The sequence below is a fragment of the Vanessa cardui genome, chromosome 14 (genome assembly GCF_905220365.1).
Source record: "Vanessa cardui chromosome 14, ilVanCard2.1, whole genome shotgun sequence".
In the NCBI taxonomy this organism is placed as follows: domain Eukaryota; kingdom Metazoa; phylum Arthropoda; class Insecta; order Lepidoptera; family Nymphalidae; genus Vanessa; species Vanessa cardui.
The window spans coordinates 7471872-7616050 of record NC_061136.1 but is presented as its reverse complement, the minus strand read 5'-3'; the positions used below and the strand labels follow the sequence as shown (position 1 = coordinate 7616050).

General features: G+C 31.5%; 2 protein-coding genes across 2 annotated transcripts; both read left to right on the top strand.

Moving 5' to 3' along the window:
- The first annotated feature begins 30021 nt into the window (after positions 1–30021).
- Positions 30022–33622, top strand: LOC124535400. Its single transcript, XM_047111608.1, has 2 exons — positions 30022–30116; positions 33127–33622. The coding sequence occupies exons 1-2, from the start codon at positions 30022–30024 to the stop codon at positions 33620–33622; spliced, it is 591 nt and encodes a 196-aa protein (XP_046967564.1).
- On the top strand, positions 30028–109143 carry LOC124535311 (lachesin-like). The gene is made up of 9 exons (XM_047111493.1): positions 30028–30256; positions 58533–58807; positions 72982–73109; positions 73284–73469; positions 89258–89447; positions 104647–104778; positions 105827–105955; positions 106551–106721; positions 107082–109143. The coding sequence occupies exons 2-9, from the start codon at positions 58699–58701 to the stop codon at positions 107459–107461; spliced, it is 1425 nt and encodes a 474-aa protein (XP_046967449.1). The 5' UTR covers positions 30028–30256; positions 58533–58698; the 3' UTR covers positions 107462–109143.
- The last annotated feature ends 35036 nt before the right edge of the window (positions 109144–144179 follow it).

Genomic DNA, 144179 nt, shown 5'->3' with positions numbered 1-144179 from the left:
GTATTGTATTATGCGTTCATAGTGTTAATTATGTATTTTTTGTGCCATAAATAATCATGATTATACTAAACAAATACATCTTCTCTAAAAGATGTTCTTAATGTTAACATTTACCTACCTTAGGAAATACAGATAGAAGGAGAATTTTACCATTTAAAACCAGTTTACTCATAAACACGTATTTATGTGAGTAAACAAACATATGGTATACTTGCCAATATAAATGCAAAAATAATGACGCATTTGCGATAAATAATTTGAATACATTTTTAAATCTATTACATTGACTTTAATGAATGCAACGTAGTGGTACTATTAATTACTTCTAAAGAATACTGCTGCCCCGGTGCCAGTGATAATGTGCTCTAAGATAAATAGCTTTTGACCATAATGGCGTGGGGGTTACGGCCGTTCGTATATGTGGACACTTTTATACGTCCAGATATGTATGACCATGCACCGTAGACTTCATTGATTTTCATTAAAAAACGTATGATGGAAACTAACTAAAACATTGCTAAGTGTTCCAAAAAGGTTGGATGCATTTAATATGACTAAGGACCTCTTAATTATAAGCAAATAGCATAAGCAATAGCAACTATCATCATTAATTTGCAGTTATCCATTTATCTATGGTCAACTCTACTCTACTCGTTTATAAAATATTTTGAATAATTCCTTTCAATTAATTTACTATATATATTTTTAGTAACGACATAAAAACCATTAATATAAATAAATAACTTTTATCACTAGAGTTTATGTGTGTTTGGGTATATTTTATTACAACCAAAACAAATTGTTATCGTTGTTATATAAGATTGGTAATTAAAATAGAGTTAATAGAGAGAATATTAAAGGGTTTTCGTTAACAAAAACACCAAATAAATTACTCTAAATATATAAGGACATATTAGCATTTGAAACAGTGAATTTTGACATGAGGTTTTCAGAAGAGATACTTCCATTAGCCCATTTTGTTTCAAAAACGTAATTTAGAACCTTTTTAAAATGTCTTTCTCATCTTCTAGAAACTAAGACTCTTGACATAGATTCGAAAGTTGGAAACTAACTTACTCTTCTCGTTGGGTTTTCTCGAGATATTTTTGTGTCAGACCAGTAGAAGAATTTTATTGACAATCAGCAAGTTTATTGTGTTGAATATTGCTAAAGTTTTTTTACTATGTCTTTATTATTATAATTGTATAGCAATAGAAAAGTGCCACAGATGTTAATTAAAAAATAAACATACCTAATAAGATAAAGTGTAAACTAAATCTAAATATAGCATTAATATAAAACAATACCAATTAAAACGTTGTAAATATTCATTTTGTAGTAATAATGCATGAGTATTGTATCGTATTATTTCATCGGATATGAAGTCTCAGTAACAGTACAGATTGGTCACATACTTAAGATTTTTTCTTACGCTTTGAATTTATAACATACTTTTATATAAATCACCTTTGGCACCAGTGTCAAAAAATATTTTTTTTAATAATTGCAATGGTTTGTTAAAAATTACATATATTACAATATAAATTAAAAACATGAGATAGCTGTTGTTTTACTAACGTTAAATTAAGAAAGGCATTTCACTCGCAAGTTGTGAACAAACACGACAGAAAGTATGAAAATAAAATACTGCAATCCTGGCGCTTACTTAACGGATTGAGAAAAACAAAGCGCAGCTGTAGTCTCTTATATATAGATGTACTTGTATTATATATTATAAAAGTTGTCGTAAGTTAGGTATAAATAAGAAGCCTATCTCCTTTTTGGGCTTCAAGCTTGCTTCAAACGAAATTTCATGCATACATATAAGTTTTCTTATTTACTAATTTCTTATGTTTGGGTTAATATATTTTTATATTTTTAATAGTGTATATAGTTTATTATTATGTAGTTTTTTATGCTTAATATAAGTTCTTGATTGTTAATCTACTATAGTTTCTTCGAAACTGATTGTTTGGAAATAATTAAAACTTAAATACACTAATAAGATCAGCGTTAGAATGCCTGAGTGTCGTTTGAGGTAATGATACCATAACCCCGGTCTCGTCTGCCGTCTAATCCTACATACGAAACTCCAAATACAGAATGGAATCACGATTAGTTGGGTTTGTTTAGTTTGATTGGAGCCCTCTAAGCCTGTATTACGGGGAGATAGCACGATTTCTTCGCGTCCGTGGTTGATAACTTCAATTCTGCATGGGGTCGGTTAATCTTTAAGCCGCAGATTCACACGATACGGATCTAAGGCTGATGTTGTCTGTCTTGCTTAGGACGGAGAGAGGGTTAATGATTCGGAAATCATTCGGGTTAAATTTACTCCGGCTCGGATTGAAAGATAAGGGCTAACAGATTTGTCGCTGCCAGTATACGACTGACTTCTATTGATGACTTTTATTTTGTTTTATATCTTTGTCCAGTACCACTTTAACTCAAAATATAAATATGTCATTTGTACATGTTACAAATGCCTCGTCAGCTCAGTGGCTAGTATATAAGTCTGCAGATATTGGAGTCCTTAGTTCAAATATTGGATAATCGAACAGTTCGAATGATCATTAAGCACCATTACATAATTAGTAAATTGTACGCGTATTTTACACAAACTTGCATTTTAAAGCAAAACTTTTAATAAATATATTGACGAGGAGTATATATAATTTTTCTTTTACTTTTATTTTAAAAGAGAACGCTGTAGCAATATAAGGAGCCATTTCTGTTGAACATAAAAATAAAAATCTGTGTTTCAAGGAACTATATCGTCTAGTTTTAGTATTACGCTGCAACAACGAGAAATTATTGCGAATACTGTGTACACAGCATAAGTGCTCGTAACCATGTAAGACCCAGATTTCCGGACCATTTATCTGTTCCCTCATCATAGTTCCGTTGCAGCCGGATGCAGCCGGTCAACGGTTAATTGATTATCCGGCAGTTAACCGGATAAAGCAACTACCATCAGAATGCCTTTCATCTTATGGCACTCGAGTCATTTATAAGGTTAACGATGTAAACGGCTGAGATAAATCGTGTCAGTATAGGCTTTATAACGACTTACGATATATCAAACTTGATTCGTGTACTGTTTTATTACGAGAAAATGTTTTATGATTTTTGTTATAATTAAATTATTCTACTTGAACTAAACTTGTCGTTCGTATCTAGAATAAGCTAAGGAACGAAATCGAGTTTCAGCAATTTAAGTTATTATTCCTAGCTTTCGAAACAAACAGCAGCGGCATTCCTTGCTTTAAATTATTTTGAAATATTAATGAAGCGAGATTGCATAGTGAAACAAACGTGGATTTTAAACAAAAATTGTTGGTTCAAATTCGGATCGAAACTATTATTTCATATTGGTTTTGTGTGTTAGATGTCGATCAGGAACAAGGAAAAAAGTCGTGAGAAAACCTGCATGTGTCAGGAAAAGTTATGTCATATATGTATCAATGAAATCACTGGACCAGTGTAGTAGTCACAATAAACAAGAGAGGCATGATCATGAGGGTAGAGGAGACATTTACACACTAACTGCATATTAACAGGCGTCACTGTGCGTTAAAAAATGTTAAAAAATGTGTAATGTTATTAAGCGATAAAATATATACAATAAATATTAACACAAAGGACTTGCCACCCAAGATGTATATTTAAATAACCTATTCACAGACCACGCAATAAGGTGTTATCAAACTCCGTTACAGTAGGCCCTCGACCGCGGAGCGTCTTAATAATTGACGGTCGGGAAATTACATGTCGGGCGTCAGACAGTTGTTGATGACGTCATGTCACTTGATTATAAACGATTTATTCCTTAAATGGTACGCATCTTCGACTGTCACTGATAAAAATATGCATTATGAAATTATTTATAGGTTTCTGCGATCATGATATGATTTACAAATAAATTGCATAACATTTTTTTTTCGCGTGTTTAAAAGGAAATTAAAGTATACGACGAATAAGAAATTAAATCGAAGTACCTTCGTATATTTTTTTGTTCGTGTTTTTATTTTTATTTTTCATCATTTGTTTGTTCTTATAAATAAATTATGTTTGTGTGAATAAATAATACACTAAATACTAAGTTTAGTAAAATAATCCTATAACTTAGGTGTCATGAAAAAATGTCTTAATTTCGTTACTCATCTCAATAAATGAAAATGAAAAATGTAAGTAATAAACTTATTTTTACATATATTTACTTTTTAATCAGTGTTACTAATACTACTGAAAACTGAGGTAAAGCCCTTTTCAAATTGATTCTAATAAAAACCGTACCTGAAATAAACATAAAATCACTATTACCGGTGTATTTATTTCAGTTCTATTTAAAGGAAACTCGTGCACGCGTGACGTGTAGATTTCCTAACGACCTAACGAAACTTTGATATTATACTTAATGAGTCAACATCGTAACGGTAATACAAACTTTAAATGAAATTGTTATTCGTGAAAGGCAAACATTTTGTACATTAACTTTTATTAAATACGGTAATGATCATTGATACGTTTAAAATGTACATTAAACACAAAAAGAACGATTTACAAAGACAAATGTTGCCTATCTTTTATAAGAAAATATTTTATATCATGTTTATTAAAGGTATATTATCAGCTTGATTCCGTAGACTATGATATCCGTATAATTATTGTGCCGTCGAGCGGATGAATCCGAGGCTTATGAATCAAAGTTTAATATAACAGGCATTTTCTATATATTTTTATAATATAATTTATAAATGCCTCGTTGGTTTAATAGAAAATTATAAGGCTGCTGATCAGGAGTTCTGGGCTTAAATCATAAGACACTCCAATATAGAGGTTTTTGAGATGGAATTCTCAGCAGCAGTGTCGATTAAGGAAGTAATATCTTCTGTGCAGATTATTAGTCTTTGACAGTGGTCGTTGCCATATTTCGGTCAAATGGATATTATTATTATAAACTAGCATTTTCTCGCGACTGTCCACGTATATATTATACTTAAACCTGTAGGTGATTATGTGTAGGGATGATTTATGTGAACACGATCTAATCAGATCAGCGTGAAGAGGTACATTTCAATAGCAAGCATTTAATAGAGATAAAAAACCTACCCAGTGTATTTTGGAATCTATCTATGTTATTATAAAGTTTCATTAAAATCCTTTTAGTAGTTTTTGCTTGAAATAGTAATAAACATCTATACGAATTTCTGAAATATAAAATTAAGAAAATTGTGGAACATATTTATGTAATGCATGCATTTTATCAATTACCTGTGGACAAAGAATGAGAGTTTGTTAGGAAAACAAAAATATTGTTTTGGGTTAGCCGCTCTTTTTTGTTTAGAAATTTTGGTGGATATTTCCATTACAATGACTATCAACTAAATGTTCTTATTGAGAACTTTGAAATCGGTTGTGATAGTAGCGAAAGCCTGATTCGAGATAGTGGATTCACCGTGGTTCCCTATAATCAAGTGCGTCTAGGATATTAAAGCCATGTTAAGGGAGAGAGCCGTGGCGGAAAATATTCGTCCCTAATTCAAGATAATCAGTATATATTAAGTCTTTTTATCTCAAGGGATTTTATATCTTGTCTTATTGCCTACACTGGCTACTGAGGCACTGGTCCATTTTCAATTAAAAATATAATTATTATATCTGAATAATGATTCAATAGGAAGAACGCTACTAATTTTCTTGCTACCACTATACACATTGATAATTTGTAATTGAAATTTAGATTAATATAAGGAAAAATACTAATCTTGTATTTTTATTAAATTATTATATATGGTGAGAAGAACATTGGGACAAACATGTTTTCAACAACTACTGTTAAGCTAATACGATGTCAAGACATTCGTCCTGTGGAGTTTAAATATTTGGCGAACCATCATGCTATAGGCGTTAACTCCAAACAGGACCGGACACGGAAACGGTACATTGGAATTCAATAGTGACGCGAGTAATAAAACTGGTTGCCTGTTGACATCAACCGCAGTTGAGACTTCATTTCGGTTAGTGAATTTGTTGAGCAGTGGTCCGAACTGCGGGTTTATTGCGTCCACTTGTTTGTCTGGTCGGTCAAAGCTTTGTTAGCACACCTTACAATCAAATAAATGTAGTGTTGGTGATGCTCGTAAATTGTTAAATTGCAACACGATATCAATTTCAGAATCGATTTTAAAGTATGAAACCCATTGTATAAATAAATGTTACATAAAGTTATACACAGAGTCTGTGTCGACATTACATGTCGATATGTTATTTAACTTGTTATACCTGAAATAGGAATCTATTCAACAGAAATATTAGACAATAAATACAAAGATAAATTTCGTTATATTTTATTTGTATGATATTTCATTCAAAACATATTCTGTTACTATGAGTGATACAGAATCGCTTTGTCATGAAGGTAACTAATACTTTAGAAAACATTTATATTTTTTATTTACCTTAATGTTACCGACACTACAATACAATAACGATTCACTTCAGCTTCGTCACTTCTGTGATCTCCTCATTTATCGTTTCCAGCAGGAAGACTTGACTCAAAAGCATACACCCTAATAAAAGTTACACAATTAACTTATATTCAAATTACTCGATGTATATTTAGTTGGTTTAGTATTATAGTTCATAGTATTAGTAGTATCTAATTCATTTTAGTTAATGCTACAAATGGTGATCAATAATTCAAAATTTTTTTTCAGCTAGGGGATGTTTATAATACAGTAGAAACTACGTATTTATGTTTAAACAGTAAACAACAATCTACATGTATATTGACAGTAACATTGATTATTAATTTCATAGAATCAGTGACAATATCGACCTGAAATTTCTTGTTAAAACTTACTTCATTAAATTATGTTTGGATACATCACATCGATTGTTAGAGAGGTTATTCAGAGTTATATAGATTAGTTGGGTTGGAGATATTACATGTATACAATACATACTGTCTTTGGGTTGAGATGATTTAGGATTAAAACACCACGTTTATAAATAAATAACATACATTTTGTGCAACGTTTTATGCTGAATTAGCACTTCATTCAGGCAGATTGTAACAATAGATAACAAGGTAATATCAAAAATCAAATGAAATCGCTACACACCATACATATATAGAATAATTATTAATAGTCAAATATTCGTATTAATCATCAAGGGTCTTAACTATATTTAAAGTTATGCAATATACATAATATACATCTCGTTTAAGTGTTTAAATGCTGTCTTACACACACTTTGTTCAAAGTTTCTTTGCGCCACAAAACAATAAAAAGTATTTCATAATTTTTCCTTGATAGAAAAGTTTTTCTCTCCTAATGAAAAATGAAAAATGTACATCGTAATGTACATTTTTATATTAATGTAACACCAGTTAATCTTGTCTTCTTTTTTGAAATTGAATCAAGCTATAGAAAATTATTATTTAAATATTTATAAGTATTTTTATAACACGCTAAGCCACGTAACCCACACCATCAGGAAACACTGTCACATTGGTCTTTACTTATAAACAGAAGCCTAAATACCGATGTAAATGCATCAAACTTAAAACCAAATGATGAAACTCTTTGCACTGTGTTATTTATATATATTCTTTGGTTCATACCTAATTTGAACCTTTTGAGTGTTTAAAGCTTATAAACATTTTTACACCTGTCATATACTCATAAAAAGAAGCTCTATACTTATAAATAACCATTTAAAACCAAATTTCACAATCTGGAGTGACGAATTAAAAAAATCTTAAAAATCTGTCTTTAATTTATCCACCTACGTAACAATTTGTATATTTATCATTACTCTACAAATGATGCAAATGATGTATGTCTATACATATTTATCATCCCCTATTATCCCCTATTTAACCTGGACCATTTCATAGATAATTCATATAAAAAAATTCACCCTCTTAGATCCAGAGGCAGTATAAACTGGTATAAAAGGTATATTTTCATAATTTAACCTTATGTAATGAATTTTTGAAATAAATCTAGAGAGGAAACACAAACTTAAATAACACTTTACCATAAAATATCATAAATGTATAGCAATGTGGTACTATATTATTTAAGCCAACTGCCCACTGGCTTGATAACATATATCTATATGGAAAACAGAATATATAAATAAATATGAGACAACATCACATACATTACTTTGATCCCAATGTAAGTAGCTAAAGCACTTGTGTTATTTAAAATCAGAAGTAACGACGGTACCACAAACACCCAGACCCAAGACAACATAGAAAACTAATGATAATCTACATCGACTCAGACGGGAATCGAACCCAGGACCTCGGAGTGGCGTACCCATGAAAACCGGTGTAAACACCACTCGACCATGGAGGTCGTCACGTCGTCTATATTTATTAAAACATTTTTCAAAATTAATAACTGTATAACAAACTATACTAGACAAACAAACTTGTAAGTTCTAGACATCGCTACACTTTGCTCAAGTTAAATGTAGTGAAAATAAAGGTTAGTTATAACCATGTAATAACTATTCTTGATGCTATATCTACCGCTCATTCCAGTAACCAAGTTAAATACCATGATATCTTATATGATTTAGCTAATTAGTATTCGTTATTTAATTACTTATTTAATGAATATAAAGAAGAAGAATCTACGAAGATTTGATTTACGGTTTTTCTCCTTAAATCTATGGATCTAATCGATATTTATTTAAATATTGTAACAAGATGACTCACAATTGCTTTTATGAGCATACTCAAATAATTTGAATTCTAAATTTATACAAATGTATATGATTTATTAAAATATAATTATTTTTAATAAATTTTATTAAAATATAGTTCGTTCATTTTTGTGGACCTTTACTAATCTGTCTTCATGTATATAAATATATAAACTTGCCTTTAACGTGCCGCTTTACCCTCGCGAAATGTATATAAAATAATCTATATCACAAAAACCATTACCCCCATTTATCCCTTCTCCATATAAATATACATAATCAGTGTTTAGACTTGTACTATCAAGTCAGTATAGCTAAATTAAACCTTTGCTTTTAGCTTCATATTAGTTATAGTAGTATGTTATACAGTATTTTATCTAATATGCGATGTTTCCTTGCGCTGTTGGGCATGCAAATATGAATTAAGCGCATGAAAATTCAGTGATGCTTGTCCGGATTTCATACCGCAATTTACGGTTAAAATTACCGTCCTCTAATCACTATATAAGCTAACTACCCTCTAACTATTGTATATCTATTAAATGTAATTAATAACTAACGATAGAGATAACCTTATTAGTTGATAAGTTTAAAGTAGAATAACAACTGTCAAATGTATACATTTTTTTTTGTTTATTTCAAAATATCTTAAAATGGCCTTATACGTGTTTAGTTTCATATTCTCTAGCTATACTCCATGTTCAGGTGTGACATGCGTTAAGTACAAAATTCTTTTGATAAAAAGTTAAGCTATTTTCATTACATACTTAGTGTCTGGAGTCAAGTTTTGTTCATTCACGCTGTACTGTAAAGGCGCTTTTAACAGAGCGAAGTTGAGCTCAGAGCAAACATCGTCGTGAACTCTATTGACAACCCTCGAAAATATTGAGGCGAACATTTTAACGTTAAATGCTTTTTACGTCAGTATTTTGAACTTAAAACCTTTATATTAAATATTTTTATTAATCATTATAAGTATGTATATAAAAATAAGTTCACGGAAATAAGGGGTGCTAATTATTGGTTTATTTTTAAGTAATAAAAAGCATTTATATAAACGAAAAGAAAATAAATGATAATTTAACCGTTGCGTGCTACAGCGCATCCATTATTTATTCTGCACGTCATTTTATTTATTACTTACGTTATTCGTGGTCTATGGTATCTGTTCGTATTCACGGGTTGTCTTATTAAGGTTTACTGTCTTTGATTAATTTTGATCCTACTTTTTTACATTTTACAATGTCATAGAATACTTTAAATGTAATGTATGTATCTGCTTAATGGAAAGACTTAGTGCAAGACAATTTAGGTAGATATAAAGATTTCACCACACATTTCTGCTCTCAAAAATTAGCATTGCTGTGTTTCGATATGAAGGACGAGTGAGCCAGTGTAACGATAGGCTCAAATGATATAACATCTTAGTTCCCATAATGTACTACTACCGAGATAAGGAGTTCTCAATATCTATAGGTATTGGTGACTCCTTACCAACAGGTAGTCAATCCACTATCCTTTATAAAACTCTGAAAAAAAATAATAATATATGTTTATTACTCTGTATTCTTGGTTACGCTGATTTAGCTATTTTCACTTTGACATGAAAAAAATGATCTTTGAAATAAAATCATTTTCAATAAAACATTTGTAAATTTGATTCGTTGAGCGCTCATACCATAAAAGTATTGTAATTGCGGGGTTGGAAATGCACCAAGTGTTAAAAAATGAACATACATTTTTGGTTCAATAAACAAATCGTATATGTTATTTTAACAGTTAACAATTTAATGTATTTCAAATGCAGTACTCATTTGAAAAAAAAATCAGCTACATGTGTGCTAACCTGCATTGAAGCAAGAGTAAAAACATTTGCTTAGCAGTGAAATACTTTTACAAATAGAATTTTAAACTTTCTGATATCTTTTCATAAATAAAATTCACAATGGATCTTGTTGCTTCGATGGGCAATAGGGTAATATTTCTAACGCCACGAGTAGCTGCGCATCTGTCGGAAGAGGCTGGGGATTGGTACATAATATTGCAATCTCCGTTCGCAAACACTCGCTGTGCGTTAGAAAGCAATACAAAAGCGACAGGCATTTATTCGATACGATTCTACTATAAATATCGTAAGTCGATACAAAATTTTATTTAAAAAAATCTAAAATAAATACACATATATTATATATTACAGTTTATATATGTATCGTCAAAATAGACCTCAGAATTCCAAACATAAATAGTTTAATAAGTAGCGATTGAAGAGTCCCTCTATCCATCTTGTGGTTTCATCAGCTCAGTTCGATTGTACTAAATAATCGAAGTATACTCGCAAAGTTTCCATTCAATTCTAAAATTAAAATAAGTAATACTTAATCGACTTTCTGGATTTATTTACGTTCAGACGTCGTTAGTTACATACGAGTGAATCTAAAATTAATCTCATGAAAACCTCATTCATTTATCAAAGGATAATTTATTATATTTTAAGTTTTGCTTATTTGCAACTTACAACGAACAAAATATTTAATCAAAATGAATTTGGGTATATACTTACAACCGATAGCAATATATATTGATGTATTAATTACAGAATAGTTATCAATATTATATTACAATAATAATCGGAGTCGTATCGTAAAGTTTAATAAAGCGGCATTATTCCTGTCGGGCATCCGCGGTTGAACTTTGCAACGAACAACAATCCCCTCTTTCGTATTTAACCACTTGCGGTTACTTCGTCTTGTTCGTATGCCACATGCCCAATATTAGCTCGGTACGTTATTGTTGTTAATATTTGCTGCGTCGTGGTAAGCAGCTTTATATTCGAGCTGGATGCTTATATTTTGCTTTCGTGGATTTGGAACGCTTGAGTTAAACCTACATTTTTAGATATAAAAGTGTTGAATCTTAATATTCAATACTTTTCAGTAATATGTGGACATATTTAATAATTATTATATATCGTCCTTACGAGTTACCTCTGTCCTAAATTTTCTTATTTTAAGATGTATCATTTGTATTAAAAAAAAAAAAACATAACGATGGAATGATTTGTTGCAAAAGATGAGGTTATGCGGAATTGTATAGATTTTAGAAAACATTTCTCAAAATTTTGCATATTTGTCTATTCCTATTTGAGTACTATACAAGATAACTCTTTATGTTTAAATACTGCAATTGTATTTATGTTAATTTTTTAATATAAAAATATACAGTTTCATTCATTTTCAAAAAAAAAATAACTATCTTCATGGGTATCCTGACGTATGTATATGTTGGTGTAAATTCAAATGTTGTAACTTATTTTAAAGAAAAATAAATAAAGTCCTCCAAAAATTTCTGTTTTACCATTTTTTCCACTATTCCAAGATTTTTTTAGACGTGTTTTGTGTACTATCTTTTTATTATTAATCATACTGTACCTACAATTTTTTTTCATCATCAAATGTTTTTAGTAGATATCTTATGTAAGCGAAAAATACTGTCATACATTTTTAGCGATATGTAACACTCTTTCTTGACATTTTATATTGCAAGCACGTTTCATATCATGTCAATAAAAAATAAATAAAAGTAAAGTCTACTAATACATAATACTGGTTATCGTTCTCGTTCTAGGTGTCTTCAGGTACTAGGCAAAAAACGTAACCTATGTTTCTATTTGGAGTTCAAATTTGCGTAATATTAAATTTCATTATATTCAGTGACATTATAAAAGAACGACATACACCCAAATAAACATAGTAAAATTCGCGTTTATAATATTATCATGGATTATATGTTCCACGGCAAAATCTGCTTCTTAGTTTCATAACTAAGGTTCAAGGGCGATTGAAAGACAAAACAAACATTGACGATGTTTGTAAAATTACTTAAATTAGTGAGAAAATATTTAAGAAAGTTTGAACATAAGTGTTGTATTTGTTTCAGTGATTAATAAAGACATTAAGACAAAGTTTTGGCAGCCGTTCTTTTATGACATGTCCTTATCTCTCGACGCGTGTGCTCTAGGATTCTGTTATTAAACCATTATACTCTTGCATTTAATTTAATAAGCGTTTGTTATTTTATTCTTTATTACGAGGCATTAGAGTTCTAATTACAATAAAACTTGATAATTAAATTGAAAATTTAACGTGGTAAAAGAGTTGGTATTGTGGTAGTGCGCTTTGTGTAAAGTGTCGCCGATATATCTCAAAAGTTATTCTGTGCAACGACGCATCTCGTTCTCGTTACTGAGCGATTATAAAACAATGTTGGCAAACAATTATATTTTATATAAATAATATTACAACGTACATAATTATGTTGCGTTTACGTAAAATCTATTTTTGATGTAAATCAAATACCTTTGAAATTATTACCTTTACTTTGTTGCTAAAACAAATCCATGACTAAACTCTTTGCTAAAACTATTAAAAAAAATGGTAAAGATTAATTTTTAAAGACTTGTTTTTAAAATCAATTTTAGTTTTATTCAGGCTGTAGGAAATTTCTTTGAGTCAATTGTTTTTATTTCTGTTCTATAAAGGCTTATAGGTTTCATAAGGGTAGTATTAAAAGCGTATGCAAATAATCAATACGAGAGAAATGACGATTACAAAAGGCCTATAGTGATCCGCGTTTCGGACACGCCGAATTCCTTTTAATACATATCTGCTCGGTCGGGAGTTTGCAATGTTTGTTTCAATTTCCTCTGTCGGACTACTGCACCCGTTTTCTATTCCGTGAATGCTATTTACATGAAAGCTTAATGCTTTGATATCAGCTCCGTCTGACGGATTTTAATCACTGTCCCTAATTTGGCACGATTTCTCGCGTTAATGCCTGTTTATATATTTTAATAGCTTTAGTTTTTAATTATAATTTTAATATTCTCAGCGAAATGTATTAAACATACATGTCGATTGGGTGATATATTTGTGTAAAGTTAGAATGAAAAATATTTTATATATACAGTTACCTTTTTTTCAGTGGTTAGCTTCTAGAGCCGTAGATCCCTTAGTTCTGGGTTTTTGCCTCAGGCCGTGAGCCCCATGATAGCTACGAATCATAAAAGAAACAAGTTAACCTGAATGATTGCGTAACATTATCGTAAATATATAAAATTTTTATTTTAAAGCGTTTTCTTTAATTAAAAGTTTTAATTTGTACTGGTTGATAAAGAGCTTGCCTCCTTAAAACCTTAGAAAAAATAGCATCAAATCAAGTTACACAAGCATTATGCAGATTGCCGTCATCGATACTCATTATATGATAATATTTATTTACCTAAATGTCTTGATTTAAACTAGTACGCCAAACGTGATGTATAATTATGAATGAATTAATTTTTATCATTGTTAGTAGTTTACTTTAAACGAATCATTTCATGTAAAATAAATTCAATTTATTTCTAGTTTTTATGACTTAAAAACAATTTAGAACATTACTAATGATATAATTTAGAATTCTTTGTGCTTGTCATAAATTAGTATTTTCAGTAATCAGAGTGATATTGATAAGCGTACGACTTAAACATATTTTTTTAATATACGTGAAGTAGTAGTGTAGTGGCTTGGTTTTTAGCGTTAATAAATAAAAAAAAAATGTTGAGAATGATTTAAAAACGACTTACACATTTTATAAAATTGAATAATTTAAAAAGTTGAACTTTTAAGCTTCCCACTTTTATTCCTTTTACTTTTCTTAGAAATTATATCAAAGGAATAACTCTGTTTAGTGATGGCGTTAATTGATATTTTATTTATAAAGAAGTTTTCTTTATAAAACTGGAAAATATTTATAAAATAAATTTTATTTACTAAATTGATTCTTATTTATTATAGCATGAAATTTTTAATTATTCGGACTAATCTAGTTATATAAAATTTAAAAACCCAGTGCTTTAAATAATCGTGTAACATTAGATAATAGCCTTAATTTTAACTCCATAATCAGCAAAAAGGATGTGCTCATATTTTTTTTTCTAAATTGTGTATTTGTTTAAATGTGGTTTATATGATAAAACCAAGAGCGATAATAAAAATAATATTTAGGTTAAGCTTTTTTTTTAATTATTGACGCTAGAACTTGAGTCTTGTTGAATTGATGTTTTACACATTGAGTCCACAATAATAGTATATGTACAAGTACGAGTATATATAGGAGCTACAAGAAAGCTTTAGCAAATAGTCGCACGTTTGATACAAAAACACGGAATATTAGAGCTCTTGACTAAGAAAAAACTCGAAACCCAATGAAGAATTTCGTCGTGAAATATTAGTATTAAAGTGATAGATGTTGCATTGAATTGAATAAATAAATTACGGTCTTTTCCGGACATTCGCCAAATATGAAATATTGAAATAGATACTTACGTAAAACCCTATAATGAATTAATAATTAATAATTACTGCGAAGACGCGGCTGATTGACAATAACATTAAGTTACTTAAACTATGATATAGACATCTTTTAAGACGTATGTCCGCCCTTTTAGTGCAATAATTTCCAGTTTGGCTTCGCAAATATGTCATATACGATATTGATATAAGGCAACAACACAAATACAATAATGTTTGTTACATGGCTGTGGTCAGTCGTAAACCAGAATTGAAGGGGAAAAGTTTATGAATTCATAAATAACTGTTATCAGTTCACTAAGCGATACGTTCCATTTATTTCCCCCGTGGCGTTGAAACGCGGTCGTATCTTGTATTTCGCATTTCCATTACTATTTACTCCATCGCGTTTGTATCTGTTAATCGATATATGCATTCAATTGTAATGTCCTCAAATCTTGACACGATACAATATTCGGTTACAAGTTCAAATGACGTCCTAGACATTGAAATTAATTTAATATTACACTTTAGTTCACAGAATTAAATACATCTCTGTGATTTAGTGTTTACTTACATATACATATGTTGCTTTGTTAGGTTAGTATAAATATTTATAAAGTTTGAAAATAGTAACCAGTTATGATTTAGGTTGAGATGATTAAGTTATAATGGTGATACGTTTGATTTTTGAATATTATAAAAAAATAGATGAAGTAAATGTATCTAAAATTATTTATTAATCAGACTGGTAGCCTTGTTTTTGATATTTTTTGGGTAATGAATTTGTTTAAATTAGTCTGCATTCGTAAGTATTTCCGAGTAGATTGTCCACATAGTCGTATGTGGGCGAAGCGCTGCAACTATTTTCATTATAGTAGGTGCCCATTTATTTGTTCCGTAAGCTACACAGAGCTTATTTTGAATAGTGTGCGATATTTACTTTGATATACATACGTGTAAATGCTTAAAACTATTTCAATTCAGATCAATTTGTCATTTAACTTTGAAATTTTATTATGTAATATGGATTCAAATACATGCTGAGTCTCTTTTTGTAAATTTTGTTCAGTTAATAAAAATACAGTGTGCTTGTGTATGTGATTTTGTTTTAATAGGTCAATTCGAAGAATGATACCGACATAAAACACTCGAACGAGTACCATTTAAGTTGCAGCGTTGGATATTAAAGTTCATTGAGGCTACATCCACATAGAGCCAACAATCTAGTTGCAACATGACTCTTACGCTAAACGCGGTAAGAGTTACATACTTGTATGCTCGCAGTATTGGCACGGAAAGCTTCAGAAGAAATACTTTGGATTATCGTCTTTATTTGTAGTGACAGAAGAGCTATAGCTTTACTGTTGTTGTACGTCTCATCGTATAACGCAGTCGGCGCGGAAGGCGCGTTAATGGGCCTTCAGCCGATACCTGTCAGATGACTGTCGCACTCCTTACAGCGGATTTGAGTCACCGGCACAGATTCCTACATAAAACTGTTAAACAACGATAAATAAGCCATTTTTAAAATTTTAAAGGTATAGTTAAAATTTATAATATAAACTGATGTTATTTTACAAATTTTAGAATTAATGAGTTTCATTATGCAGTATTGTTGTAAGATTATATAACAATATAAATAAATAATATTGAATAAATAGTTATAATACTCACAACACAATATGAGTTAACTAACGCCTTATTGGGTTTTAGATGAAATAAAAATGGACCGCGACCGATGTTTATTTTAAAATCTTGTATGTAAATATTACAATACTTTATGAACACTTATTTATACTACAAATAAATTAATATTTCAAAATTAAATTAAATCTTTGATTTCATAAAAATATACTAAAAATACAATGGAATGTCTAATAATATAGAAGTTTTGACCCAGGGAAAGAAATATTTACGTTACACATTTCAAAGAATATTTCGTTTCTGTTTAAGTAAGTAGGTATTTAAAGAATGTTAAAATCCAAATCAGAGATTCAAAAGCAAATCAGAGAATTTCATCGGATGGAGTAACTCTGGACAAACAAGCAAAAAGGCATTACCATCCCAACTTTTTAGTTAGATTTCCACGGTCTGCGCCCGTTTACAGTTCAATGGAATTTTCAATCCTATTCCGCTGCAAAGCTACGTTGTATAAAAATTTGCCATTGGCTGATTTTACATGGGTCAAATTATAACTAAAAATAAAAAGCGCCTTTTTTATTTGTTTGTGTAAACGTTTTTTTTAGAACGAATAGATAAATATTGATGAGAGTTATCAAGAACTTAATTCAATCTGAATAAAAATATTTTTTAAACGTAGCAACGACAATGTCGAAGCGTTCTCGAGTATTAAGTAGCAATTATTCCCAGTCTAAGATTTCAATCTATACTAATTAAATGTGAAAGTAACTTTGTTTGTACCTCTTTACGCTTACAGCGCTGAACTGATTTAGATGAATGCTTGAATTATAATGAAAGAAAGGTTACTTCTTGACAATCAAAACCTAAAATTAGAGCGAAACCGCGGGCGACGGCTAGTCTTTTTAATATTACATAATTTACATAATGTACATAATTTGGATGTTATCCGTGTAAGATTGTTTCAATCATAGCGATGTTTTTTTAGTTATAATATCGATTTTGGGAGTTAAAAAAAACTAGGGTTTGCAACAAGTTTGAAATTAAACGTTATTTTTTTAATTATAAACATAAACACATTTTTTTTTAATTTACACATCAGCCTTATTTAACATATCTGGTAAGCAACTAAAGTTATTTAATATACTTTTTTATATTTAATATAATTCTTTAATATACACATGTTATAATATATTTATGTATTAAAAATATGTATATTTAATAAAAAAAGAAGGTTGAAGTGTTCTTGCAACTGACGCCAATTATTATAGGTAGGTCCCGACTATGTGTTGGTCAACTTTCCGAGGCGTAGAACACGCCATTTTTATTGTGTGTCTGCATTTGTCTTATCAATATACTCGCGAATGGTGTATTTATTAAAACGTACCAAATTTAATTAAAACAAAATAATTATTATTTTATTATTATTATATAGATGCGATGCTAGATGAGTATGTAGTTCTTCATTTATTATACATGATAAATCACGTATTTAGTAAAGTTTACCGCAATACAATGAAGAAAAAATAGAGATAGAATTTGCCCTTTTTCAACATGGAGTAATCATATACAATTTAAATAATATATCTTAAAAATGTTATTGTGTAGTGTGTTTTTGAAATTTTCCCTTGCCGTGAAAAAAAGGAAATCCTAATAAGATCAGTATCACTGTCTGGTCTGTCTGTCCCTCTGTCACAGACTGTTTTCTCGGAATCGACTGAACGAAAACTGTTAAAATTTGGTTCTCATATAAAGTTTTGGTGATCAAACCACAGATGTGTAGAATGTATGGGCAGTTTGAGATTGAGAATAGACTTTGAGGCAAAAATTATAAAAGCAAAATAAATATTTTCGAAAGCATAAAAAACTGTATTCAAGTTGTTTAAAACATGTGAATTCGCAAGCGCAACTGTATTTTCATGAGCTTAATTTGTGGTTATTTAGTTAATTTCTGTTCCGCTTGTTGGCTAAGAAAACCGAAAAAAGGTTTCACACTATTACTTATATTTTTAAATAATTTTAATATATTATCCTAACAGGATACATATCTCTCGTTTAGTACTTACTAAAATAAAGGACTAATTAAGATAAATACTCTAATATAATTATAATTATTTCAATACAAAAAATGAGCATATTACTTCAGAGTTCAATAATTTTGATAAAATAGGGCGTTCACTAAAATATTTCACCAAAAAAGAAATTAGGAATAAAAAATATAAACTAACATCCTACGGAAAACGTAAACTATTTGTGTAGTGAAAATGTGTACAAAATAATATATATTTTACTTTTAGTGAGAAAAAAAGGTCATTCGTTACGACTATGAAAAAGAGTTCATTTAATTTTGTGCATAAAAGTTTTTTATTTAAAAATCGACACTAGGAGATATATATATACACGATATTGTTGTGAATAAAAATACTAGTAACGGAGGGTTTTGTAACCAATCATCAGCTATTTTACGGTTAACAGTATTGTATTGCTGTATTTCGGCTTAAAGGGCGAGTGAGCCGGAGTAATTACAGGCACAAAGGACACAACATCTTGGTTCTTATGGTCGACTGCACATACTCGTAAATGGACTTAGGAATGGTTAATATTTCTCAGTGAAAATGTTTTTAGCAGTGGTGATCACGTACTATCAGGCGGAAATCCTGATTTAATAAAATTAATGACAAACGCTGAGCGGAAAATTGATGCGATATTTATTTTTATATACTTATACAAAGGCAAACTGGCTGAAACGGGCCTATAAACGCTGGGTGGCGCATTGTGTTGTAAAAATATTAACTTTTCCTACATCGTCAATGCGCCTCGAAACTAAGGAAATAAGATGCCACTTGTGACTATATTTGCACTGGGTCACCAAACAAATCCGCATATCTGATGAGGTTGTAACTTAGTATCGTGCAATGCATTGTAAGTTTTTATTTACGTAATACGTTTTTTAGTTTTCTTCAATTAATATTTAGAATGCGATGTTTGACCTCTAAATGAAATTACTATCAAGTTTGTAATAATTATAGAAATGTACAAATTTCAAAACTACAAGTTGTCTTCGCTTTAATAATTCGAACAGTACACCCAGCCGCATTTCGTATTCAAACAGCAATTCTAGCCCCAAAATACAAGTTGGTATCGCTCGGGGGCTCATCATCTTATTCGCGAGATGGTTAGAACTTGCAAACTTACTGGAACTTCTCCAGCGAATGTTTACTTTTTGGTAATATCCAACTTGACCTTACTCGAGGAATAGTAAGGTCATAAGCTTGTTATGTATTTGTCAATCTTGTTGTTTAGTGTACCCAAGTTTTGTACTTAATTACATATATTATATAACTATGTAATTCATTAAATTTGGATACTGTTATAAAAGGGTGGAAGAATACATAATTGCATACTTATATGAGGCGTGTTTTAAAGAGGTTTAAATTTACAGTAAATAATAATATGTAATGGAATATTAGTTTGGGCCCGTAGTATGTGTGGTAGTTTCCGTGGCAAGACTCCCTGCACTTGTTGTCGTTGTCGTTCTGTTTATCATCTTAATAGTAGTGTTATCGTTAAGATATAAAAAAATGACGTACATGTATTATATACTTCATGTTATTTTTCAAGTAATTACAAATATATATTTATAAATATATACTATATATATATATTATAACGATGTCCATATTTTGTTTCGTTAATCCATTTCAAAATTTTAAAAGTGACTATGATTTTATGTTTTTAGCATTTTCAGTAAATAAGAATTTTGCTACGAAAAATATCAGAACTGGAACTCTCTGGTATGTGAAAAAGTTGCCCGTAATTCCAATGGAGTTTACTGCTCGTTTTGTTTTTCTCCGATGGATCAGATGTCCATTATTTCCAACAACCTAACCACACAATTTTTGCGACCAAGTAATTCGGTCCCGACTCATTCCTGGCATTTTACTGGTTGGAATAAAACATTTGATCATGGATACAAGATAGATGGAATGAATGGTGCGTTCTGAGAGAAGTATAAATAATATAATTTGATTTCTTTTTCAATATACAATTTTCTAATTACGTTTGTTTGTTTTGACAACACTAATTAACTAAATCCAATAAGCGGCATAATAGTGATCATGCGTTCAGAATTAGGTCGAGCAATGTATCAAGTCCATTAATGTATTCTCAGTTGACGCTTTGTTCCTAAATGTCGTTGAATTGAATTGTATATTGTCTCTTCCAGCCCGATACGAGTGCGCAGCTTCAGGCTCACTCGGTCACGTTCCGAAGTGCGGAGCGATGTACCGCGCAACCGCCACTCCACGATAAAAAGACCTCCGCAGTTCTGAATTTGAATAATATATGGCAACTCTTTAATTCCTTACAGGAGCTATGGAGTAAGGTGCGTTGGTTGCTCTAAATGGATTCGAACAAAACATGTCGCTGAGGTTTTGTTTGTTTTTCAATAGGAAAATTCATTTGTTTATATTATTTTCATACACTATTTTTATGATAGAATTCAATTAACTCATACTTTCTAGTATTTTAATAACTATAAAAACCTATAATGAAAATAATTAGCGACTAGTGAAGTGAATAGTTCAGATGTAGAATAACAACATACGTCTAGTTATACAAGTTTTAGTATCTTCACATAGTTCTGAACATTTTCTCTGCACAAGATACAATTCTACTTCGATAAAGTATATTATATCTAGCCAAGCCATGACCTTGTAATATCCAGTGAATCAATTTTTTGCTACCCTGCGTAACTTTTTCATCCTGGAAATTACAGTCCAATATGGAAACTCAATAATACATCTTCCATATCAGACAATAAAACGAAGCCAAAGATATGAAAGGACATCATAAATAAAAGGCTTGGGTATAAAAGTATTCTTTATGAAGTGTCGCCGCAGTCGGCCGAGGCCACCGTCCGCCCGGCTGTCGTTGATACCTATTTGAAAGTCCTGTAATATTGGATATTGCTGCACGTGTGGAACTGTGGCTATCGACAAATCGTATTTTATCTTGCCGGTGCAATTTATTCACGCTCGGTTTTTATTGTTTTTCTATGACTCGCTAATGTTTTTAATTTCACCACATTAATTTAGATTCGAAGATTCAAATGGTTTACGATTTAGCTCACGGTTTTAAATGAACGGAATGAACAGAATTTATGGGAAAGAATTTATCTGCACTTTGTTTTTAGAGATCTTAGATGAATAATATTAAAGTAAATGGGATACGACAACATATTAATCGATATTAAGTTTTTTTTTGTATACTGATTTTTGTGTTAGATACATATCTCCTTATTAACAAAATAAGACAATTATTATCGATAATTCTAAGAAAAATGAAGCCCATCACTAGAGGAGATCGGACCCAAGCGACGGCAGAGGGTCGAAGTTGGAGGGAGAGTCTAATAAAATATGTAGATTTGATGACTTGTCACATTTTTTGCGACAAATCTGAGATTCAATGTTTTAGCCACTTTTGCGGAACTTCCATGTACTTTAATTATGGATTTCAAAATTATTATTTACATTTCAAATATTAGGGATTTTAAAAGCAATTTTGTGTCTTGTATTTTCTTCTAAGAGCGGTAGGTTTACAAATATTAAAATACAATTAGTGTCATGCAAAACAATCTCTTTGCCGTCACTTACTACTAATACTACTTAATAATTTAATCGAAGCTGATTGTTTTGTATTTCGGAAATACTATATTCGCTGTTTTTTAAAAATAAACACTACCTTTATTAGGTAGTTTTAGTGTTGAAGTTGTTCCAAGATTTTACATTTTATTGCAGACAAAGACTTAATTTTTATAATTGTTTATTTTCATTAATTATATATATCAAAACGGTAGAACGATTCGGTATTGGAATTGGATTGCGTTTATAAGTGTTTGACACCAAATACTTAAACACAAGTGCGTAATATTATATACAACTGCATTATCTTCTTTGGCACTATCATTAATATATATTGTATATTAACATATAATAGCTCAATGGTGCTACGTACCGGTCGTAGAGAGATCCGGCGCATCACCAACGGTCGTAACGAGGCACAGGATAAAAGTTTTTTCCGAGTTACCTACTACTGGATTTTTCTCAATCCAAAACTGAGACTTTGAGATCTATACAACTACTTTGTATGATGGCTAGTTTATAGACTAGGTAGATACCTAACCTAGATAGGTAAACGCTAATGCTCCAAAACTTCTATTTAAAGGGAGACGACGTTTTTGGTCTAAAACATGGATGTGCTATTTATTTTTTTACTTTAATTTTTTAGTACAAACAATTAAAATATGACGATGAATTTGATGTCTTAATAAAATTTTAATACAAATGGAGGTATTTTTTTATTATTTTATCAAGTGCATGAACTTTTACGTAATTTTACATATATAAAAATAGAATAATGAATATAAAATAATTTAAAAAAAAAATCACTTTATATCATTCATACATTAGCGATTACAACCAATCCATATTTCTGTATTTAAAGCTTTCAATGGAATCAATAGTTCAAACGTTGGCTAACGCTTACCTACTCTATCAGCGATTAGTTTTGGTCTAGTGGTCACTTGGCCTTTTCTAACCTCTTATGTATTATAGTTCTGTTAAAGTCGTTTTATTCTATTTTTTTATAAATTCTAAATAATATTTAATATATTTATATTTCTAAATATATTTCCTTATATACAAAGTTTGAGATTTGTATCATACATACTATATATTTATTTTATTTACACAAAGGAAAAGGAAAAGAAAATAATAAAATTACCATTTAAAAAGGTTTTTATTTGCATAAATATATCGGGATATTTCAATTCAACTAAGAAAGTAGAGTAAATGTGCTTTAAAAAGTCAATTAAATGAAGGCATTTAAGTTTGTTATACTACTAAAGTACGTTTTATTTTAAAAAATATATTTTCTTCGCACTTGTAATAAAAATATAATTAATAAAATCAAAACGATAGACTAACGGCATTAACAAGAATCTAAAAAATCTATCTACAGTTAATCGTGATCGCAGATCTATCGCCGGTTCGCCAACAAAGAATCGGCCAGGTCCATTATGGTAATGAAAGTGACTCCCGTTTGTCTTAAAGTCGTAGCTCAATTTGCAAGGCGAGAGATAAACGCTGTTAAACTGTCGAAGTTCGTGACAAAGCCTGAATAATGCAGATTACACCGAGAAAAATACGGCCGCAGTCAAATCTACATATTTTATTGGTCCCCTTTTCCGTATCCTTTATTACTATCACCGCACAAACGATCCGACGCTATGCCGCTCTTCATACAATGAAAATCATTATTTAACTACATTAATTAATGTATAAAAGAAGTAAAAGCATAATTACGTTACTGATATCATATACACATATAGTAGGTACACTGCACACACACGGGAAATAAAGCATATGATATTATACATATGTTAAAATAAAAAAATCATATACATTTGCAATTAAAGGGATATGTAGTGCAAAATGAATACTTAAATCATTATGTTATAAATGTAAACGTATAGAATATTTTTTCACACGTTTATCATAATTCAGCTTAAAATTCGAAACATATAGACACGAACGACGAACGTATTATTTAAAGTCTTAAAGAATTAATCTTTTATAATAATCCTTGTCATAATAAAATTATAACTCCGCCAAACAATGGTAGAGGATTCCATTCGCAAAGCCAAAGTACAATTGAGTGCGCCGAAAGATAAATAATTGTTCGTAAGGACGTAACTAGTGCCTTTGTGTAGAAAATACCTATTTACTGGTATGCCTCTAAATATGTGGCGACCTACAATGCCTAGGTGAGGTTTAATGCTAGGCATTCGACAGCTTAGGCACAAATTTACACTGGGCTTAAGCTTCATCACGGTATTGTTTAGATGAACTTCTGAATCCATAGGCATGTCTTTTGATGATGTACAATGAATTTATAGTATAGGTATAATAAAGCTTAAATGTTAAGATTGTAATTAGAAGTATGATATAATTGACATGTACCATATAATTAAAGATTTTTGATGATCTCTTCATACCATAAATTAGACTCATTTAATTTACCGCGAACGTATTTGTTTGGTTACCTTCTTATCTTCAAGTTTTTATAATTAGTCATCTTTTGTCATTTTTGTAGTAAGTATTCTGAAGGAATTAGATAATAATATAGTATCAGCCTTTAAACATCCCATGCTAGGCTAGGACCTAATCTCTCTTTGAGGTGAAGGATTTGCAGCTAATTCCATCAAGCTCTTATTCATTAAGACATTCAGGTTTCATCACGATGTTTTCTTCACCGGCGCACACGAGATGTCTTATAAACGCTAATTAAGCTAACGAAAATTCATTGATGCTTGCCTGAGGTTGAAACCCGACTTATATAAGTTAAGATATACACGTTCTAACCACTGCGCCATTTCGATTCGGTATAAAGTTATCTACTAATAACGGAACGTCTTATAATCTGACGACTAAAACTAATTAACTACGAAAGCTGTTTATACCATGGTATAAGAAGAGATTCAGGTCTTTTATTTAATTATTTACATTTGATTTCGTACACCTGCGCTACCCTGCTTTTATGCTTTATGTATTTATTTCCTTACAAATATAATTTATAGTGTAAATAAGTGTCTAAATTGAAATATATAACTGAAATTATTTGTTGTTACGATACTCATTTAGCCCTAACTTAAAAAAAAAAAACTGCGACTATATCAAGAGAAACAGCTCGTTCCAAAGAAGGTGAGTGTATGAAAAATGGTGCTACTTGATGGTAGAGCTTTGTACAAGCCAATTTATACATTCGTTTAATATTTTGGTATTTTTACTGATACAAAGGTACGTTAGTTTTGTTAAATAAAAACAAATATTAAATGTTCGCACAGATTATAAATTTACATAGTAATTAATAAGCTAAGGCAGTGAAGCTTAAATAAATTAATTCCGTAATAAGTTTTTTAAAAACAATTACGAATAGCTAGAATCTTTCCAAATGACTGAATCGTTACATTACAATAAATTTTAATGAATACATTTTTTATATTCTTCTGAGTTCATTATTTTTATCAGTGTTTGAAAAGCGATTATGGTAATATTAATATTTGCCAAAGCAACAAAGGCGAGTGGGATCAGTGATTAAAGTGTGTGAAACTTAGTCGTTGATTACGAATTCAAACCCAGGTTTTTATGTGGATAAGTTGTTGAAATTTATGTCATGACGCTGAAGAAATTTCTTGAGTAAAAACTTAATTTTTCGGAGGCACATCGACTACACGTGTATAACAATACATATTGGAGCTGCATAGTGGAATAAGATCTACACATTATCCTCAAAAGTAGAGAATGCCCAGTTAGTCCAGCAGTAGAATATTCACTTTACTTTAAACGTTGGAACTCTTTTTGTACAGTTACTGAATTAGAAACGGTTAATGTTTGATAGCAAAGTTGTAATTCGATTGACTTTTAACTTGACTTTGACGAAGGTTGTGAGCTCGACCTAATTTGGTTGAAGGGCTACCTGTTTAATCGCCGGACTAACTTGTCGCGTTAATGTTAATCTAATTCGTAAGCCAAAACGAAAATAATTGGTCCGTTAAATGAAACTCTTAAACGCGTATTGTTTAAGCTAAATTTAAAGGAATTCCTTTTATTTATTCAACTTATTGTAATCTTATTTTTGACACGAAATTGTGATTAAAACTGTGGGGCTTATATTTATAATTTGGATAATTGTCGAAGATACGTAACAGCCACCGCAATTTTGAATTGACATTTCCTTTCCACTGGGTTACTTTTTCACCTTGTAAATGCTCGCTCAAAATTGAATTAAAATATATATTAATATTAGAATTTGACATATAAAATATTTAAGCTGTGTTTTACTATATTGGCATTATTCGTTACGCCAACGAAATGAGGAATCAAAAAGGTTATTTTCCTCGAGTTACTGTATATTAGATAAGAAACGTCTTGACCGCAAAGGCAATACAGTTCAAAGACCTTCGCCCAATTCGTATATTTTCTTTACTTTCTTTTCATCATTTTAATAGGATTTAATATAAATATTCATAATATTATAAAACATTTCAAAGGGATTCTTTTTGCAGGTTTTTGGCGGTATCATTCTCTAACGCGCCCTTTTTGTCCACATTTTTCTTTATCTCCAAAATCTTCTCTCAAAGAGCCTGAAATGCTAGAGGGCATTTATTTATCAGATTATTTTCTTTTTCGGAGAAGTCAGTTGAAGCTTATCATTAAGATCGAAAAACACATTTAACATTTTTCTAGTAAACAATTACAAAAACATGAACTCTACTGAATAAAAATATTCGTATGCAGTTTTAAATAATAACAAATAACTGTCTAAAAAGTAAGGGTGTATTTCTAATTCAAAGCATTACAAAGCATTTAGAATATTGATAATTGTTTCAAAAATGTTTGTAACTACGTTCAATTATTCAAAATCGGAAACATGCCAGCTAGCAATGTTTCCCGTCTAACAAATAATTATTCATTCTTACGTAATTCTTGTTTGCTTCGATTTCAATCGCATTTATTTAGCGATTCTGAGAGTTAAATCCCTTCGAGAGGATACTTTAATTTTATGTCGCTCTGAGTTGTACGTATGACATTTCTTGTAAGGATGATTATTTGTATTATTACGAGCAGCTTTAGGTATTATTTGAAGTAATTCTATAATATTTTTGTTGTATATAAATAACAATATTGTACTTATACTATAATCACAATAGCCTGGTCGTTTAACTTTAAGAAAGTTGCGGCTTCAATCCTTACAACTTGGGGTATTGTCACACCCACTAGTGGTGTGATACTTACTTAGATGGAAAATAGGAAAATAATCATTTCTTTCAAATAACAAGTTTATTGTAAAAACAAACATCTAGATTTATATTTTGAATATGAAAGATCGGTGTTTGATCTTCAGTTACGAATGAATGACTAATCAGACCAAATCTATTAAAATAAAATATTTTAAACTCAAATTCAAATTTCTTTATTTAATGTAGAAGCATTACACTTACTCGTTGATGTTCAAATAAAACACTACTACCGGATCGGAAAAAGAACCTGAGAAGAATCGGCAAAGGAAACTCAACGGTTCTTTTTTGTTTTGTTAAATTAATTAAATACAGTTTACATTCATTTTACATAGATTACTTTTTATTTATTTATTTGTTTAGAAAATATTCACTTAAATGTAACGTTGAGTAGTGGGTGGGCTTGTAATAATTAATTACTTGTATGAAACTTGTACAAAGACTGTATTTATTTTGAAATATTTCATTTGATGACGACTTATATTTATACTAAAATGAAAAGAAATCGTTTAAATGCTTATTACATTCACCAAGTACAGTATATGTATTTTTACTTTAAATATTAAATCTTTTACCTAGTTTAAGTTCAAGTGTCAAAAAATTACAGCAGTGACAAGAAAACTTTGAATTTCATAGGATTGTTACTACTGAATTGCATTAGCATGTATTTAATTTCCATTATATTGTTGTTAACGATTATTTAAATTGTTGAGCGATGAATAATTTTTGAGTAGATCTAAATAGGTATAAAAATACTTATCGAAATGTATTTTAAATATTGAAAATTTTGAAAACCTTCTAGTACCTTCTGCTTCTGTAGTATCCTTAATTAAATGTTTATGGTATGACTTTAGTATATAACTTTAGTATTTCGCGTCTGCGATGTCAATACATTCCGTTCCACTTAAATTACAAATTTAATATGGAATTGATTTGTATACTTTACTTAATTTTAATCAATAAATATACATACCTTATCTTAAAAGTAGTTATAAACAGATTTTAAACATCCCAAACAAGGGCTAAAGCGGACACTTCTTTTGAGAAGATATTTCAGGGCTTATTTGAATTAGTAGATACATATAATGTATGTGTTATTTTTTTTTTTCAATAAATGATTTTCTTCACGGCAGAGCATGAGATGGAATATTAACACAAGCGAAGCACATAAAAAACTCATTGCGCCAGGTACGAAAGGCTAATCTTCGTTTTATATTTACGTGTTTTAAACACTGGGATGTCATTAAAAAAATTAATATATTTATACCCATACATTACGGTATGTACGTAAATAATTAAGTATTTATGTAATATAATAAAGTAACACAAATATTATTTATATAAGTATTTTTAATACTAAAAAAAGTTACTTGTCGAATGATTATCGGAGTATTATAGATACATGCAGAAATAAGCGAGTGACTTTTAAAATCCCTTCTCAAATCCCCTATTATCGCACCCTATCCTTTCTTTAAAGAGGTCATTATTTAATAGGTGTTAAAATATGATTTTATTTCAGGTAAAAATACTCAAACTTAATAATAATTATTATAGCGTAATAAATCAATATTTTTTTTTGTGGTTCGCTATTAAAATGAGAGTCATAATATTTATTTTTATTATTTAATATTTAAAAAGAAAAATAGAATTTGTTTTTAACTCTGGTTTATAGACTAAACATTTTAACTAAATATGATAATTCAAGTTTCGGGCCCACTCATACTGTGATAATGACTGCAAAGATATAAAACAAAACCCTTAGCTAACAATGGCAAGTTTCAGTGCGTATCCGGACGTACTGAAACTTGGCATTATTAGCTAAGGTGTTATGTTATTGTATAACTGTGGAGCAAAGGAAACGATTTTAATTGACTTTATTTGATAAAAAATTAAATTATTGCAATACATATATAGGTATATTAATAAACGGGTATATTTAGTATTCATACAATAAATAAAATAACTGAAAATTTTATATTAAAATTTAAAAAGTTTTCCTATAATGGCTTTCTGTTCAATGTTCGCTAAAGCACGGTCTTGGATTTAGGTGCTATTAGCCCAGCTATAAATAAGGTCTAACATGTTTTAAAGGATTACGTTTAGCTTGTAGTGCTCTGATGAAGGTTCATAGCGATTAAGGAAGGGTTATTATTAAAGGGAATCTTTTTTACTAAATACTCTTAAATGTTTTAAGTTAAGTTAATGGGAATACACAGAAAGTAAACAAGAGTGGTAAATAATCAAAATTATAACAATGTGTATTTTTAGATGATAATTACGAATGTATATTCTTGTTTAATATTTAATGAAACTATGATCTAGTCATTTTAAATTATTATTCAAAAATATGTCTTAAATATTTATATATATTAATTTAAATTAAATCTGCGAGTTTCGCGATATCCAGATCGCTAGATATCACCGATTAACCGTATTCATAGCGTTTACGTTTTGACGTCGCGTCAGATGCAACAGGAGCGCGATAGGGACAAGGGGCGCATGCGCACGGTCGAACGGGGTGCGGGCGGTGAGCGGGCGGCGTGCAGCCTCCACGCTCGTTGGTAATGAATCGCCGGTACCCGCGGGTCGCGCTGCGTTCCTAGCGTTCGAGCGCTGCTAAAAGTTGAACGTTGCGCTGCGTTGCGTCGCTCCGCCGCGCCATCTCCCGACCGCGGGTGTTGAAGGCGCTCTCAAAATAAAGGTAAGAAATAAAGTAGTTTTTCATACTTTTAATTTGCGCAAGTTTCAAAACTTGAGTTGTTTGTAAACATTGTTTTGAATATTTTTAATGGTGTTTTCATGTGACCTGTGTACTTTTTAATACTTGCATATTTGTTTTTCTTTGTTATCGCTCAAGGGTAATGACAATTAGGAAGTTAACATTTATTGTTTACATTAATTAGATGGACGAGTTTTATTAGAGTTCAGTGTTAGTCCTAAAAGAAATTAACAAAGAACAATAAATATATAAGATTTTCATTACACTGGTAGAAAATTAAAAGGCTCTTTCCAAGAATCATTATTGTCACAAATTCGTGTGGTGCGGTTATTGTTCGTGATTACAATGGAACTGTTAATGTTTTGGTTGAGATGAATGAAGTGTCGATGAGCAACAAAAACTGCCACTCAGCCGTATCGTGAGCGGTTTATATAAAATAACCGTCAAGTCACAATACTTTTATTGTGTTGATACAGCCGTTACCGAATATTGCCGAATATACCAATTTATTTATTACTCTCATTTATATCGTATTTAAATTAATAGCCCAATCTAAAGAAAAAAATCTCAAAGACACGTGGTACTGGATGATAGTTTTAAGAATTCCTGTTAAATTGAAAAATGAATAAACTAAAAAATTATATATTATTTACATTTACTTATGAGATAAAACTGTAACAATGATTTGTATTTATTATATCTTAAATTATACTATACTTTAAATGTTGGTAAAGAGTAACTACTGTTTTCTTTACAGTTTCTTAATTCCAAACCAGTGGTAGGTTTACGTTTAGTACAGTTCTGTAAAATAACGATTTAAAAGCGCTCATAAAGATTACTTGAATAAAGTATATTTTGATCGATCGATTGATTAATATTTACGAGAATATGTTTACAAAAAAACTATTCAGTCATATTTTTTCTTTTTAAAGTATCTTTTAACTGATTTTAATGAAAATAAACATTGCTAATACTTTAGGACATAATTGAGGATGCTTGTTATCCTAGATAACAAGGGAGATTATAAGGGATGGTTATATACATATATATGTAGGCGAATCTTCCAATCAAACGGCTTAGCAAAGGGACATTTTGCTTATTTTATAAACATTAATATCTATTAAACATTGATTTCGCCATTTACGAAAATTAAAACAATATTTTTTTTATCGATATCGATAAGAAGACTATATAGATTACTAGCGGTCCGCTCAGGCTTCGCACGGGTGCAATGCTGATAATAAATATACTACAGAATTTGTTTATTAACTTCATCACATTAGATACTTCTAAAATTGTCAGCGTTTCTTTACTAAATTGTCCATGTATTATATTATATACAACTCTACCTATTAAAAAAACCGCATCAAAATCCATTGCGTAATTTTAAAGATCTAAGCATACATAGGGACAGACAGAGGTAAACAACTTTGTTTTATACTATGTAAAGATAAAAGAAAACCCGAGTCAGTATATATGGATTGGTGAATAATATTAACTACTCGTTGCCGATTTTGATATTTGATTGATATACTCGGAAATGGCGATAATTTTTTTTTTTTTCAAACGATTCATAAGTTCTTCTAAGGGCCTATTTGAATGAAGCGCATTTTTTTTTGATTGATGCTAATAAAGCAGGGCTGAAAAAAATGTCACCGTCTTCAAGAATAGTACGGGACGTCCGGTCCGGAAAACTGTTTGAGTGTAATGGTGTCAAGAAGATTGTGGTGCATATTTTTTAACCGACTTCAAAAGGAAAAGGTTTCTGAATTCGTACGCGTATAATACGTGCATATAGACTCATGTTTTTGGTTGAATTTCAGTTTTTACTTTATAAATCGCTTTACAATAATCAAAATTAGTCTATTTAATAATACAGGAAAGATTTTGAAATTGTGATTTTTTTAAATGTGTTATGTTATCGTTTCTTATCTTTGGCTATCCCAATCAGCAGAATATTTGTTGCAGTCAACCCTGCCCTACATTTACACTGTAAGATATATAAACCATTACTTAAAATGTCTATGCATTGACAATTATAGCATCTGAGAAGCTTTTAATTATACCAGCTAACTCATTCTTTACAATACAGCAGTATAAAGTAGTAGGCTCGTTCACTCAATATAGACGTCATTAGACCAATAATTTTTTTTTATTAATAATAATATATTGTATCTTTTCTACCTTGTGTATGTATGAGTATTGATGTCATTAGGTACATATACATGTGTGTAAATCTAGTATCTTAATATCAATATGTGTTACTAATGAATGCATACTATTTTATTTAACAAATATATTATATTTTCTTGATTTGAAATTACTTAGTTTCTTAACCAATATTTAGCCATGTAAATAACTTACCTTTACGCTATTAAACCTACATACAAATTACATCAAGTTTAGACAATCTTATATATAAATTTCGAAACGGCTTGACTGATTCTCATGAAACTGTGTGAGCATATTGAGTAGGTCTGAGAATCGGCCAACATCTATTTTTCATACTCCTGATTGATACAGATTGTCCGCCCTTAACATTTTTTTTTTAATTTTTTGACATTTCTTTTTTTTTATATTATATATTATAACTTATTATGTCGCATTAAAAATACAAGCAACCCTAATTTTTTACCGTTTTATCACCAACTCCTGTTTTTTAATAGCCATTTTAGTAGTTTTATCATTTTTTATCCACGGTCGATAAATGATCAATCGTCTAATTAAATTAGTTATACTAGCTAGTTGTCTACAGGTGTCACTTCTGACCCAGTAAACAGCACGGAGTAGGCACGAGAAGCCGGTCTCGGTGTGTCTCTCAAACAATAAGATTTCTGTCACTCCCTACACAGTTGTCCTGAAGAAATCGATAGTATCATTTCTGCGGAAATTCCAGATCAGTCCACTGATCAACTGCTGTTTGATATTGTTACAGCAAACAGCATCTATGGTCCATGTGGTACTCTTGGTAGTTCATCGCCATGCATGGCAAATGGAAAATGTACTAAAAAATTCCCTAAAGATTTTACTAATTATACGGTCACAAATGTCGACGGATATCCAATATATCGTCGAAGAAATCCCGATATTGGCGGACAAACATTTATTAAAAATATCAGCAACACAGTCATTGACAATCGTTGGGTGGTGCCATATTCGCCTCTGCTGCGCAAGACATACAATGCTCATATTAAAGTTGAGTTCTGCAGTTCTTTGAAGAGCATCAGATACATTTGCAAATATGCCCATAAAGGCAGTGATATGGGTGAATTTATAGTGGAAAATTCTAATTTGAATGCTCCTCCAGTGAATAAAAACGATGAAATAATGCTCTACCAAATTGGTTGATACTTCAGCTCCAATGAAGCTGCTTGGCGTATCTTTGGTTTTATTCATGTTCAAGAACGGGATCCAGCAATGGTTCAGTTAACCGTCCACCTTGAAAACGGTCAACGTGTATTTTTTCGAACCAGACAGCGATTGATCGTGCAAAAAATCCAACTAAAACTACACTCACTCACTCGCAGTAATCGTGCGAATGATTTTGGTGCCTTTGCACGAAAATTACTCTATTCACTAGTACCACGCAATTTCACATGGACTCAAACAAAAAGCAAGGCTCACAAGTTGCTGCTTGTCTCAATTTATTTAAAACAAACACTTCGGGGCGATTATTCATTATTCATAAGTCAATCCAAGACACACTGAGTGCTTTTATCTTCGACTGTTGTTGGTTAATGTTACTGGCCCATTATCATTTCAAGATATACGTGAAGTGAATGGGCAGCACTATCCAACGTATAAAGATGCATGCCTTGCACTCGGCTTGCTGGACGACGACAACCAGTGGGAATGTATGCTTGCTGAAGCTGCATTGAACTGTACAGCAATACAAATTCGTCTATTATCTGCTATAGTGTTAACTACATATTTTTCAGCCCGAGCACAGATATTGTGGGATAATGACAAAGATGCAATGACTGATGATATATTGCATCAACATCATAACATTCAGCGACGCTATGTACAATGAAGCAAGGATTGATATTGAGGATCTTTGCATTGCGATTGCCAACTTACCACTCAGTCATTTCGGTATAAATTTGCCAAATCGAACTGCATCTGATTTAATGAACACTGAAATGAATCGTGAACTGCAGTACAACATTGTAGAAATGGCAGCGATTGTTGCCCGCAATGTCCCACTAATGAATGAGGAACAAAGAACCATTTATGATCACATTATGCTCGCAGTCTCAGCTGGACGAGGTGGGTTCTTCTTTTTGGATGCACCGGGGGAACTGGCAAAACATTATTTCGCTAATTCTTTCTGAAATACGATCAAAGAATGGCATCGCATTGGCCTTTGCACCATCGGGCATTGCAGCAACTTTATTGGATGGAGGCAGTATTTTATTTTATTTATTTGTTTCTTAATATTGCATACTGCGTCAGGGTTATTCTAAATATTTAGTGGCAACTTAAATACTGAATGAGCTGTTCTACCTCCATGCAATAAAGTTGCTGGAAAATATATTAATACCACGAATTCTCATTATACCTACAGATGTGCCTGCAGATGTATGTATAATGAGATAGTTAAAAATGATAGTTTAAAATGTAATCAGTTTTTAGATAGTTTTCAGTTTTTTTAGTTTCAATTTGGATTCTAACACCACTCTTCATCTAACTGGATCTTATTTCTTTGATACAGCACTATTATATCGTTGTTTATAATTCACCTCGTGTTGAGCGGTTAAGGAAATCAAAATAGAAAGTGTCAAAATATTTTTCCCTTACCGCAAACATGCATTAGACGAGCGTAGAATAAGCTTTGCCTGGCTGTTAGAATGTACATGATGTTTTATTTTATTATCGCGTACATTATTCTTGTTTATGTTAAAAACTATATAATGATTTGGACTTTATATTGAAATGGGTTATCTAAAACGCTTTTAAGCGTTTACTGAAAATGCGATATATCCGGAACATACAATCATAATTTAGATAGATAGTAAAACAATGTACAAAGTAAAAGGCTCATTAAATTTTACCAAAATAAAATCAACTGTTGTCATATGTTGACAAATAATAGTTGGCCAACAGTATATTATTTTACCTTAGATTAATAGAGGGGTAAGTAATAAAAAAAAAGAAGTATCGAGCTTACAATTTATTTTTAATGAAAGTTATATTCATATTTTGTAGTGCCATCCTGAAATTTTGTGATTATTTTGATACTTCATGTCACTCTTTCACTAAATAGTTATTCATTTTAAGTTAAAATTCGTGGTCTCGATACTAAGAGCTCATTTTGATTGCTGACGAGATGCGTAGTCGACTTTTAAAAGCCGACTAGAACATGTTTGATATTTTTTCAGCTGTTCGAGGTCTTTGGTGCTTTTGATTAATCACCACTGAAATGATGAATAAATAATGTATACTCTTATAATATACTTATCGTATTTTATTGCATTTACATACATTTAATTTTAATGATTTTAAACATATGTATATAATTATCACTTTTCATACACCAATAAATAAAATTAAATAGATAAAAAACGTGTCCCTTATAAAATCCATTTCTATCCACCAGATATAATAGGTATTTATATTATAGTGCGTAGCACATTTTCATATATTTAAGTTTTAAAATATTACGACCCTGCAATACAATAGGATATAATGTCGTTGGCGCTTTTCGAATGTATGCTGTCAAAACTAAAATAAATATAAGCACCAAAAGTTGAATATAGTAGCTGGGTTATGAGGCCGCATATGTGTTGGTAAACCGTTACAAAAAAGTTATTGGGTATTTATGTCGCTAAATTTTCAGTAGAATGGACACCGACTCCAAATATAGCAATAATTATAACTACATTATATAATCGTAAATCGACTTTTAAGTAGTCTAATATTTTTCATTTCATTTTACCTAGGAGGACTCTCAAAAATATGTTAAATATGCAATTATTTTTATTACTTTTTAGTACATTTTTATTTGTTTTATAATAGTGTTTTGTTTGAAGTCGGTTTTTCTTTTTGTTAAAATTTTATTTATTTTTTGATTTTAAGTGAAGCTGATGTAGACTAACATTTTTTTTAATATGGATAGATTAAGCGTGCCGTTTATATGAATCAGAAACTACTTCGGGGACAATTTCAAAAGAAACTTTCGAATAAAGCAAAAATAGATTTTCGAAAATGCGGCTTTAATACGTCATGCGGCATAAACTACAAGGTACCACTCTCGAATGAGCTGTAATCGACCTCAGTAAAAAAAAATTTGCAAAAGAGCTATTCGTATGCTATGTCGTACATCATATGACATCACATCATATACACAAAATTTGATTAAAGACAGTAAGAAATTCTGCCCCAAATCGCACCCTAACTGTAAGCCGTTTAGGAGTTCCGTCAATATATGGTATAAAACAAGACGCTTTCTCTGTCCCTATATCTTTAAAACTACGCAACGGATTTTGATGCGGTTTTTTTTAATAGATAGTGTGATTCAAGGGGAAGGTTTGTATATATAATAAATGAACAATATAGTAAAGAAACACTGACAATTTTAGAAGTTTGCAATGTGATGTCGTAAATAAACAAATTCTTTAGTATATTTAGTATCAGTTTTGCACCCGTGAGAAGTCGGGGCGGGTCGCTTGTTAATTATAATATTCGATTATGACAATTACATGAACATAACCACGTTCCGGAAGATGATTTAAATATCCAAGTAACCCATAAATAAAAGATTCGACCGAGTATTGCTAACGTGCTCCTCAGAACTGTTCCGTTCCCTCCCGTTCCCTTAATTTGTCATGGATCCTATAATCAGAACCTTACCAAACTTTCACCAAACTACCCTTAAAGTATGTCCTTTATAATTTTAAAAGAATAATCAAAATTGTGCAAACCAATTTTGAGTTATTCACCTATTTATCGCGCACATACACAATGCAAATTTAAGACTTATGTCGTTTTCATAAGGATACCATCATCGGAAAAAAATAAAAAAAAAATGGGACCCCACGGGAAGCACTACCTTTCAAACAAAAAAAAAAATTATCAAAATCGGTCCACCCAGTAAAAAGTTATGAGGTAACAAACATAAAAAAAAAAAAAAAAAAAAATACAGACGAATTGATAACCTCCTCCTTTTTGAAGTCGGTTGAAAATACAGTACATCTTTATGTGTATTTTATTTTTCATTTAATAACACCCTAATTACATTAGTGAGAACCAGAGACAGACTCGTAAATTGATTTTATACAATCATAAAATTGAAATGTCTGTTCGTTATTTAAAAATAGCCGCTTTTAACTAAATGCGTATGTATGTATGTCTACTCGGTTAAATTCACAATTTTCGTCTGTCTGACTGTTATTTTCGGCTAAACTCTAGAACGACTGGACCGATTTTGACGAGACTTTCCCTGGTAGATAGCCAACATTATAAGGAGTAACGTAGGCTAGTAACGTTTGTTTTAGAATTATACATAAAATAATAATTATGTCACGCTGAAATACGAAAAAATTACTAAATTTAAATACGCAAAAATTCGTAGGCACATCTAGTTACAAATAAATATAAAGATAATGGAGCTAAATATAGATAAAAACTTATTTATTAAGTACGATATGACATTTACAGTTTTATTAAAAATAGAAGTTTCAAGCGACATAAATTTATATGAAATAAGAGAGATGAATGCATACTCTTTAATATCTAAAGCTCTCTCTTTAATGTAAGAGCATAGGAAAGTAATTACTACTGGCTAAGACTTGTTTTATTTATATTCTGATTGCCTTTTAACGCTATGATAGATAACACCTTTTGAAGCGAGAGGTAAGAAAATATTGATTAAGACCTACAGTTTAAAGTGCGATTAGTAATTAAGATTTGTTGAAAAGAGACTTATTTACATCTTGAGTTTAAGATACCTCGAATTTATTCGTTTCAGAGGAATAATATCATCTTTAATAATAATGAAAAATGGCAATTCTTACCCAGTTAATATGTAATAAATAAAATAAATAAAACATACAATTAGCTTTTCGTTTACCCACAAAGCGAGCAGTACACATGAATATTCGAACAACTGAAATTAATATCGCCAACTTTCATATTCGTCGGAGGTTTTTTATTGACGCAAATGTAAAATTTATTCGAATAATTTTATCATGTGTGACTTTATGCTGGTATTATAAAACCTTCGTTTATATCAACATCAGACATCTGACGTTTAACTGAATTTATATTTAAATCCTTTCAACAGCTTAAAGATTTATTAAAAATATATTTTATTTATTACAACATATTAAGGTAGGTGAGATAATGGGCCCCTTGTTGTTGAGTTGATTACCTTCCCTTATAGATACTGTTTATGATGAGAATTAATACAAATCGATCTTTAAACCATCAATACGTCACGAACCTGGAACCAAGATGTTCCTTGTTCTTAGCTTCTTCTCCATCGAATCGACAACAATATCTATAATATATTTATAAGCTATGATCTAAAGATATTATAATCAAACAGATTTATAACTTTATATTTAGTACTACTGTAACTTTAGTTGCCGCCCGCGGTTTCGCCATCGGGCGTTTGTCGTCATGTTCAAGCTTATTCCATAGTAAATTAGAAAACTGCTTATAACTATAGTGAAAGAGTAACAGACAGATAGACAGATAGAATTACTTTTGCATCTATAATATTATACATATTATCGATATTATTATTTCATGATAGGGGTTTTCCTAAAATACTTTGAAAAGTATTTTGAGTAAGTTTAAACACAGCATGTTCACCGGTAAACATGAAATGTGCATGCTGTGCCGGTAAACAGCATAGTATTGTTATGTTTCGGTTTCGAGGGCTAGTGAGCGAGTTTAACTACAGCCACAAAAGGCACGTCTAAATTCCCAAAGTTGATAGTATATTGACGATGTGATGGACAAAAGATATGTCTTTGCAGTGCCAATGACATGTGTATATCGGTATCCATTGTGGACCTTTTGTCACCTATTCTAATGCAAAATATATTAAAGTAATTAGTCATCAGTATAATTATTTATAAAATGCTTAAAATATTTATGTACTGATAAATGCTCTAAACATTATAATGTATTTTAAATAAAAATATAAGTACATAAAAGACATTTAATAAAAATATATATTTTTATGATAGATCCAATAATCCTCGTTCGTATTTTTATCGGGAGTATGTAAAACATTGATTATGAAGTCGAAATCTGGCTCATCAAAGTTTATGCAAGTTTGTAGTTCAGCTAAGTAATTTGTTTGGAACGGACCAGTTCTTCAGCTCTAGTAACGCTTCTTTGTCTTTAAAAGCGAACGTTTTTATCATCTACGGCTTTAAACAAAATATGGTTTCTTTTTTTTCTTCTTTACAAATGGTAATTTATAGAAACATTTTTGTTACAAATTCTCAAACGTGGTTTACGTAAAGAACTTTTTAGTTTATTGAAATTAAAAAACGAATTCGATTTAGATTCAAATCTTACTTATTTTTTTATACTTATATATTACATTACATTATTTTTATGTACATAATTTGAATAACGAATAAAAGGTTGTAGGGTTTTTATATTTATTAACATATAATTTGAAATGGCTAGATTAATGAAAATTCTTCTTTGTTATTAGTAAATAAGATGAGAAGCAAACACTCGTAAGCGTTTGTAAGTTTTTGCTTAACGTGTTAGTGTTGTTACCTACACACACTTTTTAATTTTACACTTATAAATATGTATTATTTTAACAACTCGAATAATTTAAGTAAACTAAAACATAGTAATACTATACTGTTAATGTTATACTATATGCGAATAGAAGCATCATATAATAAGTTCCAAGTTTCCTTTTCAAAAACAAAAGGAGTCCTAAGCTCAGTAGTGTGATCTTTACAAGCTCTTACATTATTTTAATGTATCCGTCCAAGATGATTTCCCTCTTCAATACAATGCTTAGTGGGATATCTTTCGTATAGAAACAATATGAAAATGATCGGCTTAATGGTCTAAATTTTAGCTTGTGTTTATAAATACGTATGAGTTTATATTTGAGGCAGTTTACTTTGCTTATGTTTGCGTGGTTCTCGATATTTGATTATGCGTGCGCAAATTATAATATTATATAAATAATAATAGTATATGGTGTAGTATTAATAAAATATAGAATATTTTTTACCATTTATTTTATACTAGCTGACCCGACAAACTTCGTACTGCCACAATCGAAATACTTAAATAGTCCAAATGTGATGAGCATAGAAACCATTGCACGCTGCGACACTGCTGATCTAACAGTAACAATAAATAACTGATACTTACATTAAAAGCGACACTATCAATATTTTTTTCTATATTTTCAATGACACAGGAATCATAAGGTTGTGTAATAAATTCCCATGTCGCTATGATTAAGTCCTTACAATATAAAATTTGCAAAACCAATTATAATAAACTGGCTTTACCATAAGTTTTAATTTGAAACTCATGAGTCCTCCTAAGTAAAATAAAATGAAAAGCCTTAGAGTACTCAAAGGTCGATTTACAATTATTAAAAATAATTATATTAATGATTAATCAAACGTTTTTCTGTTGAATGTTTACCAATTTTAAACTATGACTGGGTAATCCCATCAAAGTAGCTTGTAACAGAAATAATTACTTTAACTCTGTAGTATAGAAATATATCAAATAATACACATGTACATACATGTACAGGAAAATAGCGGTTTCCATATTACGTATCCATTAATTATACGTATAGATTATATAATAACGAGGCTACATTTAGAGCGGGCAATTTGTAAACGACGATCCTTATCTTCTATCCGGTCTAAGAAGATAAAGACTGAAAGCTGATAAAACAGTATTTAGGGATTATTAATTCAAGATTCGCTCTCGACTTTCTTAAAGTAAGCAACAATTTTCATCGAAGATTATACAATGTTTAATTTTTTCACAGTCGTTTGTAGAATTTTAAATACGTCGTTTGAAATGTCTTAAATAGGTACGTAGTAGATTTCTAAGCTTTTATCATATTTTTATTTATATATCCATCACAAATGCAATTTATTCTGAAGCGGTCGCTTACGAATTTATTTCGTCAATAATGGATCTTTTTCAAAATAAATTCCAACTATGGTTGGGATGTGGCGTAAAACTTTTAACGAAATTGATTCCATTTTCAAAGGCTATATATATATATATATATATATTTATAATTTTTTTTCTTATTATGTCTAGAAAAATAATAGAATAGATATTAACAGCAACGTATTCATCGTACGTCTTTTAACTAAAAAAAAAACTTTTAGAATAACAGATGAGTATAATAAGAAAATAGAAGTAAGATATGATAGTTTTTTGTATACAAAGAAATAGCTAACTTCTATTCCATAATATAAAGAACTCAATTAATTAATCACATTTTTAGTTTGGGCCTACTCAATAAATACTCTCTCTATAAATAGGTCGTGATTTGACATGATTAAATAATTGAACTCATATTATAATGAAATTGCTTTATAATTGAAGCAATTCGTATTATTTTATCAGTGAAGATTATTTTATAAGGTGAATATAATTGTTATATGATGTAGAATGAAAATGTAACTGAGAACGAAGTAAATTACTTAAATACAATCATATTTTGCTTCTCAAGTTTATACCTATCATGATAATAAAGCTCATTGAAAATCCCACGTGTTTTCTTCTAAATTGGTAATCTAAATACTCTTTAATGCGATACGCGAATCAAAAGTATTATTTGTAATATGTTTTTAAAATATCTTGTATTATATTCGTAAGTTCTAGTCTAAATTTTTAAAGGTAATTTTTATTTACAGTATGATTTTTAACAGCAGTATCAGCACTTCAAATTAATAAGTTTTTAATGTCATCAAGATTAAGAAGAATATCTGTGTATCAAATAATTTGATCAAAAGTTTTACAGGAAGTGGGCGCGCGTCAGTCAGTGAGCGTTAATGTAAGCTACATCTCTACATAGTATAAAACGAAGCCGCTTCCCGCCGTCTGTACGCTTAGATCTTTTAAACTTCGTAACGGATTTTAATACGGTTCATTTATAGACAGAGATTCAAGAGGAATGTACCTATATCTATAATGCATATAATGTAGTGGAGAACTGAGAAGTTCGACTTTTGTATCGTAAAAATATCAATAATGTGTTTTTTACTATTTATTTTTCAATGTAAATGTTGTTATACCCTTTACCTACTTGCTTGAAGTCTGACGGGTTATTATCTACGAGTGACAAAATAAATGAAAAAATTGATAAATCTCCTCAAAGGTTGGTAAAAAAAACGATCTTCAATCTACTATATCTAATCTACTTAAATCGCTTATAGACTAAGTGATTTTTTTTTTTTTTTTTTTTTTTTTTTTTTTTCGCTGGAAAAACGCTTTACGCGCTTCCCCCACGTGATGGAAGTGGGGGGGTGTGTGGGACTCCCCAGTTTCCTGGACGCCGAGTGCACCCAGGACCACCGGGTTTACCCACTAAAAAACCAGCGGTACCCTCTCCGTCTTTCGGCGGGCGCCACGGGATCGCTTACGCATGCTACCGTGACGCCCTGACGGTCGACCCGCCTATGCTGGCCTCCAACACCTAGGGGGGATTCTCGGGGTACGGAGACCCCCCCTTTTCCCTGCGGCGCCTATTGAGGCGGGGAGAGAAGGTGCGCGTAGCGCCTTTTCCTCCTCCCCGGTCGTCTACGGCGGAGCGGGTCTGTAGCGGCATTCTCCCGCTCCCGCTCCGCGGCTTCCTTCTGCGACATTACGTTTTCGCAGAAGGAGCGCATCTCCGACCAACACGTCTCACTGCTAAGCATTTCGTTGATGATGCTCGACAGCGAGAGGTCTCCGCCCATAGACGCCGCCAAGGAGTGCCTCTGGGAACCCCACGCGGCACACTCACTCAGGGTGTGGTGCGCCGTGTCGATTGGCGCACCACACTCGTGGCAGGATGGTGACGCCTCCCGCCGTGCTATTCCGTGCAGGTACTTACCGAAGCATCCGTGCCCGGTAAGTACCTGCGTCATCCTGAAGGTGAGCGTGCCCTTATTCCTCGCGACCCAGCGACTCAAGTGGGGACGGATCGCCTCCACTGTCGCCAGGCCCGCCGTGGGTGACCCCAGATCCTCCTGCCATCGGGCGATCAGGGCTTGCTGGGCTAGAGCCCTGATCCGCCCGACCTCCGCCAACCCTGGACGGTCGCCGCGGTTCCTTGCCTCGACCCGGAACCGGTACACCTCCGCGAGCACCTCCGCCTGGAGCTCCCAGGGCGGATCGCCCGCGAGAAGTGTCGCCGCAGTCCACGACACCGTACGGTAACCTCTGATGCCTCTCACCGCTATGACCCTCTGCGGCTTCCGCAGCAGGGCCCGATTGTCAGCGGTGAGGGCGTCGACCCAGATCGGGGCACCGTACAGCGCCATCGACCTCACTACGCCGGCGTACAGACGCCGGCACAGCGATCCCGGCCCCCCCACATTCGGAAGGAGGCGGCCAAGAGCGGCGGCGGCATTGATGAGCCTCGGGCCGAGATGCACAAAATGCTGCCCGAAGCTCCATCGACCGTCCAGGATGAGGCCCAGATACTTCATCTGGGACTGCACCTTGATCACCGTCCCCCGGACGGTGATACTCGCCCCTCGTGGGGGTCCCCTCCATGGACCGTGGAATAGGAGAGCCTCCGTTTTGGTTATGGAGACCCTCAGGCCCAGCATTCCCATACGGTCCACGGTGAGAGCCGTTCCGACCTCGGCGAGGCGAGCCGCCTCCCGAAAGTCCCGGCCTGTCGCCGTGACGAGGGTGTCGTCGGCGTAGCACAACACTCCCATCCCGGGAAGGACTGGAGCTCGCAGGAGCCAATCGAAACCGACGTTCCACAGGATTGGGCCGAGAACCGACCCCTGTGGAACGCCGCAGCCCACCCGACGCCGGACCAACCTCCCGTCGACCCCCGCCCAGAGGACCTCCCTGTCCTGGAGGTACGCCTCCAGCAGCCTCCTCAGATAGGTTGGCACCCCATGGTATCGGAGTGCCTCCCGTATCGTCTCGAAAGGGAGACTGTTGAAGGCATTCGCCACGTCAAGTGACACCGCCAGGACGACTTGCCTCTGGGCTACCGCTTCCGTCGTCCGAACCTTCAAGGCGTCCAGGGCGTCGACCGTCGACCGGCCCGCCCTGAACCCGAACTGAGCCTCTGAAAGGCCCGGACCAACCTCCTCGAGGTGCTGAACGAGACGGGCTGCGAGAATCTTCTCGAAGAGTTTGGCCATCTCGTTCAGCAGCACTATTGGCCTGTATGCCGAAGGGGAATCCAGCGGACGACCTTCCTTCGGCAACAGGACCAACTTTCCCTCCTTCCAAGGCTTCGGAAACTGTCCGCTGTACAGACATTCGTCGAACAGCTCCCGAAGCCCTGCGCCTAGGAATTCCAGGGCGCCGCACAGAACACGCCCTGGAACCCCGTCCGGACCCGGCGCCGTGTTCTTGGCCCTCGGGCGGCTGAGAGCCATCTCCATCTCCCGCTCCGTGATCAGTGGTGGAGTCACTGTGTCTTCGATCACGGAGTGGATAGACTAAGTGATAATCCAAATAAATAAATATATTTTCTTATGGTATTTGATTTGGTTGACACTGTATCGAATTTGTTAATTACTGTTCTAGTATGCACCAATTATTACACAATATGGCATTCATATTTGCTGATGCTCTAGGCAATTAAATGTTAAGCACATTTGATGATCCATTGGAAATAAATAGTACAATAAAACCAGAATGTTCAACAATTCTCAAATAAGTTTTCTGCGTATTGACAGAAGACTTAATGACCATCTTTACTCAGTTGGTGGTAGAGCTTTGTGCAAACCCGTCTGGGTAGGTACCACCCACTCATCAGTTATTCTACTGCCAAACAACAGTACTCAGTATTATTGTGTTCCGGTTTGAAGGGTGAGTGAGCCAGTGTAACTACAGGCACAAGGGAGATAATATCTTAGTTCCCAAGGTTAGTGGCACATTGACGATTTAAGGAATAGTTAATATTTATTACAGCGTCTTTGTCTTTGGGTACCACTTACCATCAGGTGCCCCATGTGCTCGTCCGCCAACCTATACCATAAAAAAAATAACAAAAATACGTAAGAGGTTGATGCACCTTGCGAGTATACAAAAACACCTGGTCAATAAATATAAATGAGCCTCTTTGTACCTTCCAAATAACTTTTCATTCAGACTTTAAAATAAAGTGTTTAAGGATAGTGAGCAATTTAAATAATATTTTCACTTACTAATCGTCACCCGCGGCTTCGCTGGCGTGTTGCGGTTTGGTCGTCAAGTGCTACGCATAAAATAGTAGCCTTGGAGCCTCAATGCCTCAATCATGCTTAAACCTATCAAATTCGGTTTGGCCGGACAGAGCAACAGATAGACAGATATAGTAACTTTCCTTTTTAAAATGCTTGTATATATTAGTATGATTAAAATGTAACAAATAGTAAAATATTTTTTTAAGTTTATAAAAATGTCATAAGACACTAAATTCCAGTAAAATATCACAAAAGTGCAGTCAGGCTTACAAAAACTTAAGGCTAATGTTATAAAAAGCCATTTCCAGCTAAGATGTTTGTGGGTAATATAGAATACACGTTCAAATGCTCGTGTATTTCCAAAAAGGATATTTCCCAAACTTCCCGGATAACAATATATAAATATGGGCGTCACTCATAGCAACACGATTGACATATATCACACAAACTCGGTAAAAGTAGCTAACGCAAATAAATTTATGAACTATGTAATACTAGTAGGAGAATTAAAGATTAATAAAAAGTTATATTAATTTCAGTAAACAAAGCGCAAGCTTTTAAATTTTCTTCGCTGAGTGGTACCTTATGCAAGGCCGACTTTTATGTATGACCCACCCATATTCTACCACCAAAACAAAAATACTTAGTATTGATGTTGCAGTTTAGAGGGTGAGTGATCCAAAGTAACTACAAACGCAAGTAACTTAACATCTTAGTTCCTAATAATATCGGTCTATGGGCAATGTAATGCAATAATATGGTTTTTATTATATTATAAATATCAATGGGTGGTGGTTATTATTTACCATGCTCGTCCCGTCTATAGTATAAAAAAACTGTAAATATAAAAAAATTATGACACTATTTTTAGGCTTATGACATGGATCGTAATGATTAAAGAAAGACAAGAATTAATTGAATTGTATAGAAAACTTATAAACGTTTTTACAAACTTAATATTGTATAAAGCATCGTAAAATATTGTCATGGTTTATCTATTTTTGTTTTTAGCCACAATATGTTGTATGTATTTTATTAAATGTTAAATATTCAGTTCCCAGTTGAATCTAGATGGAGGATATGTGGTGCAAAAAATTGAATTACGTTGAAAATGATTAAGAAGTAGGTATAGCTTATTTCATTACTTTGCACCACTGTGGGACCAACCAACATTGACACAGCTACATTTGTGACAGGATCATAATCGGAAAAGAGTTTCATTGAACTGTAATCCAAATTTAAAATTAGTTTTTAATATATACATTTTTTTGTTGATGTACGCATTGTATGTACGTTTTGTTATTGTGAATGCATTATTACCGTATTATTATATATATTATTAACATATTCCACCACGCTGTTCCAATGCGGGTTGGTGGAATGCACATGTGGCAGAATTTCAAAGAAATTAGATACATGCAGGTTTCCTCACGATATTTTCCTTCACCGCTGAGCACGAGATGAATTATAAACACAAATTAAGCACATATATATATATATATATATATATATATATATATATATATATATAGTGGTGCTTGCCTGGTTTTGAACCCGAAATCATCGGTTAAGATGCACATGTTCTAACTACTGGGCCATCTCGGCTCTCTCTTAGCAACGAGCATTATATGAATTATAAAAGTAAATCCAGCACATGCCATCAGCGATCCGCGAATTTCAACTCTTATTTTTTCTCATCACGGATAATACAGTTACAAACATTATATTCATAATAAAGACTCTCATTAAAACGAAAATGGGTCGGACATATTTCGAGGTTCCAGCATGATTGATAGACAAAAGAAGTACAATAAGGTGTAAGTCAGACAGAACGAGGAAACATGAGAGGCTAATATCACAAGAGCTGAGTAATAATGTAATTAGGAAAGCGTGTCCAATAGTAATAATAATTGCCTAACGTAATTTTAATAATTCCGATTTTATATTACGTTCATTTGTCAGGAAATTGAGTTCCCTTAATAACATATTGCTTTACTTTGCTGAATTATAATCATTTATTGAAACAAAAACAAAACAAAACTAAATGGAAGAGGAGGCCTTAACCCAGCAGTGGGAAATTTACAGGCTGTTACTTTATAGCAAAATTTCGTTAAAGAAAATTTTATAATATTATACATTACTTTTTATTTCATTTTTTGATTTAACTTTTATGTTAAATGCATAAACGAAATATGTACTATTTCTTATATTCGTGAAAATTACATGGCTTAATCTTAAAATCCGGTCTGAAAGCAGTACTATGGTATTTGCCTGGAATGTTTCGGATGTTAAGCCTACTCGGCCTACGTGTTTAAACTGTGTAGGCAAGTTGAGAGCATGTTTGTATATCTCTTGCAACGTACTAGGGCTTACTATCAAAGTAATTCGTAAATGGGCTTTAAACATAAACAAGTTTGAATTGAAATAGTTATGAAATATCGGAAGTCATTTATGTGTTCTTGTTGATAGCACTTTGATTTACATTGTTTGTTTTTTCATTTCAGACAATAAATCAGATTATAAAATAGTGTAAGACAATTATGAGATATAAATTTTACAACTCCTAAGTATTATTCAATGCTAAAATATTTACTTAAGTAGAGGTTTGATTTAGTGTCTTTAAAATGTTTTTTTTTTTAAGTATTCAATGAAATACAGCAACAAATTATAATCTTTTTTTTATAAGTTTGGTTGAATTGTTAACAAAATTTAATTTGAAATGTTCTTGTTTTTTATTGTTTATGAATAAATTTAATTCTTTAAAAAAACAAGAATATTTTCTTAGCTAATTAAATAAGTATTTAGTTGTCAATTCTGTTACGTCGGAAGCTTAACAAATTTCATAAATTTTCGTTAAAGTCGTGAAAACGAAGACTCTATTTTGGGGCATTACTCGTTGTAGGGAGGCGCGTTGTGCCGGAGGGGGCTCTTATTGGCGCATGTATTGGAAAATGTCTATGTTATTATTTAAGCGACGAGGAAAACTCGCGCCGCTAATACCCTTCGCTCTGTACACTTATTGAATTTTTATTACTAAATACCGTCTTCACTTGAAACGGGAAGGAATTCGACTAATATGTTCCTTATTTATTTTTTAATTTATTAAAACAAAGAGTTCGATTTGGATCCGAGAGCCTGACACAAGTTGATGCATGCGTTCCTTACGTTAAATGTTTGCCAGAATCCTGTTTAGGACTTGGTATTATATTAGAAGGTTTTAAAATTCTGTCTAACAATTTAGGTAAAGGCATTCAGTTTTTTAATAATTTAGCCAATTGCAGTTCATTATTCATTGTCCTCTTATGCATGCCAAAACTCTTCCTTCCCTTACGTGTCCAGCCGGCACCGTCACACTTTTAGGTCGTCAGTCAATCTAGCGGGCTATCTACGCTGCTATTACCGATCCTCGGTCTATACTCTAGAGTTGGCCAGTGGTAAAATCTAATTTTATTAAAAAAATAATAAACAGTTTAGTTTAATTCCATTCAGTAATAAATAATTAATTACGAAATTAATTAACATAACATGTAACACTTGTTAGTCCAATCTTGATCGAATCATTTAATTACATATATATTTGTAAGAAACAAAGTTCATTTAAAACTTCTTAATTTGACTAATGTAAACGAGTTAGGATATATCAAAGGCAGTGTGCTCTTGAATAGAATGGTAGTTTCGTGTTGTGAATTTCACGTGAAAGCCAGACTCAATATGAATTTCGCTTAGCTCAGCTTAGTTCTGGCGTTGGCACCTACAGACAAGAGCTTAGGTTAACAAAATTGCGCCAGTGAAGTTCTCTATTAACAGTGAAGTCATTTTTAGATAGAATCATAATACCTTTAATACAATAATGTTTGTTGATGATATTGTGAAGTTTTTTAATAGATGTCAATTGTGTACAATATTTGTTTGAAATTAAAAATTTAATTTACTGGTTTCTATTTTTTAAGACGTAGTTGAACACTACATCATACATATTTGAGAAATAAATATGATTAAATCTTTGTGTTACATTTAACAACTGCACGATTTATTTTTTGTTAGTTTACTTTCTATCAATTGATTCGATTTTCAGTTAAATTATAAAAAAAAATTAAAATAACCGAAATATAATAAACAATTTACGAAAGTTTTTAATCTTGGAAAATTTACACTTAGGTTCACATAGAATAATAATTAGAGATTTATTAAAATTCATAAAAAATTATAGTCATGAATATTATAGTTTCGTATAACTAAGTTGTGAATTCGTAAAGTTTTCTCATTATATCTGGAGATATAATTACTTCAATACAATACTGGAAGATATTTTAACATTGTTGCGATTTATAGAGACAGATACCAATGTAATGATATCAATATAGTTATACTCCGTGGCTTGGATGAATACGGGATTACATGAGACGTAGAAACAATGATTAGGTCTTTTGTGTGTAGGCAACGAACAGTGTTACTAGAAAAAAGAAAATTGGACCTCGACGGATCTTAGCAAAAAATGTACGAACAAATGAATTATATTATTTATGTACCCTGTTTACAGTACAGTAAAACCCCTCTTACGCGATAGACGTACCGAGTGCGATTCGCGTAAATCGGGGTACAATTTTGCATATAAAGACAAAATATTTTTAATTGGGACCGGAAAAATAGAATTATAATAAAAAAATGGGATAAATAGAACAATAATTTAAGAATTTTATATTACAGAGTTTAAATTAAGTTACTTTCACATTACCAATTTCGTTAGAAAAAGAAAAAATGTATCATATAGTTTTTTCGAAAGACGAATAAACTAGAAAATTTAAAAATCGCTTTACTTCGAATTCGCGTAAGTCGGGGTATTACTGTACTTATAAACATTATTATTATGCCTGCCTTATTTGTAAAAAAATATTATAAGTAATTAATAATAAAAAGAGTCGAGATGGCCCAGTGGTTAGAACGCGTGCATCTTAACCGATGATTGCGGGTTCAAACCCAGGCAAGCACCGCAGATTCATGTGCTTAATTTGTCTTTATAATTTATCTCTTGCTCGGCGGTGAGGAAACCTGCATGTAACAAATTTCATAGAAATTTGGCCATATGTGTACTCCAACAACCCGCACGGGAAGAGCGTGGTGGAATATGTTCCAAATCTTCTCCTCAAAGGGAGAGGAGGACTTAGCTCAGCAGTGGGAATTGACAGGCTGCTGTTGTTGTTGTAATAATTGTTAAAAAAATATTAGGTATTTCTGTATTCTCTTAGTAATAGCCTGGTACTTGGATGTTGCCAGTGTACCTGGATACGCACGTAAAGTCGTTAATCCTGCGCCTGCACTGTCTCCATTGCCAGATTGCTGTCGCATTGGATTACGAGAGTGCATCTCTTTTCGTCTTGTCGTAATATAAAATTATTACTGATATTTGTAATATGAAATACTGTCATAATTTTTCTTAATAAGCACATGATTAAATTTTGGCACTATTTGAGTACATTGGCGTAGGATTTTGATAACTGATATTAAAATAACGCTGCTTGCTTGTCTATTAGAAGCAAATCGATACGAGTTTTGTTTTATTATATTGATAAATGGAGCAAATTACATAAAATAACGAGGACCTCAATACAAGAATATTGCTTTAAAGGGGACCGATTAGAATGTGTTTTCGGAAATTGTCGATGGGGAAATTGCCCGGAGACAAATTCGGTTCGCGCTGTAATAAGTACATTTTTTAGGAAGGGATTATAAACATTCTGTTACTTTATTAAAAAAAATCACGATGTAATTTTTGGCTGTAATATTCAATTTCATAATTTATAAACCCAACCGTAAAATGATATGCAATGTTATAAAAATGAACATGTTAAAACCAAAATATTGGGATACCGTTTTTTATATGTACATGATGTTTGTATATAATTATGTGTTACGAGATCGTTCACTTGTATTTATTATGTACAACAATATTATACACTTTTTTTTACTTTTTTTTATTGTATAGGTTGGCGGACGAGCATATGGGCCACCTGATGGTAAGTGGTCACCATCACCCATAGACAATGACGCTGTGAGAAATTAAACTATTCCCTACATCGTCAGTGTGCCACCAACCTTGGGAACTAAGATTTTATGTCCCTTGTGCCTGTAGTTACACTGGCTCAGTCACCCTTCAAACCGGAACACAACAGTACTGAGTACTGTTATTTGGCGGTAGATTAACTGATGAGTGGGTGGTACCTACCCAGACGGGCTTGCACAAAGCCCTACCACCAAGTAACTTAAACGTACATCTTCACACTGATTATCCGATGAGACGAAGATTCAATAAGACCCGAGACAGGTCAGGAGTAGCACAAAAGCAACTGCTTTCTGGGGTACGGTAGTATAAAACTTGCCTCTGCATAGCTCTACGCTACTACTGATTATTGCTTCAATAAAATCGACAGTGAGTATATTCACCCAATCATAAATAAACAATAATCTGATGAGTTTTACAACTAGACCCTATACTAAAATGCAACCATGGTTTCCAAATTTGAATTTTTTGGACACAGTATTGATTAAGGGTTCTTTTTCATTTATATTGCAGTATATAATAGGCATTACGATTGGCATTGTATTCTTTGTTTAGGTTCTTTAAAAGAGCTATTGTGCCCGTCTAGACGAATCCTTATACAAATGTATCCTATACCTACGTAGCAAAATTATTTACCTCGTGATTTTTAATATAATTTTTATAGTAATATTTCTTTTTATGTCAATTGATAAACAAACAATTTTATAGATAAGGATAGCTTCGGTGGAGTGTTATTTTTATATTTAAAATATGTATTGCGTAAAACTACAATTAATTACTTTTACATAAACAAGCATATTTTTTATACTTCCTGTAAGGAAAAATGTTTTTATTTTTGTTTGAAACACATATAAGTTTCGATATTTAATTTAAAAAAATATTAGAGATGTGCATTTCTTTTCGGAAATGACATTTACGAATCTAAAAAGCGACCGTCATATTCTATAAAAATATAGGAAATAAAAGTAAAAGGAATGCAATACATTAAATATTTCCCAAGAAAAATTACTTTAGGAGATCTTATCCTCGATATTTCCGTTGAGGAGAAACACAGCTTTTAATCTTTATATTTTAGTAATAAACACAAATATTAAAAATATATAATTATATCGTATATATAAATTAATTTATAGTAACGGCATGATTTTTATCATCTATATGACATTTTATTTAGTAATAAGTATTCTTGACAAGAGGTTTAAAATCATTAGTTAGGAAAGATAATAGGTTCTTGGAATAATTTTTACTCACTTAAATGGTCATATCAGAGAACAGGAAGCTAAAATTATAATTATCTAATTCTTTAGTTACCAGGAAAAAAAGAACCAATTATAGGACTCTGTACTTCTAATAACGAAAAATTGTTATTTCCTATTTAAATCTATGAGCAATCTATGAGCACGGTATGAAAGCAACACAAAATTCTGTTCGATTTTCACGTGAATATTTTTTAAATTTTATTCCATTTATGAATGTAAGATTAATTTTTTAAATTGACTGACTGGTTAGAGCCGTGATATATTTACTTTAGGCAAATAGAATATTCGGTTGAAATAGTCGATTTTTATTACCGTGCAGTCCATAAAGTTTAAGAATTATTTCAATGCTACGACACTTAAAATTGATGACAATTAAATCTATATTAAAAGGAGATTGGTTACAATTTCGGTTATAAAACTAAAAATATTTGTGAAAATACGTATTTGACCTTTGTTACAGAGTAAAAAACAATATTCCTGAAAATATTGACCGTACGTCTGTGCACAGGCATCAATCGGAAACCACTGGATTTTAATAAATCTCTCGCGTTATGCTGTTTGCGTCTACCCTACATATATTCGTAGGTGCTTTTATACGGACAATTTATAGAAGAGTTCTCAGGGGGTAGTGATATCTAAATTTGCATACAACATCACTTGGATTTTTTCGTTTCTGAAAATAAATCATACTTTGAAAACGGCGATTTTTATATTGACTAAATTCTTGATTTTATCATTTCTAACATGCAAGTGACAGGTCACTAGCTCTTTATAAAACTTCGGCAAAGGGATTCAACACTTAATTGAATGAGAATTTAAGGGAATTGTTGGTTAACGAGCGAAGTTTGCGCCGCAATGAATGTAATTAATTGAGAACTTTTTTAACTTTGTCACAGTTTGTGATAGTAGTGGAATTTCTAGATTTATTTTTATGCTATATTCATTGTTCTTAGGCATAATACATACCTAACATTTAATTGTTTAACAGCCGAATGTTTCTTATTATTGTTATTTGAAATACATTCTTTGGTATATATTTTTAGCTGAGACTATTTTGTGGATAAATTACTTGAACTTTAAGTCTAAAAGGAAAATGTATGCTAAGGAATCTTTCAAGCGAATTTTTTACGAATACTCTCTGTAATAGTTGTATGAAAAAACTATGCACGTAAGATTTGTAGATTAAAAAATAGTTTTCAGAATAGTCCGTGATAGCATATACCTACCTTTAGTATACCTCAAAAACCGTATTCATTCAAAAATAACTAGTCATAACTAGTTCCGTTAATTATATTTTTAACTGGTTTTACGGAAATAAATTAATGATTTTTCGTTTAAGGATTGTTTAAGAAAGTGAGTTTAACATTAGTTCGTATTTAATAAATAGATTTAATTCATTAAACCCATCGCTTTCCTTTAGCTGCTTAAAATAAATTGAAGATCGCATTAAGAGGAGAAGTAAAGATATTGCCCTCTTCAAAAGCGTGACACGAGTTGATAAGCTAATTGGGTTATTGTGACATAAGCCAACGCCTACACTTATAACATTTTATACTAAATTTCACAGCAATTGTGAATCTAACGTCTTCAAGAACAATGGTCGTCATTAACCGAACAATTTAACTTTTTAATTGCGATTTAAGAAAGTAAAGAGCATAAACGATGGTAAGAGGAACCATTTATGTATGAAAATATCCAGTGGAATAATCTTGATACTTTATTTAATATTTGAATGGAAATAAAATATATAGGAAAAGTAATATTTAACCAAGTCTTTAAATTGACTTTTCGTGTATAATTTGCGTAAGTTTTATTAGAATTTTTTCGATGCAAAATGAAGTGTCCAGAACATTTTTCTTGACTATTACGTTACTTTGGCCTTTTGCCAGGATGGGATTTATGTCCCAATCTTCATTTCATTCGATATTTTTTTAATTTCCGGGAGGGGGTTCTTTAGTACGACTCACCGATGTCCGACCAGTTCATATTAAATGCATTAAATTTCGTAGCGCATTAAGGACTTTGAAATATATATTCGACAACTATAAACAAAAAACAATACAAGTAAACCAGTGCTAAAGTCGAGCCAGCGTTCTTTAGCTCCCTTATTTATTCGCATTCTCTTCGAGATTACCATACGTAGCGCACTATTTCCTGGATCAAAGTGATCCAAGCAAATAAACAAAGTGAATTCAATTCAAACATGAACATTTGTGAATTTGTTTATCACGCCTAACGGGTAAAATCTAAATACTTTATATTATAATATACATATCGTAACAACCTGTAAGTGTCCCTTAGCTGGGTAAGCACATCTTTTCCTATTTTGAAGACAAGTTTTTGAGTTTAATTCGATAAGGTCAGCTTTACAGAATAATGAAAACATACCGCTTTTTAAAGAACGAGATGAATTATAATAAACATAATAATTTGATATAATATTAAATTAAGTCAATAATAAATGAAAAAATGAAGACTGTCGTCGCTTAAAATTCACGTGTTTTTGCCACTCCTTCATATTGGCTCTATAACATATAGGTAATCGGTGGTACTGCTTTGTGCTTGTGCTTTCGTCTGCATAGATACACTACCACACATTCATCATATAATTTACCGCCAAGGAATATTTAGTATTATTGTAATGCTGTTAGAAAAGCGAGCGACTCTGTGTAACACGCAAAAGTTGAGAAATTATGAAAATTGTAATTTATAATAAGACGACAATATCTGACGGCAGTGGTGACCACTTCCCACAAGGTCTGTTTGCCCATCCACCGGATGTCATAAAAAAAGCAAAGGCTTAGGTATAATTATTATTTCAGTTGTGATTCCATTCTAACTAAATCATAAATCTTATTTGAACACATACAATGTAAATATGACAATGGAATGTAGAAGTACGAGCTGGTTAGGCTCGTATCAGTGTGTGGCACTCGTGAGATAACTGAATGCTTCGTCTTTGTATACAAATGTAAAATAATTAAGCGACGAAGTGTCTTGAATGAACGTAACTCCCCGGTATTAAGGGTTTATACGTTAATACGTACATACATAACGATGTATAGCGATTCGATTATGACATTGCCGTCTCAGTAATAATATATTATTTTACGATGGCTAATCATACATTCGTGTATTACGTTTGTATAATTAAATGAATATTTAACTTGGACGCGTTTCCATCTCATTTTTTAGTTTTTTATTCAAACATATTTCAAGAAAAATTAAATTATGCGAAACTTTGTTGGACAGTTTCTCGAATGAGTGCAAAATCGACTGACAATACGAATCCGAATTCATAAAAAACTTATAAATGGAATTACACGTCTCCAAACGGAAAACGGTTTTCTTATAAAGTAACCACAAAGTAAACACCATTCAATTTTATTAGGAAGAACGAGCTGCCTTTGAAAATCCCCGGGAGGCTATCCCGTAAATCTCTATTTGTCGCAACTAAAACAGGTCACGGCAGAAGGCTATTACGTTCCCTAAATGCTGCCGAACTCCCTGTAGAGCGCTCTAATCCACTTCGAACGGGCTGGTGTCAAACGCAGGGCCGGGTTGTTTGTATTGTTTATTGTCGCGACGCCGCACGCCAAAGACGCCGTCTCCGCCACGAGAGCATGTTTCAATTGATAGACCCGAACGACACCCACTGTAAACTATTATATTCCTGTGCAAACGATACTCATCCGCACTTTATATCTCCGTTAACATAAATCACGGGCCAAGATACGATGATGTCGTTGACATTTTGACTCACAAGGACGAATATATCGATACAATAAGCTAATAAGTTAGACTGTTATTTTTGACGTTGATACTTATTAATGACTATGTATAAATTAAAATATAAAATATAACTTATTGAAGTAGGTTCTTACAAGCACTTTCGAAATGTTATTTAACAAGATTATGAAGAACAACTGGTGAGAAACTCAGTACTTCATCTTCCATCATGTATACAATTAAAATGTCACGAGTATTATGTACAAAAAGCAACGAATACTAAATAAACTAGGACTAAAAATTTTATTATTTATATAACATTGTACAATAAATTTCATATGTTTTCTTTATCAAGATGAATGCTTTAAAAAATAATATAATCTTTACGACAAATATATGTTGTTGTTTAGTCACAAATCGAATAGTGTTATTAGTATTGTCCTGAATTAAAAGTATATTATTGTATAATAAATTACATAAATATAACATAATATACGGTTTGGTATCGATTAAGCAACTTACCGAGTCGAACATTCATCGTACAGCTCAGATCAGTGTTTGTTGTACGTGAATAAAAGTACAGAAGAGCTCCAATGGAACAAAACACTTAAAACAATATACCGTCAGAGCGGCAATCATTTCTGTTTTATCTCAGTTTGCTCATGCTGCGCCGCGGAAACTGGCGTAATAAAAAACTACCATATGTACAGATACATGTAAGTATACGCAACACGTCATATGCGATATTCTGTGGACGGTTTTGTGTGAACAGTCACGATGGTTAAAAAAAATTTAGAACTTTGTCCCTTTGAGTTAGAAAACTTGTAGCAGATGTCTTCTTAGATATTCATAGAATAATTATTTATATATAGTCTCTATCGAAAGTCGATTTTTGCAAATGATGTATGTTTGTACAATAAACAACAACAACAGCCTGTAAATTCCCACTGCTGGACTAAATATTCCACCACGCTGTTCAAATGCGGGTTGGTGGAAATATGTATAATGTATATGTATATGTATATGTAATGGTATGTATGTTATAGAATCGAATAGGTGTTCTTAAAAACCGACATAAAATCAAAAGTTTCTTTGTTTGGTATGTCTTTATACGTATATATATATTTATATAAAATAAAGTGCGAATTTAGTTTTGGGAATACAATAGTTCATTTTTCCAGCGATGTTAAAATAAAAATTTAAAATATTAATTCATTTATATCAATGCAAAAATATTTAAACGATATTCAAATATATTTTTAAATCCATTCTATTAAGACCTATGGTAAAGTAAAGTAAAGCAACAACCTGTAAATTTCCCACTACTGGGATAAGGCCTCCTCTTCCATTAAGGTGAGGGTTTGGAAAATATTCCGTTACGCTCTTCCAATGCGGGTTTGTGGAATACACATGTGGCAGAATTTCGACGAAATTCGACACATGCAGGTTTCCTCACGATGTTTTCCTTCACCGCCGAGCACGCGATGAATTATAAACACAAATTAAGCACATATATATAGAGATGCTGGCCTGGGTTTCAACTTGTATTAATCGGTTAAGATGCACGCATTCTAATCACTGGGCCATCTCAGCTCTTATATTAAGACCTATATTAGTATACATTAAATGTGTACGATATTTTCCATTTTAATGATACATAAGTAAATACCAGTTCAAATTAAGATTAATACTAAATGAATTGCTTCTAGGCCAGAAGAAAACTTTAAATGAAAGAAATCATTGTTCTAACAATAGTTGTAAAATGAAGAGCGAGTATTTGGCTTGCAAAAGTGCACCCGAGATTGCTTCGTAACAAAAAGTTCGTTTTATTGTTTCAGATCTAACAAAGAAGAGGAATTGCGATGATATGACAATAACAAACTTTTCTCTATTATATTCTAAGGAAATAAGTTAACTATGTACGATGCAATCAAGACAATAATAATCTAAGTTAAGAAGTATATTAAATCGACGAACGAAATCATACTGGAATTAGAATATCAAATGTCTGTTGACATAATGACTACGGAAGCGAGGAGGCGACCGAGGGTTGCCATGGAAACGGGAGGACTGCCGCTGGTATCCACGTTTGCTCTTCTCACAATAGTTGCAGGTAAGTGTCGGATTATCGCTTAGGTGTAAACCGTAGACATATGTTACCTTAATTATTTTTGCATAATAGAATATAATTTTGTTTTAAGGCTTACACACTGAACTGATATTACCTTAAACCTCCCATTACCAGCTAGGATAGCTAGTATTTGACCTGTGTTTCTTTTGATGATCGTGTTATAATACATTGAGACTTTTGTCGTAGTTCAACCATGTAACCGTTTATTACGATTATTTTTGTATGGAAAAAATATTTTTTTAATTAAAAATTAAATTACCAAAGCAGCAATCAATCTAAAATGTTCTCTCCATGTAAGACGTGTTTTACATTGGCTTACACGATATTTTAAATGGAAAACAGCAAAACTTGTGGTAGATTAGCTAAGCGATTGATATCCACTCGCCCGGAATAGAATTTTACGACATTTTTCAAACGTATAGTCCTACAATATAACATATACATATTATTTGTATGTAAATTATATACTTTAATATATTTTCACCTTTAATAATATAACTGATAAGACATAACTTTTGATCATTTAAGCATTGAATATTTAGCAGATTTTTATTTGCCGCTCTACCAATTTGACAAATATATATAAAAAGAGAATTTTTGTTTTTAAAAAATAATACAGCTTGATATTTAAAAAAAAAGAATTACGAAAGGGATATACAATATTTGTGAATAGAAAATGTGAATCTTAATAGTGACTAAAACTAGTTGCCATTTGGAAATACAGAATCGAAACTGACGGTTCTATTTTAACTATTAATAAAATATGCTTCGCTTAAAAATCCTTTAGCGTTGATGATAAAACTGAATTCCTTTTTTATTTTATTTTTTTATTTCAACGTCGATTTACGCGTATCGCTTCTTTTTAAAGAATTCGAATACAAAAATAGAGCGGAGACTGTAAATTTCCCTGTGCTTAATTAGTGTTTATAACACATCTCGTACTCGGTGTCGGAGGAAAATATTGTGATGAAATGCACGTGTTTCACGGTTTCTATAATTTACTACCCGTGGCTTTGCTCTAAAATGCAATACTTACACTTGTTTCCTATTAAAATAAATTAACCTGTGTCCTTTCTCAGGCTCTAGACTATTTGTGTACCAAATATCATTTAAATCGGTCCAGTAGTTTTTCCGTGAAAAACGTGGCAGAGTTAATAATAATAATAAACTTTATTGAAAAAATGCAATGCTTACATAATAGATTAGAACATATGGCATAATATTAATCTTCTTAAACTTAGCTTAAACGATTACAATGTTTTCCATTGGTTTAAGTGCATTAGGGTTTTAGCAATTTTAAAATTTTTGATTCTTTGGACCACTAGGAGACCTGTATCGTGGGGCAGTTACATTCGCATTTATAACATTAGTATGGATTAGACAATTTCGGTTGATAAGTTACCTTTGAGCCATCAGGTGGATATTTACAGACTAATATTTTAATATACAATTAAAAAAACATAAACATGAAATACGAAAGGACGAAATTTTACATCCCTGAAAAAAACAAGCACTAATTATGAGCTTTATAATTTAATCAACTGAATTTCATTTTCCTGATGAATTCTGTTATCTTGTTTTTTTTGCCAAAATTGTATTGAAACGAGCATTCCCACAAGTATATGGAGTTTAGACCATTCCACAATTATTTAGTGTGACGTCAGAGCGTGAGCTTTAAATGTTGTTTAAATAGTCTTTGTTTATAAAAGTGATAAGAAAACGTCAATGATGATGTCGAATTCAATACTAGGAAAGTAACAATGACATTTAATGTTTTTTTTTAAATTCTACTTTTGAACAGTCGCAGGAAAACATCATAAGGAAATAGGCGGGTAAAAATTGCCATGTGTATCCACCATTGCGCATTAAAGCAACGAGATGAAAGCCAGCTATGAACCTCCTTATTTTGAAAAAGTAGAGAAGTTGTAGGGCGTTTCTGAGAAGATTATGGTATATTTTATTATTATACTAGCTACCCACCCTGGCTTCGTACATACATATACTGCAGAATTTGTTTACGTATGACTTCACATTATAAACTTCTCAGATTATAATCAAAAACCTTCCTCACGAATCACTCTATCTATTAAAAAAATAGTTGCGTAGTTTTAATGATTTAAGCATACATACGTATACCTAGTTATTTTCATCTATTGCAGTTACTTAATGAAGGAGTCTAAGTTAATGAATGGAATCTAAGTTTAACTTTATCTTAGTGTCTGAACTAAACATTGCGCCGACATTTCCACTGGGCCTGAGGCTGTCTAGTCGGTGTATTGTCTGTTTAACACCCCGTAAATTCAAATACTGTGGTTAGTTATAATTATATATAATTAATGTTTATGTTTAACATACGCTGCTCAATTGAGTCGCCATAATTGCGATGCATTCAATCCATGCAGATGTTACGCTTAATCTTTCAAAATATGCGAACACTTCACGAGTTTCGAACATGATAACGAAATGAGAGTTGAACAATTGATTATAATATTTAGTGATATTGTTAATCGTATTTTGTAATAAAATGTTATTAAGTATAATCCATCAACGATCAAACGTAACAACGTTATTTAGTTTGTATGTTCGTGTAGTCTAACCCCATATTGACTGACATATTTCACTCTCATAGCCTGAGCCGGAAATCCAACATTACCGGAGAAAGTGTACCAAAAATTTTATGCTATTTCCGAGGCACAGGGATACTTCCAACTTTGAAGTTCAAGTGGTGCTGATAATGTCTTATAGACAAAGTCGATAAAATTTTATTGATCTGGATTGAACCCTAGACCTCGAGATCTGCAGCATAATAAGCTACCCACTAGATTTATTATGCTATTTAAATATTTAAAATTGGAATCTGTTTATTTCATAATTTCGTTAAAAATCAGTCAAACCTGTTAAGATGTGTAATAACACGTTCCGAGTGCATACATAACGTTCTAAGGAAATGACAATATTCGTTTTGTATTATTTCAATAATTGCAGTAATCATATTTTTTACTCGGGTAACCAGATACTGGGGTAAACTCTTAACACTAATAATATTTTAATAATTCAAAACAAAGTAAGTATACTATAAACTAAACTTACGCCTTTATTGCATCGACTGCAGTAATAAAACAAAGAACTTTCAAAAAATGTTATAAATCCATTATATGTATTAAATCTGATTGTATGTATTAAAAAAATAATCGAATATTAATCAACATAAACTTTGTTTTATACAAGTAAACTCAAGTATCCTCAAAATATTATAAAACATTACTTTAACAAACGCGTAATGAACATAAAAATTTTGTGGAACTAGAAGCACTTTAGTTTACTAGTAAATATTTACGCTTCGCAGGCAGAGGCTTTGAAGTACTAACTCAGTGTAACTAAACGTGTTTCTTACTAATAGCCCGCCCGATGAAAAGCTTAATATCCCGTCCGGTACGTCTTTACGCCTCTTTGAAAACATTAATTTTCTCTTCCTAACGCTGAATAAATTAATGCGGGTGTTTGCAAATCAAGTTCCAGACACTGCTTTGCGTGAATATTCGATGTCTGCTTTATTAAACATTTATGATATTTTTGCTATTATTAAGTAATAGTGTGTCTGTTAAAGGAAAATTCTATCTATACGTACTTATAATAGTAACAAAGTCGCTAAATATTACATTATTTAAATTGATATATTAAAATTTTATTACATTTAATTTAAAAAAAAGAACTGTAAAATATAATAAATGCTAATGCGGTTTTACATTAAAAGTGCCTTTTTACATACTAGGGTGTAGTAATATCAAGTTTAACTTTACAAAGATACTAGCGGTAAAGATATATAAGTTTTTATTATTGTTTTAAGGAACTATACAAAAAATAATATTATATTAGATCTAGGTAATATTTTGATAAAGTAAATTCTGTTGATTATATATACGCAAAACATCTAATACGTTCTCGCAATGCTCAAATAAAACTAAACCTGTTTACATGATCGGGCAAATTGTTGCACTTTAATGACCGTCTACACGAACAGACCGCTGCAGTTTAAAGCAATACCGCAGATTCTCCCACGTAGACGGCACGCTTGACGTCAGAAACCCGCACAGACGTTGCCTTAGCGGATTCCAAGTTTAATTGAAAACACTTTATACAAACCTTTTCTTTTAATTGTTTAAGGCTTCCGTCTCTGCACCGTGCCCCTTGAATTCCACATTGTTTCATTATGGCGATGAAATTGAAGCGGCTATAGTACGCAAATAATTCCGCCTGTAATTGATAGACACATTAAAAACGCCACCGAATTAAGGCTAATCATTGGATAAATTGTATGGAAATTAGTAAATGAATGCATTGCGGATTTAATGCAATTCTATCAGAATGTAATTATAGGCGTCGATGGGCGTGAAATACTGAATAATTGGAATACGTAATCGGATACAGTGCCAACCAAATACGAAATGCGTACAATGATATATTTTGATTAAAACTTGTTCAAGCTTATGCTTCGAATAGGTGTGATATTAGATACGAAATACGCGTATATTAAAAGTGAGTATTACTGTGTGTTATATATATTACTTGATCATATTGCTTAGAACTTACATACTTGAATGCTCGGTTTCGTATAAGAATGAAAATAATACGTGCCAGTAATATGAAAATTGTAATAAAATGCTTTTATATTTTGTATACTTAGTTTATATTAAAACGCGCCGTACGTTTCTTTATATTTGTATACATACAACATTAGCTTTTTTGACTCAAGTTTTTATAAGTACATTATAGTTCCACTCCGCGTTATAATAGTCGTAATCAAGTGCAAAACGCAAGTCTTTTTTTACATCATCAAATTATTTTTCTTTTATATTTTATTTATTCATTACCAAGCAATATAATAAATTTGCAACAATTGTACTATACATTATAGTAATAATAACGAAAGTTATTGATTTCTTATTAGTATTAATAGTATTATATTAGTAAGCGTCATGTCGGCAAGAGAGTTACGAGTTAGCTAGGTGAGTTGCTCGTAGCGGCCTATATCTTGTGCGGAATACTGTTCAATTTATATTATTCAACACATGCCACTAACTGTACACCTCTAAAATATTAAAATGTACATTGTAAAGTACATTTGAAAAAAAAAGAACAAAAAAGGGAATTATATTTTATTTATAATTGGCGCATTTTTAGATGCGAAACATGTCTTAAATTATTATCACAATTTGAAAAAAAAAAATGTTTTCTGTTTCAAGTTCGTGTTCATCCTGTTGTTTTTCATGACAAACCATGAAATGAATTTAAAAATTTTAATCCTTAATTCGTGACTTCATAAGCTCTATGTAGCTCTTGGTCGTAGATCAAGATAAACGGGGTCGTGGCTCGTTAAACTTAGCGGCCAGCCATTGCCTTGAGTTATTAATTTCTAGTCGGGAATAAAAAGTTCGTTCGACGGTGTGAAATGTTATGATATCCCATTTGCTCGATGCCGTAAAATTTTATTTTAATTACTTGATTTTTTTTTATTTAATTTATTATTTTCTTAACAGCTAGTGCGTTCGAAACTGGTGATGTAAAAATAAGATTAAGATTTTATTTTCACTTCAAAACTGTTGTTTGTGAAGTTGCATACTATGAAGACAAATATAAAAACTATTTAGTGTTATCTTTGAAATTTACTTTCTTATATGATTTAAAATGTCATAAAAATAATAAAATTTACGAATTTCCGGGAATATATGTTTATTTGTTATATTTTGGCATAAAATCGCGTCTTTTACTATTTTATATGTGCGGAAAGACTTCGTTTTCTAAAAATGTTTGGGACAGAAAGTGTATACCATCGAAATGTTGAGTTTAATTAAAATACATCCTGTGGTTTCCACAGATGCACGCACCGACAGAAACCATATTTGACCAACAATTAATATTATTAAATTTATGGGATCTATGATTGTTTTATATTGGACATTGTACATGATATCAAATAAAAAGATTTTAGTAGTACATAATTGAACATTATATTATTACGTATAAAAACTATGACCTAAATTAAAAAAAAAAGTTATTGCGTTTTAAGAACAAAAAAAAAAACACTCCAAAAATCAAACAAAAATAAAGTATTATTATACTCAATAATATATCGTCTTTGTATAAATAACAAAAATATTATAAATAAGATATATGTACGTAATATTTTTATAATAAATATTTTATATAAAAGTTTTAAAAACGGCTTCAGCATCAGTGTACAGATAAAACAGGCTTCGGACTGGGTTATTAATTTTCATTTGCTACACTTGGTCTAACGCGTGCAGTGGCTCGCATAAAGCCCGTCTTTACCGAAACTACGAAATTTAAGCTGTTTTGTTCCATTATCTTCATATGCCGACATTCGGAATGTTGCCTTGTAATAAATGTATTCTAAGCTTATATATAATATATATTTCATATTTTAAACACCAAAAATTATAACAGCTAGTTATATTATAGTATCTAGGTAAGTACCTACTGTTATAATTATTATTTGCAAGCTACAAATAATTCGGTTTTTATTGTTGTCTTACAATAGTTAATAATAGTTTTAATAGTGTTACAAAATATCGATATTATAAATACGTTTTAGTTTTGTTGAATTATAATACGATAAATCGAACATGATTATAAACCTAGTACTAGTTTTACCAAGTACCTACTTAGTTTTACTCCGTTTTGTTTACGACAAACTGAACAATCTACTGTGTTACTTGGTAGGTTTACGCAGGTCTGAGGCGCGAAAACACGTTTAAGGCGTGAAAACACAGTTACGTGAAGCATGTTACGACGATATATTACCGTCAAGATAGAGTGATGAGTGTGTGTGTATAATAAATTAATAATATAACAGCAAAAAAATGTGTATGTACACTGTTGATTTTATACAAAATGCCTTGTCCTTTGATTGTTCAAGATTTCTTTCGTCTGGGTACATAGGTGGTAGAATTTGATTGTAATTAGACACATGCAAGTTTCTTACAGTATTTTTCTTTCACCACCGAACACGAGATGTATTATAGGGACAAATAAAACACATGATGAAAACACACGAAATAGTGATGCAAAAGTGATTGAACTCACAAGTTGGTTAAGATTCACGCTTTCTAAACATTGAATCATCTCGACCTAAAGCAAACTGACAAACCCAAAAATTGCAAATTAAATAAACACTGGAAAAGTATGTCCTAATATTTGGAAATCTGTAAGAGATTTATTTCATAGCATCATACTTTTTTTAATTACAAATAAACGCCACCTAATTGTGCGCGTAAGCATTATCTCTTGGCTCGTGACATCTTAACCCTTTGACGTGGACACTACCGACTCGAAACAGAGAACAAGGTGTGAACATGCGTGAAATGCGTAAACAGGCGAGAAAATCAAACGTTTGCACGTTCACAACGCGAACTTGGTGCCCGCAACCGTGATCACGACATGCTCATTAATTTCAGACACAATATATCTAACTGTCTAACTACCCAAAAAAGCTATCGATTATACCGAATATATCATAGTAACAAACGAGTATTCGCTACAACTTTGGTTCCAAAAACAAAATCAAAATCAAAGTATACTTTATTCAAGTAGGCTTTTACAAGCACTTTTGAATCGTCATTTAACAATTAAGTGAAGCTACCACCGGTTCGGAAAGTAGATTCTACCGAGAAGAACCGACGAGAAACTCAGTAGTTACTCTTTTTCAACATTTAAAAAAATACAGTCATGTTAATTAATGCAATTATTTAAATTAATATATCCTGCCTGGAAGTCAACAGGTATTAATTCCACGCTTTTTTATCATCTACAAAATCTTGTATCGAATAATACGCCTTTTTCACCAATGTATTTTTTATAAACGATTTGAATTTACGAGACGGTAAAGTTAAAAATGTCTGCGGAATTTTATTATAGGATAGAAATGGATACCTTGCCCCAAGAAAGATTTATTGACTTTGCGGAGTCGAAAATTTGGCGTTATAAGCTTATCCTTACTTCTAGTGCATATACAATGATTATCACTGATTTTATCAAAGTGATCAATGTTATTGTGAATATACATGATATTGTTATCCCAGATACTTATTTTTGTCGATATTATCGACAGAAATAAATATGTATATATAGGGCAGTAAAATCTTTACTCTTGCATTTTCAGATAGTCTATGACGATATTAATCGATAATCATAAGTAACTATTATAAATTTCATATTAATAATTACTGCAGAGCACGCAAACATTTCCTTCCATTTGTGCATGGAATGTTTTTTGTTTGTTTATTTGGAACAGTATTAAAATTCTAAGCGGTGTAAATATACGACACAGATGCCATAAGTGTTCCCTTATTCTCATAATTAAATCGGACGACAATCCGACCGGGGACAGTTTAATAGGGACTCATGGGACCAAAACGCCTAAAAGAACTTTATAATTCTCAATGAATAGTTGAGATAATTATTCAATTAGTTGATAATTAAGTTAAATATTGTCTTGATAAAATTACACATTGTACATAATACGCTATATATTTCCTTTCAGTATAAGTGTACTTATACATTACACTGCAATACACTTAGCTTTTATCTGGTTCTTCGCGGTTAAATGCACCGTTAACGACAACTTTTCAAGTTAATGATTCAGCATGAAACCAGTTTAAAAAGTAAATGACAATTGTGTATTTAGCATATATAGTAAATATTGAATCGAGCATTCAATGTTTTGTTAGTACGGTGGGCCGCGTGTCTTAATACTGCTAAAAAAATATTTTGGTAAAACATGCATATTTTGGATTGAATTGATTCAAGGGTTTGACTAAATCTCTCACCAATGTAAGCTTTCCCCTTTCTATATTTAAAATGACGTACAACTAAAAGTGCGTTGATTAGATTGCATAATATTTATACAATAAATTATTCATAAAACTTATCAATGATTTAATTTCAATAAAAAATCTACATCAGTACAATTGTACAAAATTCTTTAGTACTTGCTCAGATTTAAATTTTTGATCTTCATTCAAGATTCACCTGCTCTACATTATTCATCTCCATAAAATAATCTTTAAATTATAAATTATTTAAAATCCGAAATAGGAAAAAGGTAACCTCAATCCTCTTGAATATTTACATAGGTTAAATACAATGATTTAAATTTATAATGTATGCTTTTGTTTTTAAATAAAATTGGACATTTAATTTTTTATCTAGGCCCATATACATTATTTCATATCAGCCTGTGATCCGTGAACACGTTAAATGCCATTGAGTTGACTTAATTTTAATTTTCAGCTCATTTTACACTCTGGAAACAGTAAACTGAAACTAAAATTGAATTAATCATACTTTTATATCATCATCATTTTTTTAATATTCACAGAGAATACGTATTGAATTTTTTAGATAATTACATATTAAATATGCAATAATAGATACAATTATAAATATCACACGGGTGAACCTAAGTTTTTTTTAAAAATAAATTTATATTTTTTTGTTGCTTTTTTTCGAAATGTTTAACAGTTGTTATTGTATTTCAACTTATTGACATAAAAACCTTAATGAATTATATACCTAAACCTTCCTTATGAATCCCTCTTTGTATTAGTGAAAATGGCATGAAAATCACACAGACATATAAACAGACAGACACGGCCGGGGGAATTGGTTTTATAATACGTAGGTAGTCATATAATTATAAAATATAGGTATATTTAATAATATTTACATTCCGTGAGAAACGACCTTTTCAGTTTCGTCCGTCGTGTAATTGCATGATACCTGATTAATTTTTAATTTAACGCATTTCATAATTTATTAGTTTTATTGTATTTGTGGCGTGCGTTACATTAGCTTTGATATTACTTTTTTGAGGCATTTCATAATGTCGAAGGAGTTAAAAATAATATTTCACATACTTTGGCACAGATTTCAATTTAGTGATAAATTTCAAAAGATGATTCAATAACTTTCCGCGGAGGGGATTGCCTTCGTGAGTGAATAGATCTATAAATATACTCAAACAGCACCAAATAGAGTTACCAAACTTTCTCAATCAATTATATTTTTAATCACTTTTTAAATCTTAATTTGTAAGGTGTAATGGTAAGGACACCTTTCCCAATGTGTGTAGTGGCATTGTAAGAAAAGGATCTAAGATTATAGCACCCTTAGGACTCATAAAGGGTAATAACGATTCAAATACCTCAAGGGCTTTTTTATCTACAAGTTTTGCAGCATCCAAATTTCCCGAGAAATTTCCATAGGAATCTTTTGTATACCATAAAAAATACATTTAGAAAGTAAATTTTGAAAGATTATATTCCCAATTAAAGTAAGAAGCTACCTTAAAGTAAAGTAATGTAACAGTCTGTACATTTCCCACTGCTGAAATAAGGCCTCTTCAATTAAGGAGAGGGCTTAGAACATATTCCACCACGCTGTTCCAATGCGGGTTGGTGGAATGCACATGTGGCAGAATTTTGATGAAATTAGACACATGCAGGTTTCCTCACGATGTTTTCTTTCACCGCCAAGCACAAGATGAATTATAAACACAAATTAAGCACATGTACATATATAGTGGTGCTTGCCTGGGTTTGAACCCGCAATCATCGGTTAAGATGCACGCATTCTAACCACTAGGCCATCTCAGCTCTCAGCTACCTTATATATCTAAAATATCAGTAACATACGAATAAAATAGTAAAGATATCTTCTTAATATAAAGACATCCGCCGCGGATGGGTTTTGCAAATATCAAATCCTAAGAGTTCGAATTATATATATACATAGACTTTGACGATAATTAGCTATGTTTAATGCCATCATATCAATTAATAATAATAAATAATAATAAATAAATAATAAATAAGTAAATATGAGACAACATCACATACATTACTCTGATCCCAATGTAAGTAGCTGAAGCACTTGTGTTATGGAAATCAGAAGTAACGACGGTACCACAAACACCCAGACCCAAGACAACATAGAAAACTAATGGTAATCTACATCGACTCGGCCGGGAATCGAACCCGGGACCTCAGAGTGGCGTACCCATGAAAACCGGTGTACACACCACTCGACTACGGAGGTCGTCAATTGATATAGATGTAACATCAGTGCAAATGTATCTGTTATTTTTTATAGAAATGTCATAAATTAATGTTTTATTGAAATCGATCTGGTTCTATAGCTTGTGGTATAAACACAAGGTGAGGATCATTGGTCAGTTAAGGGATTAATAGATGCGGGCAGGATAATGATGCCGAATTCGCCGCATTCGATCTCGCATTAATTTCATACGAACAGATCAAATTGTAATTAAAATTGATAAAATGCATCGCTTTAATATGTTAATGATTCCATAATTCATTTTAAATGAAACAACTTGAACACATTTGAACGTTGGTATTTTAATAACTGCTTTTGTGATTCATTTGAAACAGTTCAAAGATTATTCGTTTAACTAGCGACTTTATTAATAAACAAAATACGAAGTGCGCTTGGCAAGAAAATATTAGATGTATTTATTATATTGTTTGTTTAATAATTAGTTTATATATGAAGTTATTATAAATGACAAATAATTTACTAATCCAATCTAATAAAAAATAATCTTGCAGTTCTATCTATACTAATTTATATTAATATTATAAATGTGAAAGTAACTTTTTATGTAATTGGTAGGTGGATCGGCAAGTGGGCCTGATGGTAAGTCATCACAGGTCCTTGACACAGACGCTGTAAGAAATATAACCATTCCTTACATCACACCAATGAGCAAGCAACCTTAGCATCTAAGATGTTAGATCCCTTCTGCCTGTAGTTGTACTGTTAGTTACTTTGTCTGTGTGCTGGTCTGTCACAGACAAACCATTGACGTACTCGTATGAAGCAACCTCGAACCTCAAGGACAGATATAGGCTACATTTTTACTTCTAACACCTGACGACTATTATCTAAATCACGATCAAATACGCCGGCGATAACTAGTCAATTATATAAATGAAATCAAAGTGATTTGTCGATTCATCTCGAAGCATGAGGCATTAATTATAGGAAATATATATATATTTTAACTACCAAATGGTAATGAAGTATGGTAAAATAACCGTCTTATAAGTTTGTTTCATTTTTAAAATGTCACATCACGTTTGAAACATATACTAATGCTACATGTAGTTAAAGATACTGTAAAAACACATAGGGGAACAATCGCGAGCGATACAATGTTTATAAAATATGTTTTTATAAACAACCGTGTATAAAAATACGATTGTTATTTATTTATTAAACAATATTTGTTTTTCTTTTTGTTTTAATTTTTATTAAGATTTAGAGGAAAACTCGCACATCAAAATCGCTTCGATTTTTCATACTATATTACAATCTACGGTTAAAAGTTTCGAATAACAAAAATGTAATTAATTAAAACTATGTAGATAAAACTAGAGTCCAAAGTTATATATCATTCTATAATTCATCCAGGCTTAGAATTGAGGCCGGTAAAAAGTATAAAAAGTGAGATCCGAGCTCCGCATTAGCCGAATTGAACGAAAATATTCGGAGTTCCGAAACCCGCACGAAGCCATTAATCGTTTTGATGTCACAGTATGGGACATTTAGTGTGACCCTTTTTAAGCGAACCCGTCCCTAATCACCGAAGGCCGAATGCCGAAAACCAAATCACGGGTGTTCGTACAACGGTTGGTCGATTTCAAATGGCAGATACTAATTGCTATCTGTTCATTGTGAAGAACCTTACGGAAACGAATACGTAATTTACACGAGGCGAAAAAAATATCAGCAGGCAGGCAGGCAGTTATCTGTCTAGGCATTTGATAAAGAAAAAGGTTTATTAACACTGTAAATAAAACGATAATAATGTACTGGCCATTTACTATCGATACATTTTATATTAAATATTATATCATCTTATAAAAACAAAATAAATTGCTTAACTATTTATTCATATAAAAAGGTTTAGATATAAGTATCTCGATGGTATATTTTATATTGACAAGTGATGTTTTAATTACATATATACATAGAAATAAACCCATGATTGCAAAAATCGAAATCAGTATGGTAACGTCAGCAATTTTACTTTTGTTTGTGCAAGCCTGACCTGATTTAAACAGATTTGAAAGGCCAATTCAACCTGTATTCCTTTTGTTTGAATTTGGCTACGTGGAAAATAAAGCTGATTCATTCATTTGATAATTGTTCTGCGCGGGACGCGGGTACAACAGAAATCTTGCTGTAAAAAGGATCCTTAAATTTTGCATTACGCTACCTTCTAATGGTGAAGATTAATTAAGCCATTTGACTTGAATTCAGGATTTTTTTCTTTACCAAGTTTATTGAGTCATAAAATAATATTCACCTATAAAAAGGCATTTAAATAGGGGACATAAGTATTAAATAAATTAACTTATAGAATTAATAGTATTAAAAACATGTGTCTAAAAAATGTTATAATATGAAAACGTACAATGTTAAAATTAATCTGTTATTTATAATCATAAGCTCAATGCGAACTCTGCCTAAAGCGCATGAACCTAAACGGCACTATTATATAATAATTAATGTAAAACCTATATCCATAAATATTAGCAGCCAGAACGTTGGAAATAGCGCCAAATATTCCAAATATTAAAACTTTCCATATAACTTGAATTAGAGTTAAATTAACACCAATTAAATTAACTTCTCCCCTTGCTACAACAAGAATAACAAAATAATAAAACGAGTTATCCATAGCATGCGTAGCGTTGCTCTTCGAAACATTTTTTGTTAATTAGTTTTCAGAAATCGCTGCGTCGAAAGCCCGTGATTATTGAAACTTAATCGGTAAAGAAAACATAGAATGATGAATGGTTGTTGATATAATATTAATTGAATGAATCTTTTTTTTATTTTTGTATCGATTTTATTCAGAAAAAGTATCGTTTAGTGTTTATAATTTTGAAATAACATTTAACATTTGTAATTCTTAAGAGCGAAAGATTGTAGTGTTGTTTTGCTCGCAACTTCGCTCGGCCCCAGTATGAACTGTGGACGGCCAGCTATAGTCAAGTTTATTGCAAGCGCAGCTCTGATATTAAAGTGATAACTTAACGTTTGTATTGCAGGTCAGATGCAAGGGTCAGGCTATAGCGAGGTGGAGCCGGAATTTCTCTCCCCGTTGGAAAATATTACCGTCGCGCAAGGGTGGGACGTTCATTTTACATGCACCGTCAACCATCTAGGTGCATATAAGGTATGTATTTCTAAAACCCCAGTGAAAAAATCCAATCCATTGTAATCTTACTCTTGATACATTAATCTTCAAAACTTCTAGAATTTTCTAGAGTATGTGACTTAACTTGACTTGACTAGAGCTAATATAACCTCATGTGACGTTATTGATACATCGATGAGTATATTTTTGTAGGTGGCCTGGATCAAATCAGACACAAAAACGATTCTAGCGATACACACGCATATGGTGACCCTCAACCCGAGGCTGTCAGTCACACACAATGGCCACAACACTTGGAAGCTGTACATCAGCAACGTGGAGCCTAAGGACTCTGGCACTTATATGTGTCAGATAAACACCGACCCAATGAAAAGTCAGGTAATTTTTGTGTAAGAATTTGTATTACAATGATTTATCATCATTCCATTAAAAATAAATAAAATAATAATATCAATAGATCAACGAACGATCTATAGTTTTTGCTACGTTAAATTTATTAATTATATAGTTTTAACGTGCCCTTTATGGGCATTGTAAAATTAACAACACAATAAACACAATGTTTTATGTTTAAATTATATTATATTAAGCCGTCGCCAAGATATATTCGTATTTTTCATTGATGATTGGTTCAAGACTAAGTTATTAGGAATTCTTAATTCTTTCTGGTCGTTCGGAATAAGATGTTCAACCAGTTTATGATTGAGAAGTGTCGTCGATAATTGAGAATCCTCAAGAAAGGTCGAAAGAGGACTAGGATTTCTTAAAAGTTCTCATACATCTTATATAGTAGGTAAATTCTAAAATTTTAAAAACCGGTGGAAATTTGGAAAAATATACTTGCAAAGTTTCAAAAACAGTTCAAAATTGTTATTACGATACGACAATATATCATACATGAGGTATACACTTGATAAGGAATATTACTTTGTTTTATTGATTTCTTGTTGTGTTATATTACATGGTAGCCGGCATCAGGTGATGTTTGTTGCGAGTGTTTTTAAATTTAATTATTTTGCAGTAGACGTATACGCTTTTAGGAATATGGGTTAGTAATTTTAGAATTTCCCAGGGGTAAGTCGAGCTCACGAGCACTTAGGTAATTACTTATAGCTTGGTCAGCGTTCAGGAGGCAGATGTCATTGTTTATCTTAGCTTCCCAGGCTTATGACTATTGGGAATAGATCATAATACCATACCATTAATAGGGCTCATTGAGCATGGCATGTTATAAGTTAAGGTTAGTATGATATCGACAGTATGGGATGGAAGAACCGTTTTCTTAAACTTGGTAAATGATTCTGCCTTATTAGATTACGATATGCGATTTTTGTTTTGCAATAAGAGTTATTGCTTTAAAATAAATTTAAAAAATGTAATGTGTTCGTTTCTTTATATATTATACCGAGCAAGCATATGCTAGCGAGGCGATCTATTCCAATCTTAATGCGTCTGATTTCTTTAGAAGAAATACTAGAAAAAAGATATTGCTTTTTACTGAGAAGGCATTTTATTCTAAAAGCAAATGCATAATTTAATTGAGCGACATCGTGTCGGCTCCTATTGGTTCAATTTGATATACTGTTATCTCTTAAATATATTGTTATGTTATTTCGCCTATATTTTTTTAAATTAATCAATACGATATGTTTCTTACTATAAGTTTCTTAATTTGAGATTTGGATCAGTTATTGATTTGTTATACAAAATTTGCTTCATAAATGCTTGAAGTATTTAGCTATACCGAATTTTGGGCATGGCTAGCAGCCCCGTGTAAATATGTAAGTTGTAAGAGTGTTTCCGCAAACACATTATATACCTTATCCGTCATAATTTGTTGGGATGGTATTCCGATATTATAAGGGATATACTAGGTTAGCATAGACTTTCTCTAACATACAAATTACTTTTTGAAAATTAATAAGAATAATACTTCTATTTTGAAAAAAAAAAACCTGATTTTGTCTTTCAAATAGACCCAAATTAAAATATAAACACGAAATTCGAATCTCTGAATCAGTAACCATGTATTTTTTAAAGAGATTTTCATAACTTAAAATAAAATAATGCATAGTATTTATATTCATTTTCAGATCATTGAATTTCGGAGTATTGTAGCTAATATTAAAATTTATGCAAACCATTTCAATCGACAGCTTGCTTTTGAGTGCCGAATCTCGATTAAATCGCATTATGAACGATTCTCGTTGACTTTTAATTATCGCTGAATCAATTTATATTAATTTATAAAATAATAAGGTTTTAACTCTGTCATAAATATGAATGGTACCGCTTCAACTGAAAAACTAAGTAACTTTTATTATATTGTAATTTTTTTGTTTTGCTAATAAAAATATGAATGCATATATCTCAGAAATATGCATTTAATTAAAATATTTCAAATTTTAATATGAAGAGAGTAACTAGTCAGAATATCTTGTCGGATTTTCACAATAGAATCTACATTCAGAACTGTGGTTCTGTTAATTTAATATTCCTTGTAAATGGCGATTCTAAAGTTCTTGTGTGATTCTACTTTAACATGGCATATTTAGGTTTGACTTTTCCGCAATCTTTGGCTGATGAGTTGTATGTTTTAACGTCAGTTAAGGACAGTCCATCAATCCTACGTGCGTCAGACGGTATTCTACCTATGACTTATTAGCTACGCCAGTTTATTAGGTCTTTTTGTAGATAGGTACTTACAGAATATTATTTTTTCAAATGTATAAACAGAAGTATCTGAATTATAATAAGTTTCAGCCCTGACATAATCGACTTCTACCAATTCCAATATAATTTGATAAGTCGTTTATGATTGATTATACAAAAACAAATACTTTAGCGTTTAAAATAATTTTAGGGAGACTGCCAGAAGTTTCATGAAGTAATTAGTCATAATTTTATTGTCTAGTTTATAAATTAGATAATATAATTATTAATAATATTAATTTTAATAATGAAATTTTTAATTGAATACAAGTATGTTCATTTCATAGCTTTATTAGAATGTAACGTCTTAATATTGATCATCGAGAATGGTCTCGAGACGATTATTTACTATTCACGTAAATTAGCTATCTAACCAGTTGAGACTCGATCGAAGTTAGATCGGAATATACTCATGATCGTTTCACAACCGATATTAATAAATAGAAATACCCCTTAAATATGATTAGGCTTTTGTACATTTTTGTGAGAAATAGTCAAAGTTGCTTTGAATGTCATAACTGTTATATGTTAGTAGAATTGACCCCCTGACCCTTACATTGGATTACACATCGTTGTTATGTCGCACACTTTCTAACAGTATGTTTGAAATTTAACGTTTGTATAGAATGTGTCAGAGGTGTGTCCGGTTTATTCGTATGGTAAAGTAGCTGTTTCAGTTGTCAAAGGCATAATAGCCATATATTTATTATGTAGTAGCGTAAGCTTTAATTTGAGTCGGTTTCGACTTTTGTAAGATTGCCGAGTTTAGGAACTTAATGCAAACAATCGCACGTGCGCGTTGTTCGGTCGGTCTGGCCATTGAATTAGAGAGTCGGATAACAAATCTAACGTGTGGGTCCGACCTTAAATATACAATTACGTTTTTCACGTTTTAATCCGTATTAACATTATGCATGCAAAAATGTTTGTTGCTTTTACGCAGCAACAGATCAACGTGATCTTTACATCAAAATATTGTATGAGCGGGAGACTCTTGCTACTAAACTTTGACTATATAAATATGCCAAAAAGTTTGTATATATACTAATGCTTGTTATATATAACTAGCTTAGGTTGCTTCAAAGTAGATTACCTTCTCAATATATGGATAGTTAGAGTTCCAGGTTTGTACTTTCAGATATGTGAGGTGGACACTTATTAGGTTATTTACCTTTGTGGGTAAGGTTGACAGATCTAGTGACGGGGTGTGGAATGTCGTCAAGGAATGCAAGCGTTCGCAAAGGTCGGAATGTGGCCACGACATCTTCATGCGAAACAAACTTTCCAAATGTTCACTGCTTTTGTAATGTCGTCGTTTGTAGTTCGTGCGGGGCGTGTTTGTTTTACCGAGTGACTAAAAATCGTGGAGCCGACTTTATTATTCTTATATTCAAATCGAATAGTTTTGCAAGTTGATATTTCTTACTACCTTATACTGAAAAGCTTCTAGGTATTTGTCTTCAAACTTACGGTTTTAACATTGTAGTTTATTTAAAAGTGCATTCCTTTTTAAATATTTCACATTTTAACATATTTAATATAAGTCGATCCAGGCCATACTTACTATTCAGAATACGCTGCTCCGAGCGAAATTCTTTCCTCTTCTACTTTTAAAAGCCAACTTTTTATCCGCGTGAATATAGAGCATTTTTTATTTAAAATATGGTTGCGTATCTATGCCTTATAATGTGTACGTATTGACAGAACCCCGAGAGACAGATTGCTCATCTCTCTCACCCGCACTGTATTTGCTTAGGTTCCGTACAACAACGCAACATAAAGAGGTTTTTTTTTTTATATTTGAACAGCGGGGATATAACATTTGTTAAGTGTAAAAGTAAATTTGTGAGAACCCGCACAATTACACAAATATTTTCAAAGTAAAAAGATGTTAGATGGAACACTTAAGTATGCGAACATTGTTTTTCTCTTTATATTTTTTCCAGCTTACGTATTTGCTAACTTTACATGGGAGCGGTCAGGACTTTTTAAGTGAAAGAGCACAATTAACATTCCTTCCACACAAGTAGAAATTGTTTACAGAATTTTTCTCTTTGCTAGTAAGCGAACCAAATATAAATGCCTGAGCGTTAGCTTTTGTTTGTTGTTTTTTTTTATTTGATTGGTTGTAATAAACAGAGAGAAAGAAGTTATAGGCATATTAAATGCAAACAGTATACAGTTTAATTAAAAATCTGGAATAAAACAATTCTAATTATAGAAGCAGATATGTACAACAATTGCGAATTAATTTAAGCGTTATTAAAATACATCCCTTAATCTGTTTTTATTTGTTAAACATAATACAAAATTATTATTATTAATGCCAAGTTATTTTATTTAGGGAATATGATATTTCTCAGTTTAATTGAATATTTAGTATATTTATGCCGTATCGTTTTCTTTATTAATAACATATAAACGTAAAGAATTGATTATTACTAGCTCACCGACCCAGCATCGCGCGGGTGTACATGAGTTTTTTTATATTTTACCTTTGATTTACATTTGTTACTATTTTCCGACATGCTTAAAAATTGTCATTCTCTTTCAATTTATTTACGCAAAAACTTTAACAAATTATATACTTAAACCTTCCTCATGAATCACTGTTTATTAGTGAGCCGCATGAAAATCCGATTAGTAGTTAAGGAGTTTATCTCGAACTGACAGACAGAGACGCAGCAGTGGACTTTGTTTTGTAACATGTAGTGATTATAGTACGTTTGTTATAATATGAAGAAAGTGTTCTATTATCATTCATTCAACATGAGTGAAACATTGACGATAGTTTCGACATGGGTTTGATCCGCATTCGGGCCCAACACAATTCTTTTGTTTGTAACGAACAGTGTTAGCCTTTAAAATAATAATAAAAAATAGTTCTATGTTTATTTCAAATGAAATCGTACAGCTATACTTAAGTATATCATATTATATTAGACGCCCCAAAGACCTTGCTCTACCTTAGTTATGATAATCCATTTGATTGAGATAAGAATAAAAAATAAAATAATAATATTAAAAAAAAAATAGTGTCAATTGTAATGCTTTTAGATAGCTCATATGTTCCTAAGTTTTTTGAATATTTCCAATAAAAGTTAAGGATGATGCACAGCTTTTAAAAGGATATTAATTTTTCCTTCCGAAAACTGACTCTAAAATATTAGCAAACTAGGAAATACAGCGAATGAAATCAGCAAAGTCGTTCTCAAGTTATTGCATGACCAAGAGAAATACGAATTCATTTTTATAGTATGTATATATGTCGCGTTTATTTATGCCTTACTACGACGCTGAAATGATGTTGTTTATTCGACATCGTTATAAAGTGTTGGCTTTGGGCAAGCGTTCTGGGTAGGTACCACCCACCATTCACATTCAGACTATCCGTCAAACAGTAATACTTTGTATTTTTGTACAAGCAATAAGAATTTACCTACATTTTTATTCGATTACCTATTATATGAAAGACCTCAATGATTAAGTACCATTATAAATTTATGACATATCTTTAAAATTCCAAGAAGCGAGATGGCCCAGTGGTTAGAACGCGTGCATCTTAACCGATGATAGCGGGTTCAAACCCAGGCAAGTATCACTGAATATTCATGTACTTAATTTGTGTGTATAATTCATCTCGTGCTCGGCGGTGAAGGATAAAATAGTGATACATTCGGCCACATGTGTATTCCAACAACCCGCATTGGAACAGCGTTTTGGAAAATATTCAAAACATTCTCCTCAAAAAGTACAGGAGGCCTTAGCCCAGCTGTGGGAAACTTACAGGCTGCTGCTGTTGTTGCTAAAACTCCATTTTCCAAAGTACCTACTTGGGACGCTTGCGCATACTATACCTACATACTATGTATTCCGAGTGTCCGGTAAGCACCTGCGAACTGCCTTCCTTTGTTAAACTAAGCGTCGAAATATTTGAAATCGCCCAGTTTCATCACGTATTAATGGGAATTCCGTAACATTCGAAGTTCCAAACATTTCGCTGATATGTACTGAAACAGCTTAATTACTTAAAAAAATATAAATTATTTGAAGTACAAAGTATAACGCAAATCAACTGTAAATTAATTGTCTTTCAAAGCTGTCCACATTATATAACTGTCTAGTAATTTTACACAAGCATCCCTTTCATGAAAGCAGTGTTGATGTGTGTGTGTACTCAAGTAGAGCATTGTTTATGAATTGAAATAGTAAATACTCGTACTATTGTCTTAATCTTAAATAGATAATATAGCAAAGAGGTCATGTGATCCTAGCGAGGGCAATCAAATAAATATTGACCTACAAATTGTTTTTGTGGCATTGATAGCGAACCCTGTTGACAGGGTCGTGATAGATGACCTTTTTTAACCCTTTTTCTCGTTTCATTGAACCGATGGTACGCATTGTTCAAATGTCGATATATCAAATTTTTCACATTGCAAAAAGATTGTGAAAAGTTTCGTGATACTCGATTTAGAATTAAATGGATATTTTAAATATATTCACATGAATAAATTTATACATTCATCTTTATCTTTCGTGACTTTATTTGAGACAATATTTTCATAAGCTCATTTTTTTCTGAACATATCTTATGTGTTATTTACTTTGCGAGTGTTATAAGTACCAACTCCATGCTTTTTTAATCGTTTATAGTTTATTGTATTATGTCAGCCAAAATTTAACCTAACAGCTGAAAAATATATAAAAACAATATGTTCAATTTACATATTTAAATTATTAAACCTCATTTTAATAGTCTTCACTTAAAAATAAATTATTTACCTTTTTATATCTAATAATATTTTTTATGTGAATATAGTAATGAGTACAGTTATTTTAAATGATGCTCATTATATTTACTTGTGCCTTTGTTTATATTTCTGTTCATGAGAAGTTCAACTCTAATTTGAATAGTCTTTATTTGCGTTAATAACACTAAGCTCTCGTGTACGGTACATGAGATGTTATTTTAATATCATAATTTTTTGAAACGCTTTTATTAGAACATATATATGTTCACTCAAATTAGTATAAAGTTATATTCAGTAATTAAGTTTATGAAAAAGAAATGGCTGCCAGAACACGCATATTATTAATATCGTTTGATAAATACGAAGGATAAATATGAAATTATTATTATTTGGAAAAGTATTATACCTACTTCATTAGATAAAACAAATACTTCAATATAAATGCTTGCAAAGTTATTTGTATGTTGTGAATATTAAGGTCAAATATTAGATACGTAAACTATTTTCATTAGGAAAAAACTAAATTGAAATAATTTTGTTTCAATAAAGCGTAAATTTAATTAATATCATAAATTAATTGATTTTATAAAATTATTTCTGTTTTTGCTTAAATTCAATATACTCGTTCAATTTTCGTTGTTGTAAAAATATTGAAATATTTCAAGTTGGTATTTTATGAAATACTGTTTTCAAGAACAATTTATTAACCTTTGAAAAAACAATATCACCTGCATATATTGAAGTTCCATTTCAAACTATAGTGAGGAACAGGGAGTAAAACTTGAACTGAATTTATAGGACGTATGTTTTCTTTTTCTTATATATTAATTGATATTTTGAACAAAATTTAAATGAGGTTGTTTAGTGAAATTTTTGCCGTTTCATATCAATCAATATTTCTAACCTATTTGAAAAAATCATAATACGCTTTAAATTCAAGCTATAACTGCGAAGTAGATTACGTATGTTTCAAAATATCTTTCAAGAATTTATTCACGGTATTTGTATACATCGTAGAACACGACTATATAGTTACAAAAATGTATGTCCTTTTATGTAACAAAATAATAAACATCAAACAGATATTGATAATCTACCAGAATTCAATTATACCAACTTCGACTAAGAATCAATTTTAAAGATAAATATTTCATACAGAAACTTACACAAAAGCGTGTTATTATAACTGAAAATCAATAGAAGCAAGTCTATAAGTATATCGAAACTGTATTGACTTGGAGGCTACTTGGCTTGGAACGCCGTGGAATTTAATGTAAGCAGTTACTTAGGTTTATAGAAGAACATTCGCGGGAGCACGTCTGTATACTGTAGGGATATGTTTAAATAAGCCTTTAGCCGGCTGTTAGCGCTGAAGGGTATTTTCAATATGGGTAATTTCGCCTGGAACACAAATACTTTAGCAGCTTTATTGCATACTCGAGGATTAACCCGGTATGAGCGTTGAAAAACGAGTAGAGCTCTGGTTACGTATAAAATTCTGGCATTTTATCTTAATTACTTCGAAATCTTCGTGTGAGAAAATACCCTACCCTTATGTTGTCCATCGTCGCGTAACTTTATGTTAGGATTACTTTTATGACCGGGATTAAAGTCCGTTTGCGAATGTTTACTGCTTAAATCGGAGCCCATCTGGGCGATAGATGCTAAATTTAATATGATCAGGATTTATTTTATTTTTAAGTACTTGTCATAAAGAATTAATTACACTGTTGTGATAACATTTATTTACTTAATTTAGTAATTGGAAATTGCTAAAGTTATTATTGGAATTGTTGATGTAATAAAACGCTTGCGTTTAAATTTTATTTAAAGTCCTATAAAACAGAGAAACTTCAAAGTTAATATAGAGAATGTTATGCGAAGCTTGTAAGCAGCAAATTAATTTATCCACAAAGTGAGCCGTAGGTACGTATATCTGAATAGCTACGACCTGAGAGGAATCCCCGCTAAAGATGCTCGATCTTGGCACCGTTAACACATTCTTCGACACATAGTTGCCACGCTGTCACAACTAACGTCGTACGAAACATTTAGTTGCAACCCGAGGAATTTATCAGTCTAAGGAATCCACCTTGTGAAATGTAAACTCCAAACCGCGGTTATTACACAATTATTCGGCCTTAATATAATAACACAAAGCCGAACAATGCGGCCAAAATTCTACCACTCCTAAAATATAGGAGCTCAGCTTCCTATATGGGATTTACGATGTTCATAGGATTATCTTTAAGCTCGTACTGAATTATCTTATAATTTACTTTGTCGCCCGTTAAACCGACTCGATTTAAGTATCGTGATGTAATTACTTCTCTACGTTTACTACTACTACTATTATCTCAATAATTTACTTGGAAATTATATTTTAATATGATTATTAATATCTCTTACTAAAAATATATATATTTACAATATAAAAATAGTTGAGTACAATGCAACGTTAATACAATATCGAAATATTTGCAGCAAGATATTGGCGGGCCGAGGCGGGCGGATCAACAAGTGAATTATTTCTTAGCCAAAAAATCGAGACGCATTAGTCAGCATTCCTTTGTTATGCCACAGGTGCGTGTCGTAACGTGTTTCCCTTTTCATAAGGGTTAGCCACTTTTGAATGTAGTATGAGACGGCATGAGACGTCCGTTTCGAAGCCTTTATGTAAAAATCTATCAAAAGATCCGACATAGGCATATTTTTCATAAAAGCGATTTTATTAAACGAAGAAAGTCACATAGAGCTATTATGGTATTACGATATGTGTTCCATTGAATATGGATATAAAGTACTCTAGAATATATCCTAAGAGCTAATCAAAATCTGTTTATTGTTTTTCGCGAAAATTAAAAAGAATTAAAACTCCTACCTTTTGACCTAAAAGGTCAAGACACCATATGTTTTTCTTATTTTTATTAGTTTAATAATAAACATTTTTGAATGTTATTTTTTTAATGAATGTCTTTCATTTTATTTTAATATCGAAATTAATTAATGAAAAATATTCAAAATAACTAGACGATATTTTATATGAACGTCAAGTTTCTTCTAATTTCTGACGTTTTATTTTATTGAATTTATTGTGCACACTTATAGGCACCTAAAATCTTTTGTCCTGACTGAGTATCAATAAGCAGCCAATATTTTTGAGTGAAAAAAACTGTATTATAACATAGCTTTATTTTATATCGATAAAATCAACTATGCGATTATTTTTGCAGATTTCAAATTTAAGGAAAACGAAATGAGTTACTTTGTAGGAAATTAGTTCGTACGGAGTCGGGGCGAGCATCTAGTCTTAAATATTTTTTTATGGTTTTATTTGCATCAATGCAACTTAAGTTAAGCTGAAGTAACTGAAAACGTAATTACTTCGGGTCTTCCGAACATAAATAGGTCGATGAAGGCAAAAAACGTAATAAACAGTCGGCGGTCGTCCATCATAGCATATGTCAGCTGCTCACTCCCAAATAATTGGTACAGCGTAACTTGGCTAAGCGTATTATAGATAAAATGCACCCTATTTCCTTTGTCAAAATGATCATTTTACATTATGACATTTTGGACGTCAGACGCTGTCGTTGCTTTTGACTAAAATTGACGCTATTTTGTTCTGCCAGATGGCCTATTGATATTAATAGACAGTTTAGATAATGGTTAGAAGTTTAACATAATATTTTATTTGCTTCAGTTATGATGCGCTTATATATTAACTATGCAATTTAATTCAGTAATACGCGCAAATATTTAAGTTCAAAGTACGCCTCAAAAAGTGGAGTTTTTTTTTATTTGAATATATTTGCTTTCTTAATGGAATGTGAATAGATGGATACAAAACCTATTTAATAGGTCGAAGCAATTGAAGTTGGCATGTTTAATAATAATAACGACATCTATAGAAATAAAACGGAAAGACTTGCTTGAATACACCTCTCTTATTTTGTTGCCTTATAATTCGGTATAAATATTACTACCCAAAAAAAGGAACAAACAACAGTAGCTTTATTCATTCTAGTGATGACCAGTGCCAATATTGCCTTTATCAATTAAAGTTTTTGAGTCTCTACTGTTATTTAGTTGTTATCGATGTTAGCTGTTTAAATATTTTTGAGTATATATCATATAAATTTACATCTAAGAATGCCTCAACAAATGTTAAAAACCTTAAATTATGTGACCTCCAGACTTACACATATTAAATTTATACATATCACTGAACCCTTCTTGGAACTTAATATTCGTAGACAACTAATGTTTTTTTGGTGATGGCAACATTCTCGAAAAATATCAAGCTTCAACTTTTAGTTAAGAAATTAATTTGTCGTTACCGCCTTCTCATTTTCCTATCCGTTATTTAAATATCCTATTTGCTACTTACCGAAACAAGCTCACAAAATTATCACCTGTGCCCAAAAGAGAATCGTTTTTACAAGTTTATTCAACCAAAGATAATAATAATGTTGTACTAAATTTATGATTCAAATTAGGAATTATTAAATACTGGTTGTGTTTAATTTGATGATGATGAGATTGTACGTATAGATGGACGGGATGGCCTGAGAAAGTGTTTATAGCTGGGAAATTTGCTTAAGTTGGAGAAATGTCAGCCATATGTATTTTGACACTTCTATTTACATTGCTTAATATTGCGATTTCTACGTGCTGTTACTGTACTTTTGTCGACTCGACGGCCATAAAGGCGTCGGAATATCCACTAAAAAACCAGCGGTGCCCACTTTTCGGGGGAAGTCACGGGATCGCTTGTGCGTACTACCGTGACTTCCTGACGGTAGGCACACCTCTGTGGACCTCCAAATCTTAGGAGGTTCTCGGGGTGCTGTTTCTGTATATGTTTAATTAGTGTATTATTTAATTTTTGGTTTGCCAAAGTAGCTTGAGATGTTTTTCTTCTGTTGCCTACTTTCGATGTGGTAGACGTTAACATGTTTTGTTAAAATGAAAATTTGCTAGCTATTCTGGACGTAAATCTCAGATCCACCCGCTTCGCAGACTCTCAACATTTGCATAATTCATGTGACTCAAGCTGCCTCGAGATATAAAAATTTACACTGCAGTGGAAACGAATGCAACTTATCATGTGTTCCGTCGGCAGAGTTAAATATCACGTAAGGTGTTGTGTCAGTTAAGAGATAACTTGAATTGCATTTACTTTATAACTAAAATAACTTTTTATCTAGACCGTAGGGATAATATTTTGCACATCGCATTAAAATAGATTATAGTATTTGTTAAACTTCTTTAATTTTGAATGTTAATGTATTAACCTTATTAACTTGCTAATCAATATATTTTTTTTAATCCACCAAACATTTGCATTTGCATATTAAGCCGATAAGTTTGTTTGTTTATATGTAATGAGGTTAGATTAGAAAAGCCAATGGTAAAGAGTATGGTCTTGAAGTGCTCAGAAGTCTGTACCTATTCTTAATTATAAAGAAAGCCCTTGCGTTGTCAGACATTAATAGCCGTTATTTTTTACTTTAAGACCCGTCCACTATCTGAATAGAAAAACAAGAGTATAATTAAAATTAAACCTTAGTGAGAAAACTAGCTATTGCTTCTTTATTCACAAGGTTTTTTATACAATTCATACCAAAGAGAGACGTTAGCCTTTTTATATACAATGAGTTTGAAAAGTTTTATATTAAAACTCTTTTATTTAATAAATTTTAAACGCTTCTCGTTGAACTTGCGGCTACAACTTTTCGCTTTTAAAACCGGCTTGTTAAAGAAAAAGGAACTTGTGTAAAAAGAGGAGTAAGCGTTACTAAAATTTAGAGTAGCCACGGAGTTGTGAACGAAGAGTCGAGTATGAAATGTTGCTAAAATATAACTTTAGCATATTTGGGAGAGGAATGTGACCCATTCAGTCGTGCTCGCTTGCGCCGCGCTCGCTAGGAATTTTGTCAAAGTACGTCCAGCGACAAATATTCTGTGATTTTCTACAAGATGACAGGAATCGGACAATGTTTTGTTATTTTATTAATTTATAAAACGAAATGTATACTTCGAGAAATTAATCCATATATTCTACCACTGAAAATGACCATAGACGATATGGACGAACGGTTAGAATGTGACATGTGTGATGACGTCTGACAGAGAAGTATGGAAGCAGAAGACATACTGCGCCGACCCCAAATAAAATTGGGATGAGTGCAGGAAGATTATAATGATGATGATTCTATCAGTGAAAATCGCCAATTTCAAAACACGATGTGAATAAGCCTGCAACTTTAAAAAAGGAGGTTTTATTGTACAAAAGTGTATGCGCCTTCCATGCCCGTACTATCATTGTCCAAAAGCATAGCAATAACAGAGAAGGACCAGAATGAGCCAGCTTTTGTACTTTAAATGTAATAATGTAAACTAATCATTGCCAAATGACTTACCTCCAGAATTTTATGTCAGAAAGACTCGATATCTTTCTATAGACTTTAAATTTCTGATCTAATTATTTGGTCTACTAAATGAACAAGACAGTTTTAATTAATGAAGTTTTTGGCAAGTTTATTTAATTTTATGTAGTAGTTATATCAGAATCTGACAAAAATCTATTAATACCACATTATAGTATCAGGCTGTAAATGTATCAATGCTAGGCTAAGCATACCCTCTTGATGATAAGGCTGTTAGCATATTCCTTTACCCAGCTACAAAATGTGTACTAGATATATGCGGCAGAATTTTGTCCGACATCTCTAAGTTTCCTAACTGTGTTTTCTTTCATCGCTGAGCAATTATTAATAAAAAAAACTTAAGCATACTTATTTTTATCAGTTAATTTACATTTATGTTTAAAAGTAAAATTAAATTAGTTTGCACAGTTAAACTATTAGAAAAACATTTAAAGGGATAGGATTATATGAAAATTTTAAAGAATTGATTATCCAATTTTTACTCGTTTTCGAAACGATACATTTATATTGAATAAGTATAGAAAAGTATTCATAGACTTCCTTATGTTATTGTATATTGAAGTGAGCAGATTCGATTTGGTTGACGAAATTCGATCACGTAGAAAGCGGAGGAAAATATATTGAGAAACAAAACTAGCCGATACAGATATTTCCTTAGAGCTACTCTAATACCTTTTTTAGGATTTTAATCCTTATGTTTTATGTAATAAGAACTAAATAAGTTCAATAAGCAGTCGAGTACCTGATCTTGATAAATCTTTAAAGCGCGCCGTCACTCCAACCTTCATTGGAATTTTGTCAAAGTCTCTTCAGTGCGTGCTTGCCAAAGGAACGATACGTCTTCATGCAACATTTACGGCCTTGTGGCTGAACATCATTAGTCTGGATTCATATTGGTATTTTATTTAAAAGATTTTAAGGGTTACCATACGATAGCATCTCAAATCAGATTTGTGATAAATGACTTTTCGAGTTGATTTAACGCAAATGAAGTGAACATGAAAATTGCTTTCTCCGATATGGTTTGTTTGTTATAACAGAAGAATCTTAATGGAACATTTCGAATGCAAGCACAACTAAGATTTCATGTGCTTTATTGTTTATAATTTCATGCTCGGTAGTAAAGGAAAACATCAACAAGAGATTCTGTATATAACTCATGAAACTCTGTCATAATTATTCACCAACTCGTATTGGATCAGAGTGATAGAATTAATTCCACAAAAAACCATATCAGGAGTAAAAGAGACAATATCTCAACAAATAGCAATTTGTAGGTATTCAGTACAGTTATTTAAATAACTATTTTAATATATTGAAATATTTCCTTTAATTAATGAGCATAATAGTAAGCTGAATACAGTACATAAAAATATTATGAACAGTACGTACATAGTTAGCAATAGTGAAGTTACAATTTAACCCGATTTGCACCGTCAGATGTCTGCCATAACTGTTATCTGAGTTCGCGTCGGAATGAACTTTGTAACTCAATATAGTTTAATACAATCTATAATAATCTTGTTCCATTTATAACAACATAATGTTAGTAGGAAACTAGTTTCGAATGCAATGCCTGTTTCGTCCCTGGAGACGGCATTAAGCTCTAACTTAGATTCTTGTTTACCCACGTGACACTGCATTGACCTTATTTATACTAGCTTTACTATTGATTACAATGACTGCATCGAAGAACATTTTATTTATGAAATAACACTAGTCTTTCTTAGTTTTTGCAGTAGGTAGGTATCTTTTTTTTAATAATAAGATCTTGTATATTTTATTTGTTATCTGTATTATCTTGTTTGTTAATTAATCTAAGTATATTTATTACATACGTAGCAGTAACATTACACGATATATACCCGTTATTTATTCGACGTACATATTGTACCGCCGTCAGCTTATTTAAAACATAATATTAATGTGTCTAATTTGAGAAGGCATTCTAACATGAGGACAGACAGATAACGTCTTATATGATTTAATATGCTCGTATTATAAGATGATATATGTCTTACTATCATTTGATTTAATAAGTATTTGAATTTTATATTAAAATTACAATAAAGCTTTGAAATGCTATATAGTTAAAAGAAAGTAATGTTGTGTTTGTACTACTATATATGTATGCATTTAATATTTTTAGGAATTATATTGTTATATATAAGTATCTGTGTTTAATTTTCAAGGTCGATAATAATTTTCTATATTTACTCAAATGATTTTTATTACGTTGTTGTTTTAGACGGGTCATCTCTCGGTAGTTATCCCACCAGACATAGCAGATGACGACAGTTCCGAAGCAGGGGCACCCGAAGGCGGTTCCGTAGAACTTCGATGCACTGCGACTGGAGTACCAGAGCCGACAGCTTCTTGGAAGAGAACTGAAGGACGCAACATTGTGTTCCGTGATGATAACGGAAAAGAAATAAAAGGTGAATGTTATATTATTTTGATCTATAATACTGTTTAAATATACTGCTTTTAATAACAACGAAAAAAAAAGATTTTATAATCGGCACCAAAGAAGACTAGTGCATTTAGGTACATGTACATGTATACCCATATGCACCCATAGCATGGATGTGTAAATATAAGTGTAAAATTCAAAGGAGGCATTTGGACTTTTCCTTCGAAGGTTTGTATACGGTGTATTTTCATATGTAGTTTTCTTCACGATGGTATCCTTTAGGTGCTAGAGAAATTACTAGAGCACAACAAATATTTTTGCTGTGAGGTGGTCGTTAAGTTTTATACAAATATTTTTTCAAACAAAAGACAAACTTGAATGAAGTATACAAAGGCGAAATTATCCCAATGAATCCCTCTTCTACCTAACCTTCATATAGCGAAGGTTTGTTAGGTATGTCTTGTACGAACTAATGATTAAATATACGAGTATATGTAAGAAAATGTTTAATGAACCGGAGTTAATTCTGTAACAAATTGTTTTTCTGTTACTTTCCTTTTTTACTTTCATGAAAGTAGACGTATTTAGCAATTAAGTTAAACGAGAGTACGGACTCTCAAGTCTATAGATTCGCTAATATATTTTGAAATGGCCTATTTACTTGATTCATTACCATAATACGAGTAACATATTACGAATATCCAATTTATATAATAAAAAAATACGTTTCAGTTATGCTAGACACGGTTTTCTAAATCATATCACTTTCCTGCTATCGAACGTGACAATAATTGAAAACGGCAAGTCATTAATTTTCTCTTTCAACTTATGTCTAAACATTTCTAACAATCGCAAATTCATATTAAAGTGGAAACAAAGAACGTCAATTTCACTTCGATTCGATTCATATCGAGGGATTCTATTAAGTGGTAAAAAAGAAACAAGACTAATTTTGCATTCAAAGGATGCCCGGAGCGGGAGCAGGTGCTCGCGGTTAAAACATTGGAGTTTTATAGGATTTATTAAGATATCGCCTTAAGATATTGGAGAGAACACTCAAAATGTGAAATAAACGTACATTAACCTTGAGAGATATTTGAATAATGCCAAAGTTAAATTTATGTCTCGCTCGTAATGGAGTATTTTAAGCGTAGCCCGATATTTACATATTTAACGCCGTCATGTCACTTTTTATATTTAATTTATATGCCATTTTTTAATTTAAAGGTTCGAGCTTCCATTGACTTTTTGATTGGCATTCATTTCCTTAAAAAAGAACCTTCTCAAAGAACTCAATTACAGTTTAAACAAAGTGATGTAACAATCGGGGTTTCGGTCAGGAAATTAAATGGACGGCTAAGTGAAAATCGGCCTGACGAAGTTGTTATCTTTTATAGTTGTAATGGCGTTCCCCAGTGAGAATAAGAGGTGAAAAGACAAGAGTTTGAAGTGATTACGGGGACGGTTATATGAGCATACACGCGCACTTGTTTTAATAGCTTTTATTTATACATTTTAATTTATGCCCTAATGCAGAAGCTTAAGGTGTAAATTTGGTTGGGATGCTGGATGTATTTAAAACCTTTTCAGGCGGCTGTTTTACGAATTTGACCCGTTTTATTTAAGCCATTAAGCGTAAACAAAAGACTCGCGGTCGTGGGTAAACAGAGGGTGAATGTAATAGTTACGGAGTGGAGGGAACGTTGCCTTAGTATTAATTGGACATGTTATACACGCTTCAACAAATAAGGATTGCTGTTTGGGCAGTTGGTTTCCTCTTCCTCTTTACCCTCTCCTTGCAATTAACTTGAAAAAATATGACACTATTGATCAACATGGCCTTTTTAATTATACGTACGTTATAGATTAAAAAAAATCCCCTTATAAATATTATATTTTAGGGTGTTATACATATATGATGTTTGATGCTGGAAGGTATAATTAATCACACGGAGAAGCGTGTGTGATTAGTTAATTACAATTAGTTATCTCACGACGGGGACGCGACGGTGTTGGGCGGTCGACGGCTTCGAGTTAATTAACTTAGTTATTACAAGATATCACAAAGCAAATGTATAACATTATTTTCATGGAAATATTTCATTTAAATTTTGATATTTTAGCAACTATATTTCCATTTAATATTTCGGATTAAATATCTCGAGCAAATTCGTATCTGGTGTTAAGGTGAAAGTTATGAAAATTTGTAGAGTATTTAGGGTAGGTACACACTTGAATGTGTAGTGTATAATAATATTTACTATAACATACATCATGTTAGTTATTTTGTTTATAAAATATTTATTTATGGAAATTAGTTTGAAAAAAATGATACGAACTTGAAAATAGAGCATCGGATACAGCCGAGCCTCCTTTTTTATATCCATTAGTGAAGTTCACAACACCAGGCTGTTCTTCATTATTACATAATATAAAACAAAGTTCCTAACCGCTGTCTGTCCTTATGTATGCTTAGATCTTAAAAATACGCAACTGTTTTTTTTTTAGATAAATTGATTCGAGAGGAAGGTTTTTGTATGTAATTCATGGACAATAATAGTAAAGAAATACTTATAATGTTAGAAGTTTCTAATGTGATGTAAATAAAAATTTCTGTGGTATATGTAGTATCAACAGTGCAGCCGTGCGTAGCCGGGTCGCTAGTTGTATATAAAACAACAGTTTGTTTTATAACCCTTTGGGAAAGAACGTAGTTAATTTTTTTTTTATTATAATTAACAAGGAAACAGTCTCAAAGTATTATCTTTCCACAAACAATATATTCATTCAAATGAATTTACAATCAACAATGAGTTATATAAACACAATAAGTGACGAAACTCCTTAATTTTGTACACTTATTCCAACTCTCACGGTCGGGCCGTTTTCTTTGTGTCTCCTCTCAACCTATGTTCCATTCAATCAAAGTACACTTTATATAAATATTTACTTATTCGTCATTCAAAGGGTTTTAATGTAAGGCTTCATCCGACTCGTATTTTGCCTAAACGATCTATCCAGAAATCCGTTAGTAAGTCTTTTTCATCAATAAAGAAAATGCGCACGTAATGATAATATGTAACATTTTTATAATCTTATACGGTATAATATTTTTATTTTAACTTTTTGCAAAACTAAAATCATTGTAATAGGTTCACAATTGGCTAAGCTGTCGAGGAATATGTACACAAAATTTTTTTTAAGTCCAAATTGATAGCGAATTCAAAAGCGGGAAGCCTTTTGAAGTCAGCTAGAATAATATGACATGGCCGTATTACGAGGATTTATTATTAGCTTAGCGCCAAAAACCACGTTTATGTTTAATAATAAAATTTAAATAGTGTTAAGTTTTTGATCGGAATGGTTAAGTATGATTACAATAAAGTCTAGCCCAACTTTTGGACAAAAGTTTCATTTTTCAATTCTTGATTGTCAAATTAAATGCTTCCACTAAGCGTAAGGTTCATGTTTCCGTATTTCAAGGCGCTGCATAACGCAAACTCAAACTCAAATAACTTTATTCAATATAGAAGCATTACACTTTCTTATTGATGGTCAATTAAAACACTACCAGCGGTTTGGAAAAGAAAATACCCTGACCTGAGAAGAACCGGCAAAAGAAAATCAACGGGTTCACTGCAGTATGGATATAGGTTAATAAAATTTCAAACGTCACATGCAGATTTCGCGATGATGTAGACATCGTCTCTCGATTGACCTTAAGTTCATTGTCCATTACTGCTGGAGACTTATTTATTATATATATTGACCTATCAAGATTTTGGTAAGTGTGATTCTGTTTATATAATAAATTTAATGACGTATATATCATTGGATTATATTGTACACTGATCAAACATATTATATCCAGTTCTAAAATATTTATTACAGTATAGTAACAGACCCACAGCTGGGCTAAGGCATTTTCAACCGACTTCCAAAAGGAGGAGGTTATCAATTCGTCTGTATTTTTTTTTTTTTTTTTTTTTTTTTTTTTATGTTTGTTACCTCATAACTTTTCACTGGGTGAACCGATTTTGATAATTTTTTTTTTGTTTGAAAGGTAGTGCTTCCCGTGGGGTCCCATTTTTTTTATTTTTTTTTCCGATGATGGTATCCATGTGAAAACGACATAACTCTTAAATTTGCATTATGTATATGCGCGACAAATAGGTGAATAACTGAAAATCACGTTAACCAATTTTGATAATTCTTTAAAGCACGTTAGCGATACTCGGTCGAATCTTTTATTTATAGGTTATTTGGATATTTGAGTCACCTTCCGTAATGTGGTTATGTTTATGTAATTATCATAGTCGAATATTATAATCAACTAGCTACCCACCCCGGCTTCGCACGGGTGCAATACTGATACTAAATATACTACAGAATTTGTTTATATACGACATCACATCGTAAACTTCTAAAATTATCAGTGTATCTTTACTATATTGTTCATGTTTTATATACACAAACCTTTCCCTTGAATCACACTATCTTTTAAAAAAAACCGCATCAAAATCCGTTGCGTAGATTTAAAGATATAGGGACAGAGAAAGCGACTTTGTTTTATACTATGTAGTGATGGAACTCCTATACGGCTCGCAGTTAGGGTGCGATATGGGGCAGAATTTCTTACTATCTTTAATCAAATTTTGTGTATGTGATGTGATTTCATATGATGTACGAAATATAGTTGGTCTTTTTCAAAGTTTTTTTTGCTGAGTTCGATTACAGCTCTTTCGAGGGATCCTTGTAGTTTACGCCGCATGACGTATTAAAGCCGCATTTTCGAAAGTCTATTTTTGCTTTATTCGCAAGTTTCCTTTGAAATTGTCCTCGAAGTAGTTTCTGACTCATATAAACGGAACGCTTAATCTATCCATATTAAAAAAAAATTAGTTAGTCAACATCAGCTTCACTTAAAATCAAAAAATAAATAAAATTTTAACAAAAAGAAAAACCGATTTCAAACAAAACACTATTTTAAAACAAATGAATATGCACGAAAAAGTAATAAAAATAATTGCGTATTCAACATATTTTTTAGAGTCTTCCTAAGTTAAATGAAATGAAAAATATTAGACTACTTAAAAGTCGATTAACGATTATATCATGTAGTTATAATTATTGTTATATTTGGAGTCGGTGTCAGCCAATAAAACCCTACAGTATATCTATCAAAAAACAATACGAGAATACTTTAACAAATATGTTTTTTACAAATTACCTTTTACACAATAATATACTGGATCAATCAAGAGGCTCGTATCGCTTCTTTCTTTTGATTGTTGGGGCAAGGGCACCGTGGCTGACACCGGCTCCAAATATACCAATAACTATAACTACATGATATAATCGTTAATCGACTTTTAAGTAGTCTAATATTTTTCATTTCATTTAACTTAGGAAGACTCTAAAAAATATGTTGAATACGCAATTATTTTTATTACTTTTTCGTGCATATTCATTTGTTTTAAAATAGTGTTTTGTTTGAAGTCGGTTTTTCTTTTTGTTAAAATTTTATTTATCTCCCTTTGAGGAGGAGAATTGGATCAAATTCTATTAGGTACACTAATGCGGCGGTGTTATCTGTATTTCCGTGGTAAAAAAATGTTTTTCTGCGTTTAACAATTGTTAAATAAGTAACTGTTGTATCCAATAAATAGTGCAGGTATTCTTTGATATTTGCAATATAATTTGTATTCAATACAGAATGGATCCGTTATTTAAATATGCTGAGATTTATATTCGAATAAAAGTATTCTCAAGAAAACAATTCGCTACAATAGAATCGGAAAACAATTAGCCTTTGAGAAATAATGACGGTGAATTGTTAAATCGTGAGCGAATCGAGTAACAAGTTGCCAACGACGTGTAGCGCTCCAACTTTATAACCCGTTAATAAAACACAATTTCATGCAGGCGCTTTTCATATTATACGTGTATGTCACACATGTATATATAAACTTCTGATTCTTATTGTCTTAAGTATAAAGACTATAATGCTGCGAAAGTATTTGTTCAACGATTCCGCCCACCGTACGTAACGCAGTATTTTATGTCTATACCCGAGATTTAGGATCGGGGGTCGTATGCCATAATAAAGTTATAAATTGTTTCAATTTAAATTTAATTTGACAGCTAACGCTAAACGGTGAATTGCTCGGGTGATATTTTGATTAAAGTACGCCAGATTAGCGATACTTAATTAAGTGGAATTTAGGAAATTTGTGATATTTATTACATAATGCAAGCGCTTGCGGTTGCGCTGCGCCTGTTATTGTTACATTCGATAAATAACATTTATGTTATATCATTTTAATTTAAATTTAAGTTCATTATTTTGGATAAAATCTAAATCTGTTCGACTATTTAAATTTATTTGTACTAAAATGTAATGACAATTTGTTGCTTTCATGTATCAAAAAAAAAATTCTATTATAATCGATACACGCAATCGAAATATATTCATAATTACAGATCGTTAAAAAAAAATGATTTTTAATCGATAAAATATATCTGCAATATCGTTTAATCGAGATATTTCCATATTAAATCCATGAAATTCTATGATATGTCATTCAATGACATGTCATCAAACGGCTATGTTTGACGTTTATGGGTGCATTCAGAAAGTATCTTCCACATAATAATTTCGAGCAGGGGTACTGTATTAGTCTATTCATATTTCTTTAGTTTTATATTTATTGAACCGAGCGAGAATTTTCATATATTAATTCTGTATTTTTCACAATGTCGATATATTGTAGTTGATGATTAAAAACGTATGTCATGTGCTTGTAATATTATACTGTTTGTCAGTATTTACTAACAGTGTCTCCCGCTGACTCGTATCGTCTGATGTCGGGTGCGTAACGTCTGAATCATCTTACCCATCAAACAGGAACCCACACGTAACGATCGATTGTTACACCTAACCAAGTTTAAAGCCTTTGTCTATTATTACAAAGGTTTGTTACGCAATGCCTTCGGTAGTGTTGTGGGCAATGTTGAAATGAACAATGATAATTAATGGTTGTACAAAATATTCACAATATGGAAATGAAGTACTTATTAAGGAATTTTGTCCACGTCGCCAATCTCCAGGAAAAGCCTTCTATGCATATCTTCCATCAAGTATTATAGCGCAGAAGAGTTTGCGCAAACGCAGGTACTCTAACCCCTTTCACTGGCAATCCGATTCTACTGGAGAGACACGATACTTACACAGGCAAGTCCCGAACTTCTCGGCAATTAAAAAAAGAAACTTAATTTTAACTTGTGACCAATCCCTATAACGCAAGTAAATTCGCGGGCGAGAACTAGTTTTACATATACAGCTAACAAAATCAGACAGACGTTAAGACGTCTCAAGTGTCACGATTAGTTGAAGGGTGTTGAAATTGACATGCTGCAACGCAACCTCGCAATAAGTGACAAAATATAAAACCTTCTTTGTTAAAGAAAAAAAAAAACATAATACGTGCCAACTTTCATGGTAATCATTTAAGCAGTGTTGAAACGCGAAGTGTATTAATATAAATTTAGGAGGAGAGTTAAATATTTGGAAAGTTTTATCCACTCAAAGGAAAGGTCGAAATATTGTTAATATTAAAATTAATTTATATAAATCGCAATATAATGTGTTTGTACATTAATGTCGATAATAACTCCTTTGAGGGTAACAGGTAACGTATAAATGCCTTTTAATTAAGAGGGCCATTGTTTCGACATATGTTAGGTTTTAATTAAAAACGCTGTTATTAAACGTTTGTTTGTGATTACATTGTTTCCTTTCTAGGATTTATCAATCATAACATTAAGTTAATTTATACGAACAAGCGAATTAATAATATATTGGTAATTAAAAATAAATGAAATTTCGTTTTCGTCAATTGTTTTTAATTTATTATTATTATTTGTATGAAATAGGTATATATTGACAAAGTTATGTAAATACATTGATTTATATTTAATCTTTAGTAGGGCTTTGTGTATTCTGCATAGGTCCCATCTATTCACACTATAGTAGTGTAGCTAGGTGGGCAAGTGGCCTTTAGTGCATAGAAATGGAATTGGGCCCTCATCTCCTTTGCTAGTTCGCCTACAATTTTAATCAATCAATCAATCAAAATAAACTTTATTCAAGTAGGCTTTTACAATCACTTTTGAATCGTCATTTTACAATTAAGTGAAGCCACCACCGGTCCGGAAAGTAGATTCTACCGAGAAGAACCGGCAAGAAACTCAGTATTTACTCTTTTTCAACATTTAAAAAATACAACAAGTTAGTTAAATACAATTATTTAAATTAATATATCCACTTGAAAGTCAACAGATACTAGCACCGATTAAAAAGAGACTTCCTAATAAGATGTCACATGCTTGAGTAACTGTAATTCATATTTTATATATAAGAACGCACTGAAGTGTAAGAGTTGTCAATAATTATTAATGATGGCAAACAAAACTTTAAATTATAAAAAATCTTTCGATAGAGTAATATTGAGATAAGTCTGCGGCTGTACCCGCGCGAAACAGACTGAGAATGTGTAAACCAGACATCCCCAAACTTTTTTGTAAAAAGTTGCCATGTGTTTCGGCATTCAGTAGACCCTCTGCTTAGTTAATATCATTCTTTATATTCAAAATATATTTTGATATTAAATAATCTACATACTTATCTAAGTAACTTCATTATTTCATGGGATATATTAATTCGCTAATAATATTGTAATAATAATATTTCGATCGTTAAGGTTGAGTTGGATCGTGTATAGAAAAAAAACCGGTCAAGTGCGAGTCGGAGACGAGCACGAACGGTTCCATACCTTTAAAAGATGAAAAAAATCATGTGTCGTAGTGGCCCATTTAAATATTTAGTTTATTCTGTTTTAGTATTTGTTATTACAGAGGTAACGGAAATACAGCATCATCACCAAACGTAAGCGAATAGTAAAAAATATAAAATTTAAACGAAAGTTTCAATAAATCATAAACACTGCAGGTTAGCCAGTTAAAACCGATTACGGTGTTCAAACGCTGATAAAGTATGTAATTGTATTACGAGTAGCGTCACAGTATTCTCTGTAGGCTCGTAACTGAATTACTCTTGGATGCTAGTTTTCGTAACGTCCGGCCAACTATTTTTATTGCCTTACTCGAAAATTGTGAATATGAAACTCTGAAGCAAAATGTGTACTCGTTCATATTTTGAAACTATCTTTTTAAAATTATGTGTACTAACGGATGTATTCATTGCAATATAAAATTGACTTGCCCTATATGAAGGTTTTATTTTTATCTTATACGATATAATACATGGATGCAAGCCGAGTGGGAAGGTACCATCCGTTCATGGTATATTCTACCGCCAAACAGCAGTTCAGTATTGATATCTGTCAACAACAGGTTCAAAGAACAAAACTTCTTAGTCGCCAAGTTTGGTGGTGCATTAGTGATGTAGTAGTAGCAGCAGTCTCCTCTCCCTTTAAGGAGAAGGTTGGGGTAGGTTAGGTTACACCATGCTGCACTACACAAACACACCCATTTGTGGATTTACAAGTGGCAGACTTTCTTTGAAATTAGACACTTGCAGGTTTCCTCACGATGTTTTCCTTCATCGCCGAGCTCGAGATGAATTATATACACAAATTAAGCACATGAAAATTCAGTGTTGCTTGCGTAGACTTGAAACCGCAATCGTCGGTTAAGATCTACATGCTCTAACTACTGGTCCATCTCGGCTCATTACTAACGATGTAAAGAATGATGATATTTTTTTACAGCGACATTTTCTATGGGGGCCGGGACACTTACCATCAAATGGATCCTTTGGTCATCCGATCCTATCTATATCAGATACATTCTTTATAAATAATATTAATTAATGTTATTATAAGCTTTGCTTCTATTGTTAGTTTGTTCGTAAAATAATAATGTGAGTTAATTATTAACATTGTGATCAGTATCTTGGACGTCATACAGCTTTTATAAGCAAATTGTTTTTCTTCCTCCGTTTTATTTACTATTAAATGAGGTCATTCACTTTACAGTTTAGCAGACTTCCATAAGAAAGAGGTTATCACTGTCAACAATAATAAAATCAATGATTCATTCTTTAAAGACAAAGTCAAAAATCTTTATTCAAAACTAAAGTGTAACTCTTGTTGATTGATACTCAATAATCTGTCATCTTTTGGATATAAACAGCTCAGAAAAGAGAAGGTCTGGCTACAGCATTCATTTTTTAATGTCAATATGTAATTTACCATTATTTTCATTTGAGTACAATATGTTTTTGTTATTACATCCCCTAATATTCAGTCCCATCTTACATGGTTGATTATGAAATATATAACATTCAGGATCTAATTATTTAAATCATGTTACGACTTACGATCTGGTTTCCGAAGTCCAGTAATCTATGTTTAAACATCTTTGCTGCATTACCGTCTAAACTTCATCACATTACGATATACGCAGGATTTGCATGTACCTACTCGTAAGTGTTACGCAATATTTTAAATGATCGTCGTAAAATACCCTAATTTACTACGAGTATAAGCTTTTTGAATAGATTACGTTCGTCACTTTCCTCTGATTGGTTCCTTCTTCTTTCAAATTTACTTTTGGTAATGATACACGGATATTATTTTACGAGTACAAACCGTAGTACTAAATTTTATAAAAATAAATGTTTTCTTTCATACTTTAGCGTATTTCATTTACAATTATTTTAAAGCAAATTATCGTCATATTTAATTATATTTGACTATGTGTGTTAAAGATTTATAAAAGAAATACATATTTATAAAAAGTAATAAGTTATCAAAAACGGATAAAAACATTAGTGTTAGTATTTTCTTGAGATGAGATATGTATAAAAATATATTTTGGCATTTTAATAATACCACTAGATCGCAATACTATATCTTAAGTTGAGTTTATTTACCAACAGGTAACGTCTGACCAGCAACAAAAACTGATAGACTTGACTAACAATGTAAATGTTTCAAATCAAACTCAATTACTTTATTCAATATTGAAACATACACTTCCTTATTTATAAAATTTTATGTAAAAATTAAATATTACCACTTGTAAGGAAAAGAAAATCACAAAAGAAAAAACGGGATAAAAGACCCAGTGGCAAATATTATTGCCAATTAGTAATTTTTTACATAAATTCAATGTCACAAAAAAGAGCCAGGTCATTTTTTCATTCTGACTGTGTTCTTAACATGAACTCACTAAATGTATAAAGTGACCCTTCTTATTGTTTTTATTCGGTAACAAATTCATTTTAAACGCTTTCTATTATTCAATACTAATCACTCAGCCCGGGTTCCCACGGGTACGATACTGATACTACAGAATTTGATTATTCAAGACATCACATTAGCAACTTCTAAAATTATCAGTGTTGTTTTACTTGTCTATGTATTATTATATATAAAAACCTTCCTCTCGAATCACTGTATATATTAAAAAAAACGGCACCAAAATCCGCTGTGTAATTTTAAAGGTCAAGACATACATAGGGAAAGACAGTGGTAAGGACTTTGTTTTATACTATGTAATGATGATAAAACATCGATGCAAAGATTAAATTTTATCTGTAAGGCTTTGCAAATACTCATACAGAAAGCGATTGGTCAAAGTCTCGTTAGTATCATGGCTAGTCACTTAATAAGTTTACTTATGTCAGTTAATAATAGCCAGTACCAGTATCGGGTATCAAAAGGCTCGTATAAGTAAATTACTCTCGAGTAGTTTACATCTGGCGAACATCGGTTTGGCAACGCCTCACCGTTGTTGGCGCTTTGCGCTAACGTGGTTTTTCCTTTATGGCTTGGCTATAAATACATAAATTATGACCTATTTGGTACTTTATGTGTGAAAATTAATATTTATACGTTCAAAGAAGTCAAATTATATGGACTATAAAAAAAAAGTTTTATCGTAAATTTTACGAAAGTCCCAGGATGCTTTATTTATCCACAGACACACACACGAGCACACGCCTATGCCTATAATAACAAATATTTATATCGTGTATATATAACACATACATGATTACATAGATACGCAATTTTGTGAAGATATTACAATCTATTTCACGTTTATTCAATTTGCAATAAAATATAAAATAATATTTCAATAATGAATTTTCTAAAGGCAGATAATAAGCTAATCTAAGATTGTTAATATAGTAATTAACAATTTTATTTCGAAATTAAAATATATAGCCAAATAATACAAAATGGTCTATGTATTACATATTTAGTTATCAGTTTTAATGGTTTAAACACGCGGAACAAACTCAATTTTTATATTTGAAAAATTTTTGAAATTTTAATTCTTCTCAAAAAGTTTTAGTTAGTGATTACCTACCATAATTCTGTGTAATATATATTTGACAGTGAATTATGGTTGTGCTTCCTATCTGACTGACTTTTCACAGAATTATATCGATAACATTCCATTGATTTAAAAAAAAAAAAACACAATGAAAAGTGCTGATATACAAATTAGAATTATGTGCGAAATAATACGACAAAGGACACATCTTCGTGAAATGTTACTAGTGATTACAAATCTACTAATACCATTTAACAACATTATCAAAAACAAATGACATTCTAAACGTTTCTATTTCACTAATTTGCTGTTTCCACAATCAAATCGTTTATATAACACTTGGTTAGTTACTCGCTTGTCGGAAATAATTATTTTTACATAAAACTTTAACAAAATTATATGATTATAATGATAAAAACTCTGTTAATTTACGTTTTTTTCATTGTTTTTGTAAAAAAATATTCTTAACGCGTACATTCGTAGTATTTGGAAGATCCTAGGCCTCAGGTATTTTATTCAAAACTATTAGTAGATTTTTTATGTTTAAATAAGTGTGAATTGTGAAATGGTTCTATGTTAAACGGATAACCTAAATTTAATTATATTATAATGTAATTGGTAAATGGAAAACCATTTATAATTAAAGCATGTGATAATAATTTTTGCTATTAATTGTGTAACGTGTTTACAAATTAATAAATAGCAGTCCCAGGTGTTTCTGATTACGCAACTTAATTTCGGATGAAGAATTTATTCAGCGTTTATTTAGCTCATTTAGATGAATATTTTACATTTAAATTATTAATGATAAAATATAATTTAAATATTTTCATACATTTTTTTTTTAGTTTTATAGATTTTAATTAAATTTTGATAAAATCCTTATATTTATGTATATAAGGTATTTAATTTTTAAGCGACTTATGCCCTGGTAAATCACGCATTAAAAAAAACGTTCGGGATAGAATAAATATATAAAGGAAATATTGCATACAAATAATCGCTCGAAGAGTCGTTTGTATATAAATGACATAAGTATCACGTGTCAGTGTGTCACGTGATAAATTAACGAATCAAAATGACTTGGATCAAAATCGTGTTATTACTTCTTTACTTTAATATTTTATGTTTGAAATGTTATTGAATTATTATTTTTAGGTATAAGTCTCGTTCGTCTAGCGGCTAGATTATAAGGGTACAAATTCCAAAGTTTTAAATTGAGAAAAGAGCTATTTTTTCGTATTAAAAATTCTCAATAATAGCCTGAGACTAGAGAGCTGACAGTATTCTTCCACGGTTCGAAAAGCATGTAGACCGACCAGTGTGTCCTGCGTCTGACTATATAATATATTCCTAAGTTGTCAATTTAAGTGTTAAACATAACTAAAATATATCTAGCATTGGCGCAATCCATTATAACATATTGTATACCGATATGGGGAGGAGCAGTAAAATCCAAATTTATTGAGATTGGAAGGTCACAGCGAAATTTATTAAAAGTAATGAATTATAAGACATATAGATTTCCTACCATCGAGTTATATAAAATATGTAACTTTCTAACTGTTCGACAGCTCTATGTGTTAAGGTCAATATTATCATTACATAAAACAATCAATTATGTTCCAACTACCTGTAACAAAAGAAGAAATATCTTCAACATTCCGACGTTGCCCACAAACACAGCTTTTGCACGGAAGCTAAACACGAAAAGTTCAATCCATTTGTATAATAAAATAAATAAAAAACTTAATTTCTACCCCTTGAAATACTTCGAGTGTAAAAAACTTTTAACTAATTGGTTGCGAGAACTTACCTATGATGAGACCGAAGCCCTGCTTTGAGTGCACACTCACAGTCACTCAAACACACACACACTCACCACACACACTCACACACACACACAAACACACACAAACACACACACACACACAAATAACTACATACAAATATACATATAGATATAGTTGTTCCTAAATAATCGTTTGTTTTATAGTGTTATTTTTTATGTTGATTTTTCATTTTCTTTATTTTGAATTGTTAAACTGTTAAGTAAGAGCTGAATGTATTTCTGATATGGAAGAGCGAGATCTCCTGATACAGGTATTTTGATACTTACTAGGAGATCTCAAAACCACTTGTAACTAGCTCATTAAGAAACGAAATAAAGATTATTATTATTATTATTATATTATATTATTAAACATATTTCGTTAAAGTAAGAAATTTAGTCTTTGTCCTGATGTCAAGGCGAGACAATTCTGCACTAAAAATAAGATTAAAAAAAAAGTAATATTAAATGAATAACCATATAGACTAATGACTTTGTGCCAGATAATAATGCCCGCTGCCGAGTATTAGGTGCCTATACCTTTCATCTATACTAATATTATAAATCTAAAGAGTTTGTATGTTTAAACGAGCTAATATCACTTTAAAGTAACTTTAATAGCCCAATTATTAACTACGGATGCAAAACAGTGATTTTAAACAAGGCTGAAGTAGAGGGGATCCGCTAATCATATACATACATGAAAATAATCATGATACCAATTTTATCAATTCTAATCAAAATATTCTTTATTTAAGACCCATTACAATACACTTTCGAGTTGTCATTTTACAATGTTGAATTAAATGTAAAAAAGCTATTCAAAGGGTACTTTTCCACAATTTATTTTAGAGGATATGGCAGTAAAAACCAAATATTTTTAATTTATTTTGGCTTGAAATCAATAAATACTAAGTCCACGCGTTATTATCTTTAATAGAATCTTTATTCACCCTTTATTGTAGTTTTAAATTTTTAATAAGCCTTAACATCTATATTTATATATAAAGTCTTTCTTATTATTTAGTGATGGCCAACTACACGGGGTCAACGCTCTCCCTAAAAGGTCTCAAGCGGACCGATATGGGCACGTATTGGTGTATCGCTGCGAACGGTATCCCGCCGACCAAGACCCGTCGCTACGAAGTGTCTGTATATTGTAAGTATCAAAATTATTCATAACATTACTTTTTATGTGAAAATTATTTATATTAATGATCATAATTTTTTCAGAATTATTTTGGTATTATTTGGTCTATTGAATTAAATTAAACAACTATTAAAAGATATATAATTAAATTTAAATTTAACCAGTGGCGGATTTACCAAATAGGCTAAGTAGGCTGGAGCCTAGGGCGGCAGATTTAGTGGGGCGTCAAATTTTGCCCAAACTTGTTATTATCTAGGAATTAAAAAAATAAACTTATACGTATAGGCATACCTATACATTACGTTTGTAATCCGTATACTCTTCACTACATAGCGGGTTGGAAAAATAATCTAGTAACTGACAGAAATACCACCTAGCTTATAATCATACTAATAACGGGAAAAAACCGATGTAATGAGGAAGATAGGACACAAATCATAAATGTTGCAAAAAAAGTAGGTGCGGCAAAAATTGAATAGCCTACTAGCTGCAGATTAGTAAATCCGCCACCGAATTTACCTAGCAATTTATTTTAAAAAAATATTATAGCATAGTCGTTAATGTGATGAAACGTATGCGTTAAAGGGGTGGTAAACTTATTCTTGATTGTACCTGGATAGCCCCGAGGCTTTAGTGCGGGATGCCGTTCCCTAAATCCGGCTCTGAAAAAGAACGATCATATCTATAGTACTTTTTGTAAAAAAGTAATGTTAAGAAATATTGTATCTAAGGATTTGATAGGAACACTCAGTAAAAGTGATAAAAAAAAAAATTTTTGTTAAAAAAAGTTTTTATTTAAATTATTTTTAACAAAAATAGTCGTTTATATTAACGTCTCCGATGTTCTCTTAGACATTTCTTTATATAATTCAAGCAAATTGTTGCTTGTACGTATTTACGTACAGATTTTTGATGTTTAAATACAATACTTTACAACTCATCTTTCTTTTCAAAATTTAATTAAGACATTATATGAGTTTCTACTAAACTTCAAAAATTTGACTAAAAGTTGATTGAAAATGTATTTTTGGTACTTTTATTATCTGTTTGTGTTTAGTCGAGCCAATAGTTCGTGTCGCCAGTCTGGTCGTGTGGCGCGCTGCGGACATGCAAGTCACCCTGCAATGCTACGTGGAGGCCTCGTCGAAGTCACTCACGATGTGGCAACGAGGGAAATCGCAGACGGGTACTTGTCTAACTTACACTCCCCATTATAAACCTTCAGTTACACTTGTTTTGTTTTGTTTCGTAACTACTGAGTTTCTTGCCGGTTCTTCTCGGTAGAATCTTTCCGAACCGGTGGTAGCTTCACTTAATTGTTAAATGACGATTCAAAAGTGCTTGTAAAAGTCCACTTGAATAAAGTTTATTTTGATTTTGATTTTGATTTTTATGTCTTTGGATTTGATTTAGCGTTAACGATTAATCTAAAGTGATTATATGTATCTTTAATAATTTATCAATGGCAAACATCATTATTGTTATCATTACATAGTATAAGACAAAGTTGCTTACTGTTGTCAGTCTATGTATGCTTAGATCTTTGATTCGGTCTTTATATATAATAAGATGGACAATACAGTAATGAAACACTGATAACTTCTGAACTTCTGAAGCTTCTAATGTGATGTCGTAAATAAACAAATTCTGTAGTATATTAAGTTTTGCACCCGCGTGAAGTCGGGGCGGTTCGCCATCGAATTCAATAAATTTTATTTTGAATGAATTTTGTGGGAAAATGCATAATAATGTTAAAAGTGTGTTTTATATATCTTTCATAGGTGCAAAGCTGCTGAATAGCTCCAAGTACATTATATCGGAGGATTTTCTGAACGAGTACGCGATGCGCATGAACTTGACGATAAACCGCCTCAAGAAAAATGACTTCGGAGAGTATACTTGCTCCGCGTCGAATGCATACGGAAAGGCTAATGCCACCATTACACTAAAAGGTTTGTTGAAATTTCTATACCATATTATCATTTTCATATAAAAAATCTATTATTAAACACACATAACTAATTAAAATAGTTTTATGTATATTTAAGTATGTTTATGTGAAGTAATAAATAAAACGCAATTTAATTATTCTCTTTGTCACCAAAATTAAAGATGACCTACCTTCACTCACATAATATTACTCACACTTATATATAGACTCACACTCAGATAAGCTTTCCTATGTATCACTTTGTTTCTTTGTTATTCTTTTTCTTTCTGTGTTACCTTTTTTGGTACATGAATAAAAAAATAAAAACGTAAAACCTCTTTCGATAAATCAAATTAAATTATTCCGTTTTCCTTCTCAACAGAAACGCCACAGAAAACAACAACGACAACAACAACAACGACGACGACCACAACAACAACAACAGAGCGAACGACAACAGCATTGATGACAACAACGCGCCCGCCGAAACGTCACTACAAGAAGCAACAAGAATGGAATCAGAACAGTCTCGACATAGAATCTCCGTACGGAGTCAACAACGCGTACAATTCGTACAATTCGTACAACGTGAACGCATACGGAGCGAACGGCAGCCATAATGAGTACGCCCAACGAACAGAGAGGCAGAAAGTACGACCGTCCGGTCCGCCTCGCCACTACATCGCCTACAACAGAGGCGCTCCTCTACGCGACCTCTACGCGCCTCTTTTCATCATCATCATAACTATAACGATCGTGTAAACGAGAATTTATTTTTTTATATGTATATTCCCTTTTCGTATTAGGTGATAAAAAAAATGGCTGTTGAAATTTTAGAATGTAAAGGGGAATTGTTGTAAGCGATTTAGTTAGCTCCCGTGTTGACATTGTTATGTAAATGATATCAGTCGTTTATTATAAGTAGTAAATATCAGCTTTAAATTAAGTGTAAATTGTGACAGTGGATAGAGAGGTTACCTACCTAATCAAATTTTAGGTGATTGAATTTGATAAAATATCAAAATTGTCATATCAGTACGATACGATTAATTTGTGTAATATCACGAATCTTCAAAGAATAAAATTGTAATTATCGAATATAATCGTGTAATATTTTGGAATAAATATGTAAAAAAATAAATTCACGAGAGATAAAGGTGTGACGCCTTGTAATAAGGTTAAACTAAATTTTATTCATATAAATAGTTTATAATAATTATTATAAGTCATTAGCAATATTTTTTACATGACAATATGATTATAATGACAATAATAGAGACCAACAAACGAGGACAAAGTATATTTGTGTAACATATATAAATGTTTGTAAAAATATCAAAATGTAATGTTAAGCACCCATGTTATAAAAGTTTAATTTTACTTACAACATTTTTATTGTACAACGAAATCCTTCAAAAAAAAAAAACATCTTATTCATTTAATATTCAATGTTTTTTTTTAATAAGTAGATGACAATATTCTAGACTGATTTTTTATCTTATATTTATATAAAAATGTTAATTTAATGTGAAATATTCGTTGAATTAAAAAAAAAAGTATTTCAATCGTTTAGAATAATAAAATTCGAAATTTGGATATGATACCCAATAAATTCGTCTTCCGTATAGCTATAAATGTACTTCGGCTTATGAAATGAATTGAGTATTAAGCCAATGAAGTTTCTTTTGAACTTCAAAAGTTGTAGTTAATAATTATACGTAAAGGAGGTGAAAGAATTTACTGTAGATTTAGGATAATCATTTTCTTATAAATAATGTTTTTAATACAACTGTTGTTTTTACATTTAATTTTAACGGATTTGTGCTATATTTATAATAATCTTACTGTTCTATAATTGCTGTATGAAATGAGCAAGGACTGGTTTTACGCTTTTTAAGCAATGTTTAATTTTGGTATATAGGATATTAGAAATACAATTGAATTATAGTCATATTTTGAATATATATCATATAATGTATGTAAATTCTATAAAACTTATACTATTTATGTAAATTTCATTGAATATAAGCTATATTATTATTATATAAAGTTTTTTTTTAATTAATGGAATTTAATTTTTTATAGACGGTCAATTGATTTATTTTATTTGATTTGACAAATAAGGTTTTACTATAACTATATAAAACCAGATGTAGTAATAATCATTGGTTTTGTATACGCTGACAATAAATATAATTGTGACATACTATATGATATAAGATAATTATCTTTTTTAAGTATATTTTTATTCCTCGACTTTATAATAGTACATTGTAACTTGCTGATTATATCTTAATTCAGTGACTATTGATTATAATAAATGTTTTATAACGACAATAATATTCGACAATCTTAGATTTAATATGTAAATATCAAGTTGAAACAATTTAGCATGAACGTAACTATTTATGAATGTTAAATATAAGATGTTAATATCATTTTATGATATTTTAAAAATAAAATATATATTCTAACTGGTCTGTTTTATTTATGTAAAATTAAGTCATTGATTATAGTAAATAGATTTTGGTATCCTTAATTAATCATAGTATCTCATTGATAGATACGTAATATTATAGCTCTTCATAGTTATCACAATAATAAAGAAAAGATGAGTTTTTGCCATTAATAATTATATTTTCAGAAAAATATATTTCAAATTATTATAAAAGTATGCTTCATATATATGTATGTATGAATCAGGTTGATATTTGGCTACTTATTACTTTTTATAAATGACAATATTAATTAACAGAATTGATAAATCAAACATGATTTTGGACGACTACGAGGCAGACAACCTTTGCTACAATTTATAAAATTATAATTTAACACATAAGTTAAAAAGCATTATTTTAATAAAAGTTTAAAAAGGGTGTCATTTTTCAATAAAACTTTTTTTTTTTAAAAAGTTAAGATTTAATGAAAATAAAGTAAGGTTTCAATATTTCAACTAAAGCGTACGTGTAGACTACATAGATACTCATATGTCAGATTAGACCGAATCAATGAATGCCATAACTTATTAGGTACTGAAAAAAAAAAAAAATCACGTCAGTAACTCATAAATAAATGATTGCGCCATTGTCGCTGAGCACGTTTTACTCGAGTATATCACTTATGTAACTCAGCAGATTTATTTGAAAGTAATTTTCAGTGAGCATCTGGCGTTGCGGTATGAGATATTCGGCTGATCAATATTCGGGAAGTCGCTTCGAAGAACTGTGAAATATGTCAGTCTCTTACTCAATCCGAGAATATGTAAAACGGATTGCATCTTTTTGTATCCACCCTGTAAAGTAAGGTTGAATTATAAAATTCAAGCTATATATATTTCCTTGAATATTTCGTAAATTCGCTTGAATATACGTACATATTATGTATATGCTTATTGGCGCTTGAAAAAAAATATCCAAAAATATTGATACTTAGTACATGCAAAATACCTATATTGGGTTTATTTATTTATTTATAAAATAAAAATGTTTTATTTCTGTTTTATTATATCAATGTATTATTTACAATTAATTACGTACTATTATACCAACGTTACATTATTATAAATGAACAATTAGAAAACAGTCCAAATAAGTGATTTAGCTTGGAAAATTAATATCATCATAATTGTCATTATGTCAAAATTATCTACGTATAAACAGCTTTTTGTTGAAATAAGAAATTATATAATCAAATTATTCATATAAATAACTAATACAAGTAAGTCTAATATACGAGTGTTGAGAATGGGATTTCAACGATTTTAATGATTGTAATTACTTGAAAAAGATATTTTCTGTTAGTGTAATATACATTTTTGTGCAGACTAAATAAATTGGGATGTGGCTTCACGTTTCGGGAGCGGGAAACGTATAATATCGCGCTCATTAAAACTGACCATACATGCATACCGAACTTTATAAATTATGGAAAAACTCGTTCCAGTAATAATCCATAACCATCGTAAATATATCTTCTTTTTTCTTAGACAAGTTAAAAAAAATAGTTTTCCTGTTTTTTTAACGTATCTTTGAAAACTTGATTTTGTAATAATATGGAATTCAGGGTTTGAAATATTTATTAATATGGAATATGTGTGAGTCGAAATGGCCCAGTGGTTAGAACGCGTGCATGTTAACCGATGATTGCGGGTTCAAACCCAGGCAAGCACCGCTGTTTCATGTGCTTAATTTGTCTTAATAATTCATCTCGTGCTCAGCGGTGAAGGAAAACATCGTGAGGAAACCTGCATGTGACAAATTTCATAGAAATTCTGCCACATGTGCATACCACCAACCCGCATTGGAACAGCGTGGTGGAATATGTTCCAAACCTTCTCCTCAAATGGAGAGGAGGCCTTTAGCCCAGCAGTGGAAATTTACAGGCTGTTGTTGTTGTTGTTGTTGTATGTAATATGGATGACTAAAAAAAGTAATTGTTTTTCAAATAGCCTTGTATTATTTGGGCAGCTTATTATTGAAACAAAAATCGAATGTTGAAAATTCTAATGTATACTAGCATGAGCCCGTGTAGGTTTCTGCTTAATAACAGCATGCGATACTCTTTTATATAGCTTAACTCTTACGTATAATTTTATTTTTGAGCACGAGTTGTTACTATTAAAATATAAATTTTAATTAACGCTTATTATATAGATGTTAAAGTTGTATATTTACGTTGCAAAACTTTGAAATTCGATTTTAATTCAATTATGTGTTCATGTATGTATATATGTATATAAGAGGGTGGGGTGCTTCATACAAAATTTCATCGAATTTAGTTCCGTGGTTTACGTAACAGATAGAGTTACTTTGGCAATTATCATATTACTTTAGATATATGTGTATATATGTAGATTTATACAAATTGATGGCTTACTTGTACTTTAACTGTTCTATGTATTAATTTGTTATATTTGCTTAACAACCATTGATTTCGGGTTCAAATCCAGGGAAGCACCACTATATATACATATATGTGCCTAATTTGTGTTTATATTTCATCTCATGCTTGGCGGTCAAAAATCAAAATCAAAAGATACTTTATTCAAGTGGGCTTTTACAAGCACTTTCCAAAATCGTCATTTAACAATTAAGTGAAGCTACCATCGTGTGAAGGAAAACATCGTGAAGAAACCTGCATGTGTCTAATTTCATCGAAATTCTGCCACATGTGCATTCCACCAACCCGCATTAGGACAGCGTGGTGGTCATATGTTCCAAACCCTCTCTTTAAAGGGAGAGGAGGTTTTAGCCCAGCAGTGGATAATTCACGGGCTGTTACTTTACTTTTTTTTTAACAACTAATACATTGACTCAAGTTTTTTTCCATTAATCATAACCTACTCGCTATACCGTTCTGGTCGTTGGTAGTGAATCAAATAAATAAATAAATAAATATGAGACAACATCACATACATTACTCTGACCCCAATGTAAGTAGCTAAAGCACTTGTGTTATGTAAATCAGAAGTAACGAAGGTACCACAAACACCCAGACCCAAGACAACATAGAAAACTAATGATAATCTACATCGACTCGGCCGGGAATCGAACCCGGGACCTAATAAATATAATAGTGAAATATAATAGCAACATTATTGAGTAAATACAATAATTAGCTTCTAGTTTCTAGGAACCGAACTCAAAGGTAGAAAAGTTTATCTCTCAATATACCACCCACATCTGATTTATAATGACGTAAACATCTTTGTCATCTTATAAATATAATTTTGAAACCCACATTAAATTAAGAAATAGGAGTACCTTTTTTTGAAATTTCACCATACTTTCCCGTTACTCATTACAAATTGTTAATGTTGTTTTTATTGATCTACAAACTATTTTATTTAATAAAGGGGCTCTTATTACTGAATTTTATTAAAATAATTTTCATTAGGTTAAAGTAAGCGAGGAATCTTTTAATGCGATATTAGAAGTCCTTATCTCTTAAGTTCAACTGATTGTGCTGCCCGAATAACTTTTGAGTGACAAATGTAAGAACTTGCTATCCGTGAATCTGCATCTTGATAGTTAATTTATTTAAGATTTTTGTAGTTTCGTTTTACGCAACATCCCAGTACAAATGTCAGGATTACAATATGATTTAATTGTATTGTTTTTACTCAATAAAAAGTCAAACTAAATTATTATATCGTCAATTTATGCATCAATAGCTCGTATCGACTTTGTATTGATAAAGTAAAGATTCGGTCTTGTTATACTTTTTAAGCAGAGAGATATAAACAGTCAATAAACGTTCTAAATTATATTTCATTTTATCTAAAAATATATGCAACATATTAATTTTATGTGTGCCTTGAAACTATTAATATAAGTGAAAGTTTCATGTCTATAGCATTGATACCCTTATTTCTGTATACTTCCTGGAAATGAACAATATCAAACTACTATATTTAATAAAATTATATAAAAAAGTGTTTTTTAAAGTACAATTCTGCCATACAATTTTATTGAAAAGCTATATATCTAATTTATTTATATATTTCGTTACTTTATTTAAATAACTTATAAGCCTATGAATACCTGGAATTGTATATAATTAATTTAAATTAGTATTGATATTTATTTTTATGATGTATTGGAAAACCCCATTTTCTTTCTTTGAGTCTAATGTAAAAGACCCTACCCTTCCCTTTATCCACAGATAGTACAATTTTTACTTAGATCATATGTCGATCAATTAAGTTAACAAATGAGTCTACTATACATAACTTTGTGGTAGGGCTGTGTGCCGTCTGGGTAGGTACCACCCACTCATTAGTTATTCTACCGCCAAATAACAGTACTCAGTATTGTTGTGTTCCGGTTTGAAGGGTGAGTGAGCCAGTGTAACTACAGGCACAAAGGACATGACATCTTAGTTCCCAAGGTTGGTGGCACATTGACTATGTAAGGAATTGTAATATTTCTTACAGCGTCATTGTCTATGGGTGATGGTGACCACTTACCATATGTGGTCCATATGCTCGTTCGCCAAACTATATCATAAAAAAAAAACAAAAATAAATTATGTTTCTTGGTTCGAAACATAAGTAATCAACAATGAATATTCTAAATTATGATATTACAACTTATCTAGATATCTTCGATTTATAATTTATTGGCGTTAGGAGGATTCCTTGGTTGATATAAATGGTGTTCGGTCAGTCATGTTTCTGTCATTATGAGTTCACCTCTATGGGAATGACGTCGTTCTATGTTTTTTTTATATAAATAGGGACTGGCTAATCTATTTGAACGGCCGCTTATCGAATTATCTCTAATAAGACTACGGCGACCCTTACTTGCTATAAATTATAATAATTTTTATGCTCACGAGGCTATGAAAAATCGATTTTCCTATTAACCGGAGCAAATCGAATTAAAAATATATATGCGACGCCTTGACGGGTACTGACATTAAATATTCTTGTTTTTATATTAATGATTTATAAGCGTTAAAAATATGCTGATTAATATATAATTTAGACTTGTTTACTAAACATTAATGATGTATTTCCAACCGATTTCAGTAACAGTGTTCTTAATAGAGATTAATTTGTAAACACAAAGCTAAGGACATTACTGTTGCGTGATCGGTGTCCGTACAAGCTAGTAACTGGATCGACAACTTATACAAGCAACATATTACGTGTCAATTTTTTAAACACAGAGTTAGAGATTCATTCTCAAAAGATATCCTCGTATATTAAAAAAAAAACCAGTCAAGGCAGTACAAATCCTGCAATTGTAAGTAATCTGACTCCTTTATCCGAAAACAGAAAAACACTAACAAAAATCATTGATAATTTATTCGTACAAAGTCTTCTTTTCCATGAAAGGCAAACTGAATAGGTACCAACTCTTGTAATAGCCCAGTTTCTCATATTAATGGTTTAGCTGAAAGGTTTTATTATATTATTAATTTAATTGATGTTGTGTTGTGAATTTCCATTATGAACTATTGCAACTAATATAAACTTCTAATAATCAAAGTTACAGTAACTAGCGCAAGCTATATTAGCTCAATTATGGAGTTATTACTACACTTCTATAGAAACTATATTTGCTAGTTTTTTCCTATAGTTTCTTATATATATATATATATACAGAAGTATCGATGTGTCATTGACAATATCAGTAGACTTGATAAACGAATGTTTATTTTTTGTTAAAAATAATTATTTATATAGATACATTTATCTATATTTTATTCCAAAATTAGTTCGTAAAATCCGTAAAGTTTTTTAGAACGTGGATAATTTCGCAGTGCCTTAAAATGGAATAGAATACATCATGTCAAATATTTAGACGATGTAGTTATTCATATGCATGACGTAATTAGGAATGAACCCGGAATGCGGTATCCGACGAAATTCCTTAAGTATGTATTCATAAACTGAATTTTTCATATGATTTTTAAATATAAATACACTCATTATTAATGTAAATGACTTCTTGAAGATTTATTTCAAACAAATTCAACGATACTATCTCCTGCCGAATTAAAATTTGCATATTTTCTGAAATGTTTCTTGTTCATTAATTATGTAAAGTATATTTAATAAATTTTGCTAATATCTGTTTGTGTATTATAACTAATAATGCTATTAAATCATGAACAAAGGTCGTCGACGATATCTCCTAACCAAGCGCATTATCAAATAGACACTTAAGTCGCTAACGTCTTACGACGTGATATATAACGTAACCTCTATTATATTGCATTGCTCTAGCAATATGAAAATTTATAGCTGTACGGCTTTAAGAATATGTGCTTAACACAGAAAAATGACTAGAGTATTTGCTAATAATTTACAGCGCTGCTAAAGCGATTTATGTTTTAGATTGAGAATAATTTGCTGTGTTTTTCATATGTTACTGTCATGTTTTGGGATATATAAATGTTAAGACGGGAAAATCGAATAATATTTTCATCAAAATCTTAATTTTAAATATTTGCAAATCATATTCAAAACAATATAGGGACTTATGACACAATTAAACTAAGATATTTATTAAAAGAAAGAGAGATTCTGCACGTGAGCAGTCACCGGTCGAGACCGACTCTGACTATGAGAATGTTTGTGAAGGAATTTTGAATAAGATCTATTTTGGTCAACATTTTAACGCTATAATATTTAATGATGTAGCTGGAAAATGCTCTCATTCGCTTCCCCAATATGATGCGAGGATGTATATGGAACATGCTGGTTTGAAGAACGCCAGCACACCGGAATACTCTATAAAAAACCAGCGGTACCTATTTCGCCTCTTCAGAGAATATCATCTGACTTGCGTATGCTACTGTGACGTCTGTAATATGTATTTCCTGCTGTGATGAAAATCAGAGGATATCAACACCTACACTTATATATTTATACACGTTTATATTTTCTATATCTAAATAAAAGGTTTTTCCTTGACGAAAGATTCCTTGGGTATAACAAATTTTCTTGAATTAATTTGGTCTGAGTAGTTAAATATTGGACAACATCATATACATTACTTTGATCCCAATGTAAGTAGCTAAAGCACTTGCATTATGGAAAATAAGAAATAACAACGGTACCACAACATCACACCAAGACAACATAGAAAATTAATGGATTTTTTCTACATCGACTCGGCCGGGAATCGAACCCGTGACCTCGGAGTGACACAGAGGAGACAGTCGGAGTTTGTTTAGTTTATATTAAATAATTATTAAAACATTTTTAATATTGTTATTAGATAAGGCAGGAAACATCGGATTAGATATCTATCTGTACTTCATTCCTATATTTTAGTTTAGCGAAATAAATGTTTCTGGTAAGCTTTGAAGTAAAATGCATCACTTCGTGGAATTTAACTTTAGTTACCTATAAACGATATATGTATGGTATTGTATAAGAGAATATAATTTACATAATACAATACAGTTCGCTCGAAGCACTGCTTGTGTTCAGTGAATATATTTAGTCATGAAATCGAATTGTGCGAGCTAATTTTTACATAATTTATATATATACATTAAATGAACAAATTTTGGAACAGAATATATTAGTTTAATTGATTATGTATGTGTTTTATATTGTTACATTTGACAGTCTAGTCGGACTATCAGATGAATAAACTAATACAGATTCAATACTAAACCATTTGATCAAATATATTATAATATTGGTATATAATGTGTATCACGCTTTATAATATGCCTCATAAATGAAAAATATTAATACAACATAGACCTTTGTTAATGAAATAGTTAACTATGAATTTAATCTCAGAAAAAGAGTGAGCTTAAGATGTTTTAAGTTGTTTATGTGAGTGATGGCTATAGTACGACACAACTTAGATGTAGCATCGGCTAAATTCGTAAAACCGATCACATCCGAATCAAGTACGCTATCCCAAATTATCAATATTTATTTCTTATGCTAATTTGACCTTTACACAAAGGAAATAACTTGTAATATCATATGTCCTAATATATTCGTCAATTTGACACGTTGATTTACATGCACATGCTTTCTCGGATTGAACTGACGCGAGAATCTATAGCGAAGAATAGCGTCGAATGATGCGATAGGGATAGAATTTCTATTAGTTGTATAAATTGGCAGTAATTGGTTTTATTGAATTTGCCGATGTTACATCTAAGTTGTGTAGTACTATACGTCCTTTCGGTCCTGTAACTCTGAATTTTTGTTCAGAGTTAGTAGGTGGTACTCAGCCACTCGCTGCGCTCGATTCACAAAACTATAATTCTAAATAAAACGTCTCTTATACTATAGAATACTAATTATCACGTATCTTGTAATATGCTCATTATTATAAGATTTATTAATATATGGTGGACTGTGTCTAATGGGTACAAGTACCACTCATCAAATATTCTACCGTCAAACAGCAGTTCTCAGTATTGATGTGTTCCGGTTATATATGTTTCCGGACATAACATCTTAGTTCGTGTGATTAGTGGCGCATTGGCGATGTAAGGAATGGTTTATATTTCTCATAGTACCATTGACTATGGGCGGTGGTGCCCTTATTACTTATCTTCAATTAAATGGTCCTCAAAATAAATAATTCAGTACTGATAACAAGAGACATGTGTGAATTACTCACCTGAAGAAAATTAAATAGTTATGTAATGTTAAATATAACACTACAGGTGTCGTACCAAGATGATTATCATTCATACATTCCATTCACAAACAATCAGCCTATCTAATATCAATAAATCTTATAATACCGCGTGTATTGTGTAAAATTTATTATATTTAAGTTGTAGGATATATGTATATGTATTACATATGTATGTATATAAATTAGTTGAAAGTGGCTTTGCTGACATAAGTTTACCAAGAAAAGCGTTGAGCCTTCAGTAAGTTAGATTTAGTAACGAATACACATATTGCGTTATAATTACGTAGTTTCGGTCTGTAATCACAGTCTTTTCTCTACAAAAAATTGTAAATTTCAAGTCATATTTGATTACGGTTATCATAATATATAATTGTAGTACCAAATTAGAAGTTGAAATGAATATTTTTAATAACAAAATGATGATGTTAAAATAAATATGTTTTTAATAATAATAATATAATTATTTCAGTAGTTGTATACGAAATAAAGATATATTTATGATGTGATTTTATAAATTGTACATAAATTAAGTTGTTACAGTATTTGTTCATCCAATTACTATAATAGAATAGTATTATATCAATTTGATGGAAATAATATTTGTGATTTTGGAATAAAACAATCTATTTATAACATTATGATCATACTATTATTATAATACTTAGCTATAATAAGTTTTCTCGACTCGGTTTTAAAATTGTGCCTCAAATGTAAAAATAATTTATATTAAATTCATTTTGATTTTCCAATTTAATTAAGTTTCTCATCAAGTATTAAATGCATTCCTTTTTATAAAAATATAATATATAAGTCATTATATTAATATTTTACTATTTATGTTATTTTAATTATAGTCTTCTAAAGTTCTTTATTCCTTCTAAGCGTGGATATGAATAAAAGCTACAATTACATTTCAAAGAAGATAATAATCATACATTATTAAACATTCAATGAATGAAGAATAAAATAATCGAAATGAAATCTTTCCAAATTTAAATTATTTAACGCAAACAATTGCGTTGAAGAAAATCAAATGTGAAATGGTAGCAGGCGTTAGATAATTTAGAGTGGTAATGTAATCCGGTCCTCAGATAACATTTCCCACGACCTCGGTCTGTGTCTCGTGTGTTTCACTTTGATAAGGATTTGTTAAATACAACGCGATTTCATTATAAGAAATAGAGCAAAAAGAAATGATATTATTATTTCTTTTAGTGTAAGAAATAAAGATAATAAAACTGCTTTGTTGTATGGTTTCGAATGTGTAATTAATCTTCTTAATCATTTTATATAACGTTTTTATTTTATTCCTTATATATTACATAATAATGAAGACAAATTATTTATTTTCAATTCATATATAAACTTAAGTAGTAAATGAAAAAAATGTATAAGAGAACACTGCTTTTACGAATTCAAATACAGTTGCAGCTTTTCATATGAATTCCAAATTTATATCCAAACAAAGTGAACGCGAGAGCCTCTTTTACTAAGATTATAAAATGAAATATTTTCGAATACCTAAGGCTTATTTCAGATGAATGTAAGCATTAAATATATGTAAACGTGAACCTTCTAACGGTAGCTTTAGCCGACGTCAGTTATTTAGACATTGTGTTCAACATTTGCACTGCTGTTCAAATACTAGAATAGCGAACTATGAATTGTTAACCGTAATTTAAATAAAGAATGTATGAATAATATAAATTAAATATATTAAACTTTTTAATTATTTAAAAAGAGTTCTGTATAAAACAAAATACAAATGTGTTCTGTTATTTTTATAGCTATGGAATGCAAAATGCTCGGTGTTTATCCTAAGACAATATGAGTTATAATAGACTGCGTCGGTAACGTGAATCACTGGGTTCTCTTCAGGCGAGGCTTTGTATTCAGTTTGGCGGATGACGATAACCTTAATGTAAGCGCCGTCACGGCTGGTGGTCCCAAGAAGGATCGCCTTTGTCGTGGTCCCTTCCGTACGCCCCATTCTTTTCTCTTTATACCGTTTCTCACTTGAGTAATTCGAGGACAATAAACATTTATTGTCCTCGCCTATTTGACAGACGATGAAGAAATATCGAATGAGTGCGTACATATTTAGCGAAGGTTTTCTATTCACAGAGGTATGATTTACGGTCAACGTAAAGATACCTACATTTGATCCCCAAACTATCAAGGGATAATAGAACGAATCGGTCACCTAAAAACCGAAACTTGAATACACTAAATATTTCGAAAGACGAGAAATTCTCATCGGAAAACATTCGTATTGGTTTTTTACGTCGCGTTTTTTTTACAGAAAAGGGATTTTACGATGTCCCCGTTCAATAATAATTAACTTTAAGGGTCGTATATCTTAACTTAGATTTAATACAAACGAATACTCTAACAAGTTACGAGTTTGCGTTACTAACATCAATTTATTTAGGAACCATTACTTGTTACCTCAATTACTGTTTCAAATGTAATAATATTAACGTTCTTATTTACTTCAAATAAAATACTATAAAGATTTATAGAATAAAATTTAATAATATTTTTTATTTATAAAAGTAATTTTTCTCTATTAAATGTTTGCGGTGTACAATAAGATAAAACACATTTTAATTTGAAAAAAAAATGTTGTTTCTAATTTGCTTGAACTAGTTGCAACATATAATTACGTAAAGTATATTTTAAGGCTACTCGTATATAAATTCGTAGTATGTATCAAACATTTTCAAAGCATATAACAATCTATTAAACAGCATTTTCTTTACCAAACTCATATATTTAGCGGGTAAATATTCCGCTGTGTAATTTCGTTGTGTTGGGAGCGTCATATTAATAAAGCATGCAGAGATTTTAGACGTAACGAGTACAAAGGAAGGACTTGCATTTTGTATTCAGTTTGGTAGGCAAGGATAACTTTAATCGGAGAAAAGTGTCACCTTAAGTGGCTTTATGGAAAGACCCTTTGTCTGGAGCAGGGTACTCTAACGTCTTATTTTTTTCATCCGGATTTTTCTATTGTCATGGAGTAATGTAAAATTCCACCACTCAACGAAACTTTTTGTAGGATTCCAGTGAACCTAGACTAAGGCGAAAACCGACTCCACTTGATGGATTGTGATCGAAGGCCTCGTAGATCATATTGCACGTACCTACTTGGTCATTTAGTTTTACGATTGATCGCCTCACTGGATACGAAGATTGAAAAATGATTTAGTAGTTCCAGTACAAAAATAGTATACATATATTTTTGTAGATTGCGGTTTTTAATATGGGGAATTTACTTCGATGATCGATTTCAGAAATATTTGAAGATAAACAAAATTGGTGTCGAAAAGATGTCGCGTTCCGAAAGTTGCAGTACGTGACAAATATTCTAGTTTCTGAGTATTCTCCGAATTGAAAACTACAATAGACTCTCACGACGTGATGTGAATCGTTTATTGAATCAACGTTTATACACTTCTCATGCTTACATACGGGACGTATGGAGAGCGATAGTAATGTTGTCGAAGGAAATACTTTAACAATCATATTCGAACAATTCAAGTTTTCAGACAAAGAAACTTTGATTTCAGTAGAAATACGAATTAACAAGCAAACTTAACTCTTTAAAATGATATTCAAATTTCGAACGTGAAAACATAATTAGTTGAAATCTATTGAGTGTTGCAATATAAAAAAATAAATAAACGGACATTCGTGTGTAAACAATTAATAGCGATCATACAATTAGCAAGTTCAACGACGGTAGCACTCCTTGGGAATTAAACAATCGCCTCCTGACTAGTTTAATATGATCTGAACGATAGCAACAAGCAATAACATAATTTGATCAAAATGTAACTATCTGATTTTCTTTTGAAGATTTTGCTTTGACTTTTCGTAGGTCAGGTTTTCTTCTGCAAGTCGCAGTGGTGTTTATTTTGATTATTAATATGTTACTACAGCTTTTATATTAAAAAAATCTATATAAATGAAATTGATTATAATAATATAATTAGTTGAACATCTGTTATTAATTTAATACTACAACAACAAACAAACGAATAACAACAGCCTGTAAATTTCCCACAGCTGGGCTTAGGCCTAATGTCAGTTTTGAAGAGAAGGTTTGGAACATATTCCACCACGCTGTTCCAATGCGGGTTGATGGAATACACATAAGCTGAATTTTTACGAAATTAGACAGATGCAGAATCATAATTCAATCATCGTGAGGAAACCCTCACGATGTTTTTCTTCACCGGTGAGATCGAGGTGAATTATAGACACACATTTTTTTTGCGGGTAGGCATTGAGTACACAACATCTCTGTTTTAAAATTAGTTTTATATTTAATTAAATAGGATATAATACGCAAATAGTAAAAAATATGTACTGATAGTTCACTGTACCGCCCAGCTAATATTATCCTGTGCTAATTTACGTCGCACAAGCCATCGAACAGTATTTTGATTCTCTTCATCATAAGTGAAGTAACCTCAATGGAGTCGATTAAAGAGATATTGGCTTCAATGGCTGAACAATTCAATACGACGATGAAGGACTTCCAGCAAGATCTCCAAAAAACTAATTCTCCAGTCACTGCCTCTTCTCTCGCTACAGAATTTGCTGCTTTTAAAACCTTCGTCATCACGGCTTTGAATTCTCTCCAACGTCAGGTAGAATTATTTACATGTGAATTCGACAGACTTGAAATGCGTTCCCGTAGGAAGATGTTGCTTTTCCACGGTGTGCCTGAAGAGAAGTCGGAAGATACTTCGGCGCGGGTGACCAGTCTTGTCGCTGAACATCTCCATATCGACCAGTTCTCTACGACCTCCATCAAAAGATCCTATCGATTGGGTCGTAAAACGGAGAAAAAACCTCGTCCTATTGTGGTTAAGTTTTCGGATGTCTCCATGCGTAGTAAGGTCTGGTTCGCAAAAACAAAGTTCAAGGGTACCGGTGTGACACTGTCCGAGTTCTTGACCAAAGCCCGACATGACTTATTTGTTGCGACGAGACGGCATTTTGGAGTGGACAAGTGTTGGACGCGCGATGGAATTATACACGTTATTGCTCCGGACGGTTCGCGTCATAAAATCGAAAGAATGATGGATTTTGAGAAGATTGACACTCTATCAAAATCAAAATCTGCCGTGCTACGCGCTGCAGCCACTAGTAAGACGTTGGATAACAAGACCCCACCTTTACGAGCTAAGAGATTGGTAAAGAAGTAGTTGTTTATTTTTACTCAAGTTTGTATTTTATAGTTGTTCTTATCTGATTTTGCAACCGTAGTTTTTATTTGTCATATGATTTGTAAACGGTATACGGTATTTTTTAATCACTTTATATTTTGTACAAGTCATATATTATTCATTTTTATTAGTTATTTTGCTTTTTTTATGCACTTAGCTCAGTATTATTGTAATGTGTTTTTGTGGTTATACTTAATACTATATATTATTATTGATGTTTTAATTCCATCGAATGACAGAGTAGTTAGGCTGTCACAGACTATTGATAAATGTAGATTATAGTAAACATTTTTAAACAAATTGTCTTTGGACAGACTTTGACAATATTTCATTGAATTTTTTTTTTATAAACTTCAAAAAGATTTACTTTTTTTTAACTATTACTATTATTACTATATATTTTTTTTTTAATGGTATTTTTTTTTTTTTTTTAAAATGTTTATTTATCTATGTTTGGTTGTATTGTTGATTCTTACGGGTAAAGTTTAAGTATTTTATTTTGCAAATTTTTTTGTTGGTTTTTACTAGTACTTTGATTATTTTATTTTTACTTATTCCTACTTTCTTTTTTCTGTTAATGCATTTGTTTTTTTTTATTTTGCTCACTTTGGCTGGTATAATTGTGGCTTTGGTTATCTTCTTGTGGCTGGCGGGAATGTGAATTGAGCTCAAGTTGTTTTGTTTTTATTATTAGTATTATTATTTTATTAATATACATTTTTAAATTATATAGTATATTATCTATTATACATTATAAATCTATTATTTATTTATATTTTGTAAATTTTATCTTTTGATTTATAGTATGAGTCAGAACGATGATGATTCGTCGGATACATTTTGTTCTGTTCCTTGTAGTGAAACAGATAGCAATGACAGTTTTCTTAGTCTACCCTCACTTAGTGATGAATTAGACGCACATTTTAGCGATGCTTCTAAGCTTTTAACGTGGTTCACATTAATGCTCAGAGTGTTCCCGCCCATTTTTCGGATATGCTGACTTCGTTTCAAAATAATAATTTGCATGCTATTTTGATTTCAGAATCCTGGCTGAAATCATGTCACCCTTCGGCATCATACAGCTTACCGGGTTTTCGTTTGATTCGGAATGACCGCTTAGGTCGTTCGGGAGGAGGTGTTGCCATTTACTTGCGATCGCACATACCTTTTACTGTAATTGATTTCTCGCAGCACCAAAATAGCCCCGGAGCAGAACATCTTTTTATTGAGGTCCTATTTTCCAACACCAAGCTTCTTCTCGGCGTTTACTATAATCCTAGCCTTACCATCGATTATTTTATGTCATTTGAACACCTTTTAGAAAAATTTGCTCCTCTATATATACATAAAATAATAATGGGCGATTTTAATACTTGTCTTCTTAAAAATGACTCTCGAACTTCTCGCCTTAATTCTATTGTACAAGCAGCTGATTTGCACATATTGCCACTGTCTGCGACTCACACATTTCCTAACTGCTTACCTTCTCTTCTCGATTTAATCCTTGTCTCTTCTGATACTCACGTCGAAAAATTCGGTCAATGTGCTGCTACTGCCTTTTCCTATCATGACCTTCTTTTCTTGTCTTACAAACTACGACCTCCTAAACCTAAACGTAGAATTGTTATGAGGCGTAATTTTTGTAGGGTTAACTTTGACAGGCTTGTTGAGGATGTGTCGAATATTGACTGGTCCGGAGTGCTTAATGCTTCATCAATTGATGAGAAATTAAATGCTTTCAATATCCTTTTAACTCAACTTTATGACAAGCATGCTCCTATTCGACCAGTGCTACTGAAGCATCTACCGGCACCATGGTTGACTGACGAAGTGAAATCCTTGCAAAAGAAAAGGGATATAGCCAAAGCTAATTTTAGACTTGATCCCAGTGATGTAAATCGTGAGAAGTACCGGAGAGCTCGGAATCGCTGTAACAGGGTGTGTAGGGATGAACGTCGACGCCACATCTATAAGTCAGTCATTGAGGAAAATGACTCAGCCCGAGTTTGGAATTTCCTCAGATCCCTAGGAGTTGGGAAACAACAACAGGATCTACACTCTGAATGCATAAATTTAAATCTGCTAAATCAGCATTTTCCTGCTCTGTCACTATTGATAATACCACAAAATTAAATACAATTTCTCAAATTTCATCTTCCATAACTACTGATCTTCCCTCTTTTCAATTCAGTCAATTCACGTGTAGTGATGTTAAGAAGAATATTCTAGCCGTATCGTCTAACAGTGTTGGTACTGATTGCATTAGTCGTCAAATGGTAATTCCTATTATAGATAATCTAGTCCCTATAATAGCAAATATTTTCAATTCTTCCATTGAGAATGGCACATTTCCTTCTTGTTGGAAAGATGCTTTAATCATTCCCTTGCCAAAAAAACCCACCTCGACCTCCTTTTCTGATCTACGACCTATTTCTATTCTTCCTTTCCTCTCTAAAGTTCTTGAACGTCTAACTTATAATCAACTTAACCTCTTCCTCTGTAGATACAATCTTTTCAATCCCTTTCAATCCGGATTCCGCTCCGGCCATAGTACGACTACAGCGTTAGTAAAAATCACTGACGATATTCGTATGGCTAAAGACAAGCGCCAACTCACTGTTTTGACGTTACTCGATTTCAGTAATGCTTTCAATAGTGTAGATTTTGACATCTTGCTTGCCGTATTGCGCTCTCTTAACATATCGCCTTTAACGATTGACTGGTTTCATTCTTACTTGCACGGTCGCCGGCATCGAGTGAGACTTAACGATACTTTTTCTGACTGGACTACTGTCAAAGCCGGTATTCCGCAAGGTGGCGTGATGTCTCCACTCCTATTTTCACTTTTTATCAGTTCTATTACTAAACATATTTTTTCTTCCTACCACCTGTACGCTGACGATCTCCAGATTTACATGCACACAAGCTTAGAAGATCTGCCTAGTACAATAGGTACCATAAATAAAGACCTCGAACGTATTAACAGATGGAGCAGAGAGTTTGGTTTGCAGGTTAACCCATCCAAATCGCAAGCTATAATTATCGGAAGTCAACAGCTCAGTTCGCGGATTAATTACTCGAATGTGCCGCAAATTACTTTTGCTGGTGTCATTATCCCCTACAGTGAAACTGTCAAGAACCTGGGTATAATATTTGATAAATTTCTGTCATGGGATCCACAGATATGTGAAGTTAGCAGGAAAATATTTTCAACCATCGGTTCACTACGAAGGTTGCGGAATTTTCTTCCTATTCCTACTAAAGTTGCTCTTGCACGATCTCTTCTTCATCCTATCCTTGATTACGCCGACACCTGCTATCTAGACTTAAGGGAGGATCAGCTGAATAAACTTGAGCGTCTACAAAACCTCTGTATTCGATTCATATTTGGTCTTCGCAAGTATGACCACGTCTCTGAGTTTCGTGAAGGGCTCAAGTGGGAATGGGAAGCCCCATACGCCTTCGCAGGAGCACGCACATACTTTCTCTTCTATATTCAATATTATTTAGTCCTATTCTCCCTTTGTATTTGAAGGAAAACTTTGAATTTCTCTGTGACTCCCACAATCGATCGCTTCGTTCCAGTGAACGTCTTACATTGAAAATTCGCAGTCACTCCACTACTTTTTACAGCAAGTCCTTTTGTATTGAAGCAGCACGCTTGTGGAATACCCTTCCGGTTCACATCAGACAAGCGAAATCACTTGAATCTTTTAAAATTAAGGTTAAGCAATACTATTTAGGACTTTAAATGTTCTGTCATTTACTTTGCTACTAGCTATTCATATGTATTTGTATTCGTCTGTACTCGTACATAAGTTTATGTCATGCTGTCTATATCTGTATGTATGTATGTATGTTTGTTTGTATGTATGTATGTATGTATGTATGTATGTATGTATGTATGTATGTATGTATGTATGTATGTATGTTTGTATGTATGTTTGTATGTATGTATCTTTATCTTTATTTTTATTTACATATATTCGGGAGTATTTGTTTATGTATGTATATTTATATGTTTTGATATATATTAAGGTATTTGTGTAGTGTATCTTCCTTGTCTAGTGTAATAATTTGTGTATAAATATAATTTCATAAAGTATTTAACCCTGTGCAGTACACCCGCTTTCCGCTTTTTCACATTAACTCCTCCACGCTGGTTGTCTGGAAGAAATCGCTTTTAAGCGATAAGACCGCCTGTTGTACATTTCTTCTTTTTTCATATATTGTGTTATTAAATGTAAAATTTATTTTTTAGTGTGTGTGTACAATAAAGAGTTATTATTATTATTATTATTATGCACGTGTTTTAACCACTGGGTCATCTCGGCTCTTAATACAATATATAGATAAACATTCTTTAAAACATTATCTTGACGATTGAACCGACATGATAGTTCTGCAATAATTAATGGTTATAACACACTTACACGTTGATATAGTACACGTTCTCACGTAGCCGCTGGATTTCTCGTATAATGCAATGCTATCTAATATCACTATTATCTGCATTAAAGTGATTAGCCCGCCCAGTCAGCCATGACTAATCGAATACTTGTTCAATGAACGCATTCAATTGCGAACTAAGTTCACTCTTAAAGTAGATTCTTTAAGATTAACAAGTGTTTTCTTAACAGACTAATTAAATAAATATGTTAACTTTCTCATGATTAAATTATTTTAATTAAATTTATACAACGACATTTTATATAGAGTTAATGGATTTCTTGTCACGTCTATAATTTAAATTTGGAAAGAGTAAAAGTGCAAAGCATCAGTACATATGTACGTATATCATAAAAATATCTCAATTTTATGTAGCGAATTAACATTTTTTTGGCAACTAAGATGTTATGGCCCTTGTGCATGTCGTTACCCCCACTACATACACAGGTCAGTAGAATTCTAGTGCAATTCTGGTAGTTCTCATATAAACATTAAAATTAAGTCAGGTTAATTAGTTATTTTTTGATATTTTTATTAAACAAATTTACGACCTGGAATCCAAAATAAACAAATTTTCATTTAAATATTAATGATAAAACAGTGTAATAAATAACGTATCGGTAAATGAGTTCAAAATGATTTTTCACCCCGTAAATGTTCCGGTGATGCGCGGACCGCCAAACACAGAAAACCTTTGAAAAAAATGTAAGCTGATTTACCGTGGCCAGGGGCCCGTGCCCACTCGGCCGGCAAATAAAGGCCACCAGACAAATGCTCGCAAATTGACTCGACGTTTTTCACAGTATTCCATATTTTTTATGTAAGGAGCGGCCTATTTGATGAGAAACTGGAGTACGTGCCCCGTATTATTAGCTTGAACTTTTCAAAGGCTTAGGATAGTTCTTTGCATGTAAAGCTCTCTACGCTTCTCTTTGTACTCCCTAGTATTCAGAATTCGTAAAGGCTAGCGTTTATTCATGAGCGAATATAATGAGGTGCAAGTTTCATGTGAATCTTAATAATTAATTTGAACGGGACGTTGGTTTTGTAGAGAAATTAAAAATTATGTTACATATTGTACACATTTTTATTTTAACGAGATTATAATGATTGCATAATGCATGATACTCTAATCGCAACACGTTACTTGCACGTATACCACACTACATAGTAGTTATCTACACTCTAAATAAATGTATTTTTAAACAAAAACGTATTTAATATACAAATATAAAAGCAACAGTCAGGCAGTTAAGACAGTAATCTTATGAAATTAATCTAATCTACTTTAAAAATACAGATATTTTTGTCGTATTTCCTAATAAAATAACACTAATAAATGAATATACATTGAACTTACACGAATAGTAGTAATAGATGCATGCCGTTTCGAAGGTTTTAGTATATAACACTTGATATCAACAACTGTCATTGGTTCTGCTTGTAATAGTATAATTGATCAAGAATAAATTACCAAAAGCAGAAAATCCTTAAAACGCCAATACATCGTTAAAAATAAAAAGTTTTAAGCACGCAAATTCGTCATTGAAATAAAGAAAGAGATAATCAAAAAAGGTCGACACAAAAACCACTTCATTACAGAGCTTGGAGGAATTAAGATGGTACAACGAGCAAATAAAGCTAAGATTACAAGTTAACCTCATGTTAGTCGGAAGCCCCAATGATAAAGCATCTCAGGAAAATCGAGCACGAGGAGGGTAGACTAATCCCTCTTTAGCAAAAACGTTTCGTTCCAAAAAGTGATGGGTGGATCGCTAGGGAAAGGATCTTCATTATCCAACCGTGTTTGCAGTTAAGCTAAAGGACCATAAGATTACTTACTGCCTAATACAAGTTAAAAAACAGAACATATTCTCGGTGACCTCTGACATGCGAACCGCTTATTCACTTCGCTTGAAACAAAAAAGGTTACGAAATCGTCCCTTATTTATGTATGTATGTGTATGGATTAATACGACCCTTCCTTAGTAATTTTATTATTCTTTAAACGATCAGTCGATCAAATTTTAATAAGATTATTTTTATTAGTAAGACTATTCATTAATGTTCAATTTTATATAAATTCGTACTAGATTTGTAATTAAAGGCCATGACATTCTAAGGAAAGCAAAATTCCTAAATTTGTATCAATAATTATTTTCGTTAAATTTAATAATATATAAAATATGTGTGTTGTACTGTACATATGTTAAACTAGCGGCCCGTCCCAGCTTCACACGGATTTACATAAGTTTTTTGCTGCTTTTTTCCGACATGTCGTTATATTTCAACTTTAATTATAATTTACACAAAAACCTTAATAGATTATATACCTAAACCTTCCTTATGAAATCCTCTGTGTATTAGTGAAAATAGCATGAAAATCCACTTCAGTACCAACGAGTAAAGAGAAACAGCAATGTAATCATAAAACACATTTATTCAATAAACAATTATTTTTTTAATTAAGGAGATAATGTTGCAAATTTTCGATGTATAAAATATAGTGGCGTTATGCGGCTGTTATGATATAATGATCCGTCGAATTTATTGGCAGGACCTGAGTGAAATCAGATGTAAATGATTAATGAATTTAACGGCCAGCCACAAGGCTCGGCATTAAGTCCGATTTAATATTATTTGTCAGGGTAAATGTTATAGTGGACAAATATATTTTTATCACGTTATTAATTCCTAATTTTAACTAACAAGTATTCATTAATATTTTATTAATAAAATTAGTTTTGATTGATGATAACTTAACTTAACCGTTGTTTGTGGGTTCAAATATAAACAAACACCACAGATTTTTTATGTACTTAGTTAATGTTTAATAATTCATCACATGCTCGGTGGTATATACATATATCATGCAGCATCTGACTTATTTCAATGATTGGAGAAGCGCGGTGGAACAAGTTCAAAACCTTATATATATACAATATCTACCAAGGAGCAAAAGCCTTTTTAACCCAAGTGGATTTATTAGTATTAATTCATAACATATAAACAAATCATGTATTGTTTATTTTTCGAAGTGCTAACCAAGTACATAAAGAGGCTGCTTAGAGTCCTCGACACCTTGTAAGTATCTCAACATGCCAGTATCGCACGTCATATAATTTTAACGGAATCATATAATCATCGCTTCTCAAAGTTCATGAAGGTCGCCTTGGTTATATGATGAAAACATTATTATTGAACATTCGCACAACCAACTGATATTGGTTTTTCATACAATCGCGTCATAAAAAGATTCGGGACGATACCTTTTGCGCGTTTACCTTTGAAAATTTATATTTCCCGTGGGACTCAGCGAGACCGACCCCAATGATACACAATGGGCAATCGAATTATCATATCGTTATGGGCAAAAGAAGCAGCAGATATTGATTCATTTTTTTTCTATCTATAAATAATGTACATACACGCAAGTATTATTTAACACAGAGCAAAGAAATCAAGGCGTCGCATACACAATTAAATGCCATAAATTTTGTGCTGCTCGCATATCTAATTGAAAACGTTTATACATCGAAACTAATTAAGCAATCGCACTTTGGATTCCAAAGGTTTCTCAGCGATACCTGATTTTATTACGACGTAAATATTATGATGTGTTTTGTAGCTAAAATGCTGCTAAAATAACAGTTTTGTTTAAACATCTTAGCTTGATTTTAACGAGCTGATATGTTAGCTGTCTTTAACATCCATCAGAATTAAATCGAACGATATTTATATATACTAGCGTGTCGTTATATTATGACCAAATTACATGAATTAATTATAAACTGTAGCCTATGTGTTATTCTTATGTATAACCTATATTACTGTAAAATTTCATCCAAATCCGTTTAGCAGTTTTTTTTGAAAGAATAACAAACGATATTGTGTGTATGTATGTTACATTCATCGTCACAAAGTTTCCCATTTATAATATTAGTAAGGTTAAAAAATATATAAAATAAAAATGAATTCCGTTGATTAAATTTTATTGAAGTCTGCTTAGATAATTACAATCGAATCCGATTTAGCAGTTAATCAACTAAAAGATATTCAAGTGCGTTCACTCATCAAGATTTCAATATTATTGATTCGAATATAAAAGAAACAAACTAAGACATAACTTTTAAATTGTCCTATTTACATAATCCTCTCTTTGATATACTCTTGACATAGCGTACTTACAGTTTCCTTTGTAAGGATTCCGTCCATACTTTTTAACTTAGTTTGTTAGCTTTTAAAATGACACTATATTTGAATAAGAAAAGTTATACCATTGTTACAACTACTGGGACCCAGTAACACATGTTGTTCGGATAATATTACTTTGAATATTTCTACTTATAAATAAATTATTTATATAATAATGCAATTCTTATGTAAACGATAATACTTTTAGTTAGTCTAAAGACTGATCTGACTCAGTGTGATTGTTTCAAGAACCATAGTTGTCAGACGTGGATCTGTTTTAATTAATTTAATTAATTTGTTTCTTATAAAAGGATAGTAGCAAGGAAATAGCTATAGTATACGTAGTCTGGATGAAACGATCAGCAGATAACATTCGTTTTTTCTCTTTTTCATTTAATTTCGAATTAATATAATATATTTTTAGTATATAATTATATTTATGGTACATTTATGCATTGAATGCTAGTTTAAGGGTTGAAATACCATTTTAATGTAAAAGTTGAGACCATCAGCAAGAATGATGTCAGCCTTTTACAACAACTACACTATATTAGTGAACAAAATTTTAGTCTAATACAAATAGATATTTAGGTTACAATAAATTACATCTTTTTCTTAGTTATTAACAATTAAGAAGCAATAATATGAAATCAATTTCAAAGAAATAACAAATTTAATCTGTTAATTTCTATAGCAATCAAGATACAATTAATTCTATTCTCGGAAACTCTTAACGAAATCAGTATCGGAGGAATTCTTTGGAAGTTTGCAGTGTTCTAACGGAAGTAATTGATTTTAATTCAACTGGCAGTACTTTAAAACGCAGCAGAGCGTTAATGAAAAATTATTTTCTCATTTGAAGTTGTAAGCTGAAGAGTTGGGCGAGTCGGCCGCACAGTTCAGCGGAATATCGTCCATTAGCCATTCCCTTTTACTATTCAGGAAAACTAGAAAGGAAGCCTTGTCGTCGTTTTTTTCTTGAGAAAATTACCGCATAAATGTTTTGTTACTTCAAATTTAAATGCCCTCGTTTTGTTTGAAAATTAAACGCAATGTATCAAAAAAAAAGATCCCAGAAATATTTGCTTTTTGTTTAAATAGTTGAACGTACAATCATATACATCTATACGCTGACAGTTGAACTATATATCTTAATCATATATCATAGTCAAACTATAAAGAACAAGAATCGAATCTAACTAATCAATAATCATATATAATTCTCAAGGATCGTTTCAATTTCAAACCTTATTTACTTCTATAAGATTCAATACAAAACTGATTATTCAATTTTATTTTATAACGAATATTTCATAGTACTTATTCTATGTTTTATAATAATACTTAGACCTGCTAAGGAGACTATAAGGATTGATGACCGATTGACAGGGTCATTAGGTCCCAGATCCTTTTTTCCAGACCGTCAAAGGCAATTGGGATTAAGTTTTTCGTTCGTTGTCTAATGACTAGACGAGTTTTATTCAATCTAGTCGCACATTATGGATTTATTGCTGAACGCAGACGTTTTTAAATATATTTGCATTTTTTAATATATTATTGGTTGGCGATAGAATATGTGCTGACTGACTGATCTCTATTCAGACGGACTTGTATAAAGAACGATCATCAAGTGCAACATATAAGTAGAATAAAACTAGGAATTCTATTAAAAAATACACTTTCAGAAAATATTTTTGTAGAGTGACACGTAATAGATTCACATGGATGCATATGTTAGTACATATAATACAGAGACCTTATCACATAAGCTCGACATATTTTAGTATGGTTTTCCTTTTCTTAATTTTAATGATAGTTCTAACTAGGAATGGTTGGAAAGTTATTTGACCCTAATGGGTATAGAGCTTCTTCGATCATAAACCATAAGTATATATTTATGATAAGAATTATTTGTTTCATCTCTTCTTTACTCGGTTGTACTAAATACTTTATCAAGTCGATCAAGTTAAATTGCCGCGACATCGAATATTGATATATATATGATGTCGACTATCACTCGACAGGCAATGTTGAACAAACCGCAAAACTATACAAGAGACATATACAAGACGCAAGCGCAACATCCGTCAAACCCAAGAGTCTGGCACGAAGCTTATATACCACAGATATAGGTACGTATGTGTACCAAAGTTGTAGTTGACTCGAGGAACAAAAGAGGGCATCACATCTAGAACTACCCAAGTTAGAGCAAACTTCATGCAACTAAGATCGGAATGGCATTTACGAAAACTAATAATTCAACTAAACCTAAAATTACTTACAAGTCATTCAATGTTATTAACAAACCCATAACCCATGTTATTAAAAATCCCATCGAATGAAACGATGAATGACGTTTTATACCATTTGTCTATATGGCCAAAATATGAGTTATTTGTAAAACATAACCAAATATATACAAAGTCGGAGCCAAAAACATAGGGCGTGTATATAAAGACGTTTACGAATTAAATTCTTTACCCCACTTGGTTTCGCTATTGTCAGTTAAAGTCTGTAATGTGTACTCTCTAATACTAACCTGGCAATTCTCATTCTATTTGCCTGCTCCCAGTCTTTACTGCGCCGTTTTGTACTTTAAAAACATTTACGAATAAGAGCTCATTCCGGTTCTTTTTGTGTCTTAACGACTTTATTCGTCTTTACCCGTTTTTGTTTCAATCGAATAAAAATTATCGAAGTACACCTTAAAGGTCACATTGTTTTTAAAGGATTTCTAAATAAATAAAAATTTTAACAAAAAGAAAAACCGACTTCAAGCAAAACACTATTTTAAAACAAATAAATATGCACTAAAAGGTAATAAAATAATTGCGTTCTCCTTAGTAACAACAACAACAGCCTGTAAATTCCTACTGCTGGGCTTAAGGCCTTCTCTCCCTTTGAGGAGAAGGTTTGGAACATATTCCACCACGCTGTTCCAATGCGGGTTGGTGGAATACACATGTGGCAGAATTTCTATGAAATTTGTTACATGCAGGTTTCCTCACGATGTTTTCCTTCGCCGCTGAGCACGAGATGAATTATAAAGACAAATTAAGCACATGAATCAGCGGTGCTTGCCTGGGTTTGAACCCGCAATCATCGGTTAAGATGCACGCGTTCTAACCACTGGGTCATCTAGACTCCAAAGTAAAATATTTTTTGGTATTTTTAGTTCATTAAATTCATCATTAGTTGTTTCTAATTTTGAGCTTGGTTTATTTTTATAATTTATTTATATGTTAAATAATTAAACCAAATTGACGGCATTGTTTTATTAAAAAAATTAAATAATAATATTACTAATCTATATTATTTAATCACAATCTTCAAACTATAAACTCGTGGAGTAAGTTTTATGGTTTATATTTAAATTTTTCTAAATCACAACTCATTATTTGTGGTAACAAGCATCAACTATCTTTATTAAATAATCTACAGCTGCCTCCAATAACTACTGATGGGATTTGCATAAATTATACTGTTAAAAATCTTGGTATCATTTTAAATAGCTCACTTACCTGGGCACCGCAGGTGTCAAACGTTAGCCGAAAGATTTTTGCTACAATAGGTACCATTAAGCGTTGGAAAAACCTGTTACCTATAAAAACAAAAATCACTTTAGTCAACTCACTATTACTTCCTATCCTCGATTATGCTGATGCTTGTTACATAAATCCCACACAAGAACTGTTGGATAAGTTGGAGCGGTTACAAAATCTATGCATTAGGTACGTATTTGGGTTGAAAAAATTTGACCATATTTCTCAATACCGCGCTAAATTTCAGTGGTTAACTGTTCGGCATCGTAGAAATTTCCATGCTCTTTGCACTCTCTTTACCATCCTTTTCCATCCCCACACTCCTCACTATCTTAAAGAACGCTTTGCTTTCTTTACAACTGACTCTCCTTCGCATCCTAATCTCCGGTCCAGTAGTGACAATAAATTAAAATTATCAATAAGTCACTCTAAGTGTTACTTTTACTGTTAAAACTGCTAAACTGTGGAATGATTTGCCGTATACCATTCGGCATTCAGAAACAATTAAAATCTTCAAAAATCGATTAAAACGTTATTATTTGGCTTTGCAAAACGAACATGTAGACGACAATATATCCGTATCTGTATGTATGTATGGATATGTATGTATGTATATGTGTGTATGTATAGATTATTTATATTAGGTATACATTATTGTATATTATATTTATATAGATGTATGCGTTTGTGTATATTGGATGTATGTATTTATTATTGTAGTCGACATTTACTTATTATTATTTTGACATAAACTTTCTATGCACTTAACGTTTTACTAATATAATAGCTTTTTACTCCTTACAGACAACCGTCTGTAAGAGATCACTAATAGTGATACATCATCATATCATATCATATCACTGATAGTGATATGACCGCCTTTGCATATTAATGTTTTCTCTTGTCAATTTCTTTTACTCATTGTCAACTTTACGTGTGTGCAATAAAGAAGTTTATCTATTTATCTATCTATCTAATAATTTTAATTTTTGTATCGAAATTAATTTCCATTGTTTATATTTATATGATGTTGCCATAATATCTTTTTATAATAGAAAAAGACAATTTGGAAGGCGTAGACAAGTTTCGAAAGCAAATTCACTGATGAAAGCAATAAAAACAATTAGGATTAGGAATTCTCTTTACCATTTCATCTATAAGCGCACGCTTCACTGAAGGGATAACGTGTAGGCGAAGAAACTTTGAATGGTGATCAATCTACCGTTACCCCAAAATACAGATCGATGGATAGGAAATAAGGTTCCCCCGGTCCACTCACTTATAATATGTAAAATCCGCTTCAATGAATATTACACATACATTTATAAAAAATAAAGATTATCACTTCGGTTTTGTGTTATATTATTGAACTAGCGATCGGCCCCGGTTTCTTTCGGGTGTAAGTTATTTATATACCATGTTATACGATATAAGTTTAATTTATACTCTATAGCATTCAAGCACAATGTATATTATTGCCAAGAAAAAAAAAATGAAATTTAAGTAGAAGTATCATTAGTCCCGGAGATTACTATTACATACAAACAAAGAAGCCACGTAGCGCAGGTTTTATCGGGTTATAAATTTTTTGTAATATTTTGGTCAAGTTACTCAATATGTACAGTATATTGCGAAAGTAAGTCTGCCTATCTAATGATCTTTTTGGTAAAACAACTAAACCGAATCCAAGGGAATTTGTTTTGTAGCAAGCTTGAACTTAAAGGAAGGACAAATAATACTTTTTGACAATATTATTATAAACTATATTATTGCAAATATATTTTTATTGATATCCATTCACTAGTTATTGAATGATATAGTATATTAACAGTAGTTATTGCGTGATATATGAAAAAAGAAACATGAATACACTTTTACAAATTTTCTCTTTTTACCGTTAATACGTTATGTTATAAAAACTATTCAACATTCTAGAAATAAATATTGTACAATATTAAAATCAAAAGGTATATTAATTAGTTACTAGTATATTTTACGTGATATTCAATATTATGAGTGAATTTTCTATATTAAAAATATATTGTTGATGTCATAATAAGTATCGTCTATCAATAATAAAAAAACAACAATTACTTTTGCCGTCGGCAAAATATATCTATTTAGCCTTATTATATGGGTGTGTTCTTCGGTGAACCGATGTTGATATCTCTATTTTTAATTCCATCAGATTTCAAGGGCGGTCCCTTTTTAATTTGAAAACAATCCTTAGGCACGAGTGATTGAGTGATGTCCTCTTGATCGATTTCGGTCACAGCTACCATTCTCAACATGAGACTAGCCAACTGAGTAGAAGATATTATGTATGTATGTGTGTTTGGACATACTCACACAGGTGCATTTTTTGTAATCAGTAAGAAATTCTTTGCCCTCTAAACTTTATTATTATTTATTCTCCTTTCTTCACATCCATCTCTACATACATGATGTTAGTGCCTTCAGAACAAAAGTATTTGGCCATCTGTTTATAATCGGATGTATGAAGTATTTATATATAAACATTTTTAGGTTGTTATCTAGAATCTTTGGAAATCGTTATTATATAAAACGCACATCTACTGCAATGTTCCCAGAATGTCTTATTATAAAATGTATGTGTGTTTGTGTATTTGTCAAGTACAAAATATTAGGCTGGGTATTTGAGATCGCAACGCCTATAAGTTTAGATGCAAGGATCTTATTAAGTAATTTTGTGTTTCGATCTGAGACAAGGGAGTGTAAGTACTGCTACATATCTAACTACAAGTTACTATTGAATATATTTACGTAAAATTCAATAACTTTTTATTGTTGCAACACTGGATTTGAACTCAGCCTCGGGATCTACAGCCTTATAAGCTTGCTAAGCTTATTATGAAAAGTTCGGTATACGAAGTTCCGGCTTAATAAACGTAAAGTTTAGGCTCGTACTAAAATTTACTTGATTATTATGATTAAGTTATAAATTCAGCGAAGCGGGGAGATTAGCTAGTAAAGGTATAAAATAAAAACAAAATGCAGTATCATATAATCAAAGTGTATTAGTATATATATTTAAAAAAAGTACCAACACCTCATATAAGATTCTCTACTATGTTTTTCTACTGTGTTAAGAAAACTCAGTGGTGTATTCATCTAAGTTTATAATTTTATTCATAGGATATTTTTGAATTTCGAAAATCGAAATATTCAAATTGATGTTAAATACACAACAATAACTATACTAGAGGTAATAGATATGGAAAAAAATACTGATAAATCCTAACTAATGTTTATTTTATCTTCTTTTTTATATCTTTTCACGTAACTACTTAACAATTACATATTATTCATAAAAAAGAATTAAAGAAATGTCGTAAATCAGTTATTTATAAAAAAATCTTTGTGTTAAATTTAAAAATGAAAACAAAAAAGCATCTGCAACAACGTATCGAAATAATATTTCAATCGCGGTTGATTTTCAGGTTTTTATTGAAGAGTCTCTCTGTCTCCGAAACCCATCAGTCCTGTACGGTTATCAGTCATAAGTCCTTACGAAATTGAAATGGTACCATTTCAGATATACCTGTTCCGAACGAAAAAATATTTTACGAATCCTATATCGTATGAATTTCGTCCGAATAAACAAAAAAAGTATGTATACGTATAACCAAACTGAGATCCATCGTTCTTTGAAGTCGTTTAAAAATACATTATTACTTGGTCTCAATAAAACTCGTAGTGATATGTTTACATATTCAAACTACGAATGTATTTGAAAATGCTTGAACTTTGTGACAACAAAGTTTCGTATGGAGCACCTACTATTGATACTCGAATATTCGTAGGAAAAGTTGTGTTAAAGTGACAGTTGCGAATAAAATATGCACAAACTCGAATATTCTCGACAAGATGTACCCAATATTACACAATATTTATAACATTTTATCTTTTAGAACATTATACTGCAAAATATAATATATTTTCAATTTCATACCTATTATTTAACATTACGTCCAAGTTGTTTCTTAATCATAATTAGTCTAATATGATATGGTTCTAATTATAATTATAAATACGAAGATGAGATTCGTGTTTGCTCATTAAGTTCTCACGTTTTCACTTCTCAATCAATAATTACGAAATTTACAAATACTTTTCAGGGGCTTAGATGTTCCACTCTTAAAAGATAATTGTAGTTATAATTAGGAGGTCATAGCTTCAGTCTTAGGTTCAAAAATTTGGTCATAAAATAATTGTGCAATTCCATGGACATAATTAATATCAGTACAAAGTCTGGAATTGATCTGAATGTTACAATTCCGTGCCTTATACAGCACGTAAGTTCATTGATTGTGTTTTTTTTATGTGATAGGTGGCAAACGAGCAGGAGGCTTACCTGATGGAAAGTGACTACCGCCCATGGACATCTGCAGCACCTAGGGCTAGCAGGTGCGTTGCAGCCCTTTTAGGAAGGAGTACGCTCTTTTCTTGAAGGTTCCCATGTTGTATCAGTTCGGAAAAATTCCAGCGAAAGCTGGTTCAAAAACCGCCGGCGAAAGCTGGTTGTGTGTTTAGTTTCTCTGGACATATCTGATTTTCCGGATTATGAGTGAGGGAATAGACAGTGCACTTGTGTTTATTTCTTTAGAGTAAGCAATGCGATGGCAATCGGTCAAACAAATATCAGTTTAATGAAAAAAGTAACAACCGCCAATTGCACCGAATGTGGTTTAATTGAAGATATCTACCATATTTTACTGGAATGTGATCGGAGTGAGTCACTTAGACAGGATATTTATTCGAATATTAAAAGCAGACTAACTATTGTGGATTGTATAAGTTTTTTGGCATTTCCTGGGAGCAAAGAAGTAAAACTATTATACAAATTATGTAACAAATGTTTAAGTTCATGGAAATAAAAAACTAAAAAATTGTAATATAACTAACAGAGCGATATAGTCACAAATGGTGACTAAGCTCTTAAAAAGAAATTAAAAAAAAAAAAATTAAAAAATATCAGTTTGTTCCTTTAGTACATTTCGAAATAGAATAGTTTCGTTTTAACAGTCCAGTTTACAATTGGAACAGGTAATAACTTACTCGATACTTGCTAAGTGTCTTATTGAGAAATATGTGTATCGATACTTTCGCAACGAAGAATTTAATATCACGCTATGATGTAAAATTAAAAAGAATCCACATTTGTATCCAATAACTAAGTGTACAGTGTACGCAAAAAAAACTGTATTTTCATGGAATTACACAATAATATTTCCAATACAAAATAGTGATAAAGTAACTTTAATATAATATTTAGTTAATTGATTCCTTGAATATATAAACAAATTTAAAATATGAATTGAATTAAAAATAGTTGCTGTATAAATCTTGACCGCGAATAGCTGAATATTAGGCAAAAGAATGCGGCTGGCTAAAACTTATATTTTATTCGGTAAAATTGAATATTTATTCGGTATCTATACGGCCGAATATAATAAAAAACAGCTGAATTTAGCCGAATAGCGAATAATAACCGAATATTAGTTGCAAATCTACTTATGAGTTAATAAAATACAAATAGCTTTTCAAAATAAATTTACAACTTTATCTTCTACGAAAACCTCAAACAGCTCTCCCAGAATAGTGTTCTCCCAAAATTTTATTACATTATAAAGATGAATTTATTGAGAGACCCCGAATGAAGTCAGATGTAAATGATTAATGAATTTTATCAACACGGCTCAGAAAAATTGAATATGTAACAGATTTTTTTATCAACATATAAATAAAATATTTATAAATTTGCCGAAATATATTTAAATATTTTAAGTGTTCTTTGTTCATTTTAATATTTTTATTCTTTATGTATGTACTACTTATTAATTAATCAGGAATATATTAAAAAACTATTGTTTTAGTAGAAAAGATAAGTTTACTCTACTCCCTTGGAACTATAAAAGATAATGCAATTTGGTGCACCCATTAAACCATTAGAAAGTAACATATCAACAATCCTTACGGTCGCATCGAATCAGCTATAACGCACAGAGGTTTGATATTAGGCGTGACTACCTAATAATGAAGCTTTTTATCTATTATATATTCACTGTATAAATTCTCTAATCATCTAACAAAATATATAACAGTGTTATTATATAAATACTATATAAATATATCATAGGTTTATTTTGGATAATCAAATCATTTAAGAAAAAATCATTTATAAAACACTTATGTTTTTACAAATTTCGAAACCTAAGACACGTTTAGTTTTGATTTAATTTAATTGTAAACTGACAACGTCTGTTCGCATGTTTTACATTTTTTTTATATATGCTATCACAGCACCGCGATCTACCCGGCCAGTATTTTTTCAGGTCTTTAAAATTATTTCTTAGTCCTATTATCCTCTTTATTTTTTTGCATACCTACGGCTGGAGCTCTTGAAAATAAGACCATGACAATATATATATATATATATATATATATATATATATATATATATATATATATATATATATACACACGATAGAATCGCAAACGCTATTAATATATAAAATTAATTAATGGTAGAATGCTACGAGTAACCTGGTGGTTACCATATAAACAAACACTTTATTTTACATGTTATTTATATAGCATAATGCTTTATAAATAATATAATACTAGAGCCGAAATTGCGCAGTTGTTAGAACACGTAAATCTTAACAGAAGGTTGCGGTTTTAAGCCCCATAATCGCCACTCGGCATGTAGTGTTTCGCGGGGATGGAAAACATCTTGAGGTCACATACACGTGTTAGATGAAAATTCTTTATATGTACATCCGCATTCTAGTGTGGCGAAATGAAGCCTTATATTATAGGCCTAAGAAATGACCAACAATAGATTTTTACATTTATTGAAATGTAACATAACGTTATAATATTTTTTATTATTTCACAGATATATAATCGAGTATGAAAATAATAATACAAGCACTACCTGAATTGTTTTAATTAGTAATAAACTAAGCTTCCTCAAAGTATTGGAAAAATAAAAATTTAAATCTAAATATTATGGTAACTCTTCAAGTAGGCTCTTATGATTCTGTTGAATAAACAGCACTTTTGAATTGAACGCGAAACTGTTTTAAAACTATCGATAATTTTAATTTTATACTTGCTGGGAGATATTTGTGCAAGCTCCTCAATCTACCCAAGGTATCACCGGCTCATCCGATATTCTACCGCCAAAAAGCAATTTATAGAATGACTAGCTGTGCCTGCGATCTTGTACGCGTTTGAATTTAACAACAAAAAAAATGTGGCCTAAGTTATTCCTTATTATATCAGTCGTCTACCAGTGAAAATCTCGTCAAAATCGATCTAGCCATTTCAGAGATTAGACGGAACAAACAGACAGACAGACAAAAATTATAAAAAATGTTATTTTGGTATATGCACCGTGTATACATACATATGCATTGAGTAAAAAAGGGCTATTTTATTATTACAAACAGACAATCCAATTTTAATATAAGTATAGATGGTGTTCGTGGTCTTGTGTGAGTCAGTATAACTAAAACCACAAGCTTTGTCGCCAAAATTGTTGACATATTTGCGCTCTAAGAAATTCTTAATATTTCTTACAACGCCTATATTTCGTAAGTGGTCAACCTACCTATATAATAAAAATGAAGAAAAAACGACTAGAAACTCAGTAGTTATTAAGAGCAATACGTAGACTAAGAAAGTATTTAAATCCGTAATAGAAAGTGCTATTTTTAGAAAATGCACTTCTTATTCGCTTCAAAGAATTTCCTTTGTCTTTGTTGAAATAATATAATATAGAAGGCACTTCGATAATAAAACTATGTTCAAATGTAATTCATCTTTAGTTCCTAGAATTCGACTATTAGTTGTTGGAACTAATTGTTGGAACTAATTTGGGGCGTTTGATATGTGTAATAAAAATCGATTAATAGCTTGTCATAGATAGTCAGGGACGTTTGCAAGTAAACTACGATGCGACAGGGTTATGCAAGATCGCCTGGATAACCCTTACTACCTAACAATTCGATATTTTACAGCGCTTCTTACGGCTACTATTGTTGTTGGTGTAACTTGGTTTGAAGTCAGAGAAACTAGTACATTTTAGTCGAGGACTATAACGTCGTAAGTCGAAAGTATGAGGCGTAGGCCGTTTTAAGGAACATACTTATTAAACATAAAACACTATATTATATGTATATACTTTTTATGTATAAAAAGAGGAAATTTTTAAAAAGGTACGAGGAAGTGCTATTAAATGTTGATGTAAAGAATGCTTTTAACTCCAAATAGGCAGCTGTGACGAAATCCTATCTCGGCCTCCGGAAATTGACTCTTACGGTCACTATCAAAAATATTTTTGGCAAAAATACAATATTTTTATGTAGGATTTCAGCGACGAGATTCAATCACTGGCTTTTTGTTTTTTATTTATTTATAACTTTATTTTTAAATGACATTCTCTTATTGATGCAATAGAAGACAAAACGCAAAAAAAAGTATATTATTGAGAATTGGGTTAGGATGAATGATTTCCTCCTTTGTATATGTTATAGTTTGGCTACACATGGACATAAAAAAATATTTATTTTTTCAATAAACAAGCTTTACTTATTTTTTTATAATTATAACATCGTTGGTAAAAAATTGTATCTATTTTACTTTATTTATATGGTAAGCAAACGTAAAAGATAATTTTACCAATTGTTTATTTATAAAGCATTCAAGAACTATATAATAAAATCTTAAACAAATACGACAATATAATAAATGAACAATATTTACGTTCGAACGTAGTCAGGACTTTGTTGTTGTTTGATAGACTATTCTATTGTTTTACCAATTGATAATATTAGTGAGAATTGATAATACAACGTATTACGTCACAACGCATTCAGATTACCCGATCGTAAATAAA

Excerpts from the sequence above, each read along its gene's own strand:
- LOC124535311 (XM_047111493.1), top strand. The coding sequence starts at position 58,699 with ATGTCTGTTGACATAATGACTACGGAAGCGAGGAGGCGACCGAGGGTT. Across the intron at positions 105,956-106,550 it reads ACGAGGGAAATCGCAGACGG|GTGCAAAGCTGCTGAATAGC; the intron begins GTACTTGTCTAA and ends TATCTTTCATAG. Across the intron at positions 106,722-107,081 it reads TGCCACCATTACACTAAAAG|AAACGCCACAGAAAACAACA; the intron begins GTTTGTTGAAAT and ends CCTTCTCAACAG.
- LOC124535400 (XM_047111608.1), top strand. The coding sequence starts at position 30,022 with ATGCAACAGGAGCGCGATAGGGACAAGGGGCGCATGCGCACGGTCGAA. Across the intron at positions 30,117-33,126 it reads TGCAGCCTCCACGCTCGTTG|TTGTCCTGAAGAAATCGATA; the intron begins GTAATGAATCGC and ends CTCCCTACACAG.